The following is a 144179-nucleotide window of genomic DNA, read 5'->3' as shown; positions in this document are numbered from 1 at the left end:
TTCTAAGGGGCTGGGGATATAGCTCAGTTGGTAGAGTGCTTGCCTTGCAAGCACGAGGCCCTGGGTTCAATCCCCAACACCAAAAAAAAAAAAAAAGTAAAAAAAAAAATTTGTTCTAATTAGCTATACATGACAGCAGAATGCATTTCAATTCATTGTACACAAATGGAGCACAACTCTTCATTTCTCTGGTCGTACATGATGTAGATTCACAACATTTGTACAATCATACATGTACCTAGGGTAATGATGTCAATCTCATTCCTCCATCTTTCGCACCCTATGCCCCCTCCCCTCCCTTCACTCCCCTCTGCCTAATCCAAAGTTCCTCCATTCTTCCCTTCCCCCACCCCATTATGGATCAGCATCCACAAATATGACACCGCGGCTTCTGTCTTGAATGATAGGCAATGCAGGACAATCTCCTCTTACATTCCCCAAGCCCTAACCTCCCTCTACAAAGACAGGCTTTATCACACATATAGATGTGGGAACACAAATTATTAAATTGTGTGTGTTCTTGTCTTCAGAGTTTTTAATTTTATTTATGTATTTATTCTATTCATGTATTTATCTGTTTGTTAATGCATACCAGGGATTGAACTCAGGAGTGCTTAACCACTGAGCCACATCCCAGACCTTTTTTATTTTTTTTATTTTGAGACAGGATCTCATTAAGTTGCTTAGGGCCTTGCTTAGTTGCTGAGGCTGGCTTTGAACTTGCAATCCTCCTGCCTCAGGCTCCTAAGCCGCTGGATTACAGGCATGCTCTACCATATCTGGCATCTTCTCTGTTCCTAAAGACAAATATTACATTTTCAGTACTGCAGTTCAAGTGAAAAATATATGGAGAGCATAGTTACCACTAAACTAAACACAAGTCAGCAACATGTTTGCTAAAAAGACAAATCTAGACTGCATTAACAGAAGTAACTGTGTCCAGGCCATGGAACATCAAGGTCCTGTTTTTGCCTGCAATCAGACCATAACTTAAAGTCTGGGCATCACTTTCTTTCTTTTATGGTTTTATTTTTGTTTTTATTTTTTAGTTGAAGATGGACACAATACCTTTATTTATTTATTCATTTTATGTGGTGCTGAGGATCTAACCCAGGGCCTCACATATTCGAAGCAAGCGTTCTACCTCTGAGTCACAATCCCAACCTGGGCATCACCTTCAAAAGGCACAATGATCAATTAGAGAGCACTGACAGGAGAATGACCTGAATAGAGAGAAGTATGGAACTCACTTCATTCAGCAATAACCAGGAGATCCAAGATGGTGGACTGGAGGGAGGCTACATTCCATGTCACTTGTAACTCAGGATTCAAGCAGAGAAAATACTGTTTCTCTTCAAGGCAGTCAAAGCTGCACACAGACACCCTGCTGTTTACCCCATTCATTCACCTTGATCACCTACCTTTGAGTGTGGATCACTTACTGACCACCACCCATCATCTGCCATTTCCCCATTTGCTCACCTCCTGCCTGTCCATCACTCGCCTTTCACCTACCCATAACCCACTGCCCAATGTCCACCCACTGATCATCTGCCTGTTAGCCTGCAGACCACCCACAGACTGCCAGCAGATCGCCTGCTGCCCACTGTTGCCTGGAAGTTCATTGTCACAGTACCCACACATTTGGTTACACACGGCTGCCTCTGTCTTAGAACAATAGCCAGGACCTGCAGATTTGCCACTGGGTCTACTGCCATCTCTGAGCATGGCCACCTTGTTCTGGGGACTCAGGCCAGGGCCTGGAGATATACTGGGGTATCTGCAGGTCTGGTTGCACCTGAGGTCTTTCTGCTTGGTGTGGTAGAGCCCGCCATCTAGCTGCCTCTTTGTAGGGTCACTCCTTTGTGTGAGTGCATCCCTGGTGGTCTCTCTGCATGTCGAAAGGGCATTGAGATCTTGGGACTGCAGCAAGACAGGGCCTGGGGAAGCTGAAGCCCATGTCCATCAGATTGCAGCTGGATTTGTGTCAGTCAGCCTGGGTCTGGCAAGCCTGTGCAAAGCCAGGGACTAAACCATGTTAACAGAGACTAGGAGCAGTTCTCCCAGGGCAGCAGAGTTTGAAGAAACTGGAGAAAACTGGGCTCTCTCCAGCTTTGTGAGTCCTGAAGTGTGCAGGAACAGAAGGGGCCAGTTTCAATGAGTGAGAAGACTGTAAGAGGGTGTGAGGACATCTTGCTATTGGCTCACCCACCCTACAGGCCCAACACCCACGGGACTGGAACTAACATCAAACTTCAGACAACCCCACCTATTGCTGGAGAAGGGAAGCTGAGAAGATTTTTGAAAGCCAACAGAAGCAATCGTTCAATTTTACATTAAGACTTCCTCCGTTTTTCCCCCTCTCTCTCTTACACCTCTACCATCCTTGAATCCAAATATTTAGCATACATCAATTTATTGAGAAATGGGCCATCTGAATAGTATATGACAGTTTTGTTGTATATTCTTATATTTTTACTTTTTTGAAAAAAAATCTGTACATATTTTTTTCTCTCACCTACCTGTTTCCCTGGATTCTCTTTCTCACTTCTCTCATACTAAGAGCCAACCTCTATTAATTCCTCCCTAGCTCTTACTATAAATTTTTACCTCTAGCTTCTCTTCCTCTCCCTCATAAGCATCATATCTTACAATACTTCCATTCCCTCATTGTCCATCATTTGAAACAGTAAACACTTTTAGCAAACTTACTGTTTATATTGTAGACAATAATGAACACTTCATTTCTATCTATTGTGACAAAACTGTAAACACCTTAATAGGAACCATGTGGTTTAAAGTGGTATATCATTTGCATGGGGTGCTGTTAATATTGGTCTCCCCCTTAAAGGTGAGGTACTGGAAGCCTTCAGGGACACTATAAGACTACAGAGTAGAATCTGCACTGCCTCAGTTCCATACTGCTAGATGAGAAGACACACAAACAACATGAAAAAAAAAACAAAGGAACAAAGTGCCTCAAAGAAACCAAGATGTTCCAACGAGAGAATCCATAGACGGCACAGTAGAAGAAATATCAGAAAAGGAGTTTAGAAAATTCATAGATTGATCTTTGAAATAAAGAATGGTATTAGAGAGAAAATGCAGGACGTGAAAGATCAGTTCAATAAAGAGGCAGAGATTATAAAAAGGAATCAAGCAGAAATCCTTGAAATGAAGGAAACAATAAACTAAATTAAAAATTCAATGGAAAGTATCACCAAGAAACTAGACCACTTGGAAGACAAAACCTCTGACAATAAAGACAAAATACATACACTTGAAAATAAAGTGGACCACACACAGAAGATGATAAGAAACCATGAACAGAACTTCCAAGAAATATGGGATAACATGAAAATACCAAATTTAAGATTTATCAGAATAGATGAAGGTATGGAGATACAAACCAAAAGATTGCACAATCTTTTCAATGACATAATATCAGAAAATTTCCCAAACCTAAAGAATGAAATGGAAAATCAACTACAAGAGGCTTACAGAACCCCAAATGTATAAAATTACAGCAGATCCACACCAAGGCATATTATAATGAGAATGACTAACATACAGAATAAGGATAGAATTTTAAAGACTGTGAGAGAAAAAAAATCAAATTACATATAGGGGGAAACCAATTCAGATCTTAACTGATTTCTCAACCCAGACCCTCAACACCAGGAGGTCCTGGAATAACATATGTCAAGCTTTGAAATAAAATGGATGCCAACTGAGAATCATATTCAGCAAAATTAAGCTTCAGATTTGAAGATGAAATAAAAACCTTCCAAGATAAACAAAAGTTAAAAGAATTCACAGCTAGAAAGCCTGCACTACAGAACATTCTCAGCAAAGTATTCCATGAGAAGGAAATGGGAAAAAAAAGAAAAGAAAATTAAAAAAGAAAAATCAGCCAAGGGAGGAACTACACTAAAGGAAAGGTCAATCAAAGGAGAAACTAAGTCAACTTAAAAACCAAAAATAAACAAAATGACCAGGAATACAAATCATATAGACCATATGTTATGCCACAAAACAATTCTCAGCAAATACAAAAAAATAGAAGTACTACCCTGCATTCTATCAGATTATAATGGAACAAAACTAGAAATCAACAATAAAATAAAAAATAGAAGCTACTCCAACACCTGAAGACTAAATAGCATGCTATTGAATGATAAATGGATAAAAGAACAAATCAAAGAGGAAATAAAAAAATGTTAGAGGTAAATGAGAACACCGATACAACATATTAAAATTTCTGGGATGCTATGAAGGCAGTGCTAAGAGGAAAGGTCATTGCATTGAGCTCATACATTAAAAGAATAAAAAGTCAACAAATAAATGACCTAACATTACATATTGAAGCCCTAGAAAAAGAACAAATCAACACCAATAGCAGTAGAAGACGGGAAATAATTAAAATTAGAGCTGAAATCAGTAAAATTGAAACAAAAGAAACAATTGAAAAAATTGACAAAAGTTGGTTCTTTGAAGAAAATGAATAAAATTGATAAACCCTTAGCCACAATAACAAAGAGAAAGAGAAAACTCAAATTAGTAAAATATGTGATGAAAAAGGAAATATCACAACAGATATTACTGAAATACAGAAGATAATTAGAAACTATAAATTTATATTCAAATAAAATAGAAAAACTTGAAGACATCAACAAATTTCTAGAGACATCCAATCTACCCAAACTGTACCAGGAGGACATACACAATTTAAACAGATCAATCTCAAGCAATGAAATAGAAGATGTCATCAAAAGGCTATCAAACAAGAAAAGCCCAAGACCAGATGGATTCTCAGCCAAGTTCTACAAGACCTTCAAAGAAATTAACACTAATACTCCTCAAATTATTCCATGAAATAGAAAAGGAGGGAACCCTTACAAATGCATTCTATGAGGCTAGTATCACCCTGATACCAAAACCAGACAGATACATCAAGGAAAAAAAAGTCAGACCAATTTCCCTCATGAACATTGATGCAAAAATTCTGAATAAAATTCTGTCAAATTGCATACAAAAACATATTAAAAAGATAGTACACCACGATCAAATGGGGTTCATTCCTGAAATGCAAGATTGATTCAACATACAGAAATCAATAAATGTAATACATCACATCAATAGACTTAAAGACAAGAATCATATGATTATCTCGATAGATGTGGAAAAAGCATTTGACAAAATACAGTACCTCTTCATGTTCAAAATACTAGAAAAACTAGTGATAGTAGGAACATACTTCAACATTGTAAAGGCTATGCTAAGCCCATGGTCAGCATCATTCTAAATGGAGAAAAATTGAAAGCATTCCCTCTAAAAACTGGAACAAGACAGGGATGCCCTCTTTCACCTTTTCTATTTAACATCATCCTTGAAACCCTAGCCAGAGCAATTAGACGGACAAAAGAAATTAAAGGGATACAAATAGGAAGAGAAGAACTCAAAGTACCATTATTTGACAATGATATGATTCTAACTTGAAAGATCCAAAAAATGCCATCAAAAAACTTCTAGAACTAATAAATCAACTCAGCAAAGTAGCAGGATATAAAATCAATATCCATAAATCAAACATATTCCTATACATCGGTAATGAACCCACTGAAAGAGAAATAAAGAACCCTACTCCATTCACAATCGCCTCAAAAAAAATAAGATACTTGGGAATCAATCTAACACAAGAGGTGAAAGACCTATACAATGAAAACTACAAAACACTAAAGAAAGAAATTGAAGAAGACTTTAGAAGATGAAAAGATCTCCCATGCTCTTGGATAGGCAGAATTAATATTGTCAAAATGACCATACTACAAACAGTGTTATACAGATTCAATGCAATTCCAATTAAAATCCCAATGACACTCTTCATAGAAATAGAAAAGGCAATCATGAAATTCATTTGGAAAAATAAGAGACCCAGAATAGCCAAGGCAATCCTTAGCAAGAAGAGTGAAGCAGGAGGCAGCACACTACCAGACCTTAAACTATACTACAGAGTAATAGTAATAAAAATGGCATGGTATTGGCACCAAAATAGACATGTAGACCAATGGTACAAAATAGGAGACACAGAGACAAACCCACATAAATACAGTTATCTCATACTAGACAAAAGTGCCAAAAATATACATTGGAGAAAAGATAGCCTATTCAACAAATGGTGCTGTGAAAACTGGAAATCCATATGTAACAAAATGAAATTAAACCTCTATCTTTCACCCTGCACAAAATTCAACTCAAAGTGAATCAAAGTCTTGGGCACTAGAACAGAGATTCTGTACCTAGTAGAAAAAAAAAGTAGGCCTAAATCTTCATCATGTCAGTTTAGGACCCGACTTTCTTAACAAGACTCCTAAAACTCAAGAATTAAAATTAAGAATCAATAAATGGAATGGATTCAAACTAAAAAGTTTCTTCTCAGCAAAGGAAACAATAATGTGAAAAGAGAGCCTACAGAATGGGATAAAATCCTTACCACACACACCTCAGATAGAGCACTAATCCCCAGGATATATAAAGAACTCAAAAAAAAACACCAAAACCACAAATAAGCCAATAAATTAATGGACTAAGGAACTGAACAGACACTTCACAGAAGAAATGCAAGCAATCAACAAACATGAAAAAATGTTCATCTCTTGCAATTAGAGAAATGCAAATCAAAACTACTTGAAGATTTTATTTCACTCCAGTCCATATGGAAATTATCAAGAATACAAGCAATAGCAAGTATTGTGGCAAGTATTGGCAAGGATGTGGGGGAAAAGGTACACTTATACATTGTTGGTGGGACTGCAGATTGGTGCAACCACTTTGGAAAGCAATATGGAGATTCCTCAGAAAACTTGGAATGGAACCAAAATTTGACCTAGTTATCCCATTCCTCGGTTTATACCCAAAGGACTTAAAATCAGCACACTACAGTGATGCAGCCACATCAATGTTTATAGCACTCTATTCACAATAGCTTACCTATGGTATCAATCTAGAAGTCCTTCAACAGATGAATGGATAAAGAAAATGGGATACACACACACACACACACACACACACACACACACACACATATCCCATTTTATATATATTTTATATTTATATATATTTTATGTATATGTATATATATATACATATATATATACACACACAATAGAATATTACTCAGCCTTAAAGAAGAATGAAATTATGGCATTCACAGATAAATGGTTGGAGCTGGAGAATATCATGCTAAGCAAAATGAGTCAATCCCAAAAAACCAAAGGCCAAATGTTTTCTCTGTAAGTGGATGCTGATCCATGGTGGGGTGTGGGTAGGGAAAAATGAAGGAGCTTTGGATTGTGCAGAGGGAGGGGAAGGGTGGGGATGGCAGGGATGGGAAGGACAATAGAATGAGACAGACATTATTACCCTATATACATGTATGAAAAAATTTTTTAATATTTATCACTGTCAGAAAAGATAATGAAAAAATTTTCAATACCACATATAACTTTACTAAGATTACTCTGAATTGTTCACATTTTTCCTTTTCCCAGATGAAACTGAGGTGTACTTACTAAGAATAAAAAAAAAAAGACATACAAGGAAAAAGCCAATTATAGTGAACTTAGAGGTGTGCATATTTAACTGCAACTTTTAAGCAACGCATATTTAGTTGCTTTCTTTGAGGAAGGTTGATTTCTGCATGATATATTGTAGCTATTTAACATTTGTTGACTGAACATTTAAATGAGTGAAGGGAAAGAATTTGAACTCCCTCTAAGATGATCTATTGTAGGGAAAAAATGTGTACTTCATCGGAAAACCATACATCGGCCGTACAGAAATAGGTAGGCTATGGGGAGAGAAAACAGATCCTTACTAGGTGGAGACCCAGATCTCTGAGCGTGACCAGTCACATTTGTCTCTTTAATTAAACATATAAAACCTCCAGTGTATGCTTGGACCAGGTCAACTACAACAAAATCATAATCCATTTAAATGTCACCAAATTTAAAGACCTACACAATGTGCTCACAGTTAATTTATGGTTAAACCGCTTAACTAGCAAGAAATACTCTGAACCCTAAATATCAAATGATTGACATGGGATTTGATTTTTACAAAAGCTTCCTTGGAAAATTGCACTTCTCTCCCAGAAAATCCCTTATACAGTCAGAGAGCTCAACCCTGGGCAGGTCACTGGTCTTCCCTGGGAGGCAGGGAGCATCTCCACCCTGCCTTAGGGGTGTGTAGACCTTGACTTTGCTGTCTTTTAGTATATCTTTGTTTTGCCAGTGCTTTTGGCACATCCTGAAATTCTTTTTAGTAGAGTAAGAACCCACCTGGACCAAGGTGAGGTCACATTGCCCCCATGAAGGGACGTTGTCACCCCTGCCTGGTGACCCCTGCCTGGTGACAATACTACCTACCCTTAGAGGGCTAATTCTGGCAGGACTGGAATTTACCTCTGAGCTATTTTGCACTTTTGAAAATTGAAGGTAACTGATAGGCAAACCAATTCTGGTTCTGGAGTTTTGATTGACTTCTCTCGCAGCTCTGTGGAAAAACCAGTTTTGCCTTCATTTGAAATTCATTTTCTTTATCTCAAATACATGTGTGCTTTTTGAGTTTTCCTTTGAACTCACCCTAACGTCTGTCTGTTTTCCTCATATGATTCAAGTAAAATAAAAACCTTTAAAGAAAAAAAAAAAAACAATTACCAAATACCCTAGAGATAGGTGGTCTCTGAAGGGAAAGCCGAAGGAGCACAGAGGGCAGAGCAACTATGCCAAGGAAAAGACATACCTGTCTCTGGACCAGTGGGCAGACTGGATCCACAGGAAAATTTACTGGTCTGCTTGTCAGTAAACTTAACCCATCCCTGGCAGCTGGTCCATGCTGGAGGATGATCTGAAAGGCATTCTGTTACAGAGGTAACTATCTCAAATAGGGGGTTGGAAAAGAGTCCATTCAACTACAAGAGTCTATGAATCTAGAAAAGAATTTATAAATTGTCAGAGTCTTCTGTTAAGGCAAAAATAAGATGCCTGCCTAAAACCGCCACTGTTAGAGTCATTTAAATGGGTTGTTTAAAATAATTGTTTTATACAGACTGTCTCCTTTCAAATGCCATAAGTTATCTGAGTAGGGTAGCACCTTAGCACAAATAGATGATTTATTCAAAAACTAGTCGGAAGAAAGTGTGGAGTCATGGGAATGGCAATCAACTGGGAAAAAGATTTTGGTTTGAATCTTCTACTTACTAACTGTGTGGTCTTAGGCAAGGTATTAGCTTTTTGAGTTTCTGTTTCTTCATCTACTACGTGAGAATAAAAATATCCATTCTCAAACACCAAAGGCCTATACATTTTGTTGGTACAGGCACACTAACTCTAGACCCAATAGTTCTGGAAACATCATAGGATGGTTTGTTCCTTTAACTAACAGCTATCAGCTTTCATCACTTTCATTCAGCATTTTACTGGCTTCTCTAACCAAAGGGCAGGAAGGGAACAAAAGGTATAGAGATTGGAAGAGAAAAAAAAATGTTACTACTTGTTGACAATACAATTAAGAGGATGTATAGGCGAACTATCAGAACTATTAAAAGATGAGCACAGGGTTGCTAAATTCAGAATCAACTTACCAAAAATATCAGAGGCATTCCTATACACCTGCAGAACTAAGTAGAAAATGTAATTTTTAAAAGTTGCTGTCACCATATCCACAAAAATTAAAAGATATTAACAATAAATCTACTAAAAGAAGTATTAACCCAAATGGGAAAGAATTATAGAACTTTATTGAAGGACATTAAAAAGTCCTAAATAAATGGAGCAATATGTCATGTGTGCAGAAGGAAATACCCAATATTATAAAAACAGTCAATTTCCCCCAAATTAATCTATAAGTTCAATGCAATTCCAATAAAAATCCTAAGTCGGTTATATCTAAGGAAACTCACAAGCTGTTCTTAAAATATGAAGTAGAAGAGATCCAAGAATAGACAAGACAGCTTTGTAAAGGAAGAAAAGGAGGCCTTTGCCTTACTGCATGTGAAAATTTATGATACAACTATATTAATTAAAACTGTGGTATTGACAGATACAGTGATAACTAATAGAATAAAGAAGCAATCTCAGAAACAGCCCAAATATACAATAACTTGGTATATTAAAAACAGAACTACCAGGCGATCCAGCAATTCCACTGCTGGGTATTTATCCAAGCGAACTGAAATGATACTATGTTCATTGTAGAACTATTCACAAGAACCAGAATGTGGTAATAACCTAAATGTCCACCAATGGATGGATGAATGGATCAAGACAATGCAGCGTATGCATACAATAGAATACTATAGATGCCCTTCAACAGATGAGTGAATAAAGAAACTGTGGGGTACATATATACAATGGAATATTATTCAGCCATAAAGAAGAATAATATTATGGCATTTGCAGATAAATGGATGGAATTGGAGAATAACATGCTAAGTGAAATAAGCCGGTCCCAAAAACCCAAAGATTGAATGTTTTCCCTGATAAGTGGATGATGATATATAATGGGAGGGGGGGTGAGAGAAGAATGGAGGAACTTTAGATTATGTAGAGAGAAATGAGAGGAAGGAGGGGGTATGAAAAGTGATGGAATGAGACAGATATGTATATTTACACAAATGGTATGAATCTACATCATGCACAACCATAGAAACAAAATGTTGTACCCCATTTGTGTACAATGAATCAAAATGCAATCTGTGAAAATAAAAAAAAGAAAAGAAATTCTGCAATATGTGACATGGATGAATGTTGAAGACATTATGCTAAGTGAAAGAAGCCAGTCAGTTTGAAAGTTACTCTATGATTCCACTTATACAAGGTATTAAAAATAGTCACATACATAGACTCTAAGGACTAAATGGTGATTACCAGGGACCAGGGGAAGAAGGAAATGGGCATACAGTTTCATTCACTCAAGCAAGATGAATAAGCTCCTGATATCTGCTGTACAACATTGTACCTACAGTCAATAATAATATATTGTACACTTAAAATTTTGTTAAAAAGGTAGAACTCCTGTTAAGTGTTCTTACCCTGATAAAATAAAATAGAAATTAGTGTTTTACAGAGATGGCATCACAGATCACTGGGGAAAGGATGGACAATATAATAAAGGATTCTAGAACCATTGATTATCAATATAGGAAAATAAAATTAGAATCCTACTTTGTATGGCTTATGTGTACAGATAACATGACATGAAAAAGTAACTTTTTAGTGCTCTAAAAAATTGTTTTTGAGAATAGTTTTGTGCCCCACAGGTAAGGCAGGATTTCTTAGGTAAGACCCAAAAAGCACAATATCAGAAAGAATAAATTTAAATGAAAATTCAATATATTATTAAATATGCTAACTACATTAAAATGGGGAAAAAAGACGCCACGAACAAACTTAAAAGTCAAACCACAGAATGGGAGGAAATCTTTACAATGAGTACTACTAAAAAAAAGGTAAGTTCCAGATTATAAAAGCAGTGCTAGTTGGGCTAGTCAGCATGGAGGCGGGGGTTGAGAAGCTGGAACTGATGAAAAGTCCAGTTACAGTCTTAAAGGAACTGTCAGTAATAAAGTCTCGTTATCAAACTTTATATGCACATTTTAAACCTGATGCTGTTGAGCAGAAAGAGACTAAGAGCTACGCTTACGCTACCGAATAAGACTATGACCACGATACAAGAGCAAACAGGCCTGGAGTTGTCACCACTGACTGAAGAAGAGAAAACTGCCCGACTCATGAAGAAATGGCGTGGCAAGAGGCAGCTCTAATGAAGAAATCATTGCCTGAGAAATTTAGGAAGATGGCTTGTTATCACTTGATGATCAGAGGTCAGGCTGGTAGAGGAGGAGGGGTTTGGCTTGAGTGACAGGGTAGCGATGACTTTAATATGAATGGAAAATACAAGAGCAGATATTATCTGTATTAAATGCAGCCAAAAGAATGGAATGGGGGTCTCCTCACCAGGCGTCCTTGTGAGAGTGACATCATCTTTAAACCCAGCGTGGACATCCCTAAAGTACTGCCGTGATGCCCAGGGAAGACAGGGCAACCTGGAGGTCCACCTACTTCCTTAACATCATCCAACTTTCGGAGGACTATCCAAAATGCTTCATTGTGGGAGCAGACAAGGCGGGCTCCAAGCAGATGCAGCAAATTTGCACGGCTCTCTGAGGGAAGGCTGTGTGGTGCTGAGGGGCAAGAACACCATTCAAGGGCATCTGGAAAACAACCCAGTTCTGGAAGAGCTCTTGCCTCATATCAGGGGAAATGTGACCTGATCTCAGTGAGGTCCTCCTTGCTAAAGACAAAGTCCACATTCCCCCTAAAATCCTGAGTGATGTGCAACTGATAAAGGCTGGAGACAAAGTGGGAGCCAGCGAAGTCGCCCTGCTGAACATGCTGAATATCTCCCCCTTCTCCTTTGGGCTGATCATTCAGCAGGTGTTTGTCAATGGCAGTATCTACAACCCTGAAGTGCTTGACATCACAGAGGAGACTCTGCATTCTCACGTCCTGGAGGGTGTCTGTAACGTTGCTAGTGTTTGTCTGCAGATTGGTTATCCAACTGTTGCATCTCTGTCCCATTCTATCATCAATGGGTACCAGAGAGTCCTGACTTTGTCTGTGGAGACTGAGTATAGCTTCCCACTTGCTGAGAAGGTCAAGGCCTTCTTGACTGATCCATCTGCATTTGTGGCTGTGCCCCAGGGGCTGCCTCTACTACTGCCGCTCCTGCTGCTGTGGTCGCAGCCAAGATTGAAGCCAAGGAAGAGTCGCAGGAATCGGATGAGGATCTGGGATTTGGTCTCTTTGACGAATCACCAAAAAGCAAAAACTCAGTCAACTGAAAACAAAGAAATAAAGGCTTACTTCTTTTAAAAAAAAAAAAAAAAAAAAAAAAAGAATGGAATGGGAATGAGGGATCTAAAAATATGCACACTTAGTTTTGTAGTTTTAACTAAGGAAGTCACTTAACACTATTTTGGACATGTTTTATTTTTGTTTAGTTGAGCTAATGTAGATATTCTGGTTTGTCATAAAAGAATGATTATATATATTTCAGTCAGTGTGTGAATGAGTATGCTTTAGAAATTAAATAACAGGCAAAATATTTGTATTATACAATTTTTATATATACATATATGCATATATACATGTATATATAACTTTCATTTTTGGAAATGTTGATTACAGATGGGACTCATTGGCAAGACCATTGGTATATGATGTGTAATCTCTTATAAAACCTAGCTAATGTAATAATAAGTTGGCTTTTCTGTGATAGTCTCATTTTTATTTATTTTATTCCATGTTCCTTCTGCCTGCTAATGTTGAGCAGCATTGAGCTTGTCTTCTTTTTGGCTGTCCCTGTGGCATTTCAGTAACCCTTTGTTCTTTCAGCCTATGTTTGTAATTGTCTTTGTAGCACTGGGGATTGAACTCAGGGCCAGCATGCTAAGTAAGTGCCCTACCACTGAACTACATCCCTAGCCCTGTAATTGTCCATTCTGTATGAAAGAAAGCTGGATACAGTGGTGCATGCCTGTAATCCCAGTTACCCAGGAGGTCGAGGTACGAGGATTTCAAGTTCAAGGCCACCCTGTCTCCAAAAAGGTAAAAAATACAGATGAAAACTGCATTGAAACACTTATCTGCTACAGGTCAGTTTTGTATGAATGAGCCAATTTCCGTATTTATTTTTAAATAGCTTTTGGCAACAAAGTGATTGTCTAAAGTAGATACAGGACTGGGAAAGTAGCTTAGTGGTAGAGTGTTTACCTAGCATGTGTGAAGGCCTAGGTTTATTCTCAGCACCACAAAAACAAAAAAAACAAAATAGGGACAGATATTTTAAAAAGTTGTGGAATGGAAGGTATAGCCCAGTGGTAAAGCATGTGTTTAGCATGTGTGAGACCCTGGGTTCAATCATCAGTACTAAAAACAAACAAAAAAAAATTATGGAGTTAATTATAACAGCAATACACATATACATCTGGCTAATGGGGGAGAATAGGAAAATAAATCATGGTGTACCTATAAGATTACTGAATAATCAATAAATAAAATATTTCTGTTAATGTTCTTGAAATGCCTAACAAATTGGGGAGAGAAGAAGCAGGTACTTCAGTTTTATAGTTAAGATTGGGCTTTGGAGTCATGTCTGAGATATAAGTACAGTAGCCCCCCCTTTTATCTGTGGTTTTGCTCTCCATGGCTTTAGTTACCTGTGGTCATCTGCAGTTCAGAAACATTAAATGTCAAATTCCAGAAATAAACAATTCCTAAGTTTTAAATTTCAATAAAAAGGAGTGCTATTAAATCAATAATAAATCAACAAAAGAAAAATGTGAAAAGAATATGAACAAGAAAGCCACAGAAAAGCAAACCCAATGGCCAAAAAATATATCTAAAAGTACTTGGACTCACCACTATTTAAAGAATTGCAACTGCAAACCACAAAAGGGAGCTGGATGTGGTGGAGCACACCTATAACCCCAGGGACTCCAGGGCCTGAGTCAGGAGGGTCACAAGCAACTTAATGAGACCTCGTCTGAAAAAATAAAAAAATAGGAGGCTGGGGGTGGAGCTCAATGGTAAGTGCCCACAGGGTTTAATCGAAAGAGAGAAAGGGAAGGAAGGAAGGAAGAAAGGAAGGAAGGAAGGAAGGAAGGAAGGAAGGAAGGAAGGAAGGAAGGAAGGAAGGAAGGAAGGAAGGAAGGAAGGAAGGAAGGAAGGAAGGAAGGAAGTAAGGAAGGAGACAATTCACTAGAGGGACTCCTAGGAAAATAGCAGATTGCACATACAACCATCTCTTCTAAAAACCTCATATTTTAGTGATTTTTTTTTAAATCATAAACTCATGAGGACAAAGAGAAAGGGAAAGAAGCATATAACAACAAAATTTTGGGAGCTACTGACCCAATAAACCTAAGAAAGCACCAAGCGCGATGGCACATGCCTGTAATCCCAGTGGTTGGGGAGACCAAGGCAGGAGGATCGAGAGTTCAAAACCAGCCTCAGCAATGGCAAGGCACTAAGCAACTCAGTGAGACCCTGTCTCTAAATAAAATACAAAATAGGGCTGGGGATGTGGCTCAGTGGTGGAGTGCCCCTGAGTTCAATCCTTGGTACCTTCCCCACAACGGAAAAAAAAAAAAAAAAAAAAAACTAAGAAAACTAAATCCCAGCCTAGAAGCGGGGACAGCTGGGATGTCACATGTTCTATTTCAGCTCAGGTTGCTACCAAAAAAATACATAGACTGAGTAACTTCCCCAATAAGTATTTGTTCCTTATGGAACTTAATAAAAAGGAATGAACCACTGTTGCATCTGCAACAGTATGAACGAATCTTTTCTCAAAAATATGTTTAACAAAAGAAACCATATAGAAGAGAGTATGAAATCCAACAACAGACAATCTAATCTATGCTGATAGAAGTTGGGATTGCCTGTGGGGGAAAGAGGAGAAGGAGATCAATTGGAAAGGAGCAAGAGGGAAGTTTCTAGAGTCATAGAAGATGTCCTCTACCTTGTTTGGAATGGGAGATACATGAGTGTATGCAATTAGCAAAAACTCATTGAACTGAACACTTTAGCTATGTCATCTTATTCCATATAAATTATGCTTTAATAATGAATGAATGATGACTACACAAATAAATGAATAAACAAATAAAATGGGAAGAACCTGTGACAAAAGGGAGTTTCAAAATTAAATATTGGGTAGAAGCTCATATTTTCCACTCTTGTGACCCTTTGGTGTTTATAATGTAAGGACCCATTGTGGGTGGGAGAGTCACCATTCATAGACATTCTGACTATGTCTTTTCATGTTTCCATATTTTTATCTGCTGTAGAGTTCATGTGCAGCGGGACCAGAGTGATGGTCTGCTTTAGAACACTGGGCAGAACTGGGCAATCTGTTCTTTTAAACTATACAGATTCTAAAAAGAAAATTCTCAGTCCTAGACTTCATCTTATCTAAGCTCCCTCCAGTCCATGGATCTCCCTTAAACATTCTCAGCAAAAGGTAAGGCAACCTCATGCTTGAATTTCTGCAGAGACAAAGAAATGTCCTCCTTTCCAGTAACAATGACTAACACTTACTGAGTGATAACTATGTGCCTGGCCCTGTTTTATTTAAGCCCTTGGCATGTATTGATTTAACAAAAATCAACTCATTCTGAGTTTGGGTAGCTCTGTCTATAGATAGTTCAGAAAAAGCTATGGAAAGGATTCCAAAAGTTCTCTCCTATCCTCCTGAGCCTTTTACCAAGGAAGAATGAGCTTTTCATCTTGGAATGGAAGGCTCATGGAAATCACAGGGAAAGGTAGAGTCTGTGTTCACTGTGTTACATGTTGATGATATTGGACCCTAAAGTAATAGTGATAGCAATATTTAACATTTATTGTAGCATGTCTTCAATTTACATGTATTTACCCTCACTCATTCTACAAAACAACCTTATTTTTCTACAGATGAACAAACTGATGCTTTCAAAGATTAAGTAACTATCTCAAGGTCACAGAAATAGTAGACAGCTTTCTAGTCCAGGTTGTCTGACCCAGAGGCTGAGCGAGTCTGCACAAGTTTTCCAAGTTAGTATGCTGCTGAGAAGTATGTAATAGAAAAAAAAAAAAAATCTTTGTCCTGAGAGTGAGAAGAGCTGAGTTCTGATTCCTCTTTTGTTATTTTTCTCTGTGAGCTTGAACAAACTGCATTTCTCATTTCCCTAAGTAGGAAACAAGAAAGCTGAACTAGATGGGTCCAAGGCCCAAGTCTAATTCTGGGAATCTATGTTCCAAGCTGAATGTGTCAATCATCCTTCCCCATCTGGGATGTGCCTAGCATGCTTTTCTTGGGGCATCCACTTAGCATGTGGAGATGATAATGAGGATGATGAATGAATGCATGGATGAATGAATGAAAGAAATAGAACCTTTAACATCACGCTTGCAGACAGCTGCCTATGGTTACATGTTCTGAAAGGAGCAAAGAGGGTTCCTGTCACCCTTTTCAGTTTCAGTTGCTTTACACCAGTTGAGTTGGCCTTAAATCTGGAGCATAAATAAATAAAGCCAGCTTTGCCCCACACTTTCCTCTCAGGACCCAGCTGTAGGCTAGAAGCAGAAAGTGAATATGCAGAGTGGTCAATTAGTTCACTGCAGTGCCCTTATGACCTCTGACCCCTGCTGGGCCACCTCATCCATTAGCTGTCCTCATCCCCTTCCACCCTCCTCTCTCTGCATTTGAGCTGTTGTCCTGCCATTCTCTTTCAGCAAAGAAACATGCTCGGGCATTGGGCCAGCAGCCTCCACTTTTGCTCTTTTGTCTCCTCCCTCTGTTGCCCTTGTTGCTAACCTGGTCACCACTCCTTGACCCTACTGCTCTTGCCCCTCCTGGGGTTGGGGAGGGTCAGTACTCCAAGGCAGAGCTTGCTGGGAGGAAGAAGGCAAACTCTGCTTTCCCTTTCCATTTGGGTTTCATTCCACAAACAAGCATCAATCCTACTCCTTCTGCAAGAAATGTCCTGGAATGCTTTCCCTGGGATGATGACTTCTTTGAAAAGCAAGTGTTTTGAGAAGTCCACGTGGGTGACGTCAACAGTATGTTCATTTAAACCGTTGGCTATTTCTCTGTGAAGTGGGAAACCCACACATGCACACATATATATGTAAGTACATATATGTAAATATAGTCTGTTGATTGAGAGGGGAAGAGCTAGTTCGAGACAACGGGTGAGTACATATTTGTGTATAAATATTAAAGCAATCATCCAAAAGAGAAAAAAATCTACTCATTAATTTTATTACAATGAAAAAAAAACAGACTTTCAAGTGTTGATACCATTAGCTAATTCTTTGGAGTGCCAGTGTGGAGAGAAAAAGAGCTGGGGGTCCCCTTTTATCAGAAAAGGAAATACTTTGGAATCAGACCCACTGGGTTTAAATCCAAGTGCTGCCACTTGTCAAGTGGGTGATTTTGGGTAATAATAGTGAGTTTCTGAGTGTGTTCTATGTGCTAAGCACTTTACACTCATCATCTCTTTTCATCCTCATAATAAGCAGTATGAAAGATGTTATGATCAATTATCATCTTCATTGTCCACATAAAGGAATGAAGGCCAAGAGAAATGAAATTGTTATTGGCTTAGGATTGTATAAGTGGCAAAGGGCAGAAAGGAACATGAACAAGGTGTGCGTGACTCCTGAGTTCTTAAGTTCAGAGCGCTGCTTTCTGCGACTTTAAAGTACTTAAGCTATTTAACCTTTATGAGCTTTGGTTTCCTGCGCTGTGAAATGACCGCCTGTAAAGCACCTAACAGCAGTGACAAACAACTGAATGCTCACTGTATTCCAGACATTTTTCTGGACGTTGACATATCTTATTTCATTTAATCCTCACAAAATCCAAGTAAATAGGAACCATGATCCTCATTTTACAAAGAAGGAAACAGGATTAGAGAGGAAATAACCCATGTCACCCACAGCTACCCAGTGGCAGAACTGGGATTCTAATTTGAGCCTGTTTGACTCCAGAGCCCATGATCTTTCTACTTCTGACTCCAGGACAATTGCCTCAGAAAGACCCACCCAGGAAGATGGTATACACACAAAGAAAGGGTGACAGAAACAGAGGGACAGAGGAAATTAATTCCAATTGAGGATAACAGGGACAGCTTTCCAGAAAACACAGAAACTCACTTGATGAAAATTTATTTTAATGCCATAAAGGTGCAGAAATACATTTGTTTCATAAAGTTGGGAACACCAGATCATGGGCTCTGGAGTCAAACAGTTTATGTACCAATGGTGAGGCCAGTGAAGCCAACTTCTTGTCATGAACACATCTAATAAACAATAAGGCAGGTACTCCGATCTTATCCATCTGGTGCTACCCCTCCCCTCTTCTCTTCTTACCCTAAGAACTCCAGGATAGTCACTGGCACATAGTAGGTTCTTGACAGATAGTTTCAAAATGAATAAGTGAATGGTCCCTCTGAAGGGACTTGAGATTGCTGCAGCCCCAAATCTTGAAGACCCCTTTCTCATCTTTCTCCCTGCAGCTCCTCTGAACAAAGCCCACAGGCTGAGCGATGGGGGCACTATACCAGAGATGATATATGGTTCTTTGTTATCCAAATCTTTTCACATTCCTCTCCATCCTCTTTTTACAGCCAAGTCATAGTGATACTGCAATGCAACTTTGGATAGTGAACTATGATTCACAGCCCTGAAGGCAATTGTTCAGAGCACCTCGGTATTCATATCTAAAATAGAACACCTCTCCATTAGGATTTTCCTAGATTTTTCTGCTTTTCCCTGGGACCCAGGTACTCAGTCTAATCTATGAAAAGAAAGGGAGCAACATGCATCTACCCAGCATACCAGGTGAAGCTCAGTAATTGCTCCATAATTTAAATAACAGCAGCCCTTGGGAAGAGATGACCACGGTATTCCAGCCTAGGCTGCAGAGTAAGTTTGAAAAGATACCTCAGAGTTTTTGTCTTAACTGCTCTGGGAACCCAGTTCTGTTGCTCAACCTACTATCAAAACAATGATGGAAAAGCAAAGTGAAACATGATGCTGGGAGGGAACCAGGACCTTGTGCATTCTGGGCCAGCACTCCACTACAGAGCTAAGCACCAAGTCCCAAGGTGAAGTGTTCTTGATTCTTCACGCCTCTAATGTAAGTTGACATTAAATTAATCATAGATATAGGAGTGAAACAAAAGTGTTTCCTTCCATCTGTTCCTAAACTCTTTCAACCACATCACATGTGGGATGCTTTATGTGATACCAGTATCAACTGTATCACTACAGTCAGTGGAACTGATATTAAATTCTTCAGCAAGAATCACATGTGTGTCTAACACAAGATCATGTAAAAATGGGCACTTTTGATTTTATTTATTGATTATTATATACCATTGCCTTATTATGAAAAGGAATCTAGCTATTGGATGCTAATAATATGAATTTTTATAACACAGAAGAGTAGATGATGCCTCCTAATTCCGTACTGTGTGATACTAAATAAACTCATTGCTTCTCTTTACATCTCACTCTTCCTTTGTAAACAATTAGGTGATGAATGTTTGAGAAGACTCAAAACAACATAAAACAACAAAGAGACAGTTTGTAAAAGAACATGTTCAAAAAAGTTGGGCATACATCTCAATTTCAACAAACCATATCTTATACTTTAAATGTACCAAAGACTCTCACATAATATTCTTTTGTAAAAAATGGAGTTCCTTTTATACTAGTTTAGAACATTCATTTTTTTTCAAGCAATAAATAAGAGAGGTCGAATTAAACCTAAAGTTACATAAGTTCACCTTGTGCAGTTGGTGGCATAAAATATTTTTATTGCACATATTATCAGCTGAAACATCTGTCATGTACTGTCTTAGCTTCCCACTCTTTAAATGCAAGTACTTACCTTTGACCTATATTAACATTTTATTGTTCATTCCAAATGATTCTTTTTCTGTTTTGTTGTTTGTAAAATAGAAGTCTATCCCAAAGCATTTAGGTAAAACAAAAGGCACATATTAAAAAGGGACAAGGAGAGCAAGATTTTAAAAATAATAAATCTTTATACACTTTGTTAACATTCACACTAATTATGACAACCTAGTTTTGATTTTTTCTCCAGAATTTTGTCCCTAAAACTAAGTAACAATCCTGTGGTAGAACCATGGTACAGCGACAAGCCAATTACACATTCAGCAACTTTTATTTTATTTTATTTTATTTTATTTTAGTAATGGGGATTGAACCCAGGGGCACTTAACTGCTCTTTTTGTTGTTTAAGACGGGGTCTTGCTAAATTGTTTAGGGCCTTGCTAAATTGCTGAGGTTGGCCTTGAACTTACGATCCTCCGACCTCAGCCTCCCAAGCCACTGGAATTACATGTGTGAGTCACCATGCCTAGTTAGCCATGTAGATTTTAAAACTTTAAGGACAACACAGTGACACTCAATATCTGTGAGAAATCGTATAAATGACTAGTCTCAGGTAGATCATGGTTTCAATATTTTACTGTTATCCTTTTGATAATGTCAGATCTTTGCAAAGCTGAGATTTCTGCAATTGCCATGATTAAAGGCAAGTAGTGTAAAACCAGTGCAGAGTAGAAAATGAGCATATGCTACCCAACTGAGCTCAAGGTCTGAGAGATTGTGCTGCACACAACATGCTCATACATCCCAACACCAGGTGAGTGTGATTATTTCAAAATGAAATTTAAATACTTATTTTTTCTTTCAAATGATATCTATTATTTTTTCAAGTGGCTACTAAATTGTGAAATCATAAATATGTGTTGATATATTTGGACCTAATAACTTGGTGAATAGAATTATTAAGTATTTCTTTAAGTCTGAGTTGCTATTTAAAAATGACCCAGACACCACAAGCACAGTTAATCAAGAAAGTTTGGGAATCTTGGTTTTCTCAACTGTAAACTGAATCTAATAATACTACAACATAGCCTTACAATGAGATTAGATGAGTTAATATACAAAAAGTATTTAGAATAGTATCAGGCACTTTGTCATAGCAATAGTATTACTACCTCATTACCTAGGACAGTTCTCTTCAACAATCCTACACTCATTCCATGTGGGAGAACAAACAAATTTTAGCACTTGTCTGTATGAGTGACAATAAAACTTTAATCCACCATCATTCTCAGAAGTTTCTACTTAAAGTTACTATCTAGAAAGAGAATAGACATCACTTTGTTTCTTTATTTTTCATTGCTTTGATTTTTTATGTCTTATGAGACTGAAATCTTCATCCAATTGGGGTTTTTTAAAAAAAATTTTTTAGTTACGGGCAGACACAATACCTTTATTTTATTTTTATGTAGTGATGAGGATCGAACCCAGTGCCTCATCCTGCTAGGTGAGCGCTCTACTACTGAACCACAACCCCAATCCCCCAATTGGTTTTTTAACTATCAGAAACATAGAGTTAGTTGCTGATACATAAAAGAGTTTTTAAAAATAACTATCAAAAATTCTTGTGGCCAGGCGCGGTGGCACATGCCTGTAATCCTAGCGACTTGGGAGACTGAGGCAGGAGGATCATGGGTTCAAAGCCAGCCTCACCAAATTAGCAAGGCCCTAAGCAACTCAGTAAGACCCTGTCTCTAACTAAAATACAAAAAGGGGCTGGGGATGTGGCTCAGTGGTCAAATGCCCCTTAGTTCAATCCCCCACACCAAAAAAAAAAAATTCTTTGCAAGAAGTGTATGTCATTTCAAAAACAAAATATGTTTTTTATTGTGTTTTGGAAAAATATAATAATGTTTGTTCCTTCCACCCAGATCCCACCCCCAACTCTGGGCTTCCATAACTGTTCTGTTAGGGAGGTGGTAGAACTAACTTCATAGATAGATAGATAGATAGATAGATAGATAGATAGATAGATAGATAGATAGATAGATAGATAGATAGATCCATCCTTTGTCTTACTTGTAGCTTAACATAGCTCAGCTAATAACTGAGCTCTGAATTGCTTTACTTATCTTCTCTTTTTAATTTTTGATTTTGATATAACTTTAGACTTATGGAAAAGTTGTAAAATGTACAAAAAATTCCATATATGCCTCACCCAGATTTCTTAAATATCGATTTGTTTTATCAATTATATTTTGATTGTTTCATTAACATAGTGTCTGACAGATGTCTCCTCTGTAAATTTACAATTTTTCTCTTTATAATTTACAAATACTTCATAGGGACATATTTTGTGATTATGTAAATGTTCCATCTCTCTTCCAAATTTCACCCACTCGTTTTATCATTCATTGATGACTCAATTATCACTACTACCATGGTTGCCAAATAGATTCTGATTCCATCTTTCTTTTTACATTCATTACTTGATAGTCTACTGAGACTCACTTGCCTTTCTCCTACATTTATTTATTTGCTTATTTATTTACTTATAATGTTTACATATTTTATTCAATGGGATATAGTACATTATGTTTATTATTTATTTTATGCATAATTGCTCCAGATTTGGCTACCAAGCAACCCTTCAGAATGACTCTTGGCAATTTTGATTGTTTCATATTTCTAGAGTACTTCCTAATATACTAGCTTAATAACATTGTCTAGGTTCATATTACACTCTCTCACCCGAGCCTTGGAATCATTGCACTTTCCCAGGCTGAGCCTTGGAATCAGCCAGTTTTCCAAGGATCTCTGCTTCTTCTTCTTCTTTTTTTTTCCTGCTTCCTTTTGAGAGCAAATAATTTAAAAACCAAGATCTGGGTGGTAGGTATGCTCACTGATCCTGGGGTATCATTACTTCTTATCTTTCTCAATGAACAGACCCAAGAAGCACAAACACACATTCATGTTTATTTATACTAAGAACCAGGAGTTTTCACTGCCTGTCCAATCCTTTATTTATTTATTTATTTTGTCCTGTCTAATTCTGATCCAACACTGCAGGATGTAGAATCCATTCTTTTCCATATTTGTAACTCTCTCTCAGTGAGAAAACTAAAACTCAATTATTCATAAAACATTTACTTATTTGCTCAGTCCCAGAATATACAGAAAGTTTTAGTATCACTATCAAATATACACACACACATACACACACGTAAAAAATAAATAATAGAAAGAAAATCCACTGTTGTGAGAAAACAAACTAAAATTAAATATCCATTTATGGTTCAATTTTTTTCTTTATAGGAAAGTATATAATGAAAAATTGTGTTCTAGGGGCTGTGGTTGTAGCTCAGTGATAGAGTACTTGCCTGGCATGTGTGAGGCACTGGGTTTGATCCTCAGCACCATGTAAAAGTAAATAAATAAAAAATAAAGATATAAAAAAATGCAATAACATTTCAAAAATTAAAAATAAATAAAAATTATATTCTAGCTGGCACAGTGGAACTGGAGCATGCCTGTAATCCCTGCTAATTGAGCAGCTGAGGCAGGAAGTTTGCAAGTTGAGAGGAGCCGGGGCAAGTGAGACCCTGTATCAAAAAAAATTTTTTTTTTTTTTTTTTTTTTTGTGGTGCTGGGGATCGAACCCAGGGCCTTGTGCTTGCAAGGCAAGCACTCTACTGGCTGAGCTCTCCCTAGCTCCAAAATAAAATTTTAAAAGGGCTGGGTGTACAGCTCAGCACTAGAGTACTTACCTAGCATATGAGGCCCTGGGTTTAATCCCCAACACTGCAAAAAAAAAAAAAATTAAAAATTATATTCCAGAGTTCCTTGGGTGGTTCAGTTCCCCACCACACACATACCTGCTTTTTAATGTGATTATATTATTCATTTAAAACTATTAGGTTGATTTGATTGTCTTCCACTTCAGGATTTCCCCCAAATTTGTAGGGCGGTTGTTGTTGTTGTTTTGTTCTATTTTTGTAGCACAGGAACATTATTGGGTTTCCAGAAGGTAGAACTGCACAAAAGAAATATCCATCAGCCAGGCAGAGTAGTACATGCCTGTGGTCCCAGCAACTCAGGAGGCTGAGGCAGGGAGAAATTTGAGCCCAGGAGATCAAGATTGGCTTGGACAACCTAGTGAGACCCATTCAAATATCACTCCCCATCCCTTCCACTCAGGCCCCAGACCCTTCACCCTTTTTATCTCATTCTTACCTACCTTTGTGCGTCACTCATTAATTTCTTTTCTTTTCTTTTTTTTTTTTTTTTGCAGTGCTGGGGATGGAACTCAAGGACTTGTGCTTGCAACGCGAGCACTCTAGTAACTGAGCTATTTCCCCAGCCCCACTCATTAATTTCTAATTTGTCCTTCCTTTTTTCTTTTTGGTCAAAAAAGTAGACATATGTATTCTTTCTTACTTCTCTATTGTTTTTACCCCCAAAATAGTATATTATAGATACACTTTTACACTTAGCTTTTTACACTAAACAATAAGTCATAGAAATCATTCCCTGCTGGTTCATAGATATCTCCCTCTTTCTTTTTTACAGATGTATAGTACTCTTTTGATTTGTTTGTACCATAGTTTATTCAACCACTCTCCTCTATATGGGCAGTTGGGTTGTTTCCATTATTTTACAAATACAAACAATGCTGCAATTAACCTTGTGTGTGTATTTTCATATTGCTAAAGGTGTCCAAGGTAAATTCTTAGGATTAGTAGTCCCAGAATAAACTTACTTGAAATGTTTTTAGATACCAAATAAAAGTTTAATAGATTTAAAGTCATTTTGAGATTATTTTCAGTACATATTTGTCCAGAAAGATGTTTTTGTTCTAGATTTTTGAGTCACCAGACTTTATATGTCTTTTACACTGCACAAATATACCTAAACAAATGTGATCTGCTGATGTTATGCAACTGAATAACAAAACTTCTCCTAGGTAGATTTAGATTTCATGTGCATTTATTTAATTAGATTTTAGTTCCAAGAGTAATGAATGCTGAACAAAAATAATGAGGCAGGAGATCTTTTATATCTGAGACGCGGTGGTATGTAAGAATAGATCACATTCTGCCTGTGGGAATGATCAGGGACATAATATTTTTACATCTCTAAGGAGGAGGCATTTCCTCCCAGCAGAGCTGTTGATCTGAAGTTGCTGAAAACTTGATGAATAGTGAAGGGAGTCGGTCTGCTGTTGCTACAGGGCTGGTTAATTATACTGTAAATCATGCAAACACCGACACTTTGAACAAAAAGCTTCTCCAGACATCTTCTCCTTCTCAATAAAAGAACAGTTCTTAAAAAAAAAAAAAAAAAATAGGCAGATTGGCAATTATCTCAGGCTGAGAATATACAAAATGCTGATGCTAACCCCTAGAGATTCAGAGAAGCTTTATGGCTTTGAAGTCAGTAAGGCATTTTAAAAATGCTTTATAATTATGATTTGACACTCTTGATTAAGCATTCTAGGAGCAAGGATAACTAACCCCCCCACCCACCCAACACACACACAGTCTATGCTCTCAGTACAATAACATTATTCTGGAATTTCATTATTTGTGTCTTCTTTCTGGAGGCGTCCCTCATACAGGGCATAGGATTCACCAATAATTCTCCATCCCTTAGAAAGGTTCATGTTTCATTTGGACATCTCTGTGTAATTTGGGATATTACAGATGGAGATCAAAGATAGGAACCAGTCCACTATTGCACTGCTGACCAATAATGTCAACAAATCCTCCTTTGTCCCTTTGTCTTCTCCACTGTAAAAACAAAAGAATCTCTTTATGGCACAAATACTTTACCACGTTTGCCTTATTGTTTAGACTTTGATCATTTCCTTCACATGGTGCCTGCCAGGTTTCTCCACGGTAAATTTACTATTTTTCTCTTTGTAATTAATAAATGCCTATGGGACATTCTTTGAGACTATGTGAATACCCCGTTTCTCATATGTGACAAAGTTTTGTGAGGAGGGCTTAAATTTACAAGAGGGATCTTCACTAGATCCCTTTAAGTATGGCATTATTTAAACCATCTCATGCCAACAGCCTATACTTGAAGAAAACCAAGTTTCGTTAGCTACTACTTTGATCTGGGCACCAACAACATGGTGCTGGAACTCTGAAATCACACACACTGGGTTCAAAATCCAACATGGCTACTTATCACCTATATGAAAAAGGAGAATAACGCCAAACTAAGCGCTGTTGTGGCAGTTTAACAAGTGTATATGATCTGAAAAGCACCCAAATTCTATGTGGCACACAGGAGGCACTCAATACCTGGTAGCTGTTAATACTAACAAAGATGTTGTTTTGGTTAGTTTTGAACCCTGATGAAATTTCTTTTTTAGGGGGTGGAGACATTCTACATCATACACTTTATTGTCCATCCAACTTTAGATCAGGGCTGATTTGCAGACAAAAAAGCATATTATGCACTGTAATTTCTCTGCCAAGAGGTGAACTGTGGGTTCTATGGACCCAAAGTTCATGTTAACTCTTTACTTCATTGTGGTCTGTGCACCTAGTAAAATGATTCCAGGGTCCTTTTTCAGACGAGACTGGAGTGCCACCTTGAGGTCAGCTTTAGTGCTGGTGATATTTCCTTGAATTCTAACAAAGATGGAACAGTCACATTTATATTACTGCAAAGTACACCATTGACTCTTGATGGCAAAAAAGAAAAAGTTTAAAAAATACTTTTGAGAATTTGAATCTCTTAAGCACTTGATCAGGGTTCTTAAGTACTAGAGTACTGGTGTATCTTGAGAATTTGAAATTTAAAACTCAGTCCCATGGGTGGGGATATAGCTCAGCTGGTAGAGTGCTTGCTTTGCAAGCACAAGGCCCTGAGTTTGATTCCCAGTACCGCAAAAATAAATAAATAAATAAAACTCAGTCCCAAGGTTCTGTATTTGAATATTTTACAATGCCACATTACTTTTAAACTTTATTTAAAAAATAAAGAAGTTTTTAAAATTAAAAAATTAAACTCAGTCCCAAGGAAGGTGAGGTTTTTGCCTGAATTATCTACAGTCAATCATCCTCTTCTCAGCTTAGATGTTAATTATAGCCCTAAAGCAATGATCCAGAAGTTTCTAGCTCCCTTTTGGGAGAAAGAATAATTCATTTTTCCAAATGATCATGAGAAACTTCATTCAAGTATCCCACAGAAATCTCAAACTCAACCTATTCAGAAGTAAGCTTGTTTTACTTTCCCCCTCACATAATATAAACTTTATATACTGTCTACCTACATTCCCCATGAGCAGATTCACCCTCATCCCATCACCTAAGTTGGAGACCTGAAAGCAATTTTAGCTTTCTCTTCCATTTGTCCTCCCACATCCAACCACATTGTGTCCTTAATGTGCCTTAGGTCTGCTTCTTTCTCCATTTCCCAATGCTCCACCTTCTCAATACCTCAGTACACACAGGCCCTTCCTGGGCGAATCCCTATCCACCTGTCCAGCTCCACTCTTGCTGCATTCTTTTTTATTTTTTAAATATATATATATGTATATATATTCATATATATATTATTTTCTTAGTTGTAGGTGGACACAATGCTCTTATTTTATTTTTATGTGGTGCTAGGGATCAAACCCAGGGCCTCATTCATGCTAGGCGGGCACTCTACCATTGAGCCACAACCCCAGCCCTTCTTGCTGCGTTCTTGTCTCCAGCTTTGTTGAACCACTAACTGATTCTCAGACACAACAAGGATGTTCCCATACCTCCTTATATTTGTTACTGATATTCTATTTAAATGCCTTTACCTGCCTTGACATTTGTTAACATCTTATTTTTTTAAGGTTTTTACCAACTTTATCTTCTCTACAGAGCCTTTTCTAACTTCCCACATACCCAGCTCATCCTGCCACTACAGAGTGACTACTCCCTTACTTCCTGTAACTTATATTGCTGGGCCTAGTGATTTTTCTTGCTCTGTTGGAAAAGAGCTCTTTGTACCCACCAGACTCTAAGCTGCAAGAAGAGCAAGGACTCTGTCTAATGCGTTGTTGAATTAAGCCCTCGTCTATGATGGACATGCCGTAAAAACACCACCAACAGTTTGTTGATTGATAGGCAGGGAGTAGAGAAGAAAAAAATTGTCCAAAACATACTTTTCAGGCAAGGAGTGATCACTCTGTTCATAACAACAAGTCATGGCAACTAGCCACCACTTCAGTGTTATATAGACTTTGTGTTCTCACTTGCTACAGTTGAGAAACCATGTGTGTCTACCAGTCAGACTGTACTACTTTTTGGAGAAATTCCAGTTATACAAAACCATGATTCAATTTCCTCACCACTTTTATTGATGATGCTTTCAAATAGTTTTGTTTTGTTTTTTTCCCCAAGAGGAAATGGTCTCTTGATGACTCAGCTGCATATTGTTAAGGCAAGAAATGGTATAAACCCTACAGCTTCCATTCATTCATTTAACCAAAATTTATTATAAAGCACCAAGCAAAGCAAAAGACATATCGATCCATTCTGAGACTAACTCACACAATTTTCAGTTTCAGAGTCTATTTTGTTTTGTTTTGTTTTTTGTTTTTGTTACTGGGGATTAAACTCAGGGGCACTCAACCACTGAGCCACATCCCCAGAACTATTTTATATTTTATTTAGAGACAGAGTCTCACTGAGTTGCTTAGTGCCTCACCTTTGCTGAGGCTGGTTTTGAACTCATGATCCTCCTGCCTCAGCCTCCTGAGCCACTGGGATTACAGGCATGTGCCACTTTGTCCAGCCAGTTTCAGAGTCTTTATCTCACGTCATTAATTCAACAAGATTTACTGGTCACTTACTATGAAACAGATTCCATGCTAAGAAAACAATATGAAGATAAATGAAACTCAGGCCTAGACCTTGAAAAGCTCAAAGTCTGTGGACAAACATGAAAATAAAATTACAATGCAGGGTCTGGAGTTGTGCCTCAGTGGTAAGAGTGCTTGCCTGGCAAATGCAAGGCCCTGAGTTCAATACTCAGTACCACCTGTAAATAAATAGATCCATTGACAACCAAAATTTTTAAAAATTACAATGCAATAGGAAAAGAGCTAAAATAAATGTATTTGCACAATAGCATGAAAACTCACAGAAAGATGGATTGTCAAGCCGGAAACATTCAGGATAAGAAGACATGTAAACAGAGTTTTGAAGAATACAAAGAGTTTTCCAGAGAGGGAAAGGAGAAAGAACATTCCAAAAAGGAAGAAAATATATATATATGTCGAGAGTTAGAAGAAACAAAGCTGAAGTGAGATGAAAAAAATAAACCTTAGCAAGGGTAAGTAGCTTGCCCAAGATCTCACAGCTGATAAGTGATAGGGCTGAGAACTGAACCAAAGCTGAAGTTACTCATGGAAGCATCATAATGATGAAGTACAAAAAAGGTTGAGAACTATCTCTTAGGGCGTTCCATATAAATTATGGGAACTCAGACCACATTCAATGAACAATGCAGAATCACACAATTTTTAAGCAGAGAAGTAGCATGATCCCATTTGGGCTTTAGAAGTATCACAGGCATGCCCTCCTCCACTTGGTCTCTAAAATTGGAGTACCAGAAGGGTCCGTCCTGGGTCCCTTTTTCTTCTTTATTTACACACTCTCTCAGTGACCACATTCATACTCATGCTTTTGGATATAAGCTTGTCACCACTTGTATAGGGATTAGGTTTTAAATCAGCTCATGGAGGGAAAAAATCTCATAAATTTGATTTTTTTCTTAAAAATTATTTTAATTACCCATAAAGTATAGCAGTTGTGGTTTCATGCATGTTGATTACATGCTGGCTGTGGTCATATTTACATGCCAAGATCAACACTCCATTTCCTAATAAGCCTGAACATTTGATTTTTTTTCTCCATGTTGAAACAAATTGTTTTTACTGAGCAATAGATGATAAGCTTAGAAAATTCCTATTTTTAGGGAGTAGACATACTTGGAATAGAAAGGTATTCCTCCTATAAGAGTGAATCAGGGGGGTTGTGGCTCAGTGGTAGAGGGCTTGCCTAACATGTGTGAGGCACTAAGTTCGATTTTCAGCACCACATACAAATAAATAAATAAAATAAAGGTCTATCGATGTCTAAAAAATATTTTTTTTAAAAAAAGTGAATCAGGGACTGAATCCATCTGAGAGAACAGCAGATTTGCACCTCCCACCTCATGCTCACTCAGGCCTGTTCACCTCAGATGTAAAGGAATCGCCCACATTATTTTAAGTATTTTTCACTCTCTTTGCTGAATGTAATTGAATTTTAAGAAGTTAAATGATTGTAGGATGTGACTCTATTGTATCATTTATAGGTCAATGACTCCCAAATTTATTTCTCCAGTCCTGACCTTTTTTCCTAAGCTTCAGACTTACAGAACTAATCACCTACTTGGCTGAATGTCTTCACTATAGTCAACTAGACATCTTGCTGTGTGCAAAACATAACAATTCCACCCTCCATGTCTCACCCCCACCAAAAGTTGTTCTTCCTTCAGTCTTTCTTAGCTCAGTAAGAAATGCTGAGCTAAGCACACCATATAAGCAGTCAAAAGCCTAAGAGTGATCTTTTATTCCTCCTTTCCCCTTTCCTCTACATGAAATCCATCAGGTACATTAAGCCCTACCCACTCAACTATAACCGAAATCTGTCCATTTACACAGATATCAACATAGACCAAGTCAGCCCTGTGATTCTTTTGTGTGTGTGTGTGTGTGTGTGTGTGTGTGTGTGTGTGTGTGTGGTGCTGGGGATTGAACCCAGGTCCTTGTACATGCAAGGCAGGCACTCTACCAACTGAGCTATATCCCCAGCCCAGCACTGTGATTCTTATTTTTACTAATCTGTTTCCACTCTTGGTCCTTTTATGGTTCATTCTTCAAATAGCCAGAGTAATCTTTTCCAAAACATTCATTCATTCATCAAACATTTTTTGAGAGTACACAGGAACTATCTATAGATGTACCACCCTGAATGCACCTGATCATGGAAGCTAAGCAGAATCAAGCCAGGTTAGTACTTGGATGGGAAAGTGCACAAGAACTGGAGACAGGACACAGAAGCAAAATACATCCCCAAGTTCATGACTTCCAGAAGACAGGCAATACTGAAATAAATAATTTTATATACTACAAATGCAATGAAGAAAATAAAAATAAAATGATAAACTAAGTCATGTTGGTCTCCTCATAGAAATTTTCCTGGCCTGTTTACATTAAAATTCAAATTCCTTATCATGACCTGGTTATAAGATTTTTTCAGATCTTGTTTGCTTGTCCCTCCAATCCTATCTGTAGCACTCCCTCACTGCATCTTGGCTCCAGGCGCCCTGCCCTTCTATTTCCCCAAAGTCCCAAATCTTTTCCCTTCTTCCAACACGTATTTCCTCTATCTGGGATGCCTTCTCTCAGTTGAAATATCACTACTTTAGAGTTGACTAATCTCGCTACAAGCAATCCCCCACACCCTTCTCTATCAATTACACCTTTTGATTTGCTTCACAATACTTTTCACTTTGGGAGATTTATCTTGTAAATTTCTTAATATCTTCTGTCCCCGCTAAAATGTAAGCTCTCTTAAGACAGGAATCTTAGGATGTTGTTCACCAAACTTTCCCTAAAAGTCTGAACAATGCCTGGGCATAAGAAGATACTGATGTTTTTTTCAGGGAATTTATAGGTAGCGACTGTCTTACAAGGACAGTACAACCCAGCCTTCAGTCACATACAGGCTCCGCCCTCAGAGGCACTTCCGCCGGAAGCAAGGCCCAAGGCTTTCCGGAAGGAAGTCGACTGCGCAGGCGTCGTGAGTTCGCGGACCTTTCTGGGTAAAGATGGATGTACACGATCTCTTTCGCCGTCTAGGCGCGGGAGCCAAATTCGACGTGAAACGCTTCTCGGCAGACGCAGCTCGATTCCAGGTACCGTGTATAGGGGACCGAGGCCGGAATGACCGAGAAGAAGCAGGAGTGTGAGAGTGAACCGGCCGCGGACCGACGCACCCGGAGACCCCATGTTCTGACTCTGCTCCTCCGTGGGGCATCTTTCCTTTTGGGGGGTTCAGCTTACTCACAGACCTAGCCAGTTCACGCTTCCGAACGAATCTTTTCAGAGCCTTTGGTGGACTTAGTTGAACCGGGTACAGGAACTTTCCCTACTTCTTATTCACATCAAAATCGGAATTCCTTTCAAAAGGGACATTTTCCCAAAACGGGTGGAAAGAAATTTCGAAAAAAGTTTTTGGTTTTTTTTTTTTAACTATAGCCTTCCAAGTTTGACTTGATATGCATATAGCTGTATTGGATGTTGTTCTTTTAATTGCTCTAACCCTCAGCACGTTAAGTGATCAAGGAGAAGAACAAGTTAGAAATAAGAGATTTTATGTAGGGAAAGTAGTGAGAATTGAGAGAAGTCATTTGGGGCCCAGTTGTGGAAAAGCTTGAACGTCTACTTTGCTATAAAGGAATAGAGAGTTTTTCCCTTAGTGCAGCATGTGTTTGTTTCTTTTGATTACAGTTTAGTGTAGTTCTGGAGCCAGATGTTCTGGGTCCAAATGCTGGATCTGTAGTTGTTCTTGAACCATATGTTCTCGGTTCAAATGCCAGTTTATAGTTCTAAGACCTTGGTCAAATTACTTAACTTCCTAATGCCTTGTTTGTCACATCTGTAATACTGCTCTTTGCTATAAGTAGGGGTACTGTGAGGATGAAGTAATTTAATATGTATAAAATGCTTAGAAATCTGCTTGACCTATAGTTAATATATGTAAGAGTTAATGGTAGTATGGTTACCGTTACAATTATAAAGTCAAAAAAAATGATGTGTTTTTAGATTCTTTTTGCCTGAACACATTCATCAGTTCCACAAACATTTGGTGAAAGAATAAAAAAGATGGGAAGTCATTAGATCTATGTTCTTACTGCCAGTCCTGCTTGGATGAAAGAAATACTATTCTGTTAGTACATTTCATTTAAAAATTTTTTGGGCTTTAGGTAGGAAAAAGGAAATATGACTTTGATTCTTCAGAAGTGAACCAGGGACTGGACTTCTTTGGAAACAAGAAGTCTGTCTTAAGTGAGTGTGAAGTGTCACAAACACACCGGGAACTCCAAAATGAAGAGAAAAAAGAAGAGAGCCTAACTGAAAAGAAGAGGGAGCCAAACAGGAAAAAGAGGAGGAAGATGATTTCAGGTTAGTGTTGGATTTCAGTGGTTTTTTATTTCTATTTAACTTTTTTCAGTTATAAAATAGTACATGCTAGCAGGGTGGAGTGGCTAATACCTGTAATCCAGCTACTCAGGAGGCTGAGGCAGGAAGTTTAAAAGCTGGAGACTACCTGGGCAACTTGGTGAGATCCTCTCAAAATAAAAGGCGTAGGGATGTGACTCAGTGGTAAAGTGTTAACCTAGCATACTTGAGGCCTTGGGTTCAATCCTCAGTAACGGACGCACACACATACAAACTAAAGGCATATGCTTATAAGTCAAACAATATAGAACTATTCTTCAGTTGTTGACATTCAGATTGTTTCCATATAGTTGCCATGACAAAGATTGCTACAGTAAAGATATTCATACATATATCCTTTTGCACATGTGCTTTTATTTCTGTAGAATAATATCCTTAGTAAAAAGATAAGCAAACTCCTTTCAACATAAACTACAAAATTATTTCCCACACCTTTGTCAATGATGAATATTATTGTTGTTAAATTTTTTGCCAGTATAATGAATGGAACTTTTTTATTTATATTTTTTTGATTACTGGTGGGGTTCAGCATCTTTTCATACGCTTTACTGGAATTTATATTTCAATTATTTTTACTTGTCTGGTCTTACTCTGCCTCTTTGTCATGCGATTTCTCCTTTCTATACTACACTGTAGGAATATTTTTCTTTTTCTGTTAAATATCTATTGTTTCCTAGCCCTGTACCATTTTTTTGTGAAGTAGATACTTAAGTTATACAGGTATGATGACAAGTAAATTTCCTTCCCACTCTTTATCTCCAGTTCTATATTTCTCCAGGGGCAACCACTGCTAATCAAATTTCTTTTGTATATTTCTAGAGCTATTTTATTTATATATACACTAATGTATTCCTTAAAAAAATGAATTATTTACATGCTTATATAGTCTATAAACATGAATATTCTATATACACATTATAATATGAATCTCCCTCTTCCCCCCTGCCTTTTTTTTTTTTGTGAGAAAGAGTCTGTATATTATCTAGGCTGGCCTTAAACTCACAGTCCTCCTGCCTCAGTCTCCCTGGTTACAGGTACATGCCATGGTGACCAACCTTTTTTTTTCCTCCTAAAAAAAATTATATTTTTATATATGTGTGTGTGTGTGTGTATGTGTCTTGAAAATTGTTTGGAATCAGTAGGAAATGTCCTCCTTGTTAATTTTTTTTTTTTTTTTAATATTCTTTTAGTTGTCAATGGACCTTTATTTTATTTATTTATACACATGCTAGGCAAGTGCTTTGCCACTGATCCACAACCTTAGCCCCTCTTTGTTCATTTTTAACACAGTATAGTATCTCACTATACATTCCGTAGTTGATTTAAGAACTGATTTAAGGTACTGGGACTGTAGCTCAGTTGTAGATCACATGCTTTGCATTCGTGAGGCTCTGGGTTTAATCCCAAGTATCTCACCCAACAAAAAAAGAATTTAACATGTTCCTCTGTGATGGATATTTAGGTCATTTCTACATTTTTGCTGTGTGTTACCAGAAATGTTGCTCTACTTAATGTGTATATGTGAGAATATCATCCAATAAATTCTTATAAGTGGAATTGTAGAGTTAAAAAATAGATTTATTTTAAGTTTAGATATTGCAGAACTATTCACCCAAAACATTTTATCAGTAGGACATATACCATTTTGTTCAGTGTAACATAACGTAGTATCCTATCATACATTATAGGGTTGACCCATAATTGATTTGACAAGTTCCTGTGTGACAGATATTTATTTTGTTTCCAGATTTGTTTACATTGCTGATACAATGTAAATGCTATTACAATGGCTGCAAGGGGGTTTAATAAAATCTTTCCCCTCTATTAATGAGAAAAACATGCATTAAACTTGGCAAAAAGATTTAAATGTTAGGTAGCCAGAAATACACAGATAGATACTAGAACCATTTAGCATCTAATGTGTATAGAACATCGATCTATGATATAATATTTAGGCATATATCTATTTTTTTTTATTTTTTTTTTAGCATTACTGGAAATTAAACCCAGGGCACTCTTCTACTAAACTATATCCCCAGTTCTCTTTTATTTTTTAATTTGAGGCATAGTCTTGTCAAGTTGCCCAGGCTGGCCTCCAATTTGAATCCTCCTCCCTCAGCCTCTGAGGTCACTGGAATTACAGGAGTGTACTACACACTCAGGAGGACATATATCTATTTTTAATTGGAAGATTTACGATCTTGTGAATTGGTAATGATTTGGATATGTTAGTGCCAACTATCTATAAAGGGAATATACTTTTTAAGTTATTCATCGTGATAGACACCAGCAATATATGAGAATTTTCTCTTTCTGTATATTTTCTCTTCGTGTATTTTGTACCTTCTTTGTGCCAGATTATTCATTTATTTCTCAATTTATTAAACTTCATATGTTAACCAGAAATGTTCCTCAGTTTGTCATGTGCCCTTTATCTTTTTTTTTTTTTTTTTCTTTTTTTTTTTGCCATTTTATAGTTTAATTTATCTTCTGTATATCTTGGGGGGGGGCAGTTCTGACATTTAAGTTTATTATTATTTTTTAAATTCTCCCTTATTTGTAATTTCATTTTGTTATATTGAAATCTTTGATCCTGTGATAGATTATCTCAATAATCTATCTTTTCCCTATTGGATTTCAATATAACTTTTTTGTTGTCTTCAACTTTAATTTTCAGGTCTGTCCTAGGCTCTGTTCCTCTTCCATTGGAGGAAGAGGAACATTCCTTTCTGTATTTATACACAAGCTTGTTTTCATCACTGTGACCTTATATTATAAAAAGATCTAATAGAGCAGCAAGGCATATCATGTTTTTGACTGGGAAACTATTTTCTCCCTGAAGTGATCTATAGAGTTAGTTCAGTCTCAATTAAAATTTCAGAAGACTCTTTTGTAGAAATTATTGAAGGACTTCATATAACCAGTGTAGTTTTTAAAAAGATAAATTTGGAAGACTTAACCCTATCTGATTTCAAGACTTACTTTAAAATTAACTAACTACACTAATCAAGGTAGTTGATATTACCAAAGAAATAAATAGATCAAACAGAGCATTGAGTCCATAGACTCATATATACATATGATCACTTAGATTTCATCAAAGGTGCTAAGGCAATCCAATTAAAAAAGAAAGTCTTTTCAGCAAATTTTGCAGGATCGGTATAGAGAAAAGTAGACATCATCCCTTATTTCAGACTGTATGCAGAAACTAACTTGAAACAGACTGAAATGCAAAATCTATAGAAGATAGATTCTAGAAGAAAATAGGAAAACTGTCTTTGTTACCTTGAGGTATGTGGCGATTTCTTAGAACACAAAAAGCACAAACCATAGGGAAAAATTGATATATTGGACATTGAAAATTTTTGCTCATCAAAAGAGAGCATTAAGAAAATGAAAAGTCGAGCCAAAGGGGAAAAAATACTTGCAACATGTCTATCAAACTTGTATCTACTCATCAAAGATGATATCCACATAGCAATAGCATATAAAAGATGAATATACAACATCATTAGTCATCAGGCAAATTTAAATAAACTTCAACTCCAATGCATACCCATTAGAATGGCTGAAAATAAAAGACTGACTATACCAAATGTAGGCAAAAATATATAGAAATATACTCTCACACTATTGATAATAAAACAATACAATTACCTTAGAAAACAGTTTGGGATTTTTTTTTTTTTTTTTATTTAAACATATACTATTCCACTCATAGGTATTTACCTAAGAGAAGGGAAAGAATGTCCTCAGGAAGACGGGTATACAAATGTTCATAACAGCTTCATTTGTAATAGTCCCAAACTGGAAATGATCCATATGTCCTTCAGCAGATGAAGAATAAACAAATTATATGTTCATATAATAGAATACTACCTAGTAATAACATGTTAAGTTAGTGATACCTTTAACACAGATGAATCTCAAAATAACTATCCTGAATAAAAGAAGCTAGACTAAAATTAGTACATACTACATGATTCCATTTTTATAAAAATGTAGTGACAGGAATTAAATTGGAAGTTTTCTAGGGATGGAGCAATAGATTACAGGAGGCCATGAGGAAATTTGGGGGGTGATAAAAGTAACCTTAAATGTGCTGATGGCTTAATGAATATATGTACATATGTCAAAACCCATCAAATTATATCCTTGTATGTGTATGGTGCTGGAAATTGAACCCAGAACCTCACACATCCTAGACAAGCTCTCTATCACTGAGCTACATTCCCAGTCCCAAAATATACTTTAAAATATATGTAGTTTATTGTATGTCACTTAAGTTCAGTGCAGTGGAAAAACTTATTTAAAAATTCCAGTGGAACACTTTGCTCATTATTCTTGAAATTTTTAAGGTTATTCTTTTATTATTTGTTCCCCCATATACACAGTAGTCATCTAGTTCAGTTACCAAAACGATCCTATCTACTTTTAATTGAATTAGTGTTATTTATAGATGCATGGAGAATTGCTATCTTTACAACATTGAGTCGTCCTAAGTATTGTGTTGTGTTCATTGCTATTGTAAGTGAAATCTTTCTTTTATCCTCTTTGTAGCTGGTTGTTGGATATAAAGAAGCTAACTGCCTTACTGTTCATGTAGTTTTTCAATTAATCTCTCTTTTCAAGTATACATTTTACCTCTACATATTATGCAACTGAAGAAACCAAAAAGAAAAGAGATTAAGCTTTAGAGCTCTGATAATCAACACAACTTGCCTATTACTTTCTTTTATCTAGTTGCATCAGCTAGTATTTTTTATTGTGTAGTGTGAAAATATGGCCTGTTTGCTACATCCAAGACCATTGTATTTAAAATCATTTAATTTTAAAAATGTATTTTAGAAATTATTTCTCAAGAAGATAATACTATACAGTGGGTATCATCTATGGAAGCAAAGATTGAAGATAAAAATGTTAAAGGAGAAAATAAACTATCTTCAGGAAAGTTGGAACATCTCAGAAAGGAAAAGGTGAGAAAAATGTCTTAGCCCTTGAAGTTTATGTTTTTCTGAGCTAGGAACTTTTTCACTATATTTGGGTTATTTCTGTTGGTAAAAGTGAATGTAGTTTTGTGACCATAGAAGATTAATTACATTTGTTTAGGTTTAGGTTTTACGTCAATGGCAACTTAAAGCAAGTAGATATTTGTGCTGTGACTGAAAAGTTTAAAAGCTTATTATAATTAAAGATTATCTATTTAGATAGGTATAGGTATGTGTATATGTGTTTAACCATTTTTGACCTGCTCAAATTTTAAGATTACTAGTATTTTTTGAATTAAATTCCTCAAACTTCTTAATCCTGTTTGATAAACAAAATTTGACTCTTTCTATATTGAGTTTACTGCTTTAGAAGGATTTCCTCTGATACAGATTAGAAGGTTAGAATTCTTAAGAAACCTGTTCTGTAGTTTGGGAATAAGGGAATGTGGATATAGAGGAAACATCAAATATACCATCAATGTGTCTGCTGTATACCTGCCATGTTGCTGATGGAGAGGTGTGTGTAGCTAACTAACTTTAGGGATCATTGCAGCGTGCTCCTCTAATCCAGAAACTAGAATTTGACTGTCTGAGACAGAGAATGAGGACACATACCAAATCAATACTTCTAGACGCCATTTTTGGCACTCAATTTTTAAGAGTTGTGTTTGTTTGTTTTAGAGTTTTTTTAAAAGCATTTTCTTAAAAAACATTGGCACTTGTATGCCAAGCGCCATATAAAGAAAATGATGGATTCAGTGCTTACCTTGTAGAAATTTATGTAAGATTATAAGTGATGACTATGACAATAGCACACTTGTATGAATAACATATTACTCCTGGCAGTGACACATTAATAAGAAAGCATGGGTAGTTTTATTAGGAAGGTCTTCTGTCTATGAAAGGGCATGAAATATATTTACCATCTATGTTGCTTTGGGACTTTGATTTAATCAGAAAGTTTCATATGCTGCTGAAGCTTATCTCAGAAACTGTTACTGTTTTACATCTAAGAATGTATTTATTTGACCATATCAATGGTGGCCCCTTTGCTTTACTTTTCAGATAAACTTCTTCCGAAATAAACACAAAATTCATATCCAAGGAACTGATCTTCCTGACCCAATTACTACATTTCAGCAGTTAGACCAGGAATATAAAATAAATTCTCGACTGCTTCAGAACATTCTAGGTGCAGGCTTCCAAACACCTACACCAATCCAAATGCAAGCCATTCCAGTTATGCTGCATGTGAGTATGAAGGTGTAGGATGCCTGTAACATTCCTTCTCTATGTGTTTGCTCATTCTCTTCCCTCTCTCCTTGAAATCCTCCTTGTCTTAAACCTAAACTTGTCTGAATCACTACAATTACATGTTAATCTTTTTCCTTTATCAACACCATTTCCCTCCTCACTCCACCCTCAGTTCTGCATCGTGTGTGTGTGTTTTCAAAAAGAAAAAAGACATTTTGTGTCACTGGGCCAGGAGACCAGAAGCTCAGATCTGCCTCCCTGATCAGCTTGTTTTGGGGGAATTTAAAGAAAGGGAGAAGGGAGATACAGCATGTTAATGGGATGGCAAGAAGGGAAATTTCTAGGGTTCTTTTGCACAGTATAGACAGTCATCATTCCTCTTCACACACATATTTTTGGTAGAAGGTATCATCATCTGCATGGGGGATTTTAAGCCTGAGACATCAAAGGTCTGGATGATCTGGCTTCTATTCATGTCCATTCTTGAAAAGCTGGTTTTATACCATCCTTGAGTTGGAAGCTTTTCCTGAAAAACAACTTAAGCAGGTTTCAGAGGTTCAATCCATGGTTGACTGACTCTGTTGCTCTGGGCCCAAGGTGAGGTGGAGCATCATGGCTAAAGGGCATGACTGAACTAGCTACTCAGTTCATGGCAGCAAGAAAGCAGAGAGAGTGCTTGTTCTTTTTCTTGCTGCATGTAAATCCTCTAAGGATAGGGAGTATGCTTTATCTTTACATTGTTGATTGGATTTATAATGTCCAGAAGCTACTTCAGAAATACAGATGCTTTTAATTCTTGTACATAACCCAACTTAGTTTCTTTCTCAATACTTTTAACTATTTAAGTATATGTATAATAAAATGCATAAATTTTAAGTGCACAATTTCATGAGCTTCAACAATGCATTGTTACCTATAAATTCCTGGTAGGTCATTGCCACTTTTGATTTCTAACCTTGTTGTTTAACAAAATCCTCCCTAGGGATTGAGGAATAAAAGTGTCAGGATAATAAGTTGATTCTGTGATTTTGCTTTTATGAAAGAGTTCAATGGTCTCTTTGGATTTTAGTTGTTTACATTGTTCACCCACTCAACTGGACTTAAACACCAATGCTCAGAGACTATTGGGGTGGTGATAGCAAGAATGGAGAGTGATAGAAAAACAAATATAGGAAAAGAGAGAAAAGTGAATAGGACTTGAACTGTTGGATTTGTTAAATTTTAATTTTATTGTTATTATGGCTGACAGAATTATTTGACCAGGCTCTGAAATTTTTATATACTTTTCCTTATACTTACTTTACATTTTTAGGGTCGGGAACTTCTGGCTTCTGCTCCAACAGGATCTGGGAAGACTTTAGCTTTTAGCATTCCCATTTTAATGCAGCTGAAACAACCTGCAAATAAAGGCTTCAGAGCCCTGATCATATCCCCAACACGAGAACTTGCCAGCCAGGTATGACTTACAGCTTTTAGAGAATGCATTTGTGTTTGCTTCAGTGAGCATAGCAAGGTTAATAAAAAGGATCTCAAAGGAATAAGGCCCATTTTAAAAAATCGTAATAATAAGACCAAGTCTTCTGTCATAATCAAATATTCTGTATAGAGTGTTCTGTATATTCCTGCAAATGGGTCAGTCTTATAAGACTTCTTATAATTTTCTAAAGTATGATAATTTTAGCATTTATACTTCTTCAGTAATTGTTACAAGATGCTTGAAATTGAAAGACTCCTGGGATGTATTTCTAAAATTTTATTAAGTCTTGAAGAAACCACTGAGTCCTCTTTGGCCCTTTTCTAAAATGCTGACCTCTGCTAGGTTAATCAGCACATTATTATAGGTTTAATTTGAGATATTTATGAGTTGGTAAATTTATTGATAATGTAAGTCACTACACACCCTATCCAAGTATCATAACACCTCATGTTTTTATCATTTTGTGTTTCAGATTCACCGAGAGTTAATTAAAATCTCTGAGGGAACAGGATTCAGGATACACATGATCCACAAAGCAGCAGTAGCAACCAAGAAATTCGGACCTAAATCATCTAAGAAGTTTGGTGAGAAATTCATGCTTGGGATATAGAGCATGTAAGGGATTTGGAAGTTATAAATATCCTGATCATCACATCAGAGTTGTTAAAAGCCAACTTTTATGTATGTAATTTATGTATGTAATTAGTTTTATTTTTTAAAGAAACTGAAAGATCTCCCTCTTCCACTCAATGGTGATATAAATATATATCAGTGGTGAGATGATTTTGCCTATCTCCATTCACCATGGGGACATTTGTGGATATCTGTAGACATTTTTAATTGTTGCAACTGGAAGGGAAGCCAATAGCGGATATAGTGGGTAGAGGCCAGGGATATTGTTAAATATTTTATAATACCCCAGATAGCCCTCTTCAAAAGAGAGTTATCTGACCCAAAATGTCAACAGTGCTAAGGTTGAGAAACCCTGCTTTATAGTATTGATTTTTAATCTGCCATGAAAATACTCTTGCAGGTAAAAATGGATTACCTCCTTGTTCTTATAGCAACCAAATAATCAGCTTTTATCTTTTTTCTTGAGCTTCTGAGTAAAATTTCATTTAAAGAAAGGATTTTCCTATGTATGAGGGAGTTTGAAAATCAAATTGTTGGGTTATATAGTCTTCTTGCCTCTTAGAAGTTGAGATTTCCCAAATATAAGAACAGGAGAGTAGGAAGATGGTAGTTTATGCTGTCATGAAAAACAAATGTGTATTAGCTTACTAATGAGGAATAACTTCTATGTCAATAACTTTTCTCTCCCCTTTGCATGAAAGGTTACTGACTAAGATTCAGAAGGCTTAATTTCTTTCAAGAGGGATGCACTTAGCGGGTGTGGGTACAGGCCTATAATCCCAATGATTCAAGAAGCTGACACAGGCAGCTCCCAAGTTCAAGGCCAGCCTCAGCAACTTAGCAAGACCCTTACTGAGTCAAAATAAAAAGCACCTCTGGGTTTAAGCCCCAGTACCACCACCACTACCACCCCCAGAAAAGTGGTGCAACTTATTTTTGCAGTTTTTATCATTTGTTTCCTGTAGATATTCTTGTGACTACTCCAAATCGACTAATCTATTTATTAAAGCAAGATCCACCAGGAATAGACCTAACAAGGTACAAATAATATTTTAATGTCTTTATGTGTGTTTTTCATTTAGTTGTTTATATTTTGTTCTTAGTTACGTGTATTATTTCCCTTTGGAACTTGCTTGTTTGCTAACTTAAGTCAGTGTTGATGTGGAGAATAACAGTTTTCATTAAACTCAGAAAAAATAAGTATCTAGTCTGGAAGAACATTGCACATTTTGATAAGCATTTTGATTGCCCTAAACCTTTGCTCATCTTTCAGCAAAGATGATGGTTTATGAGGTTTATAAGATTTATGCAAAACTCTGTTGTAGTAATAGAACCTCATCTTTGAAGTTAATAGGATAAGTTCATTGAGTTAGGTTTATTTTGTTTTTACATTTTTCATGCTTGTTTTTCTTATACTGTTCTGGTATGATAAAATGGATCTGAAAAGCAGAATCATGGTTTGACTTCCTCTTGTGTCCCCACAGTTTAGTGAAGTGTCTTGAATCTTCTACTTTAATATTTACAAGTTGTTTTGTTATTTATTAGTGTTGAGTGGCTGGTAGTAGATGAATCAGACAAACTATTTGAAGATGGCAAAACTGGGTTTAGAGACCAGCTGGCTTTCATTTTCCTGGCCTGCACATCCCACAAGGTCAGAAGAGCTATGTTCAGTGCAACCTTTGCATATGATGTTGAACAGTGGTGCAGACTCAACCTGGATAATATTATTACTGTATCCATTGGAGCAAGGTAATTAATTGTTCTTGCACATTATCTCACTGATTTGTTTTCTGATACAAGTGACTCTTAGAATCAGGGAGATAGTTTGTTTGGCATGGGAGTTTTATGTAAGAAAGAGTTTTACTTAAACTTTTTTTTGTTGTTTTTTTTTTTAAGTCGGATTTGATTGATTTATAATTTCTTTTTAAAAATGTTTCGGTAGCGTCTGGGATCGTAGCCAGTGGTAGAGCCTGTGTGATGCGCTGGCTTTAATTCCCAACACCAAAAAGAAAAAAGGAAGGAAGAAGGAAGGGAGGGAGAAGAATTTGGGGGAGGGGAGCATTTTATATTAAATAATTGTACACTGGTAGAAAAAGTTCAGGGAAATTATGATACTGTAACCCAACAGAATATTATACAACAGTGAAACAATAAGTATGACAACTGTAGCTATATGAAAAAGTACTCATGATACAGTATTAAATGGAAACAAAAACTGGATGTAGTGGCATGCACCTGTAGTTTTAACTACTTGGGAGGCTGAGTCAGAAGGATCACTTGAGCTCAAGAGTTCAAGGCCAGCCTGGGCAACATAAACTCCATCCCCGGGCCTCTCACCCCCCCAAAAAAAAAGAAGCAAAATGGGACAACAAAGAATATCCTGTCTACTTTAAACTTTAAATTCATAAAAAGAAAGCAGAGCAAATTTACCATAAGTGTAACTAAAGGCAAACAGCAGAATGGGAAAAATTATATATCATAATATATTACCGAAGCTCAGGGTATTATAAAGCCTTAATACCTCTCCCCTAATCATCATTGTATATATAACCTCCCACTAATCATTAGGAAGAAAGTTTTTGCCATATAGAATGACAACCTTAAAAATGTTCTCATTATTTTACCCAATAATTTCACATTTAGAATTTTTTAATAATCACATGAAAATTAATGAGTAGAATACAATGAAACATCAAAATTTATAGTGAAATGGTAGAATTGTAGGCAGTTTATTTAATTTTTTTTTTGTTCATATATATTTTGTTATTTTGTGGTTGTTTTATGTTTTGTTTTGTTTTGAGATGGAGACGCACTGTGTTGCCTAGCCTGGGCTCAAACTCACAATCCTTCAGCCTCAGCCTCTAGAGTAGCTGGGATTATAACATGAACCACTGTACCTGGCTTATATAACTTTAATATTTTCTAAAAATTTCCTTAAGATAACATTTTTATAATTATAACTAAACATTTTTTTAAATAAATTTTTAGTTGTAGATGGACACAATGCCTTTATTTATTTATTTTTATGTGGTGCTGAGGATCCAGCCCAGTGCCTCATATGTGCCAGGCAAATGCCACACCCCCAACCACAGAACAAAACATTAAAATAACAGTTCTACTTTCAAATTAAAGTGTAACTATTTACTTATGTTGACAGTGGTAAAGTTGATTTTACTGGAGTTCTTTATAAATCTGTTGATTTATTTTAGAGTTCAGTGGAAAGGAGCAAAAATTGGCTCTCATAAACTACAAGGTATATTTTCTTCTCAGGAATTCTGCAGTAGAGACAGTAGAACAAGAACTTCTCTTCGTTGGGTCTGAGACTGGAAAACTTTTGGCCATGAGAGAACTTGTTAAAAAGGTATATTTTAATACACTCTTGGGTTGTGGTAAGGTTCACCAAGTCTTGTATTACTGGTGGGAGTCTCTACACTACCTTATCATCATACTGCCTCCTACTTAGTGGCCCAGTGGTGCGGAGTCCGCCTCTCCTGCCTCAGAGTGGACTAGGAAAAGACCCACCTGAGGCTCTGAAAGACACATTTTTCTACATCTGTATATATGTCCCATTCATTTCCCCATCCTACTGCTGGTTTGTTACAAAAGAACTAGGGACACTGTAGAATGAGTGAGACACTGGGATTTCTTTTGTTTTGCCTTTAGTAAGTGCTGAGTAGAAGCCATAGTTGAAAAGTTAATTACTGTAGGTCATATAGTAAGCAAAAAGAAGTATAAATTCTGCACCCTGAAATTTAGTCTTATTTGGGGGATAAAGTAAATATAGTTGTATAATATAGTTTGTGATAAAATGCTGTAAAAAGCAAAAGTATTTTTCTTGAGCATCCATAGAGTCATAATGGGACCATTGGGATAAGCTTAATTGTTTGGGGAAAGCCTTATAGAAAGTATCCTACTAATCAGAGCCTTGAAAGAGGGTCTGTAGGACAAATGGTGGAGGAGGAGAATGTTACTGATTCAGAGAGCAGCCTAAATAAAACTTGAAAAAGTGGAGGTGCATACCATATGTCTGGAAACTAATTAAGAGGTTACATGTCTAAGGCAGGGTGTATGGAGGGGATTTAAGTGTCAGGTTGGACAGTGACGTTGGGGTCAGGTTGAGAGCACTGAACATTTTTGAAGAATGTGGCCACATAATTCTTAAGGAATATTAGTCAAACAATAGCATGTAAGATGGGTGTAAAGAAAAAGGCTGAAAGTAAGGAAAATAATTATCAGGCCATTAAATTAGACTGAGCAGAGACGAAGAGAAAATAAACAAGTATGACAGCCTTTAGGGATGGATAGTTGGAAAATGAATGGGAAAGGTATTTTTAAGTAACTGGAGATGATAGAAATAGAATGCTTTAGAGGTTCTGAACTTTGGAGCCAGACTACCTGGATTAAAATTCTACTTCCAGCATTCTACTTTTGTGTAATTTAACTCCCCTCTGTTCCAGTTTCCTTATCTGTAAGGTGGGATAATATCTACCTTATAGAATTGTTAATAATATGTGAGTTAATATAAACATAGTAATTAAAATGGGGCCTGGCATATAATAAATTCTATATGTATTCATTTTATTGACATTCTTAGGAATATCATTTGCCACTACAAAATTTTAAGGTTTTCAAAGATAATCATTACAGACATAATACAGCAGAGATTTTTTAGCTATATATGAACTTAGGGAAGTCTGTGAAATTGTATGTCAGATTTTGTATGAATAAAGTGGTTGCCAGTTAGAAAGCCTCATCACTTTCTTTTTTTTTTTTTTTTTTTTTTTTTGGTACTGGGGATTGAACTCAGGGGCACTCAACCACTGAATGATAGCCCCAACCCTATTTTGTATTTTATTTAGAGACAGGGTCTCACTGAGTTGCTTAGCAGCCCGCTTTTGCTGAGGCTGGCTTTGATCCTCCTGCCTCAGCCTCCTGAACTGTTGGGATTATAGGCATGCAGTGCCTCACTTCATTAGATGCCAAAAGGAGTAGGTAAGCCAAAATAAAAAGGCTAAGAAGCACTAATACAGGCATTTGGAGATACAGAAACTTGGTTTGAAAGAGACTGAGTATAATGATATAAAAACAGTCTGCTTAGAGTTTGTAGTTGATACTGAGATTTTATTTTACATAATAAGATAAAGATTATTTAAGAGAACTTAGAGACTAAGCTGTAGGGAACTATCAAAATTAGGATAAAAACAATGAATTAAAGAAACAGGTTTTTTTGTTTTTTTTTAATAAATAAAACCAAACGTTTATTTACACCAAAGAATTCCAACACTGGATCTTTCATATATGAAGAACAAAGTATTAAATATATACACACAGCAAGGGGTGGCAGGGTTGTAACAAGAGTTGATAGTTGCCCACAATTACAGATCTACCATTTCTGTTTCATTGGAGACAGTGGCTCTACTCCTGCCTCTTAGATACATTTACAAGACCAAGGAACGGGTCTTCTCCTTGGATGGCATGTGAAGGAAGGGGAGGGTAGGAGGAAAAGAAGGTAGACAGATTAAAATGAAACTCAGTGTGGCCTCACCTCCCATCACTTAAGAGTTACTACCATGAAACCTATATAGAAAATGAAGAAACAGTTTTTATATTACAAGCAGAACCAAAATTCTGAGGCATATAAACCAAGAAATGATTGTTTCAGAGTGGACATCCCTTATTGTGGCAAAAAGGAATTAGACAAGTTGATTAGAATTAGCATGATGAAGAATACAGTTAAAATTAAGTGGAAAGAACTTAACGTAGAGAATGGGTGGGGAGGAGATGGAGGCAGATTTAAACCACTGGCCTGAGAAATTTGGCAATGATAGTGCAATAAGTTTATTTGGATTCTTTTGTGAATTAAAATCCTATTATGAAACACTGGTTGGTTGTATTATTGCTTATGAGTTACGTGTGCTGACTTTTGCCTTTGTTCTTTTAAAAGGGTTTCAGTCCACCTGTACTTGTTTTTGTTCAGTCCATTGAAAGAGCTAAAGAACTTTTTCATGAGCTCATATATGAAGGTATTAATGTGGATGTTATTCATGCAGAAAGAACACAGCAGCAGGTAAATGTATACTATCAAAACCTTAAAGAAATATTGGCTTTAAATTTATGAAGTGCCCATTTTTCATTCCTAGCATAGTACTAAAGCATTAAATATATATTTTCTTAACCAGAGAGATAATACAGTCCACAGCTTCAGAGCAGGAAAAATCTGGGTTCTTATTTGTACAGCCTTGCTTGCAAGAGGAATTGATTTTAAAGGTGTGAATTTGGTAATCAATTATGATTTTCCAACCAGCTCAGTGGAATATATCCACAGGATAGGTGAGTTACCTTTTTGTTTTTTTTTTCTTTCCCTATGCTGCCTACTCATCTATCCTTTAGAAATACTCACTTTTTAGTGCTATGAAAATTCAGTAACTTTTTTTGTGAACATCTGTAGTCCCTTTGGAACCCCCCAAAAATGCTTTATGGTCTGATTTCCCTTAGGTCGAACTGGAAGAGCAGGTCATAAGGGAAAAGCTGTTACATTTTTCACTGAAGATGATAAACCATTATTAAGAAGGTAAATTAGGAATAGTACCTTAGTATCCAATTGGCAAAATTGTCTCATTATTTTTCAGTGTAAATTCTATTAACAGATAATTACAAAATAGCTATGTCTCAAATTCTGTTAATGGTTTTAGGCAGCTAAATTTTAACCATAGAAAAAGGAAAAATGACCAGTCTTATTTTTCCTTTTATTATTAGAACTTGGAAGTAGTATTGCTTTGAGCACCTTTCACATGTTTAGGTAACAGGTGTATTCCAACAGCTTGGATCCACCTAAGGTCTCCTTAGCAACCCCAACTTTATTGTAACTATGCACCTCAATTTCTATCTATGAAATGGGGGTTATGATAGTATTTACCACATTGGGTTCTTGTGAGGAGTGAATAAGTTAGTATACATGAAAAGCTTAAATTCCATAGTAAACACTACCGCTTAATAAATTTAAGCATAACACTGACTTCATTCAGTATTTCCTCCATGATGGGCCTAGTAACTTTTTACGACTTGATTAATGTTGAAGTGGTTGCTATCTAAAGTTCTTCATCAATACATGATTTTAGTCCAATGAATAGTTTTCTCAGTAATCCACGTTTGTATCTGGTGATGATTGATAAAATACTGGAACACTTTACTGGATTACTTCATGTATTTATAGTTTCTTTTATGTTGTACAGAGGGTTTATATACATAAAAATCAATTTGACAAGATACAAGTTTGTTTGTGGGATTCCTTTTCAGTGTTGCCAATGTTATACAGCAGGCTGGATGTCCTGTACCAGAATATATAAAAGGTTTCCAGAAACTACTAAGGTATTAACATGAATTTACCTTCTCTTTCTGTTTGCATACACATTGTTGTTTTTTGTTTTCTTGCCTTTTATTTATTTTATAGTATGTGTCTTCAAACAGTATATTGTTTACTTTTACACGTTTTTGATCTTATACATAGATGCTCCTTACAGTGGGGTTACATCTTGATAAACCCACAGTAAGTTCAAATGTTGTAAGTCAAAAATGCATTTGATATACCTAACTTACTGAACATCATAGCTTAGCAACCCAGTACTCAGAGTATCAGTTGTTTACCCTCATGTTTGAGTGGTTCTCTGGGAGCTTTGGTTTTCTGCTGTTGCCCAACATTGCAAGAGAATATTGTACTGCATAGTGCTAGCCAGGAACAAATCAAAACTCAAATACAGTTTCTACTGGACGTGTGTCATTTTTGCATCATCATAAAAGTTTAAAAATTGCAAGTCAACCCATCCTGGTCAGGGATCTCCTATAAATGGTGTCAAACTGGATATGTCCTTTTCCTTTCCATTCTTGTTCAACATCCAGTTTTTTGTTGTGTGGGTTTTTTAAAATTCATTTTTAATTAATTTGTTTATTTTGTGGTGCCTGGGATCAAAACCTATCATGATTGATAGGTGAGCACTCTTACCCCTAAGCTCTACCTCCAGCCGTTTTTTTGTTTGTTTGTTTGTTTTTGTTTTTTTTTTCTTGCCGTGTTGGGGTTTGAACCCAGGCCTTGTGCTTGCAAGGCAAGCACTCTACCAACTGAACCATAACCCCAGCCCCTTATTATTTTTTGAGTGTGTGATAAAAATACATAATAAAATTTACCATCTTCTCTTTTTTAAGTTGTACATGGACATAGTACCAATATTTTATTTATTTCTTATGCAGTGCTGAGGGTCAACTCTGCCTCACACATGCTAGGCAAATGTTCTACCACTGAGCTACAATCCCAGCCCCAGAATTTACCATCTCTAAAAAATATTTTATTGGTGCATTATAATTGTACATATATATTAGTGGGATTCATTGTTGCATACTCATACATACACATTAAAATTTACCATCTTAACCATTTGTACAGTTTACTAATGTACAGTTTACTGACGTTAAATACATTCATTACATTACGCAGTCATCACCACCATCCATCTCCAAGATTCTTTTCCTCTTAAAAAACTTCTATATCCATTACACAGTAACTCCCCATTTTCCTGTCCCTAGACCCCAGCTAGGGCCTATTATGTGCCTCTGATTTTGACTGTCTCAATAGAATCATAAAAGTATTCATCTTTTTGCAACAGGCTTATTTCATCTACCATAATGTCCTCAAGGTTCACCTACATAATATAGTCAAAATTTCCCTCCTTTTAAAGGCCTGAGTAATATTCTACTGTGTGCATGTACCAAATTTTATTTATCCATTTATCTGTTGGTGCACACCTAGGTTGCTTCCACATTTTAGCTGCTGTGAATATGGGTGTACACATGTCTTCCTACAATCTTGATTGTACCTTCTCTAGACATTATAATTCTAACAGTAGTGCCACATGCAGGGCATTTTAAGATAAAAACACTGCTTCTAAACACTTGTGAATACTGTTTTCTTTCCTTGTCTGTTTTTTCATTCTTGAAATTTTAACTATTCAGGCTTTTAAGAAATTGGAATCAGGGCTGGGGAGATAGCTCAGTTGGTAGTTGCAAGGCAAGCACAAGGCCCTGGGTTCGATCCCCAGTATCACAAAAAAAAAAAAAAAAAAAAGGAATCAACGTGAGTGAAATATGCTTAGAATTTAGTTCATAAAATAGTATAAAACAGTTAATTGACCAAAATCATATTCTAATGCTTGTTCATATCAGGTAAAAGTCACCTACTTTAATCACAATCAATGCCTTTTTTTAAAGTTGAGTGTATTTATCATCCCTTTGAGATTCTCTCTAAGCGGTAGTTTATTACAATGGATATAGCTCCACCTTAAACCTGTAAGTAGTTAAAAAATGAATTTTGTGATCAAGAATCAAATTGAATCTTAGCTGTTATTTTTCAAAATGAAGTTGTGCTTAATTTATTTCCTTTCCCACATTGTAACTTTCAGCAAACAAAAGAAAAAGATGATTAAGAAACCACTGGAAAGGGAAAGTATTAGTACAACTCCAAAATACTTCTTAGAGAAATCTAAACGGTAAGTATATGTGGTAAGAAAAGCCGCTGTTTAACTTGATCATATAGTTAGGGTAGGCATTATTTTTCCTTAGGGTACATTTTTAGAAGTAGAATCAGTAGGTCTACAGCCCATTATAAAATGTGATAAAAAATAGTATATTTGTTTGCCTGTGATTTGGGAAATAGGATGATTTAATATTGAATTTTTTCTATATATGTACATTAATGACCTGGGTTCCAAGCCAGGTGTGGTGGCGCATGCCTATAATTCCAGCGACTCAGGAGGCTGAGGCAGAAGGATCACAAGTTCAAAGCCAGCCTCAGTAACTTAGTGAGGCCCTAAGCAATTTGGTGAGACCCCATCTCAAAATAAAAAGTAAAAAGGTCTGGGCATGTAGTTCCATGTTTAAGTGCCCCTGGGTTCAATCCCCAGTGCCAAAAAGAAAAGAAAATATGGGCTCATTTCACTTCGAATTAGAATTGTATTGCCCACCATCTCCACATAGTCTGCATCACAATGTGCAACTAAAGCCAATAGTTAGGACCATTAACTCACATTGAATTTTCCTTAAAGCTTAATATTCTGGGTAGGATTTCAATATAATCTTAGGTTTTTGCTGAAGCACATTGTAAGCTCTAAAAAGTATTCCACAGGTAAGTTTTATAGTAACTTAGTCTAGTTTTTTTGTTTGTTGTTTTGTTTTTAAGCATAGAATTTGTAGTGTACATACAGTTCTACCTTATTTTGCCCAGTAGTGCTAGGAAGTGACATGGTTTGATAGGAGTAGGCCAAAATATTTTGAATAGCCCTACTTTTTCATCTATTTAAGAAAAATGGCAGTTTTCAAGTTCCAGTACCATATTGATATGTACTCTAATAAAATTGCTTGATTCTAATAATTTCCTTTATTGTGTGTTGGGGGAGGTGATGGTCACATCAGAACTGTTACCTGTGCATCCAAACCTTATTCTTTGTGTGATCTTAAAGCTAGGGTTACATATGCAATTTTTGAAGGCACTGAGCAGCAACTGATTAGTTTTTAGTGACAGCTGAAAAAATCAGCTAGAGCATAAGATAGTGGCTATACCGAATTTTAATATGATACATCAGCATTTAAAATAATTACACCTTAAATATTTTTATGTGTGTAGCATTTATACTTTTGGAATTATTAAAATAGCTTCACAGCAGCTTTGAGGAGACTTGGTATAAATCTTGTCATATCAACTGCTTTGGTTTTCTTCACATTTAAAGACCATATTTCTTTTCTTTTAATTAATTAATTAATTTTAAAATTTTAGGTTGTAGATGGACACCTTTATTTTATTTATTTATTTTTATGTCATACTGAGGATTGAACTTAGTGCCTCATATGTGCTAGGCAAGTGCTGTACCATTGAGTTACAATCCCAGTCCTAAAGACCATATTTTTTAAATGCAACATACAAACAAGACCCAACCTGATATGTTCCTAGTTTACTTTTCCACTACAGATGTTCTTTTAATGATTTTTTTCCATGCCTTTACCATGCCTTTAGCTCTAGCACATTACCTCAATTGATAATTCTTGGTTTTTGTTTGTTTTTGTTGTGTTTTTTTTGTTGTTGTTGTTGTTGTTTTCAGTACTGGAGATTGAACCCAGGGGCACTGTATCACTGAGCCACTAAGCTATATCCTCAGTCCTTATTTTGAGACAGGGTCTTACTGAGTTGCCAAGGCTGGCCTCAAACTTGCAATCCTCCTACCTCAGCCCTCTGAATGGGAGTTACAGGCATCTCCTTATCAGACTGATAACTTTTTAAAGTTCATACCTTTAGCCCAACTTCCCCATTGAGCTACAAACCTGAATCCTGTTACCTAGTCAACCTCACTTTAGGCACTACAAACTCCACCTGGTGTAATGGAGGGAAAAATTGGATTTGGAGCCAGAGAAATAATTCTAATACCTTCTTCCCTCTGTGACCTTGGGCGAGACACTTCACCTAAGTCTTTTTACTCCTATATATAGTGGAAATAATTATGTAAATAATACAAACTGGCGCAGTAGCACACACCTGTAATCCCAGAGCCTTGGGAAGCCGAAGCAGGAAGATCATGAGTTCAAAGCCAGCCTCAGCAACTTAGCAAGGCCCTAAGCGACTCAATGAGACCACCTTGTCTCTAAATAAAATACAAAAAGGGGGGAAGGGGCTGGGGATGTGGCTCAGTGGTTAAGTGCCCCTGGGTTCAATCCCTGGTACCAAAAATAATAATAGTAATAATAATACAAACCCTGAGGCTCAGTGTTGAAGGATAAGTTGATATATTCTATAGAACTTTGTATTACTATAATACAGTATGCAAACTGATTACTTTCTCAAACATTTTTCCTTTTGCTGCTTACCACTTAGTTAATGGGATTCATTAGTTATTAGGCCATAGTATCAGACCGTTGGGGTTCATGTCTGACATTTACTACTAGTGCATGATAATTGGCAAGTTACTTAACCACTCTCTCATTTTCTACATTTATAAAATGAGGATAGTAATAGAACCGTCAGATCTAAGTTGTTAGGAAGATTACCTGAGTTAATGCATGTAAAATACTTTATAACAGTGTCTAGTACTTAATAAGCACTGAATCAATGTGAACTTCTATTATTAGGTTAGGATTAGAATCTGTCTTTCTTATTTTAAGTATGAAACTGACCAAAGACTGTAATGTACTTTGTTGTGATGTTTCTGTCTCATGTAGGTGATAATGATTTTCTATAGGGCAGAGACCATGTTTAATGCAGTTTTGTGTTCCTGTGCCTCTCATACTTTGATATCCAACAGGTTTCAGTGTTTATTAAACCCTCAGTTATGGAAAGTCAGTATATATAGAATTTCTGATTGAATTTCTCTTTCCTTTTTACAGGAAAAAGGTCACCAGTCAGAACAGCAAAAAGAAGGTAGCTCTTAAAGATAAAAGTTAAAAACGGACTTTTTAAAAGACTACTCCAGAAATATAGTTTTACGATGCCAGAATGAATGGTATTTTCTTGGAACACTTCAAGTTTTAATAATCACCTCTACCAAACATTTGAAATCAACTACAACTTCATGTGACTGGTGAAAAATAATCCTAAACTATCAATGCATCATGCCAAATTTTAATTTGTATGTTAGAATCACGCAATGAATGTAGCATTCATTGACATTTCTGTGGTTTGAATCCAGAGAGATACTTCTTATAGAAGAACAAAAGCTTATGCTAAAAATAACATCCAAATGTGGTGAACTCTTATAGATTTTTCCCTTCAAGTGTGAAGGAAAGTGTGATATATGCTTAAAGAGACATCTGGAACCAAATTTTAAAATAAAGTCTTGAGATTGAATGCCCTGTCCACACACTTTTTGGGGGATGAAGAGGTGGGTGGATGAAACGCAGCACAGGTTATCTACCATAAAAGAAAACTTTTGCTCTATTAATATTTCTTAATTTTTTGATTGTCTTTCATGATGTGGGTCACACTCAAGAGATGCCTATTCTGTGGCTGGTTTTTCAAGTTTCTTAGGATTTGAAGTTGTGCTCAGTTAAGTACCCTTAGTATCCTTATACCTCATTGGTAAGGTAGCTTGTATTTAGCTGTCATAATGTTACAACTGCAAGATTATGATCAGCCTCTCCCTTTACTTCAGTCTCCATCATAACCATGCTCTTTCTGTTCACTATGGGTTTCCTTGAACACTGATCAAGTTTTATGCCAATAGGAAAAATGTTGTTACTTGATATGCCTCTGGTTTCATTCTTACAGCTTACCTTTCCTGAGGCCTGATGGCCCTTCATATATTGAGTAAGCAAGTCTTTGCCAAAGGTGAAGAATTATGATCCTATCGTGAATGAGACTATTGACTATGAGCAGAGTTTTTCAATAACTAGTTTTTGTACAATTGAGCTTTAAAAAAAAAACTTCATACAAGTAAGGCACTTAGAGTGGCATCTTAAAATGACATGGTTTTTATCAAGTTATCAGCAACTTTTAAATTAAACTTACCTGTTTCCTTTATGTTCCACCTATTATTCTAGAGTCAACACAAGTTGACTCTGTCTTGAATGTTTTACATGGGGCTGAACTGTTAATCATTAGAATTTATTTAAATGAGACCTATTGCTACAGGATGCAAAAAATACTGATAGCACATTATTGTTTGTTCTTGCAAACAGGTCCTGTATTGCCCATTTGTGAACTGTATAACTTTGAATGTCTTTTCTTAGAGCTTCAATTTTTCAGTTATGAAACTGTGTACTTTCAGAATTGGAATGCCTGAAACATATTAAACTCATACAGACATTCCTTCAACAAACATTGGGGGGCGCACAACGCTTGATAGCACAGTCTACCTACTCTTAAAATTACTGGAGGAAATAAAGTGAACGAACAAAGAGTGTGACAAATGCTTTGTTAGATGTAAGGCCATGATGCTGAAGCATAATCAGGGGCCATCTAACCCAAATTGAGAATGCCTTGGAAGGCTAACATCTGAGTTGAGTCCAGCAGATACAGAAATTAATAGGCAAAGAAGAGGAACAAAGTATTCCAGACACAGAACATATCTACAATCTTTGATATATATTACCTTATTTTCCCTTTTGAAGTATACCCTCCTATGCAAGCACCCAGTCCACAGTGTCTTTAAAAATCTGTATCAAATTTGTCAGTAGATTTAATACTAAATTTAAATTCCTTTATATCAATTGTAACTATCTGCTACACAAATTTCACCATTGTCCAAGGAAGGGGAGGTGTGAAATTAGAAGAGAAGATGAGAACACATAATTGATCTGGGTTTGAATTCTGGTCATATTGCTTATACTATGATGGCAGCATGTTAATTTTTATCCATAGTAAAATGCCAATACTCTCGGGCACACGGGATTTTTAAATGCATATAAAGTTCCTGACTAATGATTTGTGCCCAATAACTGAAAACTTATAAATTGTTTCTCAGTAAAAGCCCTAAGGCAAGAGTGAACAGGCTTATAATTAATCTATTATTCGAGGGCTTAAAAACGTTTACAGATTAGTAGTTTTATTAGGGAGGGAAAAATCAGTAAGAAATATGCCCAAATAGAGTCAGAGCAATTAGCTGCTTTCCAAACTGTTGCCTCTGCAAGAATTGGAGTCGGGGTGGGGCTACTAAATTGCACCATGGTAGACCAAAATACAAGACTTGTGCACCTTGGAGGTTTTTTATGTGGATTTTGTGCTCTTGGTTTACTAAAGTAAATTTTAAATACCTTTAGCGTCTCGAATGCACAAAGGAAGCTGCTGAGTATCAAGGAGAGTCCATCAGTGTTCAGCGGTGTGAAGAAGTGGCACCCGAGATCCTTCCTTTCTTTATGTGCAAAGTAACAATTAAACCCGTGTACCTATCATCCATCCAGTTTAAGAATCACGATTCCACCTGCTCTTTCCACTAACGGAGATGCACGTTTGCAAACGCAAACGACGAGTCAGCTGGGCCCTAGCCGAGGGCCTCCCGGAGGGTGAATCAGCACCCTCCGAGGGGAGCTCGGCCAGCCCAGAACTAGCTTTGCACCCGGAGGGACCCCGGGCGGCGCCTGGCCAAGTGACAAGGGCGCGCCGCACCTCCCCCAGCGTTGGGGCGGGTTGGGGGGCCACGCGGCCCCGCCCCGTCGCCCGGCCGCGGCGAGGTGGGGCTGGCGATTGCCCCGGAAGTGCCTGTCTTCAGCTGACAGCTGCTGGCACGGCGGCGGGCCCCGAGCAAGATGGCGCTGCGGCCAGGAGCCGGAGCTGGCGGCGGCGGGGCCGCGGGAGCTGGCGCGGGGGCCGCAGGGGGAGGCAGGTGGGTGTGAAGAGCTGGGTAGGGGCAGGCGGGCAGCCCCTGACCGCCGCCGCCCAGCGGCGCTGGCCTCCGCCGCGATGGGGAGTGCTTGGCGGTTATGGCGGTTTTCGCCAGCTCCGACCCTTTTCCTTTGGTTATGCTGCGGGAAAAGGATCGTCTCCTGAGACGCGAGCGCCTGGCGCGAGTGTCCCAGGCTCAGGGGCATCGCGGCCTGGGGTCGACCGGAGAGTGAGCGCGAGCTCGGGTGCGGGGAGGGGAAGTGGAGAAGGGGAGGGTCTGTTCAGCGGGTTGGGCCACCGGGAACCTCGACTCCTCGCTTCCAGTCCCCGCTGCATCTAAAGCTCCCGGGGTCTTCCCTTTTACAGGGCTTTCCTGGGCTTGACCATAGATGTTGTAGGGCAAGGGTTTGAAAAATCCGTACACAAAGCTGGAGAAACTGTTTCCGAGAAGTGTGTGTGTTTTCCATTTGTCTTTTCCCCCTTTACTGTGTCTTGCCCTCCTTTTTGTTTATTTTTTTGTTTATTTTCTTGACACACGATAGACAGGAAAATCTGAAGACCTTTGAATTAGTAATTGGCTTGAAATAGAGCTCTTGTAGATTAACTCAGTTGACTCATTTGTCTCCTTTTTAAAAAGGCATTTAAGACAAAGAATTCATTGTAAAACTGTAGTTATGCATTTATTACAACAAAGCTTCCAGATTTTCACTTACCCCTTTAAAAATCTGCCTATTGTTATGTTTCAGGTAATAGATGGCTGTAGTTCTTGTACCCGGAACTGTAAGGGGAGATGTAGAATTACCTGGTCTGATTTTGTTTTATTAACTAACACATTACTGCACACATATTTACAAGTAAAATTAGCTTTTTATCTTTAGTAACCTAAATTGTCTTGGAAAATGAAGTGCTCGTTTTTCGCATATAGTTTGTGGACTCATGAATACTACAAAAGTGAGGCCTTTTAACATTATCACCTCTTGCAGGTGCTTATAACATGCTAGGGGGGAGAAAAGCAGTCACTATTGAAACCACCTGTGTGCAGCCCCATTTTTCCTTTCCTCTACACATCTTTGACTTCCTATATAAAACTTTTTGCTTCCTCTTGTTTTCTTTTGTTTCATTAGAACTTTTTGTGAATACTTGGTATAAATCAGTTTCTGACTGAAGAAGAAAAATATATTTCTTTTTATGTATGATGTTAGTTTCTAAAATGCTAGTGGCATTAATTTTGACCAAGTATATAGCACCAACTATAATTTTGACCAATTAATAGCACCAACTTCTGGAAAATATCAAAAGAATTTGTTGTTCTAGGCCCAAATTTTAGTGGGGGGGGGGGATAAGTTCTAGAGATTGAACCCAGGGGTCCTGATCTCCAGCCCTTTTTAGTCTTTATTTTGGGACAGGGTCTTGCTAAGTTGCTTAGGGCCTCACTAAGTTGTTGAGGCTGACTTTGAACCTGGAATATTCCTGTCTCAGCCTTCCGAGTTGCTGAGATTACATGTGTGCACTGCTGCATCTGGCCCAAATTTTTATTTTTAAAAATTACTTGAGAAGGATTTCGTGTGCAGAAAATTAAGAAGATTATTTACTTTGGTTTATAGTATTTTAATATAATTTGTCCAAGGACACCATTTTTTTTTTTAACTGTGGCCTGAATTTTGATAGAAATTAGAATGACTGGTTTAAAAAAAAAAAAAAATACTGTCCTGTAAATGTGGTAATGTCTGCATTCTCAAATTCTAGAGGATATGAGAGACAGAAAAGTGGTTAAAATGATCCTTTGAAAACTGTATGGTAAGTTCACTACATATATTAGAAACTTTCCGAATTGAGAAGCTGTGTGCTCAATAAAGAATATTATGTTTGTTTTTTAGAGAGCAATGTTAAGGGCTGGTGTTATTTTCTAAGGAAAGTAATATTATAGTAGCCTAAGTATGTTTTAGGGGAAAAAAAAAAAAAAAGAAAAACAACCTCTCTAAACCCCTCCTCTTGTCCTCCTAAGATGTTAATGGGGAAAATTCACAAACTAGAACTGATCATATTTCTTAGATGCTTCTCTCTATTCTAAAAACCTAAGTGAAAACCAGTGGCATTTTCTAACATTAACATTAGTCTGCTTTTGATTGGTATCCTGAAAGGACAACTTTAGAATAAATGGTAGATAGTGTATAAAGGGCAAAATTTGCCCAAGAGTTAGCTATATATATATTTTTTAATCAAGTAAGGCAGCAAAAAGAGTTAAAGATCTGGATTAGTCTGTAGTTGTTCAACTGATAGTCATTAAATGCCTAAATGTGTAAGGTACTGGTTTTGATACTGTAATGAATTCAAAAGATATCCAAGACATGGTTCCCATCCTAGGAAAGTATACAAAATAATTGTAGCAGTAAGTAAAGGGGAACAAAAAGACACATCCTTTTGGGATATTCTAATTTATGAGCTCTTCTATTTTGTCCTGCTCTCATTTACTCTTTGAGAACTTATCGTTCCATCTTTCACCACTTCTGGCCCATTTTGACACATTAAAAAAAATTCTGTAAGTATTTATGGATTCCACCTATACTGAAAATAAAGCAGTTGTGTTTCACCTGGATCCCTAAGTTGGAGAAGAGGAAGGGGTCAAGAGATTAACACTTACAAAAACAATGTGAACAATACTCCTGCAGTGCCAGATTGGCTGTGGTACTGAGAGAAGAGTTTTGTGAGATAAAACTGAAAAAGGGAAGTTGTGCCCAAACTGGAGAAGGCCTTGAGGCTAAAATCATTAATTACATAGTTTTAACTCCAGATGTGCATCTTCCTAAAGGAGTCATTATTAAATGGTTCATTAGGAATATGTATATCTCCTGTGCTGCCTTAGATGAATTAGAAACCGCAGAGTCTGGAGGTGTGACAGTCCATTAGGAAATCTTTATTTAGGAGTTCAGGCCTGAGCAGTGAGGCTAGGAGTGACTCTAGGTTAGTAACAGGTAAAAAGGAAGGCTAAAGGAGATAAGAAGGAGACAAATAAACCTTACAGATGTCTTTCACTCTGGGACATCAGCAATACATGAATTAGTGCTTTTACCTTTGAAATCAAATTATAGGTCACCCTGCTCCATAGTTTTTTTGCCAAGCTTTCTCTGTATTATTGCCTAACTTAGCTGCTGGCTTAATCAGTCTTTAAGCACATTGGTATTAGAGTATATAATCTATATTAGATATAGATTCAGAGAATCGAATGAATGACACATGGGTCTTGAGACAGCTCAGTTTGCTAAGCTTTTACTAAAATAAGACACTTTTATCAGTAGCATTCTTAAATTTGTTTTTATCTCTTATTTTTGAAGTAACCTTTATGCATCTGTAACATATCTGTGTATTTGTCATAGTTGGAACTTTGGCAGACTTTCAGTTCTGTGTCCTCTTCTGACAGAGGGGAAGGCAGATAGTGGTGAAGGGATTGCACAGAGCCTCACAGTTACCTTATGGCAGAGCCAGAAAAAAAGGAGAATATAACTCAAATGTCCAGTTTTTACTGAACCATTAACCAAATACTGGTAATTTTAACTTTAAAGATAATTTTGAAAAATTTTGACAGTTTGAGTATTTAAATGTGGTCAATGTGCCTAAATTTATTAATCTTAGTATATGAGTAAAGTTTTTAAAAAGAGCGCCACTATATTATACCTTCAGTTTAAGCCTTTTATCCATTTAGCACATTATTTAGCTATTATAGTTCAGAAAAGCTGTTCACTTTTCGTGCCTCTCAGTGTAGGTCTGCTTATCAGCAGCAGAATTTGCTGTAAGTAACAACTAGATAGATGTCCAACCAGAAGTCTGTAAACCACATTAGAAATCTTTCCACAGTCTTAAACATTTTGGAGCTCAAGAGACTCTAAAGTTTAGTTCTTGGGAAAGAGGGCTTAATAATAGCAAAATGCAAGGATTCATAAATTTGACATACCCCATTCCTGTGTTTCACTAGATTCTCTGAAGACTACCTAGAAACCTTCTTCAGAGTTTTGACTTCAAAATTAACTTTTCCCACAAAAAGTTTCTCTTTTTCTTCTTTTTCTTTTCCTCTAATCGCAAAGAATGAAGTACCACTTCCTTTTTAAAGCAGACCCCTTTTGCTGCCTTGCTATGTAAATTCCATTCCTTCAGAAACCTTGTTTTACAATCACTTAAGTACATCTTTTTGTCTCCCAAATCTTTCTTCATGAAAGTGTCTTCATTTTCCTTTATTGAAACTGTACCCAAAGATCATCATTTTCAAAGCAGTGACTTTTTTTTCTTTTTTGCTTAATCCTCATTCTGACCACCTTTTTTATAATATTAGACATTGGTAGCTACGTTCTTCTGAAATACAGTTTTCCTCAGTTATAAGCAACTCCTTTGATTCTCAGTGACCATTCCCTCCTCAGTTCTCACTGTGAGAATCCTCCCAAGATTGTCTTTAATTGTCTTCTTGCTAGGTAGGAACATTTCCTTGGGTATTTCATTCACAATCAGGTTTTGTTGTTGTTTTTAATCTTTAAAAATCCTCCGTAGACTTATCTGTATGATCCTCCTGAGCCTGAGTTACTTTTCTGATTGCTTGCTAGATTGCTCCTTGTGAATACATTCCTCCCACCTTTCTCCCCAAATCTACCCATGACAGGTTCCTGTTTCTAGTAAACAGCTTCCTCATTCTTGCAGTTTCATAGACTCAGTGTCTCAGCATCATCTGCTCCCTCTCCTTTCCCACTGCTGTTCTCTGACCTGGTAGCTGCCAAGACCTGTTGATTCTTTCTTTTAAATATCTTTTACATTCTACTTCTTTCCCATCCCTACTACTTCAATTATGAAACTTTTCATCTCTTATTAAAATTATAATGGAAACTGGGCACACTGGTATGCCCTTGTGGTCCCAGCTACTTGGGAGGCTAAGATGGGAGGATCACTTGAGCCCAGGACTTCAAGTCCAGCCTGGGCAAGACAGCAAGACCCTGTGTCAAAAAAAAAAAAAAAGGTTCTTAGCTGGTTCTTTTTACTTCTTCTCTGCCATATGCAGAGTAACCTACAGCAATCATTTCTGATCTTATCACTCTTCTTAAAAACCTCTGACATTAGGGAAATCAAATAAAAAGCACGACTAGATACTTCTTTACACCCAATAGGATGGCTCCTGTTTAAAACAAAAAATAGAAAATAAGAAATGTTGTGCAGGATTTAGAGAATTCGGAACTCCATGCAGTGCTGGAGGAATGTAAAATGACGCAGCTGCTATGGAAAACAGCTTGGTGGTTTCTCAAAAAGTACATATAGAATTATATGACTTAGCAGTTTCACTCCTAGCTGTGTAGCCAAAAGAATTGAAAGAGAGATTCAAAGATACTTACACATGGCAGCATTATTCACATCAGCCCAAAGTAAGAAAGAACCTGAGTATCCATCAAGAAATAATTGGATAAACAAAATGTGCTATATACATAAAATGCAGTGTTATTGAGGCCGGGGAGATAGCTCAGTTCTTGGAGTGCTTGCCTCACAAGCACAAGGCCTAGGTTCAATCCCCAGCACCGCAAAAGAAAAAAAAAAAAATGGAGTGTTATTCAGTCATAAAAAGGACTGAAATTTTAAAAAGTGATAACAATATAAATGAACCTTGAAAATGTTTGTGTAAGTAAAATAAGCCAGATACAAAAGGATAAGTATTATATAATCCCATTTATTTGTGGTACCTGAATTAGCAGATTCATAGAGACAAAAAGTAGAATAGTAGTTACCAGGAATGGGCTGAGAGAGGGCGAATCAATAAGGATTCCTTTTTTAATGGGTATAGTTTCTATTTGAGATGAAAGAAAAGTTCTGGAAAAAGATAGTGGTACATTTAAATGCCCTTAATGCTACGGAATTATACATTTTAAAATGAATAAAATGGAGATATAACCACAGAAGAACCCACTGGAAACATATAATATTAAAAATAAACATTGAATACTTTCGAGACCCTCTACAATCTGGTTGTTTTTTAATCATATACTTTATATTTACCCTTAAGTCATTTTGCTGACTATCTCTGCATTTCTGGCCTCAACGACTTTTGCCTAGGCTATGTAGTGTGCCTCTCTTTCCCTTAAGATTTAACTCAAAAGCTAATTCCATAAAACTTTCTAAAATAAAACCCATTAAAATTAATCTTTCTCTTCTCGCCTCTGTTAATATTTTGTCATAGCAGTTAGCACATTTATCCAGTGATATAATCATTTGCCTGCATCTGTGTCTTCAAGATCACAAGCTGACTCAGTTCTTTTATGTAGTAGATACTCAATAAATGTTTACCAAATTGAAACTAATCCAGCCATTTCATTTTATGTATAGAATCCAGGGAAATCACCCAGTGACAGAGTCAGGACTAGTTTTAGGTCTTTTCTGTTTAAAAAAATTTCCCTCTATACTAACATGCGGATGATCATCTTCTATGATATTCAAATCTGTATTAATGTTGGGTAATTCAGTATTGTGTTGCTGAACAGATACCAGGCCCTACTTATGATTCTTTCATTCATGTAAAGACTTAAGTGTTTTGTTTGAAATCTATGTACATATGATGATCATGATGTATTTGTATTCTATTTTCAGCTTCATGTTTCCTGTTGCAGGTGGAATAAGACCCCCTCAAGGTATGTGAAAGCTTCAGTTTTTAACTTTTCTTTTTTATTATATTTCCAAACCTAGGGATAAGATAGCAAAGTAGAAAGTAAGTTCTATTCCTGCCAAATAGAGTAAAATTTTCCTATATTCTTGAACCTGTATGATACTTACTCTTGAAGATTTTTCAAAATTGTTTAATTTGGGAAGTAATAAGAAGCACTTCTCATTTCTCCCAAACTTGCTTAAACATTAGGTCAAGAGATTGATTTTTAATCTCAGAGATGACAGAGACTTTCAGGCCAAGACTATTAAGAAAAGGTAATAAAATCGAAATGACCTGTAATTCTCTTAATAACATCCTCCTCCTACATAGAAGATTGTTAGCGCCATACCGTGGGATTCATGTCTATCTTATGTCCATTGGTATCTCCGTCATCCAGCATGCTGATAGAACATACTGATTTCCCTATAGATGTTTTTGAATGAATAAAAGAACCTCTCTATTCTCTATAAGATATGGTCTTAATATAATCTCATACATAAAAGAGATTACATTCCGATATAGTTAAAGTATTCAAGTGTCAGTTTTATTCCTAGAAATTTCTCTATTAGTTGTGCCCCCTCTGTTTGGTTTTAGAACCAGGGCCCACCAATATTAATTCTAGCTCTGTCTTCAAGGAAACAGTAGTAAAGGAATATAATTTTGACCCATGCAACTGTGCAAATAGAACCCAACATTGAGAGAGAAATGTATCTACCCTTCTTTCTGCTCACTTCTCCCACTCCAGCATACTCCCCATCTTCACTCCACCAATGTCAAGCTGCTTCTGAAAACTGGCTCTCCTCATAAAGTCAGTGTTGATTGGTTATGGTAGACTTTCCAAGGAAACAGAGACTTCCAGGTCACCAGCAGAGATGAAAGATAAAGAGCAACTCAGTAGCAGGTGGTCAGTAGCTCACTCTGACTTTGTCTCTGTTTATAATCAGTTGTGGAGGTTGAGTTTCAGGTAAATTTTCCAAGAGTCAGTTGTATTCTTTTCATTGTGTTCACATTTATACATTATTTAAGGTACCTATATTAAGATGTGTCCCAGATTTAGATCAAATGGCTTTGAGATCATTTGTTCTTTAAGAAGGTATTACACAGTGTTCATTATCATGTGAATTTCATTATTTTGCATTTTCATAAACTTTCAAATAGAAATCATACAGAGCAAAGAAAGAAGAAGAGATCTCAAAGGTTTCCTGTTATTTATTCCTTCTAAATTTGTAATTGTTTCAGAGTATTTTTTAAAAAATAAAGTATGTTAGAATGGACTTTTTGATCACTCAGAGGCTTTAAATCATGCACAAATCATTTTTAAAAGCACATACAAGGAACCAACAGCAGGGATGGCCACAGATCATGTATACCTCAACAGAAACCAGGAGAAAAGACTTATTTTTCACTTTTATGCCTTTGAATGTGATATAAAACAGCTGAGTTAACCACTTATAAATAAAATAAAACTAATAAAACTTCAGGTCAAAACATTTTTTAAAGAAATAAACATTATTTCACAATGTGCCTACAGGTCAGGAATCTGAGAGTGACTTTGCTGGAGGTTCTGGTTTGAGGCCTCTCGTGAGGTTGTGATAAAGATGGCAGCCAGAACTGCAGTAGTCTTCAGGGTTTATGGAGCTGGATGATCTGTTTCCAAGATGCTCATTCACATAGATGGCAAACTCACACTGCCTTTTGGCAGGTCTCAGTTCAGCACCACATGAATTCTCCATACGACAGCTTGAATATTCTTGTGACACTTCAGTGGCTTGCCCCAGAGCTAGTGCTCCAAGAGAGCAAGGAGGAAGCCACAGTGTCTTTTGAGAACTAGCTTTAGGAGTTACATACTGTTGTTTCCACATTATTCTATTGGTTGTACTAGTTCAACTAATGATGAGAATGATGTAAGCATATGAATACCAGGAGGCAAAATCATCAGGAGCCATCTTAAAGGCTAAGTACCACAATGAAGACATGCTGTCCATTTTTAAATATGCATTCAGATTCTGTGGAACAGATATTATTAGCCTCATTTTACTGATCAAGTTTTGCAGGTTACCCAAGATCACACAGCTAGGTAAGTGATGGAATTGGAATAATTCATATTCAAGACTGTCTAATTAGGAACCTGTGCTTTTCCCACTGTAGTGTGTAGTCTCCCAGTTAACAAATCTTTAAGAAAATAAGCTTTCAAACATGTTGGCTTTAATAATGCCTTGGTGTTTTCCATCAGGCTTGATGCCAATGCAGCAACAAGGATTCCCTATGGTCTCTGTCATGCAGCCTAATATGATGGGAATGAATTACAGCTCCCAAATGTCCCAAGGACCCATTGCTATGCAGGTACTCTTTGATTGTTTATAAGGTTATTGTTTTTTGTTAGATGTGGGCACACCAAGAGTGTTTTTTATTGGTGCATTATAAGTATACTTAACAGTGGGATTCATTGTCATATATTTGTACATGCACATGATATAACAATACAATTTGGCCAGTATCATTCCTCAGTATTTCCCCTTTCCCTTCCCTCCTCCTTCCCACAGGACCCTTTCCTGTACTCTACTGATTGCTTTGGTTTTTGTGAGATTCCACACATACATATACATACTTTGCTTTTCCTTTTGCCTCTGTAGCTTCAACATATGAGAGAAAACATACAACCCTTGACTTTCTGAGTTTGGCTTATTTTGCTGAACATGATGTTCTCAACTTCTATCCATTTTCCTGCAAATGAAAAAAGAATTTCATTCTTTTTTTATGGCTGAATAAAAGAACTGTATTTTTTAAAACTTATTAATATATTTAGAAATAGTTAATCTTTTGACCAGGCATGATGGCACACACCTGTAATTCCAGCTACTCAGAAAACTGAGGCAGAAGAATAGTAAGTTCAAGGATAGCCTGGAAGACCCTCTCTCAAAGAAAAAAAGGACTGGGAGTGCAGCTCAGTGATAGAAATCTTGCCCAGCATATACAGGCCCTGGATTCAATCCTCAGTACTGCAAAAACAAAGGTTCCTTTTTTTTTGTTTTTTAAAGACAGGGTCTGAGATCCTGCTTTGTTGCCCAGACTGACCTTGAACTCCTGGGCTCAAGTGATCCTCCTGCCTCAGCCTCCTGTGTCACTGGAAGTATATGCACATACCATCATTACTCCCACATTACCCCCAGTGCAGGGGTCTGATAGGTCCTCAAGCTCAATAAGCAGGTACTCTAAAAGTGATGAAAATGTGAATTATTGGAATTAGTAGAATAGACCATGGAACTGCATTTTCTGTGATCTAAGAAATAAAAGCCGAAGTGGAAAATGTTGGCAGGAAACTCAAATTATAAAAAGTGATAGCATGCATCTTTAAAAATTTTGTAATTGAAAAATACTTTAACCAAAAGAGTTCTATGGATAGTTTAATAGCAAATTAGAAATGGCTGAAGAAAGAATTAGGGAACTGACAGTAGGTCAGGAAAAGCTGTCTAAAATGCAGGCAAAATGAAATCCTCACATGCAAGCCAGGCACAGTGGCACATGCCTATAATTCCAGTGGCTCAGGAGACTGAGGTAAGAGGATCAAAAATTCAAAGATAGCTTCAGGAACTTAGTGAGGCCCTAAATAATCTAGTGAGACCCTGTCTGAAAATAAATCTAAAAAGGCCTGGGAATGTGATTCAGTGGTTAAGTGCCCCCAAGTTCAATTCTTGGTACCACCCACCTCAAAAAAAAAAAAAAGAAAGAAAAAGAAATAGAAATCCAAGTCCTCACATGCAGACACATCATAGAGAAACTGGGAGACCATACCAAGAAATTGACAACTAAGGGAGTTAAGGCTGTTTACAAGGCCATTTAGTATTAAACCTGGGGATCTAAGCTGAGCAAGAAGAGAAAAGTGGCCATGATGAAGATGATAAAGATGATGGAATGTGGGAAAATTAACAGAAGGCAAGTGAGAAGAGAATTGCTGGATGTAGATGAGCTGAAACGATAGGAGATGGTGGTCAAGTGTTGGGCTGCTTAAAATCAAGAATTTGAAGATGATGTTGTTATTGATGCTGTTTGAACAAGGATATGACCATGAAATGGGAAGATAAAATGATACATTGGATATGACTGAGGTGAGGAGGTCAGAGACCTGAAAGGCCACAGTGATAAATGAGTCATTTATATGAATGTTGGTATTACCACCAGCAATTTACGGGTAGAATGGAAGATAACAGAGTTCTAAAGTCTTCAATTGAAAAGTGAGGAAGTTGAGGGTGAGTAGATGACAGGAACAAGGTATTATAGTAAATGATAAAGTCCAGTGGAAGGAAATTAAAATGTATTCAACTTTTTTTAAAGAGGAAGAAAGGTTCATAAGAACCAAGAAGGAATATTCCCCACTTACAGAAGTGTAGAAGCAGCAATCTCCAAATGAGAGGGCTTCAGAGAAAGCCAGGTTTCAGTTAGGGCAAAAGGGGAAAAGGTTAAGAAATAAGAGTTTTCACTCAGTGAAAATTAGCCATTGTTATCATTGTCACTATGATTTTTAATATTAGATTTTGTGATTTCCTATTATGTTATTGTATCCTTCTGACACTTGAGTGAAGGTTTTACTGTTACAGTGATACATCACTTACTATTAACTCAATGTATTTTATTTTCTGTGTAAGTCTTGATATTAGGCCTGTAATAGTGAACATCAAAATATTATCATAAGTATTGAGAAATCAGGTTTAATTTCATTTGTAGAATGATTACCATATGCCAGGCTCTTATCTAATACTAGAAATATGAAGATATGTAAGATATGGTACCTTATCTCAAAATGTGTGGATTAATAGTAAACTCACAGGAATATAACTGTGTAGGGGCTTCCATACACTACCTGAAGAATTTTACACACACACAATTAGCAATGGTCACCTCTGAGACATCAAAGGGAATGGAGATGCTTTCCATTTTTATTTAGCATATGTTCTTTGAATCTTTGAGTATATTTTATAGTTTAGTAATGTTAAGTAAATGTTAATAAATGTTAAATTTGTGCAAATTACATTTTTCTTTGTGATAATGAGAAGGAAATATATATTTTTAATATTTATTTTAATTTTGTCTGTTTTTTCTAGACAGGGATACCAATGGGACCAATGCCAGCAGCGGGAATGCCTTACCTAGGACAAGCACCATTCCTGGGCATGCGTCCTCCAGGTCCACAGTACACTCCAGACATGCAGAAGCAGTTTGCCGAAGAGCAGCAGTAAGAGACCTGGAGGATTCAAGGATAACAAAGATAGATAGTAGCAGCTTTTTTATAAATTGTCGGATGTTCTGTAGAGCATATTTGAAGCTGAAATAGTGAAGTTGCCTTTGAAACTCTTCAGAATACTTTTATTAGAAATTTTGAGTCAAAAGGACTTTAGAGATCCTCCAGTTTATAATTACCAGCAAAGTCTGAGCCAAGATGCAGGCCCCTGATTCTCTTCTACTCTAGGTGCTGCTTCTGAAGGAAGTTTCTTTTTCATATGCAGAGCAGATGGTTTTATGTTTATCAGCCTCTAGTTTGAGAGATTACTTTTGTATGCAAAGGTTGTTTCCTCTCCTTGCAAATTAGATAAAAAATACACATACATAATTTAAGTCATTTTTAGATTCATTTCAAATATTTTAGAATAAATATAGTGAGCACACATTGTCTTGAGAAAATTAGATATAATTAGAAATGAAAATTTCTAATTATAATTAATTATAGTTCTAGAAGTATAAGATGATATTGCTACATCTATGAGTAAAAATCTGACTATAAGCTGGACGAGGTAGTGCATACCTGTAATCCCAGTGGCTCAGGAGACTGAGGCAGGAGGATTGCAAGTTCAAAACCAGGAATTTAGCAAGACCCTCAGCAACTTAGTGAAACCCTGCCTCAAAAAATAAAAAGGTCTGGGGATGTGACTCAGTGGTTAAGCAACCCTGGGTTCAATCCCAGGTACAAAAATAAAAATCTGACTATAACATAGTTAATAATCCCTAAGATGGATCTTTATTAGATTGTTTTTCCTTCAGAAAACGATTTGAACAGCAACAAAAACTCCTAGAAGAAGAAAGAAAAAGACGCCAGTTTGAAGAGCAAAAGCAAAAACTCAGACTTCTGAGTAGTGTGAAACCCAAGGTAATATATTCACCATTTCTCCCTCCCCAAACATACATCCCCTGAATGTGTCTGCTCTCACCTGTTCAGTGAATTTTGTCACTCAGGCATCAACCCAAGCTGAAGCTGTGATTGATTCCTTCCACTTTGGTTTACCTAACTCCTAAAGTGAAGGATTTCTCTTTTTTTCTGTAAAGAATATTAGAAAGAGACTAGTATCTGTGCTTTTCATTTAACTTGGGATGGTTTAGGCAAAGAGAGATAAGTGAAGAAATGACATACATTTGTTGTCTCTTAGACAGGAGAGAAGAGTAGAGATGATGCTTTGGAAGCCATAAAAGGAAACTTAGATGGGTTTTCCAGAGATGCTAAGATGCACCCTACTCCAGCATCGCACCCCAAGAAACCAGGTAATTTTAAGAGGCATAAACATTTTCTTTTCTTGGAAAAGACTTAAGAGACCCCATGTACTGACTGTTATGTATGTGTGAAGTGAATGCTGAACTTTACCTTCAAACTAAGTACAGAAGTGGATGTTTTAATATTTATACTGGCTTGGGCTGGGAATGCAGCTCAGTGGTAGAGAGCTCATCTAGCATTTGCCAGGCCCTGGTTTTGATTCCTATCACTGCAAAAAAAGAAAAAGAAAAAAAAAAAAAAAAAAAGAAGAAGAAGAAGGAGGAGGAAAAAGAAAGAAGGAAGAAAACTTTGCAGTGGCTTAAGAGTCTGGATACCAATTGTCTTGTTAGGAAAAACCTCTGTCTTCTAGTTAAACATCAATTTGACAACTTTATTGTAAATCATATTTTCTGTGCATAAATAAGTATGTTAACACAAGTAAAATCTGTTCACTCAAAGCAAATATAATAAAGAAGTTTACACTTTTTTTATATTTTTATGAGCTAGTTGATATTTTACTATTCAGTGTGTTGCAAATTGCAAATTCTTCAAATGCCCTATATTTTAAAAGGCTTAATAATACTCCATATGAAAGATTTCTTTAGTAAATTTCTCTGTAGTTTTTATCATTAGATAAGCAAACAAGTACCTGTTTAGAGCAAGTTAAAGAGACATTTGGTTTTCTTCTTATCAATTTGAACACTTAACCATTGAACTAAGTCTTGTCTTTGCATGACTGTTATCAGCCTTTTATAAAATACAAGATTTTCACATTTTATTATCAGTTACTTTAAAAAATAACATATCATTAATAGATGAACAATTTTCATAAACCATTCAGCCAACCAAGAAAGTATTAAAATGTTAAGTATTATTAAATTTTGTCTTAAACCCTTGTATTATGGTACTTCTTATATGTAATATCAGGAGAGAATAATCTGATATTGGCATCGCTTCCAATTCTGAATTTTCAGGACAGCTTTTCCTCTGTTCTACGAATTTCATGGGTTAGATTATACACCTAGATTCCCATTGCAAAAATATGTCCCTATATAAATTATACACCAAGATTCAAAAGAGGATAGATATTAGCAATCAAATTAAGATTAGAAAAGGAAACCATAACCTAAAAAGGCAAATATATCAGTAGGAAGTGATTTAGGAATAGACCTTGGCCCAGCACTGAAAAAAAAAAAAAAGAGAGAGACATCAGAAGTTAATACTAAAAACTGGACATGGCACTAAACGTAGATGAAAGAAAGGCAGAGAGGAATGATGGTTGTTAGGTCAACATGTTCTGTCCATATAGAGTGCCCTTTTCACCATCCAGGTATAGTTTTAACAATAAGTACTGACAAAGACGAAGGTCATTGTTAAGTAATAAATTATTGTTCTGCTGTTCAAATCTCTGGAGTTCTGTCAACATATTCACAATTAACAATTTCCAGTTCACCGGAAAAAGATTGTTCTGAAGCAGGAAGATTCCAAAACTTCTCAAGTTAGGGTTTTAAACCTAGGCCTAAAGTATATAAAAGTTCTAACCATTTTACCACCAAAGCCATCTTCTTATTTTTTTTTTTTCCCTGTAGACTTTTTATCTTAAAATATTGAATATACAAACTACATCATAAAATTTTAAATATTTCTTATTAATCATATATATAGCTGCATGATTTTACGAGCCAAAATATATATAATAATTAACACAATTGCAGCCAAATGCAAAGAAACACTGGCTTAGCCTTTGCTGCATATTGCTAGTAAATAGCTAGGGTTCATTTAAAAAAATATTCAAAGTAACTGAGAACCTAAACTGAGAAACTAAGTCCATATTCTTGGTAACCATTGTTGGGAGGCCTGGGATTCAATATGTGGCTTTTTTCTTTTTTAAATAAAATTAGTTATGGCAGTAATTTTAAATATTCATTTTGCATCTTTCAGAGAACTTTCAGTGCTTCCAGATTGATGCAAAAGAGAGAATCATTTAGTGTCCCCATATTTCAGATGAGAGCCATTAAAAAAAAGATGATCTATAAGTAATGGTTTTAATATTTAGTAAATAAAATATTAAAATATTTACTAAAAATGCGAAGCAACTGCTGGGCACAGTGGTGCATACCTGTAATTCCATTGGCTCAGGAGGCTGAAGCAGGAGGTTGCAAGTTCAAAACCAACCTCAACAAATTTGCAAGGTCCTAAGCAACTTTGTGAAAGCCCATCTCAAAATGGGGATATGGCTCATTTATGAAGCACCCCTGGGTTCAATCCCTGATACTGGAAAAAAAAAAGGTGAAGCAACATTAAAATAGTATTATTATTGAACATTAGATTAAATGTGACCCATGGAGAGCTGATTTATTCCCTAAGTGAATCTCATGTTTAATAATAAAAAAACCACAGTTTGTCTTTGTCCTTTAGTGCCAAAAATCTTTTAAATATAGACCTCAAAGTTTACTTTCTAAATTGACCGTTGAGTTGTTTCAGCAGTTTGTGGTATCTAAGTTTTGATGCTTTTCATAAGAAAATATCACCTCAATAAGATGTTTAATATTCACTTCTCATATGGTAATTTTACTGAAATGTCATCTTTGCAAAGTATATGGATCAGGCATGATAGAAAAATTACAAGTTTGTATTGTATGATTATTACTGAATTTCTTTCTAAATTATGAAATGTAAACATTGGAATTTATCTGTTAAAATGTGTTTGGCAGCGTATAGGTAGGTTTTTTTCTGATATCTGTTATACATTGGTTTGAGGGAACATTATCAAGATAAATATGTCATTTGGATTTCAAAAATATTTACCTCTTTGATGTAAATTTATTAATGGTCTTGGTTAAGGAAGAGAAATTAGTACTAACTTAATGAAAGATGGAGATTTTGAGTTTTAATTTTTTCTCTCTTTGAACAAAATGCAAGATAGCTATAAAACCTCATTTTAAAGGGACAAATTGTGTATGGACATCAAAGTGTTTTGCATACAATGTAATTCCACTTGACTACTACTACTAGTTGTTTTTTATTCATCTCTTCTATTCATATTTCATTGTATTCTTTTGGAATTGTACTACACCTTAATTTCTTTTTCTGTTGATTTTTATATGTGTGTTTCATTGCCATTTTCCATTTTGCAGATTGTCCCACATCATCTCATTCTACTAAAACTGTCTCCCCATCACCTGCCTTTCTTGATGAAGAAGAATTCAGTGACTTTATGCAGGGGCCGGTTGAAGTTCCCACATGTGGGCCTTCTTCCACAGCCCAGCCCTTTCAGTCTTTACATCCCACCACCCCACTTGCCCAGTTGCTTACTCAGAAGGCCGGGGCACAGCCTCTCCCTCCAGGTCAGATTCCAGTGTCTTTTGCCTTACATGGTGTCCCTGGGCAAATTCCTTATTTCTCTACTGCTTCAGCCTCACAAAATGTGCAGAAAGCAGGTAACTCCTAGCAGTATTAATGAAAATATTCTTAAGATACTCTAGGATAATTTGTTTCTGTGATAATATAATGATACAGTAGTGTTGGCAAGGAAACATGTACACAAATCTGTCTTGATTTTTTGTTCTAGTGTCTTCACATGGCAGAAAATAATTTAAAACATTTTGCTACTGAAGTAGAAAAAGTTTAAACCACCTTAAAACTTTAAGAACAAGCTCATTTCTTAAGAGTTCTCTTTTGTTTGGGAAAATCATCAATATCACTGTCTTAAGAACAATGAGCTTGAGAAAGCTCCTTTAGAAAGTGCACTTTCTGGTTCAGTGACAGCACTTGGAGGCAGAAACTCAGATGTTCATTTACTATTGGTTTGTCCTTGGACAAGTCTTTAAACACTCCTGTACTTCAGTTTTTATCACCTATGAAATAATGGGGGTAGTTACATGCTCTGTCTTGAAATAGTATAGTACTGGGAGGAATCTTGGCAGGCTTGTACTTAGTCCAGACTTACTCATTTGGCAGATGTGAAAACAGACTCAGAGATGATGTTGCTGGCCTGAGACCTCCCCAGTAGTTAGTGAAAGTATCTGTATCTTGTAGGATGCCAGATTTCCAAACTAGTACCTTCTGCTACACTGTTCTACATATGATCCCAGAATTCTTGAATATCAGAGTAGACAATTGTGTTTAAATTCTCCAAAATCTCTAGTCTCTCAAGACCTATACAAATGGTTGACTATTGAATTATGTCTAAGTTTACTTTATACATAGCAGGGCCTTCCCTTTAGAATATTTGGGTGGAAAGGGATGATTGACAAAATGAGAAATATGCAGTTCTGTTCAAATATCCTTCATGCTGTTTGTTTAGGCCCTTCCTTGGAGGAGAAGCTCCTAATGTCTTGTGATATAAGTACACCTGAGCAGGAACAAATTAAATTAAATACTTCTGAAGTTGGGCACAAAACCGTAGGCCCAGGTTCCAGTAAGAACCATTCCAGTTTAACAGCCAATAACGGGGGTGCTGTAGATGGATATGTAAGTGGTACCACCACTGCAGAGGCAGAAAAGACTTCAGACCAAAACCTGTCAATTGAAGAGAGTGGTGAGCTCATAAAGCAAGAAATTTGTTTAACCAAATGTCGCTCAGCTGCTAACACTTTAAGCATTAATCTTAAAATGAATGCTGCTTGATTTTGCCAATTAAAATTTTGCTTAAAATATGTTTAATGCAATCCTTTCTCCAATTAACCCCTACGTTTTTGCTCTGAATTCTTTCAACACATTGTATTATTCCTTTTCAAAAAATGATTTTGATAACCAGTTTTCTTAATCAGAATCGTTCCTGTTAAAATTTCCTTTCCTTTTATCTGATAAAAATTCTCTTTTTTTCCCCCTTTATACTTTCTGTTCTTCCACAAAGATCCAAGAGTTGTAACTAGAAAAGTCACCAATGAAAATATAGTTTTGTTTTCTTTGAAATCATATATTGCTGCCTAAAAGATCCAAATTTGGGGACTTGGGATATAACTCAGTAGTAGAGCACTTGCCTAGCATGTACAAGGCCCTGGGTTCAATTCATCCCTAGTACATGTACATACACACACACAAAAATTAATTTTTTTTAATTCAAACTTCAGAGATAAATTAGAAGTGGCAGCCCTGAAAGCAAATTTTTAGAGGATATTATATTGAACAACAACAAATAACTCCAAATCCTATACATCTAATTCAGCAATGTTTTATTCAGGTTTTTAAAAAAATCAGGCTGGGTACAGTAACTCACCTATAATCCCAGCCATTTAGGAAGATGAAGCAGGAGGACTGTAAGTTCAAGACCAGCTTGGACAACTTGATAAGGCCCTGTCTCAAAAAACAAAAAGGGCTAGAAATCTGGCAGGGAGCCCCTAGGTTCAATCCCTAGTAATCATAAAAAAATCATACTTTGCAAAAAAGCATTATAAAAAGCTGCAGGTAAACTTAGGCAATTAAAGTTTTTTTCATATATAATTTTAAGCCATCCTCAATCATATTTTCCTTAAGTTATAAAAATGTGAAATGATTCAAGCCTCATGATTCAAAATATTGATTTGGTACATGTTAGCTTTTCTTTAATTTACTCTTTAGGACATAGTTATTGTATAATCATATAAGAGTTGTTTAGAAACCAAACACTTGCTGGACACAATGGTACATGCTTGTAATCCCAGTGACTTGGGAGACTGAGGCAGGAGGCTTGCAAATTTAAGAGTAGCCTCAGCAACTTAGTGACACCCTGTCTAAAAATAAAAAAGGCTAGGGCTATATAGCTCAGTGGTAGAGTGCCCCTGGGTTCCATCCCCAGCACAAAAGAAAAGAAAAAAAAAAACTTTAGTTGTATTGGTGACTTTCTTCTAGTGTCTCCAGACGTGTTCTTTATAAAAAGTCATCACTCAGTGTCATTTCCGCATCTTCTCATGGACCATTATATACATTAATGTTCCTTATTTTCTAGGTGTGGGAGTATTTCCCTCACAGGATCCTGTTCAGCCCAGAATGCCTCCTTGGATTTACAATGAGAGTTTGGTTCCAGGTAAAAAAGATTCTTCACCAGGATTCCTATCTCGATATTTTGCTTTAAATATCATAGATTGTAGTTATAAGTATTTACAAAATATGCAGAAGGAGTTGTCACTTTTCTCTTTTTTTCCAGAAAGAGTGTAGAAAATTCAGTAGATCTAGTGTTTCAGACTGAATGATAGATGGAATAACTATATAAATGCAAGATAAATGTTTCGCTTTTTAATATTTTATCGACTATAATACTTTTTATTTCTAAAAACTTTCTTTAGTTATCTTTTAAAGACATTATCAAATATTTATTTCAGGGGCTGGGGATATAGCTCAATTGGTAGAGTTCTCAATCCCAAGAACCGCAAAAAAAAAAAAAAAAAAATTTCAGAGGTTATTAATAACTTACCAAGAACTGCACTAATATATTTAATGTAATATTCTGAATTCTCAGTAGTGTATATTTTAAAATATTCTTTTTTTATGATTTGTCATGTGATACTATATGAAGTAAAAGACAGGGTGGCATCTTTTGTATGTTGCTGTTTACTTTTTACTTTATATGTATTATTACTGCTTAGCCAAAAAAAAAAAAAAAAAAAAAAGACTACTAAAGTGCATGTTGTGATAGTACTCAATTGAAATAAGGAAATGGTCTTTTTAAGCCATGAGCCATTTGTATAAAATGACTATTGCAACAGTATATATTAATCCTAATAAACTGTAACTTGTTGAATTTACTTTACTTTGCCAACACCTTGAAAGCTAAAGGTAGTTTTCATTAGGTCTTAAGTTTTCTAGGGGGCTGGGGAGATAGCTCAATTGGTAGAGTACTTGCCTTGCAAGCACAAGGCCCTGCGTTCAATCCCCAGCACTGCAAAAAAAAAAAAAAAAGTTTTCTAGGTTGGCTAATGTTGTTCTACATTTCATTAAATAAAACATGCAATATTTCTATAGCTGAATTTATTTTTGCAAGAAACTGGTAGTGTTTATATTATAATCAAAGATTAAAAGATAATTTTTTAAAAAAATATAGTGTCTTCAATTTTACATAAAAATAAAAATAATAGATTTTCTCAGCTACCCCTTTTGTGTCTTTTTCTCTTCCTCTCTTTAAGTGCCTTCCCCCCAAAATCACCTAGATTTTGAATATTTTTTAGTTTTATCCATTTTCTGCCAACTTCTTTCTTTCTCCCTCCTCCTTCCATACACACACACTACTTTCTCAGTCAAAATATGTGCTCTTATTGCCAACCTGCTCACCTGTAATCCACATCCATATTTATGATCCTAGATGTAAAATTTTTGTTTTAAACATTTTTCTCTGCCTCCCTTAACCCTACTGACTTTGATTTCCATCAACTCCTCTAACTAGGCTTGCCACATTTAACATAGAACATACAGGATGCCTGGTTAAATTTGAATTTCATTTTACAGCAAGTAATCGTTTAGTGTAGGTATGTCCCATGCAATATTGGGATCCGTTTTTGTGCGTGTGTGTTTGTATGTGTTGGGGATCCAACCCCAGGGCGCTTAACCACTGAACGCTTACTTCTTTTTTATTTTGAGACAGGATCTCACTAAGTAGTTTAGGGCCTTGCTAAGTGCTGTAAGTTACTAAGGCTTGCCTCAAACTTGCAATCCTCCTATCTCAGTCTCCTAAATCACTGGGATTATAGGTGTGTGCCACTATGCCTGGGCCAATGTTGGCATTCTTTGTCCTTGATTGGCAACCCATCTCTAACAGCCTTTCCTACTTTGTCCTTTGGAAAACCCATATGATTGTGAAAAACTCACCAACAGACCCTCCCTTTTTTCAAACAATAGTTTTTTATCACCTTAACTACAACTGGGTCTTACCCGGAAGACAGTGTTTCCAGAGCATCTTCTCCAATGGTGTTTCTTTCATAGTCTCTGATTCAGTGGGCCAGCAGAAAGGTGATATTGGTATAATTCTTACTTCCCACTGCTGTTTTTAAACTGTTCCACCAGCATTACTTAAAGCTTCTCCTCTTTTAAAGTCTAAAGCATCTGCTTATACCACCTTCATCTTTTTATTATTGTTGTTTTTACCAGAAAATACCTAAAACTCAAAAACATTGCTAGTTTTCTCTGAATTATAAAATGTTTTGTTACCTTCAGCCCTAAGGATCTTCAGCTTTAGAACCAAGCCTCATTTCTTCTGAACTCCATACCCTAATTGTTAGATAATCCCACTTGAATTTCTTTTCAGCCTTTCAGAAGCTGATGTGGCTTCATTTCTATTAAAAGTTTGACTTAAGATTATTCTTGTATACCAACAACGAGAACAAAAAGATTGATCACTTACAATTTGTTTACAATTATAATCTGGTCTTTTCTCTGCTAGATGCCTATAAGAAAATTTTAGAAACCACAATGACTCCAACTGGAATAGATACTGCTAAACTTTATCCCATTCTGATGTCATCTGGACTTCCCAGGGAAACTCTTGGACAGATATGGGCCTTAGCTAATCGAACTACACCTGGAAAACTTACTAAAGAAGAACTTTATACTGTTCTCGCCATGATAGCAGTAACACAGGTATACAGTGTTTCTTAAATTAGCTCAAATAACCTTTTCAATATAAATTGAAAGAGTAGTAATCCTTTTTGACTACCCTTATAGAACTCCTTGTACACTAAAATTTAGATCACTTTTAACATACAGTACTTCAAAAATGTTCAGTTCATATGATGCTTGTGTTAGCATAACCTTTTGTTTAAGGACTATTTAATGTATGAACACTCTCTGGCCTCACTGTATTCCTTCTGAACTTGAAGGTTAGTAATACATGAAATCACTTTTTCTGTCCTTCAAAGTCTTTGTACAAAATTCCTTTGATACAGATAAAGTAGTCTAAGTCTGTTAACAGTTTTTCTTATATTATAAAATCAGTTTAAATTGTTTGATTATAGCAAATTAACCAAACTTGTCAGAAAATGTTGGAATTGATGGGTGTTGCCCTTTTTTATTTTGACTGAATAACAGGTTTGCATTACCCTTGTTTCTTATTTTTTTGTATCAAATGATGAGTTTGGGGAATCAGAAAAAGAGAGTGGAAGCAATTTGAAGACTACAGATTTTACCTTAAGGTCTCTCTTCACCAAATACAGAAAGACTGTGGTTTGCAAATCCCTAAAATGATTCCCTTTTCCTCCTGTTCTATACAGAGGGGTGTTCCTGCTCTGAGTCCTGATACTTTAAATCAATTCCCAGCCGCTCCTATTCCAACTTTAAGTGGCTTTCCCATGACTCTGCCTACCCCTGTGAGTCAACCAACTGTGCTACCTTCAGGCCCTGCTGGCTCCATGCCCCTCAGCCTTGGACAGTCAGTCATGGGTATTAACCTTGTTGGACCAGTGGGTGGAGCTGCAGCCCCAGCTTCTAGTGGCTTCATGCCCACTTACTCAGCAAATCAGGTAAGTGAAGAAGCTGTGCATATTCCAAATAATCCCTGAAAGTGCATCTAGACAGGTTTTAATTTTTCATTGTTTAAAACCATGAGGATGTGCTAGGGATATAGCTCATTTGGTAAAATGCTTGCCTTGCAAGCACAGGGCTCTGGGTTCAATCCCCAGCACCACACACAAAAAAAATAAATAAATAAAATTAATTTTTAAAAAAATGAAAATATTTATTAAGCATTAAGATGCTTGAGTTTTGTTTTGCTTGTTCACTTGTTTCTGGTACAGGGGTTTGAACCTGAGGCCCTTTACCACTGAGCTACATCTGCAGTCCTTTTCATTTTGAGACAGGTTCTCACTAAATTACTGAAGGTTTCATTAAGCTGCTGAAACTGACCTTGAACTTGAGGTCTTCCTACCTCAGACTCCTGAGTCACTGGTATTAAAAGGGTGTTTGAATTATGAATGAAGGGATATGTGTTGTAATATTGTTAGAGTAAAACAGTAGCAATAGCTGAATGTCCATCAGGAGAAAGGTTAAATAAATTTGAATTCATCCATAAAATAATAAACTATTTAAAAATAAATGAAAGATCTATATGTTCTATATGGAAGGATGTCTGTTGTATAATTCCTTTTTTAAAAAAGTATAGAACAATATGAGCCTATTCTATAAAATAAAAGAACTTCTAACAATACTCTCTTCTGAAGCATATGCTGAGAAGTCAGTATTCATAGTTTACTTTATAAATGTACGTGATGGGTTATGTCACACTTAACAACACTTTTGTAATTTAAAACATGCATAAAATGTTTTTTAAAGATGGCAGCTTCTCAGTAACCCAATAAATTTGATTCAGCTATTTTTAAAAAGGTATAGATTAGCTTTTTCCAACCAATCTTCTACCATTTGTACTAGAAAGTATCTAAAAATACAAAATAGAATTCCTGCCTTAAGCACTTGAGTTGATATTATATCTAAAAGGTGTTCTTCTAGGCTGGAGGTATAGGTCATTGGTAGATTGCTTTCCCTAACATGTACAACCCTGGGTTTGATCCCTAACAGCACACACACACACAAAAGTGCTCTTCTAAAATTAGGTAGTTATAAATAGAGAAATTTATTTTAAAACATTTTGAAATTGGTACATTATAATTATACATAACAGTGGGATTCATTATAGCATATCTGTACACGTACATAACATGATTTTGTCAACTTCTTTCCCCAGTACTTCTCTTTTCCCCTCCTTCCCCTAATCCCCTTTCTCTACTCTACTGGTCTCCCTTCTATAAATTGAAAAATTTAAATCACATTTTTTTGAGGTTGACAATTGGAGATTTGCTGTTTATTTACTTTATCAATTTGATACTTTCTATTTAAATGTCCTCTCTAAATCTAGGTGGGAAAGTCAGAAGAAGATGACTTCCAGGATTTTCAAGATGCTTCTAAGTCAGGATCCCTTGATGACTCATTCACTGATTTTCAAGAGGTACCTGCTTCTTCAAAAACAAGTAATTCCCAACAGGGAAACAGGTAAAAAAGATCTGAATATATTTAACATTGTATTTCATCATTAAGAAATAGGTATCCACAGTAGCAAGCCTAAGTAAGAAAAATTAAGGTGACTTGCTCTAATACTTGTTTATTCCTTCTTTATTTATACTTTTATTCTTTGAACTTCACAGCTCTTTGTCATAAACCTTAGCAAACACTTTGGCAGTATTTTTACATAGAAAATGGGCATTATTTGTCTTAAAAGATGTAAAAGTCATTAAAGTGTTACAAATAGCCTGGGGTAGAAAACATTGTTAGTCAGTCAGAAAATGTTATTAGTTAAGGGCAGCCCCAGTTATGGGATGCCTCATGATTCATAGAGCATCTTAGGAATAAGAACTGGCACAGTGAGAGGGATTTTCACTGCTATGTGATATCCCTTCACCTGTGGTGGTAATCCTGGTGTGAGATGATGAGAGACTCCCTAGAGCTTACAGACATCGAACAGTTTCTATTGAACTGGTTTCTGAGGACCAGTTTAGACTCCATGTTGAACTGGATATCAGAGACAGAGGGGAGAGAGCAATTGAGCCTTCTAAGACAGGAAAGTTTTAGAAGATAGCAACATCATCTAGTTGACCATTCAGAAAATACTGTGTGTTAGGCACTCAACAGAGCACACATGGGGCATTGATGGTAGAAAAGTTCAAAAAGGGTTAAGGTCTGGAGTTCATTAGTTTTATTTTATGGAGATCAAAATATTTCTTTTTAGATGTTTGTATTTAGCAGGGTGAGCAATTAAGTGAAGCCATGTACCACAAGCAGGTAGAGTAATTACAAAACAAATGGATTCACTAGAGAAAAAGCAAAAACGCATTTTTCATGGCCAAATTCTTAGCTTTACCATCCAATAGAATGCAGGTTCTTAAATTTTAAACAATGTGCCTCTCTCACTTGAATATTTTCATTAGTGTTAAAGAGTAGAGATAACTATTTTCATGTTTAAGATGGATAACTACTACTATATATAACTGACATAAACACTTTTATGGTGATTAGTCTTTTTTAATCACTTCAGAGAAAGAACTGAAATGAAACATTCATTTGCAGTATGCACAAAATTATAGTCTGAGAAACCCTTCTTGGCTGGAATTTTAGTTTGTTGATTTCAATCAGCAGTACTTCATTACCCTCAAGATCCTCTTTTTTTTTTTTTTTTTTCCAATTATGTGGATATAGTTTTGAAATATATTCAATTAAGTGTCACAATTAGTAGAAAGATTTTACTGATGAGCTTTAAATGACCATAGCTAAAATTGGAAGGTCATGAAAAACAAATAGATCATTCAACTTTGTGGTTTTTTTTTTTTTTAAGACACTAATTAGCTTTATTCCTATGCAACATTCTATACAGTAAGCTGTAGTTTAATTATATATGAAACTTTTTTAAATCCACCTATAGTGTATAGATGATAGCCCATTATATTTTTCAAGATGAGATATGTAGCAGCTGTTTGGTACTGATGTGAAATTTTAATATTTGATGGCACTAAGTCCTAAAGCACTGTGGACTCCCATTAGCATGCATGTGCTAGAGCCTGGTTTTTACTTTGCTTGTAGGCCACTGATAAGAAGATTTAAATGACTGTGGAAAGATTTTTGCCTGAGGGCAAAGAATTCAATAGAAATCCATTTATATATCTTTCGTGTGTGTGGTATTGAATGACACAAACCGGTGGTGGAATGTAGTCATTCATATGTAAAGGTTGTTCTTCCTGGGAGCTGCCTGAGTCTGATAAGGGGGGAAAAAAGCAGTGCTTTTATAGTATATGTTTAAGCCTTCCAAGAATTACCCACCCGGATACTACTCATTACATTATTTTTCCAGCCAGTGAAAAATACTTCCACAGGCAGAAGTATCTTTATCTAATTTTGAAGTGATTGTTGTTTTGCTACAAAGATAGCTTCTGGAACTGCTGATGTGATCCTTGTAAAAATGCAAATTGTATTAACTCTGCTGCTTCTTATCAGATGTATGAACTTCTGCCAGAAAGCAGTGCAGTATGATCAAAAGAAGAACAATTTACATCTTGGCTTAAACAACAGTTCATAAGTAGATTTATATCTTAACTATTCTACCTCTGCACTCTGAACCTATTTTAGAGAATAATTTATATTGAACTTAATAGAATTTTAAAATATTGGGTATACCTATTTTGAGCAGTTGACTTTTACAGATTTATGGAACTTAAGTAAACATTGTGGGAGGTTATTATTCTTTAATAATCTATTTCCAGTGCCATTCAAATTGTTATTATGGTTTAAAGAGATGCTTAGATGATCAGTGTTGATTTGATCCCTCTTCAGTTAATTAAGAAAAAAATTTATTGTTTTAATTTTTTTCAAGAAAAACATTGTTTTTAGTCATTTGTGGTATGTATATGTGGTTTCTGACTTTTAAAGCAGAGAGCCATGAGTTGTAACTAGGTACCTGCTTGCCATTTTAATTCTAAGCTCCTATTTTATGACAAGGAAAGGATTGAATGTTCCGGTCATTAAGACACTTTCTTTTTTGCTTTTAGTACCCCATCTCTTTTGATGCCACTTCCTGGAACTAAAACATTGACTTCAGTGGATAAATATGCAGTGTTTAAAGGAATTGCAGCTGACAGGTCCTCTGAAAATACTGTTCCATTTGGAGGTAAAAATAGTTTGTAAATTCATAAATCTTTGAATGTAACATTTAAATTATGTGAATCTTTGGTGACTTTTATATTAAACACAAAAGGGTTATGATGTGGCTCAGTGGTAGAGTGCTTGCCCAGCATGCATAAGCCCCTGGGTTCTATCACTCTCTCTCTCTCTCTCTCACACACACACACACACACACACACACATGTATGTATACATATATATTTATAGTGTATGATACAAGCATTTTACATATATGTATACATGAATGGATGCAAGCATGTATGTATGTATATACACACACATATATGCAAAGTGCTTCCTTCACATGTTATATTTTTTTAACCTAATTTGCCTCATTTCCTTGAGCTGTGATCTCAAGTTTCCTTTCCATAATTGAGCTACTGTCTTTCTATCATAGAGCCTGGTGATAAGTATAGTGCTTTCAGAGAACTGGAACAGACAGCAGAGAGTAAATCTGTAGGTAAGTTTTTGATTCCCTAAAGGGTACATTTCTATTATTAATAAAGAGAATTTTGATGGTTCTTTCAGTAACACTTCTGAACATTATTTTATCGTGTGTGTGTTTTGGGGAGAAAAACATTGGGTGGGTAAAACAATGTGGTAGAGTAGTGATTTTTGTGATAGATATTTAAATGAAATATTTTAATTCAGAAACCCTAAATGGGTATCTGCTATATTTAATAAATATTGTGATAGATTCTGGGTGGGGAATTATCTTGTGGAAGAGGAAGACTCCTTTCTTTTTTGTGGCTTTGAAAATTAAAAGGAAGCTGGGCACAATGGCACATCCCTGTAATCCCAGCAGCTTGGGAGACTGAGACAGAGGGTCGTGAGTTCAAAGCCAGCCTCAGCAACTAAGCAAGGCCCTAAGCAACTCAGACCCTGTCTTTAAATAAAATATAAAAAAGGACTAGGGATGTGGCTCAGTGGTTAAGTGCCCCTGGGTTCAATCCCAAGTACCAAAAACAAAAAACGAAAAGAAAAGAAAAATTAAAAGGCAAATGTGACTCAGTTATTGGAAATTATTTTCCAAAATTAAGGACAAATCTCAAATCACTGCTTTTTCATCCGAAGATGATATATTCCCTTTCACTGGAAATCTGCAAACCGAGTTGGAATCTTGTATCGAAAGGCCTGCTGTGACCACTGTTTTTTATTGTCATGTTCAACAAGACTTAAAGGCATCCACCAGTCTTTTATTTTTCAAGATTTTTTCTGTTACTTTTGTAGTACCTGGCACCGTGTGTGTGCATGTTTATGTGTGTACATTAATTTCTAAATCATCTGAAAAGAAAACATTCTAGAATAACATTAAAAACAGCTCTGAAGTTCAACTCAGTGGTGTACTCCTGTGATCCCATTGACTTGGGAGGCTGAAGCAGAAGGATTGCAATTTTGAGGCCAGCCTCAGCAGCTTAGTGAGGCCCTCAGAAACTTAGTAAAACCCTGTCTCAAAAAAAGTAAAATAAAAAGGGCTGGAGATATAACTTAGTGGTAAAAACACCCCTAGGTTCAACCTCCAGTACTTCCCCGACCAAAAAAAATAATCTCTGATAAAATAGTCACTACTACATATCATAAAGTAGGTATAAGACATTTTACATTCACAGAGGTATGATATAGTACTGTCTTGCATCTATAGTGCAAGAGGATATAATTAAAAAGGCATTGAGACTTAATCTGTTTTTCTAACAAAGTGTCCAAAGTATGGTATGACAGCTGTACTAAAGAAATATGTCTCATGGAGCTGGGACACTGTGGCTCAGTGGTAGAGCACTTGCCTAGTGTGAGGCACTGGGTTCAATCCTCAGCACCACATATACATAGTAAAAAAATAAATAAAGGTCCATCAACATCTAAAAAAATATTTTTAAAAAGATGTGTGTCTCTTAGGATTTCTTTTCATAGTAGCACAGTTCTGAGTACTCACTACTCTTCATGAACATGAGCTAAAAATAATTTAAGAACAAGCAAAACATTGGATTCTGATCAAGTGGAGGTAAGCAAGGCTGAGCCTAACTACTCTTTTACCAAATCTGCCATGTTTGAATGATGAGAGCTCTGTGGAAGAAATGTGAACTTGTCTAGCATCTCAGGCCACAATCAGAACATAGCATCATTTCAAACAGAAGCAATAGCTAACCAGTGCCCACTTGAATATTTCTAAGAATGCTAACATCAATATTTAATTATTCTGAGCTGGGAATGTAACTCAGTAATAGAGCGCTTGTCTAGCATGCATGAGGCCCTGTGTTCTATCCCCAGCATTGCAAAAAATAAAATATTAAAAAATTTAGTTATTCCTCTCACTCACAAAGGAAGAAAGGGAGGTCAGTTACTGTGCTATGTTTGTGTTTGACTCAGTCATCACTACCCAAGATTTTTAAGTTTGGCTATGAATTAATGAGAAAGATGAGAGGGGGTTATATGCATGTGTCATCACTATCTCTGATAGAAGGGCTTAAAAAAGAGTGAAAGGGAATATAGAATGATCATTTGAGCCCCATATGTAAAAACTGAAAGCCAATATTTGTGACTAAGTCCTATAATAAACATGTATGTAGAGTTTAGGTAATCAATAGGTCAAATTTTGTTTTCCCCAATAAAACTCAATATTATGAAATATATATGCTCTAATAAGGACTTCCTTCTAGAAATAATATCATATTCTATCTTTATATACTAAATGCTTGAATTTGGGACATCCTTCAACAATTACTTATTTCCATCCTTCTGCTTGGGATGGGAAGATTTTACAATAGTAAGGTAGATATGGTCGATACTATACTGTTCAAACATCTCTGAAAAAGGAAAGCCAGCCAGGCATGATGGCACATGCCTGTAGTCTCTGGGAGCTGGAGACAGGATCACAAGTCTGAGGCCAGCCTCAGCAACTTAATAAGACCCTATCTCAGTAAAAAATAAAAAGGACTCAGGTAAAGCGCCCCTGGATTCAATCCTCAACACAAATAAAAAATTTTGGCCATACTACCAAAAGTGCTATACAGATTCAATGCAATTCCAATTAAAATCCCAATGACGTACCTCACAGAAATAGAGCAAGCAATCATGAAATTCATCTGGAAGAATAAGAAACCCAGAATAGCTAAAGCAATCCTTAGCAGGAAGAATGAAACGGGGTATCGCAATACCAGAACTTCAACTATACTACAAAGCAATAGTAACAAAAACAGCATGGTATTGGCACCAAAATAGACAGGTAGATCAATGGTACAGAATAGAGGACACGGACACAAACCCAAATAAATACAATTTTCTCATACTAGACAAAGGTGCCAAAAATATGCAATGGAGAAAAGATAGCCTCTTCAACAAATGGTGCTGGGAAAACTGGAAATCCATATACAACAGAATGAAACTAAACCCCTGTCTCTCACCCTGCACAAAACTCAACTCACAATGACTCAAGGACCTTGAAATCAGACCAGAGACCCTGCATCTTATAGAAGAAAAAGTAGGTCCAAATCTTCACCTCGTTGGCTTAGGATTAGACTTCTTTAACAGGACTCCCATAGCATAAGAAATAAAAGCAAGAATCAATAACTGTGATAGATTCAAACTAAATAGCTTTCTCTCAGCAAAGGAAACTATCAGCAATGCGAAGAGAGAGCCTACAGAGTGGGAGAATATCTTTGCCACTCATACTTCAGATAGAGCACTAATCTCCAGAATCTATAAAGAACTCAAAAAACTCTACTCCAAGAATTCAAATAATCCAGTTGACAAATGGGCTAAGGAAATGAATAGACACTTCACAGAAGAAGATCTACAAGCAATCAACAGACATATGGAAAAATGCTCAACATCTCTAGTAATAAGAGAAATGCAAATCAAAACCACCCTAAGATTCCATCTCACCCCAATTAGAATGGCGATTATCAAGAATACGAGCAACAACAGGTGTTGGCGAGGAAGTGGGGAGAAAGGTACACTCATACATTGCTGGTGGGGCTGCAAATTAGTGCAGCCACTCTGGAAAGCAGTGTGGAGATTCCTTAGAAAACTTGGAATGGACCCTCCATTTGACCCAGCTATCCCACTCCTTGGCCTCTACCCAAAGGACTTAAAATCAGCATACTACAGAGATACAGCCACATCAATGTTCATAGCTGCTCAATTCACAATAGCCAGACTGTGGAACCAACCTAGATGCCCTTCAGTTGATGAATGGATAAAGAAACTGTGGTATATATATATACAATGGAATATTACTCAGCTATAAAGAATAATAAAATTATGGCATTTGCAGGCAAATGGATGAAATTGGAGAACATCATGCTAAGTGAGATAAGCCAATCTCAAAAATCCAAAAGAGGAATGATCTCACTGATAAGCAGATGATGATACTTAATGGGGGGTGGGGAGGGGGACAAGAATGGAGGAAGGAGGGACTGTATAGAGGGAAAAGAGAGGTGGGAGGAGTTGGGGGGAAGGAAAAAAATAACGAAATGAATCAAACATCATTACTCTATGTAAATATATGAATGTGCAAATGGTATGCTGTTACTCCATGTACAAACTGAAACAACATGTATCCCATTTGTTTACAATAAAAATAAATTTTAAAAAAAAAATTTAAAAAAGGAAAGCCACTTCTTGGAATATTCAATCCCTTATAGCTCTTAGGTTCCAGAAATGTTTCCTTGTTTTTGTCCAAGTATTTAGGATGTAATAACTATTTCTTCCTCAGTGTCTGTATTACGTACTAGGAGTACAAAGATGAACTTTTGACATGTTTCATTTACTCCTAGCAATGCTTTCTTCAGCTCTTGGGCCAAGGCAAGTTTAAAGACCACTGGTTTAAACATTCACTTCTTTTTCTAATTTGGTTTTAATGACCATGATATACATGTTATTCCTTTTAAAGACAATAAGGAAAGACAGTGGTGCCACCAAAATGTAAGCAGAACCTTAGTCCTGCTTTTTCAATCCTTAACAAAGTCCCAGATTGTTGTCATTTTTGTTCGCTTGCTTTCATCTCTATCTTGACTTTAATTCTAAAGCCTTCTGAATAGAGTTGCTAACTTCGTTCATTTTAGGTTTGCTCTCTCTTTTATAGTCTCATTAAAATACATTGACTTAACTTCAACAAAGTATATTAGTGCCTTGGCATTTATAAAGCACCTTACAGTATTGTGTTCAGAGTTAAGAATCTCTCATGTTACTAAATGGTAAAATTTCCTTATTTCTACCTGTGCAGTTTGAGCCATAAATTGAAGTAGATGAATAAAAGTTCTATATATAGAAGGGACACTTCTTATTGAAGTTTTAACAAGAAGTGTTCTTTTCGAGTTTATTTTTTAAGGGCCAAAAAGTGACAAATTAGGAAAGCTTAATTCACAAGTTAACTCAAAAGCTACTCACAAAATAATGTTCAGTGTGCCATCTGATGTGCAAGCTTCCAAATATTGCAATTAACTTATTTGCCGGGAATTTTCCTTTGTTTTGAATTTATAAATCTACCCATTTTTATTTTCTTCTAACTCTCACCCAGCTTCCATTTCTGATGGAAAGGTTTACAGTTCATCAGTAAGTTTAGTTTGTTGTGGTGATTCCTTTATAAAAATAACCAAGCAAAACTTGTCAATTTCACAGATAATCAAAGCAACATGTCAAAAGTTTAAGCTGTGAGAAAATTGGATGCTCATTACCTTTTTGTTTATAGAAGTAACACAAATATAATCTAAAATTCTGGGGTAATTTTTTATAAGTTTTACATCTGTATCTTGTCAATTTGTGAAATTGACTTGAGTTTCATTAGTGGTATGTCTTAAAAATAAAAATTACAGAAAATCTGAATGCTGTTCCTTTTCTAAAATTTCCCTAACAGTATTAGATAGATTTGTGTTGATGAAATTTGCTAGTGAATTAAATAATATATTAGAAGGAAAAATCAACTTCTGTTGTTTTCATTTGATTTATCAAAGTATATATCATGTTTTAAACAGAATATATTTAAAGCCCACATTTTATATGTCAGTTTAAGAATTAGATTTGGTTTTAAATACATTTTACAGTTTGTATGGTTCTGTATCTCAGTTTTCGGGGGCAATAGGATATTTTAAAAATAGGGAATGCAGTTAAAGTTTGTTATTTTAATTTATAAACCTCCAGAAATGACAGTCAAATTTTAAATAAAAATATTGGTTGGAATTGCTATATGCATATTTAGCTTCTCTGTGATTTTCATTACCTAGTATATACTAGTGGATTTTGTAGTAGACCTTGAGACGGTATTAGAAAACTGAGATCATCTGTATCCTAATATCATACCTGTGAGTAATAACATTAGTATAATAATAATGAATAGAAATCCTATTAAGACTCATGGGCCCAGACTGTTATGCATAAGTGTTCATAAGTACAGTGAGATGACTGATTTCAAGAAAGGTCACCTGATCACAGATTTTTTTTTTTTTAACTTATTTGTTAGAGAATATAGGGAGAAGCTGCTTTAAAATGTGTCTTTAGCCAGATTCTTTGGCAACTAACTAGCTATCTTTTCAAAAGTTTTCACCCAAGTTATCCTCAAATTAATGCCTGCGTATACTGGAGCAAGATCACATAGTATCTTCCTCCACCCCATTGGTGCTGTGTATTGAACCCAGGACCCTGTGCTTGCTGCACAAGGTGTACCACTATTCTACAACCCCAGCTCCTAATGATTCTGAAAATGTCTGGTTGTTCAAGGTGTTTCAGTGTTGTATGACCTGAATATTAGATGCACGATTTCTTCTAATACTTCACTGGTACCTTTGGGATTTTCTTTTTTAACCATGTAACATGTTTTATCTTTAAAGGGCTGCTATTTCAATTCGCCTCTCTCAGGAACCTCCAGTGCCTGTTTCTGTTCTGTTGAATGCTTAGCTGGCTGGCCAAAAGAAGAAAAAGTCTCTGAGAACAGTGCCTACTTCCTTATCACTAGGCTTCAGTGTGGAAACAAACACATAGTTTGACAGAGTTTAAACTGTGATTAATGTCAAATCAGTGGGGAAAACCCTGTAACGTTACACTTTCAATTTAATATGCTGTAAATTATGTGGTTTTCAATTTAGCATTCTTGTTTATTTGTCATTTTTTTTTTCTTTCAGGAGAGAGCTTTGCAGAATTCAGATCTGCCGGAACTGATGATGGCTTCACCGATTTTAAAACAGCCGATAGTATGTCACCACTAGAGCCACCCACAAAAGACAAAACTTTTCCAGCATCCTTCCCCTCAGGAACTATACAACAAAAACAGCAAACGCAAGTGAAAAATCCTCTGAACTTGGCAGACCTAGATATGTTTTCTTCAGTTAATTGCAGCAGCGAGAAACCCTTGTCTTTTTCAGCTACATTTAGCACATCAAAATCAGTTTCCACACGACCCAGTCAGCCAGCAGGTTCAGCCACAACGATGACAGCACTGGCATCAACTAAAACTTCTAGTTTGAGTGATGATTTTGGAGAATTCAACCTTTTTGGGGAATATTCTAGTCCAGCATCTGTTGGGGAGCAGGATGACTTCGCAGATTTTATGGCTTTCAATAACAGCTCTATGTCGTCTGAGCAAAAGGCAGATGATAAATACGATGTCCTTAAAGAGGAAGCTAGTCCTGTTCCTCTAACCAGCAACATGGGCGGCACAGTAAAGAGTGCACAGAACCCAGCTGCTTTATCCACCAAGTACGATGTCTTCAAACAACTTTCTCTAGAAGGAGCTGGATTAGGTGTTGAAGAATTAAAAGATAACACTCCTTCTGGAAAAAGTGATGATGATTTTGCTGACTTCCACTCCAGTAAATTTTCTTCCATGAACTCGGACAAGAACTCGGGAGAGAAAGCAGTGGCTTTCAGACACACCAAAGAAGACTCTGCTTCAGTGAAGTCCTTGGATCTCCCTTCCATTGGTGGCAGCAGCGTTGGCAAGGAGGACTCTGAAGATGCACTCTCTGTTCAGTTTGACATGAAATTGGCTGATGTGGGAGGAGATCTTAAGCATGTCATGTCTGATAGCTCTTTGGATTTACCAACAGTTAGTGGCCAGCATCCTCCTGCTGCAGGTGAGGAATTGGTGAGATTGCTCTGGTGATGGTAATGTAGATCGTAAAAGTGATTCTGTGGGTGTCGATTTACAGAGGAGTGAGGCTCTGGCCCTTCATGGATTCCTAATAATTAGCCTCCTTGTTGCCAGTCTCCTGGAAGCAGTGTTAAATTTGATTCTATGGATCCTTGAATATATGGATACTGTGATTACTCCGAAACTAGATTGGATAGCTAAAATATTTTTATTTTTGAAATCCAATACTATGCTGGCATCAGAGGCACATTAAAACCCACTGTTAAATGAACCCTACATTGCCAGAAATTTTATAGATTTGTAGTGTCAGCAGTCTTCATTTCTGCGAGCAAAATCAGTGTTTTCCTCTCCTTTTTTCTTCTCTTTGGTATATTTAGAAGCTGCCAATGTAGTACTCTGTTTGATTTACAGAAACTGACTCTTCTTAGCCTAAGAAAATAAAAAAATTCTAATGAGTTATACTTCAGTGTGCCACATTCCTCCAAGAGAAGAAGAGGGAAAGAGCTTATTTATGGCTGTGTGGCACAGTCTAGCAAGAAGGAGGGCCTATGTTAGTGGAGTCCCAGGTACTGTTTTCATTGTGAGCTCTGTTACTGAAAGTATTAAGATTTAACAAATCTGTAGATGCTAGATAGGGTGACTACTAACTTTCTGATAAAATAATTGAAAACATTATTATGAAACCCTCTTTAAATTCTGTGTAGGTTTACACGTAGCAGTTTATTCTTTAGTCCAACTTCCTATCATAAAAGCTAGATACCCAAGTGTCCTAGTTTTTGTTTTGTTTGGTTGTTTTTTTTTTTTTTTTTATATGTATATAGTAAGATAAACCTATTTTGTGGCCTTTAATAATGAGAAGTTCTCAGTATTACTGTATTCTGGAAAATGTATTCGGCATATGAAGGGTTTTTTTGTTTTTTTTTTTTTTTAACCTGAGAGAGACACATAAGACACTTCCAAGTTTACAGGTTCAGGCAGAAATTGTAAAGTACAGTAGCTTTTGCATATATCAGATTGCTAAGTCAGAAAAAAAATTGCATCCATCCTTTGGTTACTGAAATGTTGGAGGTTTTCTTAAGCTGGGTGCTGAATTGGAAGCAAGTTGGCAGAGACCTTATATGTAGTGTTGCTACTTGCTAAGGTATTTTGCCAGTGCAGTGGGCTGTCTGAAGAGCTCCTTGTGCCCTTGGCTATTTTCCTTTCATTTTGTTTTGAGTTTTTGGTACTTTTCTTGCAAGTTTTCTTTTTTCCTTGCTGCTATTTGTTTGGTAGGACGATTTTGGGGTTTTTTTTGTTTTTGTTTTTTTTTTTTTTTGGTTTTGTTTTGTTTTTTTCTCTGTTGTATGAGCTGCTGGAGCCACAGCAGTTGGTTGCAAAGTGTTCTGTTTTCTAAACAACAATATTTGACTTTTATTTAAAAAGCTCATAACATGTATACTAGCCTTTTGGACTCTGAAGTTATTAATTAGAAGCTATTTTTCTGAAAATGAATCTATATTCTTTCACAGTGCCAAGCTAAATGTCTTTATGAAACAAGTCTAATCTGGGTTTGGGGTGTCTTCTCTTCCTCTTTTTATTTGGGGAGGGGAGGTTGGGTTTTTGACTGAGCTTCTTCTGATGAACCTGTTAAAATAATCTGTGCTCATGTTCTTTATGTATGTTTGGAACATTCCCAGATTGGAACCTGTCATGTTCAAGCCACCTCTCTTCAGTGTGAGGATACTCTGAAAAGCAGATTGTTTCCTCTCATTGATCTGTAAACCTGTTGGAAAGGTGCAGTATCCCTTTAGAGCGGTTGTTTAAAGGGTTGATGTCTGACCAAGGATGTCTGTACCATTGTTGAGCAAATTTTGCTACATAAATATATTAAAGAGGGTGAATGGCAGAGCTTTCTTCAATGTGACGTTTATTCTTCTGTTCACCACAGTATCTCCTGCTCTCTTAGTTTGAGTGTCAAAGGTACATCCTGTCGGAGAAATTAAAAGTGGACCAATGAAGTGAATAAAACCTAGGAGGTAGACGACTGTGGACCTTAATTCTGTTTAGAAACCCTAACTTAACTCTGAAGGGGATACTGTCTCTTTTTAACTCCTGCTATAATTCTTTGTATGGAAGGTAGATAATACTAATAACATTGCCTGATTTTTCTGCATATTATTACATTTAACCCTTTGAGCCCTTGCTGCATATAATTTCAACTAGGCTGCTTCTTTCCCCCACTAAATTTAATCTCTCTGGCACTGAAGCATCTTGATGTTCAGTCGTTAAGACCATTGGGTTTTGTTGGCAGCAAGAGCTTAGTCTTATTTGTGACATCCTCAAAGGGTTAGCAAGACTTCTGTAGCTACCTACCTGTAAAGTAGCTCCTCTTTGACATTGAAAATCTTTGTATTTTAATCAGCGCCTTAATTTTTTTTTTGGCCGCTTTTCTAATGTCTTTTTTTTCAATTTAGACATTTTCTGTGTGAATGTGCCTTCTTGAACTTGCTTTAGTATATTCTTCTGCAAATACTGATCTGCATGCTTATTCTGATGACTTCTTTTCCAGCTCTTCTGTACCACTATCTTTTGTGATCTGTAAGTCCTGTGTTAATAAATAATTCTTTGGCATATTTTGAAAGTGTGGGGATGTGTGTAATTTGTATTTTTTCAGGGTTAGACCAAAGAAACACCTAGCTGGTATCAAGTTTAAAGCAGTAATATCCCTTGAGGTTAGACCATTTTTCCCTTTGTTTTGTTTCCTCAGACATCTCTCTCCTATGAGAATATTGGTACATTTTGGTCTTTGCCCCTTATTAATAACATAGATGTATGTTCTTAATATGGCATTGGGTTTAAATATAACTGTAGGGCTGGGGAGGTAGCTCAATGATAGAGCACTTACTTAGCATCTATGTATATATGGATCTTGGATCTATGTATATAATATATATTATAAATATTATCTATTTATTTAACCTGTGTTTTACATATTTTTTGTTCCATGTATCTTATATATAATATACAGGTACACATATATATTAAAACGTGTTTTAAAAAGCTTAAACTTTACACTATATAATAGGGAAAGAGAAATTTTTCTTAACTAGAAGAAACTAGAGTATATTCTTTTGCAGGGCACCTGTCTACTAGGAGTTACATTGTGAAGAGAAAGGGAAATGTAAAGGAAGAGAATGTAAGAATTGAGTGTTGGGAAAAGAGATACACTGATATTAAATAACTAGATATTTATAAGCATAAATTAACTTTTTTTTCTTGTGCTAGAGATCGATCACAGAGCCTCATACATGCTAGGCAACCACTCTACCACTGAGCTACATCCTCAGCCTAATATAAGCTTAATTTAAAATCACCAAATGATACTGAGATGGACTGAATACCGTAAATCTAAACTGAATTTCAATTGCCAATCTCCAAACTAGAAGTATTCAGAGTTGATGCAAGGAAGCCCTCAGGACTGAATTTGATTCAAGCGTGAAACTGGGTACTTTATCCTCTAATGGCAAGGCATTATCTTTCTTTCCAACTTCAGAATATATTATGAAGTGGGACCCTGTCTTTTTTCCCTCATAGTACATCAAACAAATTTTTACAACAATTTTAGGGGATATATCAGACTCAGTAATCTTTAAACTTTTTTCATTTTTAAGAAAACAATTTCTAGAAGGGCAAATGAAAGCAATGAATAGGATAAACACAGAAAATATTTTCAACATTTTAGGATATAATAGTGAAAAACCATGGGAATAGTATTGTTTTTCAGGTCAGACACCCAAACCAAATAAAAACTTGGTAAAAAGGGTTATTTGAATTGTTTAAATTTTTTATTCTTGGGTTTTGAAGTTTTTAGTTCTTTTTTAAAATTTGTTTTTAGTTGTATATGGACAAATACCTTTGTTTCATTTTTTTACGTGGTGCTCAGTATAGAACTTGGTGCCTCACATGTGGTAGGCAAGTGCTGTACCACTGAGCCACAAACCCAGCCCGAGGTTTTTAGCTCTTTGTTCATTTTTAGAATTTGAGGAAGGAAGGAAATTAAACCATTGAAGATGAGAATTCTGAGTTGGATTCTTGAGAGATCATTTTCATATCTCAAATATGCCACTTGAGAAAGACAAAAGTTGCTTGTTAGGCTTTAAATTAACCCTAAGAAAAACTAGGCCTGCCATTGAAATAGCGTTTTCCAGAGCAAGCTGAATAATACTTGGTTTCAAAAAACCTTCTATAAATGTATTATATTTTAATTATTACATGTGCTGCTAAAAATTTGTAACCTTGATCTATTGATAACATCAGCTGCCTTTAGGAATTTCCCATGCCATGTATCTAATACCAGTCTCAGGGTGGCTTTGAGGAATTCCTTTGTCAGTGGAATTCTCCAGTGTTAGGGTGGGTCCTCTGGGACCATTTCATTTTAACTTCTTTCTGAGCAAAAGTGACTGACTATAACTGTGAAGCATACATTCACACGTTGAACAATTAATTTTTCCTAGGTAGCATATTATATTTTTAGGGAGGCAGTTTTAATAATGTAATACAATGACATAAACTTTTTTGGCAATAAAAACTTGGAAGAATTCTATACAGTGGATTCAGACAAACAAAGATATTGTTTACCCCAGTGTCAAGTAAGATATGATGAGTTAATGCTTGTATATCAGTGCCTGATAAATTATACAAATGTATTTATGTTGTACAGTCACTCTGTTGTTCATGTTAAAATCCCTGCTGATTTTTAGACATAGCACGTGAACAGGAAGGAAACATAATATCAAAGAAGCTATGCTAAATCCTAAAATAATTCCAAGAATGAAATTTTTTTTTCTTTTTATGTATTTGTTTTATTTGAGCCAATCTTACTATGTTGCCCAGGCTGATCTTGAATTCCCAGGCTCAAACAGTCCTCAGTATCCCAAGTAGCTGTACTAAAGGTGTGCACCACTGCACCTGGAGATGATTATTTATTCACTACCATGCTGGTGATTGAACCCAAGGGCTTCATGCTGGGTTGAACCCACATGCTGGGCATGTGCTTTACCACTGAACTACACTCTCAGTCTGAATTATTTTATTTTTTTGAAAGTTGCTTTTAGTTCCTTGTTTTTGCATTGAGTACTTTTTGTAAGTTGTTTTGGAAATTTTTGGCTCAATAACTCTTGAGAGCATAAGACGGTTATATACACAGAAGGATCTCCTAAGTATTGCCTGCCTGCTTGCATGGCCCAAAAGCCTCAATTCCAATTGCCACATTCTGTGTTCTTTTTTGCAGTACTGGTGACTGGACACAGGGTCACTCTACCACTGACTTACATCAGCCCTTCTTATTTTTTACTTTGATACAGAGTATCACAAAATTCCTGAGACTGGCCTCAAACTTGCAATCCTCCTGCCTCAGCCTCCCTACAGAACCCTATGGGTTTATATGGGCATGTCACCACACCCAACTTCATTTGGTATCATATTGATAAGATTTTTATTGAAGACCACAGACAGTCCCACTGTATATCTTGCTATTAATTTCTTGGCTTTTTAATCTCCTCTCACAATATCCACAGGATTGCCATTTTTCTTTATGGAATTTAAAACACTGATGTAGAAACCTAAAGGAGCTTATAGGTATGGATATAATTTAAACCAGTGTTATGGAAGTCAGCACCAATAAAGAACTGGAGGTTTTCATGCAGATTAGACAACACTGGAAGGCAATTATACAGCAGCAGCATTTGATAGCTTGTCACATTTCTACTGTGATTAGCTTGTTCCCAGTTTTCTTCTGTAACACCCAAATAGGTGTAGACTTAACAGGACACATTGAGACCAGGTTTGACAATTAAACAGATTATTTTCTAAGGTAGAATAGATCCAGGAGTAAAGAGAAACTGAAATGTATAAATATTTCATGATTTGCATTTGGTGAAACCTGGATTAAATCATTATTGGAAGTTAAAAGATATTTCATACTTAGTCCAATGAACATAGTTATTGCTATAAGGAAAAAAAAACTCAAAAATAGTGGAATGTGAGCATGTACTTTCTTTCTTCTTTCTCCAAATTCCTTCCTCAAAAGCCAGTAACTCTTAATCCCCTAGGCCTATGTTTACAACTTTAGAAAATGTCTGTAAGAATGGGTATAGCCTTCTGTGTCCCATAGTGGCTGCTCACATTCTTGGAAATACCTTGTTTTCATGTACAACATCCATTCAAAAGAGATTTGAATAGAGGTTACAGAAGAGACTGATAGGGTTACTTGCCAGAATGCACAAGAAATCTATGTCTTGATTTGAGATCCATGATGGAAAGCAGATTGTATAGTTTATTCCTTTACCCTTTGTAAGAGGACATTCCTGGTTGCAAACAAATAGTTGTATTAAAGCACACAATTTGGTGTATTATCTGTGTGCAATTGCAGCTCAACCTAGCACAGCCTAGCAGTTCTCCCCCAGCAGAATTGGAAATACAGTAGTGATTCTCTGTTCATTTTGTTGTGTTCATTCTCTATTTTCTTTTCTCCTTTTTCTCTTGGCAATTTACAGAATTCAGCTATCAAATTGAAAACCCATCTATAGTAATTTCAGTGATTACAAAATAAAGTGTGGGTTATTTCACATCATTTTTCCAGACAAGTTTTCTATCACTTATATTGTAAGCGTTACATAATCCTTAATATTTTTAAAGCCATTATACAATAATACATATAGCGGAACTACTTTAAAAATGTAGAACTGTTAACACAGGAAATGGGGAATTTTTTTGCTTTAACCTACCTTCAATGAACTGATATATCACATTTTTCTTAGAAAACGGTTTATAAGTATTCATTATGCCAGGAAATACTACTGTATTGTTGATAAATGCTAAAGATTAGAGATAAGTGTTATGTAAATGTTCTGTCTTATATTGCTTAGTAATGTTCAGTTTAGTACTTTAGTAAATTACTTTTTGACCCCATCATAGCCAGTAAATTTAAGCAAAAGTAAATTTAAAACTCAACTTTGAGGCTTGATTTTAGTGAGTCTTTTATATTTACTTTTCAGTCTTGCATTTGATTTTAGTCTTTTATGGTGTTCGGCATCAAACACAGGGCCTCACAAATGCTAATTAAGCACTCTACCACTGAGCTACACCTCTAACCCTTGTTTGGTTATTTCTGTGTGTTGCTCCAGAACGCAAATGTTATATGCATATCACTTTTAATAAAAATAAGATTTATTAAAGACCTGTATAGTTATAAAAATACTTAAAAGCTCTTCAGTTAAGGTAATCCCTTGTTGCTTGTAATGCCTTTTACCTAATCATATGAGTCATTTCTTTTTTTTTTTTTTGAGTCATTTCTAATTTAAAAAACAAAAACAATAATCTTTCTTGTTGCATAATTGCACAAAAAGGTCTTTTTTAATACCATAGCAACTTGGTTACAGTGTTTGAACTGGAGCTGACTTCATTAAATTTATCTTTGGTCTCTAGAAAAATTGCTGCCCGTTAATAAATGAGATTCTGAAAGTCGTTCCTCATGTAGTTTCCCCAAAGAACTTTCTGGTAGGTCCAATAATAATAGTAATAATAATAATAATAATAAAATCTGTACTATGAAACATTTTTTTCTAAATCCCTTGAAGACTAGTCAAGTTAAATTACATCTGCCTACTGATTGAATTTCACCCAATTGAGTCTGGGTACTTTCTGACTCCTTTAAATAGTGGGAGAAAATCACTACAGCAAGAGACTAGAAAAGCATTTTGTCTAAAGTTTTGTTTCATTCATTATAAACTGTGCATTTTTTTTTTTGCTTGAATCTTTTTTTTTCTTCTGTTTAATAAGTCACATTTGAAGGGTACAATTTGCATTACAAAATTTAAAAATATGCCATAATTTGGTGATGTTTTTTCACTGGTTGACTTTTTCTAGCATTTTTATTAATTTTGTACCTTTAAAAGAGCTTTGAAAGAGATTTGGGGACTGGCAGGAGCCCTTCACTTCTCAAAACTGGATTTGTTGTAAAAGAAATGACCTAGTGTTTTGACTTGATTGTGAAAATCTGGATCACAAAACTTTCGGACATTTTCCTTGCCAATCACATGTGTGGTTTTCAGGGGGGCATTTAGCCTGCTTTCCTTCTACCTGTGTCTGAAATAAAACTCAGTGCTGCTCAGTGTGACAGATTGGACAGCACAGCTGTAAAAGTGGCTTCTCTACACCAGCCGTATTCAGCCTCAGCTGATTGTGCTTTTTGAAACTGAGCAAGAAATTATCCCTAGTAACATCACTAACATGATAAATAGACTTTTAATTTTTACTTTGAAATAATTTCATTTTAGGCCATAACAGCTGTAACCAAATGCTAGTGGTGGCTATGCTGAACCACCACTAGCTATTACATATTGCTCGTCAGCCCCTGAGCTGGCTTTCCACACACATTATCACAGTTGATCATTCTGGCACAGTTCAGCCAAGTACATAATTTTAAAGATAAAAATTTTTCTTCTCATAATTTTAAAGATAAGCAAACCAAGATTCAGAAATGTGAAATAATTTGCTTAGTGACCCACAAACAAGTAGGTGACAGAGGTGAACTCAGGTCTCTCCAAATTAAAAAACTTACATTCTTTCTGCTACTTATGCTCCCTCTTAAATTATTTAAACATATATTAAGAATGTTTCATATAATGAGTCTTATGCCCCAGCATTTCTTTTTCTTTTTCTTTTTTTTTTTTTTTTTTAATGGTTGGAGGGTTGGGGGAATAGATATGTAATTGAAACTGACATGGGAGCCCAAAAGAACCCAGACTTTTGATTCTGTGTTTTAAGGGCCAAAGTAGATTAGATTGATTTTTCTTTCCTCATAATCCATGACAGCAATATGACGTCCACATTGACCAAAATAACAATTAGGTAAGTAATTGCTTAATTAAATCTCATATTTGGCCTTGCCTGAGACATGAATTCCTCATTTATTAGTCAGGTGACTCTACTTTCACTTTAGTTTTGAGAAACTGTCATTTTTTAATCAGTTTGCCATGTCCGTTTTATATGACCATGTCTTCAGGAAATGTTTTCCGACAAAGTCCAGAGGAAGACATACTTTAAGTAGGGAATATGTAATACATTTTATAGTTTATAAGGAAACAGACAATGTATTAAATTACTTTAGTCATATCAAACAGTATGTATTCTGGTAGATGAACCTTTTATCTTTTTTAGTAACTTATAGTCAAACAGAGTGATCCCTTTTAACTAAGTGTAAAAACCAACTCAAGGCTATTGTGGGTTTTTTTTTTTTTTTTTTTTTTTTTAAGATCCGATATTACAGCCCAACTCCTTTAGTACAAGCTCTAAATGTAGTTATTCTTCAACATAGTATACAACTAGTCAAATGTGCTAGGCGTTTTGCTTCTGCAGAGTTCAGGGCATTTTGCCCAAATTGTGAGTTTGCCTCTAATTGTGGGGTCTTATTTCCCTTTCAGATATAGAGGACTTAAAATATGCTGCTTTTGGGAGCTACAGTAGCACTCTTACAATGAGCACCCTTACAAGCTATGACTGGTCAGACAGGGATGATGCTTCTCAGGGCAGAAAACTCTCTCCATTTGTCCTCTCAGCAGGAAGTGGATCCTCCTCAGCTGCCTCAGTTCTTCAAAAGAAAGAGACATCATTTGGCAGTTCTGAAAACATCACCATGACCTCTCTCTCCAAAGTAACGACTTTTGCAAGTGAAGATGTTCTTCCAGAAACTACCTTTCCAGCTTTTGCCAGTTTTAAAGACATGATTCCCCAGACCAGTGAGCAAAAGGAATATGAAAGTGGGGACTATAAAAATTTTACAAAACAAGACCTGTCTATAGCTGAACAGAGCCAAGAGGCCACATGTTCAAGCCCAGCTTCCAGTGGCGCCTCTCACGAAACCCCCAAAGAATGTTTAGATGACTTTGGAGAATTTCAAAGTGAAAAGCCCAAAATCAGCAAATTTGACTTTTTAGTAGCCAATTCACAAAGCAAAATGAAATCCAGTGAAGAAATGATCAAAAGTGAGCTGGCAACCTTTGACCTCTCTGTTCAAGGTAAGTAGTTTTTATTTTTTTTTAAATAACTTTTATTTATTGTGTGGTGCTGAGGATTGAACCCAGTGCCTCACATGTGCAAGGCAGGCGTTCTACCACTGAGCCCCAACCCCAGCCCCAAGGGAAATAACTTCAAGGTGATTTTATTATTGTGCGTTTATTCCACTGAGATGTTTAGATAATCTTTCTTAGAAATAAAGTGTTCCACCAGATGTGGTAGTGCACACCTATAATCCCTCCTGAGGCAGGAGGATCACAAGTTCAAGGTCAGACAAGGACTATTGAGTCTCTTAAGCACGAGACCTTGTCTCAGAATTTAAAAAAGGCTGGGGATGTACCTTGTGGTTAAATGCCCTTGAGTTCAATCCCCCATACCAAAAAATAATAGAGACAGACAGAGTTTACAGGGGGAGAGAAAGAAAAAGAAAGTGTTTTGGGATTAGCAAGAAAAAGATTTTTCCAATTTTTAAAACCAGGGTCAATTTACAAGTAGCTCTATTAAAGTTTTCCCTGAAACAACTGACATTGTATCAGTGTATCTTAACTGCTTTTGTACGAAACATAGACGTTTGTTGTTTGTTAGTATAGTGGTATGTTATTTAAAATAGCCAGAGAAATGGATTTGCTTCACTTGTGGACAAGTTAGCTATGCTCTTGTTCCCCGACTACAGTGTCTTTTAACACAAAAACTGCAATATGGTGGCTGTGGATCTGCCTTCAACATGCAGATCTGATTTGATTGATCCATAAAATGTGAAGTAATTGCCAATATTTAAAAATCATGAGATTTCACAATCCGGATTTCTAGCTTTTCTTAGAAAAAAATTGTATTATCTGGCAACACTAGGCCTGTGTTCCCATGTCTTGACAATCATCTGGAGGTGATTAGCATCATCCTCCATAGATGGGGCTCACTCTACCAGTTTGTGATCATCCCCCACTTTCTGCCTCACACTGCTTGCCTGTTTCAGACGACATTCAAATTTGCCTCTTCTGCTATAAGCCCATCCTGACAAGACAGCATTGACTTCAGTTGGATTGAGAGAGCATGTAGAAGCTCAGGTACAAATCCATAACCAGTCAGTGGAAAAGCAGCATATCTCATGTTCATGGATATTTAGAAATGTACTTTTGTCCTCTAGACTCTGATAACTCTGCACTTAGAGTTATGGAAGAACTACGATAGATCAGAGAAGAGTAATGTAGAAAACCAGTGCAGGGAAACCAAGCAAGAAAAAACAGTAAGAAGGATTCAACAAGGAGCTTTCTAGAGAGAATGAATGAGGATTGTTTTTCTAAATGCCTCATGTCATACCAGCTGAAAAAGAGGGGCATGTTAGCAAGCAGGAGCCTCTGCTTGAGCTAAACTGAGTAATCAAAATGTCTGACTGTACCATCCACTCCTCCCAGGATCACACAAGAGGAGCTTGAGCCTTGGTGATAAAGAAATAAGCCGGTCCTCTCCTTCTCCAGCCCTGGAGCAACCTTTCAGAGATCGTTCCAATACTCTGAGTGAGAAGCCTGCTCTGCCTGTCATTCGTGACAAGTACAAAGATCTGACCGGAGAGGTGGAGGTGAGCAGCATAGTTTTCTGCAGAGGAATAAAAGACATACTGAGTCCTAAGAACTCCAGGAAAAAGTACTTTCAGCTTTCACCTGGGAATATGAGGGGGAGAAAGACACAAGGCATCAGACATAAAATACATAATTAGCCAGGCGCAGTGGCGCAGGCCTACAATCCCAGTGGTTCAGGAGGCTGAGGCAGGAGGATCTGAAGTTCAAAGCCAGCCTCAGCAAAATCGAGGCACTAAGCAACTCAAAGAGACCCTGTCTCTAAATAAAATACAAAATAGGGCTGGGGATGTGGCTCAGTGATAGAGCACTTGCCTGGTATGTGTGAGGCCCTGGTTTTAATACTCAGCACCACATGTAAATAAATAAAATTAAAAGATTCATTTACAACTAAAAAATTATTAAAAAAAAAAAAGAGAGAGAGAGAGAGAGACTGGGAACACTGACCCTGGGTGAAATACTTTCCAGATGTTGCATCCACTGGAAGCACTCAGAGACCCTAAAACTGAAATTATTCTTGGAAATTCTTTTGAGTTCATATTTATGTATCATCCTACTGAATGTTAAAATGTCAAAATAGAGGAGAGAGGGGAAATATTCTGAGTTTCTATTTCTGTTTACTGCATCTTAGTCCCATGCTGTCTTCCTTCTGTGACCAACACACTTAACTCTCCTTGTCCCATGTACACACACACACACACACCCACACACACACACACACACACACACACACAGCACTATGACTGAAGTGGAAAGTCAGTGGTTTGACATGAATTCTCACACTACAAACCTGTAAGGTATATACCTTTGAAAAAGGCTTCCACTGTTACTGACGGGAACAAATGAGGCAACATTTGTAGAGGGAAGCTGCTGTCAAGCATTTCCCTCAGATTCACAGGTCATGTGCTCAGAAGGTACATTTATTAGCAATTTAAAATAATTATTGTCAGGTGCAGTGGCATGTCTGTAGCACCAGCAATTAGGGAGACTGAGGCTGGAGGATGACATATTCAAGGTCAGCCCTGGAAATTTGCTTCAGGGGCTGGGGTTGTGGCTCAGTGGTAGAGCGCTTGCCTGGCACATGTGAGGCACTGGGTTCGATCCTCAGCACCACATAAAAAATAAAATAGGGGTATTGTGTCCATCTACAACTAAAAAAATATTTAAAAAGAAAAGAAATTTGCTTCAGACCTTGTCTCAAAAAATAAAAAGGTCTGAGAGTATAACTCAGTGGTATAGTGCCCCTGGGTTCAATCCTCAGGACTGGAAGGGAAAAAAAAAAAAGAAAAGAAAAAAAAATATACACACACACACCACACACACATACACATGCACACAGATTCATATATATATATATATATATATATATATATATGAAAACTACTTTTATAAAAATGATTTTTATAAAATGAGTCTTAAAAGCTCTTTTTATTGACAGAAGTCATAGGCTTGCCTATATAACCTAGTTCTTTCTACAAAAATCCACAGGAAAATGAGAGATACGCGTATGAATGGCAGAGATGCCTGGGGAGTGCCCTGGATGTGAGTATGTCACCTTTATGTTCACACATAAGTGTACTTGGTGTCATTTTGCCTTCCCCTAAGAAAACTTGAGGGGAGCCTTTCTCCCATGGCCTTTAGAATGTGAAAGTCATATGTCACAAGTAAGACTTCCTTCTTGTTTATAATGGCAAATGCTGGCCTGTCACTTGTCTCCTCGACTATCACTATGTTTGAGATATAACAAAGTGATATCATTACCTCTGCCTAAATTAAAATAATATTTAAACTAAAGAACCTCTATCTTTTCTCTTCCAAAGTAATGGAGGATGGCTTCTTCCAGGTTCAAATTAAATTCTCAGATTTGTTTCACCATATACATACATTAGTCAGTCATGGTCTTCCACACTTCCTGGCTTTTGGGGGGGGTTTTCTACTAATAGTAAATTGATTTGCAGTAACCTTTTTTGGTTACATAATGTGATGTGATTTCATTTCTTGTAGGTCATTAAGAAGGCAAATGACACCTTAAATGGAATTAGTAGTAGTGCTGTTTGCACAGAAGTCATTCAGTCAGCTCAAGGCATGGAATATTTATTAGGTATCTTTGTTTTGTATTTTACTTATTTGAAATTGTGACACTGTATTATTATTGGTTTTCACTTATGTTAAGTATTTTAAAGCTGATTCTCAAGCTATATACAACTTCACTAAGTGGAATCTGCATTTGTAGATAAGACACTTAAGTCATAGGCAGTATATGTGTCTCTATGGCTAAGTTTCAAGTCTTTGTTTTATGTATATTTAATAGCAATATAAATTATACCCGTTTAACTGGTTTATCAAAGAGTGTGAATTAATGAGATATTAAAATGAAATTACTAGCCAGGTGCATTGGTGAATGCCTATAATCCCAGCAACTTGGGAAGCTGAGGCAGAAGGATCACAAGTTCAATGCTCAGTGTGGGCAGCTTAGTGAGAATCTGTCTCAAAATAAAACTGGGGGCATAGCTCAAATGTAAATCCCCCATATTGAGAAAAAAAAAATTTTTTTTTCTAATCAATTATTTCTATACTCTGTGAATTCTTCCTCTCTACCCCTTAACTTCCTGGCTATCTTCAACTCTTAAATATTCCAGTCCAACTTGAAACCTCAGTCTCTGTCTAATTCAGTGTTCCTCCCCTCCCCAAGTTCAGGCCTGACCTGTGGTCAGGCCACATGCACTAATCATTTTCAGATCTTCACTCAAATGTCACCTCTCACTGAGGCTTTCTCTGTCTTCTTTCTCAAAATGGTATCTCCTTTCCCTGCCCCTAGCACTTCCTATCCCTGTATCCCTGTCTTTGCTTGGTTTTCTCTGTAGCCTTATCCCCATGGTGCTGGGGATCAACCTAGTCTTGTCATCTTTAATATCTTATATATTTTACTTGTCCTTGGATGAACTCCATCAGGGCAGAGATTTTGGTATGTTTTGTTAACTGTTGTGCCCCCAACACTTAATCTAGTGCCTGGCACATGGAAGGCACTCAAAGTATTTGCTGGACAAGTAGACAGTGAAGGGATGTAGTCTCTGCTGGCTCTTGACACCTCTAGTTCCTCTTTTTCTGCTCAGATAGGCACAATTCTGCATTAGCAGATATCCACCAGGAAATGGGGTGCCTGTCTTCCTCTCTAATAGTGGAAGATTCTCTTAAAATCCCCCTCACTTTTTATCCCTTTCCCTTGAGGAAAGAAGAGGGAAAGCCATAGTGCTGTACACAAGGTTGTTGGTCCCCTGGATTCTCCAGCATTCACTTACAGAGGCTGGGATAATGTGTCTAGTGACTGTCACATTGCAGGAGTCAGGGTATGCCTGGTGGCTGTCCTTAAAATGTGGAGGTACTTGGCACCTCTCATCCTTTCTTGAAGAGTTCAACCTAATTCAGGGTTGGAAGGAAAAGAACCATTCTGCAGCCTATTAAGTGTTTGAAAGATATGTGAAGCCACTGAGTTTGTAAATTCCTGAAGATTCAGATAGGTGAGATATTTCTGTAATTACTCTATGATGATATTAAAATTTAGATATTTTTAAACCTTTATCATTCCTATTTTCAGTCGATTTAATGGGATTTCCTAGATTCAGACAGAAACTCCTGAACCTGGAAGGGGGAAAAAAAAAAAAGCTGATCACTTGCCTGATGCTTGTTGTTCTCCAGGCACTGTTCTAGGCCTTTTATAACATTAACCCATTTAATTTTCTCAACCATCCTTGGAAGGAGGTATTTTTATTATCCCAACTTTATAGATGAGGAAACTGAGATAGCAGTTATGTGACTTGCCCAAGATTACATGGCTAGTACAAGACAGAATAGGGGTGCACCCAAGCAGTGTCACCCTAGAGTCTGTTTTTACCAGTAAGCTGTACTGCAGCATTGAGAGGTGGGTTGGTCCCCAAAAATAGTAGGCTCACCTCTGTCTAGATACATTCCTTAATTCCAGCCAGTATGGCATCAAGCAGCAGTGCCGCCTTATCTTACTCATCTCTTTTCCTGTGCTTGCAACTCTTAACTGTCTCCTCTCTTGCCCTGTCAGGTGTTGTTGAAGTGTACAGAGTAACCAAACGTGTGGAACTGGGAATAAAAGCCACTGCAGTGTGCAGTGAGAAACTGCAACAGTTGCTGAAGGACATTGATAAAGTATGGAATAACCTCATCGGCTTCATGTCCCTCGCCACACTCACAGTAAGCCTATTGAACAATTCAGTAGTTGCTTTTCTTCCCAGAAACCTATGTTGTACAGCAGGAAATATATTCCTCTGATGGCAGTTACAGGACGATGAAGGTGCCTCCTGGATCACATTGTGTTAAAGGAGGAAAGCAGTGTGGATGTGGGTAGTTGAATGGTGCCGGGTGGACTTTGGGATAGCTCCAAGGCCCACTGTACCTAGGTAAAATAAGAGTATAGGACAGGGCTGGGGAGATAGCTTAATCGGTAGAGTGCTCGCCTTGCAAGCAAGTCCCTGGGTTCAATCCCCAGCACCACAAAAAAAAAAAAAAAAAGAGTATAGGACATTTCCTCTGTCGACATCCTTCTTAATTCACATACACATGCACAAATTTTGCAAAAAAGCATTGGTTTGAGCCGGGCACAGTGGCGCATGCCTGTAATCCCAGAGGCTGGGGGGGCTAAGGCAGGAGGATTGAGAGTTCAAAGCCAGTCTCAGCAAAAGTAAGACTAAGTAAGTCAGTGAAGCCCTGTCTCTAGATAAAATACAAAATAGGGCTGGGGATGTGCCTCAGTGGTCAAGAGCCCTGAGTTCAATACCCGGTACCACCCGCCCCCCCCCCCCCCCAAAAAAAAAGCATTGGTTCAAATTCCTCCCTTTGCACTTCTAATTATTTATATCCTCATATGTGTCCTTCTAAAAAGCTATAAGATAGATAAATGTCATGTTGTTGTCTTATAGTTTGTTTACTACCTTTCTTAGATTCTTGGATTATTTTCATTTTTTCCTGTTATGAGTAGTTCTGCTCCAAATAAACAACTGACTGGTTTCTTGGGGGGTAAAGTTCTTCGAAGTGCATTTTACAGACCAGAGTGTGGGCCTTCATGTGTATATGCATGTAGTATTTATAGCTGCTCTCGCACTTTTTAGATGGTTTTCCAGCTAGTATTTAATTTCATGAGAGGCTTTGCAAAATGATAATTTGCAGTTTCTATTTCCATCATGTATAAACTGATAACTTCTTTTGACCAGTTATTTAATAGAATATATTGATTATTGACCTTACATATTTCATATTTATGATAGATTTATGTACATATATATAGGCTTGTAAATTTTTTCAGTCTTTTCCTCCTTCATTACTGTCACCTTTTTTCATTTCATTGTGCAAAACAATTTTATGTTTACATATTCATACCTATTCAGTTTATCTCTTATGATATCCTTTATTTCACAATAGTCAAAGAAAGTTATCTTCCTTCTACAGCTGGAATAAATATCCTATCTTTCTTTCCTCTTTTCACATTTAACTGTGTGACCCATCCAAAAAGGATTGCTGCTTGCAGTTGTAGTAGGAAGCAGTTCTTACTGCTTTGAACTGAGAACTGCGTAGATACCCAGTTGTCCCAACAACATGTCTTAAAGAGCAAATCTTCTCACCATTTTTATGTTGCTTCTGGCTTACAATATTAAGTTTTTAAAGAATTTGCATAATTTCCAAAATCTGTTTTGTTCTTTTGAACAGTTTTTCAGTTTATAATCTAAAATCATATAGCTTAGGTAATTAAAAAAAAATAACTCTCCTAGATAATAAGAAATGGAGCATAAGCATTTGGAAAGAAGAGATGAAAGTATCTTCATTTTGTAATATGGAATTCTTCTAGAGGTTAGATGTATTTTGGTTAACAAAAACTCATAGCATTCCAGTTGGGCTTTGTATTAAGCTCTTGCCATCCCATCTACTAGGGAAGCTGAGGCAGGAGGATTGCAAGTTCAAGGCCAACCTGGGCAACTTAATGACATTCTATCTCAAGAAATAAAAAGGGCTAGGGATGTCGCTCAGTGGTAGAGTACCCCTGGGTTCAACCTCCAGTACCACAAAAATAAATAAATAAATAAAAAATCATAGTGTTCCTGCAAATTAACAAGAACTGGAAAATACGGTGAAAGTAGAAAATCTGTGATTTTTTTATGTATTGAATCATCAGGCCCTCATCACTTCTGAACTTCTGACCATGTATTTAGGATGACTGATTCCATTGTTTTCACATCTCAGTCTCTTTCCTATGCCATTACTAGACTGTTCTTTGTAAGATCTGATCATGTCATTTAAATCCCATTTAAAATCCTGTAGTGGGCTTACCATGTCACCATGGGCTTCAGGATCAAGTTCAGATTTCTTAGCTCAGTGAAGATCTTTCTATCCTTGGACTGCCCTTGTCTCTATTAGGCTGCTTTCCCCAGAAGGTGTTCCAAGAGTCCTTCCGTCTAAATCAAGCACCCTTCCTGTGTGTGTCCTTAGCACATTTCTCTCCCTTCTCATAGCATTTACTGTGCTTATTGATAATTGTGTGTTTACTTGTCTTTTGCCCCTTCACTTGTCAATTTCTTAAAAAGAGGACCATGTCTTTTATTTCTTTATTAGTATTCTGACAGTGTTTGATGGGACTTTTTTGTTTTAAAAACTGTTTTATGAAGTTTTTCTGAATATGCATATTTTCTACTTTATCATTTTAATAACTGAGTTAAGGTGTTTTAGTAAATGGATAAGGAAAATGAAAAGGAAAGTAAGAAAATAAGATAAAGCCAAGAATGAAGTTAAGTGTACAAAAAGTGTGTACTTAGAGTGTTTGTATTCATTAGTGGTGAGCTGTACAGTTACTTTATGTGTTCTACAAATTTATAAGACATGACTAGTTCCATGATTCACTGTGTTCATAACTTAATACTCAGAAGAAGCATAAATATTGTACTGCTAATATCACAAAGAAATTTCTTTTGTGAATTCTCATTAAGGGAAAGCTTCCAGAAACAACAACAAAATAAAACTAATGTAACCAGTATTATCTTCAAAAAATATTCAATAGTTTCCTACAGCATATCTCAGTATAGGCCAAATGACATAGCTCCAAAGGACAAGTCAATAAAACTCATTCTAAGTGTGGAAAAAGATGAAATGGTAAGCATGTAGCCATGCTCGTTCATGGTGAGCTCATGACTGCTCTATAAAGGAAGCATACCAGTCAGTGAGAAATATGCCAACATCCCAGGAACATATGAACAATATGAGTAATTTATAAAAGAGGAGTACAACTAATTGGTGAACATTGATTCCAATTGAAAGGTTTTTTTTTGTTCTCTCTTTTTTCATTTTTTAGTAGCTGGGATTGAACTCAAGGGCACTCAATCACTGATCTCAGGGACACGCAACCACTGAGCCACATCCCCAGCCCTATTTTATATTTTATTTAGAGACAGAGCCTCACTGAGTTGCTTAGTGCCTCCATGGTGCTGAGGCTGCCTTTGAACTCATAATCCTCCTGCCTCAGCCTCCTGAGCAGCTGGGATTATAGGCATGTGCCAACACACCCAGCTAAAAGATTTGTGTTCTTTAAACCTACGAATTAAGCCCAGTTTTTGTTTAGTTGGAATCATAACAGTGTGATTAAAAAGTGGCGCATACCTTAAGGGTGGAATCTCCCTGTGGAGAAGGAGCATGGCAATCTGCTCTCCCCTCCACTTACAGAGGGCAAAAATCAAGACTTGTGCCCTTGGTGTGAACCCAGTGCACTTTTAACCTTAACCCACTAGAAGTTGAACCAAAGGACCAGCAGACATTCAGAATAGTTGTCTGGGTAACTGCACGTCTAAGAAAACTGCCACAGCAATGATTCTAAATACAAATCACAAAAAGAAGTAGATTAAGCACACAAGATTGTTCTTTATAAAAGTGAACGGTTGGAAACAACCTGAAAGTCCAGATCTGGACGATTAGTTACTTATGGTGACTCTTCATATGGGGATGTTCTGCAGACATTTTGTAAGGGAACACTAAGTTTGAACTAACACAGAGCTGGAAGGAATCTCCCAAAATGGTAATGGGATTGTGTTTGGGTGTTGAAAACCTGGGTTTCTAAATATTCTTTTTAGTCTTTTTATTTTCTCAACTTTCTTTTAAAAATTCCTTTCTATCTTTATTATATTTACAATGGGAAATATTTTTACTCTGGTAGAAGAAATGTATCACTACCCTTTACTCACTTGCATAAACCCTCCCTGCAGATTCCCTTTGGTACCCTTGCCCACTGCTCCTTTCATTTGTACTGATAAGTTATCGAGACCTCTATACTCTAGGGTCTTTGATCTCATTAATTTTACATGGCAACTTGATATCTTTGCCATCATCCTTCCAGAGATATCCTCTATACTCTGTTTCCTCTTCCTATCCTGAAATGGGCAAGTGAAGTAGGTAAAACCAAAGATGTGCAAAAGCTTTCTGGGGAACTGGGTTGAATTAGCAATAAGATTAATGAAACAGAACACCAGGAGTATGTCCAGACAACAACTTGTTATAAATATTTCCCCTGCTACTTATAGACTACAGAGTAATTTCCAATAGATTGTAGAATTGTTATTATTCTAAGAATTTCTATAAGACTGTGGAATAATTTAAAAGCCACCCACTTTCTATTTAGATTTTTAAGGTTCTTTGTTTTGGTGGCAACCAGTTCTCACTGTGCTTAACACTTTGAGAACTAGATTTCTGGCTGGGCGTGGTGGTATACACCTGTAGTCCCAGCAACCTGAAAGGCTGAGGCAGGAGAAAACACAAGGTTGAGACCAGCCCTGGCAACTCAAAATAATAAAAAAGGACTTGGAATGTAGCTCAGTGGTAAAGTGCCCCTGGATTCGATCCCTGATACCAAAACAATAAATAAAACATGATTTCTGTACAAACCCTCAAATCAGCCACCCTTCTCTTCTGGTACTACCAGAAAAAGCTGACAGTACTATGAAGCATCTTTCCTTGCCATGAGCTTTTGGAAGAGAAGAGAGTAGTACAAAAGACCAAGCACATATTACCCAAGCTCATTATGTATTTGTTGTTTTCAGTTTGGAGCAAAGGGTAATTGGAGAGACTTGTCCTGGGTTGCTGCCGGGCATTTACTTCTTGAGACAGTTGCTCTTACCAGGTGTGGTAGAAGCCATTTCCTCCTTGTCCATCTACCCAAATTTCCCAGCTCTCCTGCACCTCCCAGCTGCTCATGAGAAGGGCTTGCCTTCTAGACTATGATTACCATTCCAGACCTGCATGTTTTTCTTTTTTTATAAAATATACATACAATAAATTGCAAAAATCTTAGTTGTACCATTCCAGGAGTTTTGTTAGTTATACCATTTGATGACTTTGACAAATGCATACCCCCACACTTCCCGTGCCCTGCCAAGATGGAGACTATTCCATCATTCCAGAAAGTTTCCTTAAACATCTTATTAGTTATCACCATACTCAAAGATAATCCGTATTGTGAGTTTTTATATCAGGTGTTCATTTTGTTCAAATTTGGAACAAGGGTTAACCTGTTCAAATTTGTTTCAGTTTTTTATATCAAGGGTTAGGTTTGTTCAAATCAAATTTTGGAATTTGATTTTGTTGTTTTGAAGAAAGCCTATTTGGTTTGGTAGCCCATCTAACTTGGGAATTGCTGCCCCTCTTCTGGTATGGTGGCACTAAATCCTTTAGTGTGACAAATGTGAGGTAAATAGAGAGAGACATTCTGTCCTTCAGATTCTTATTATGAGCATCCATTCCTAGTCTCAGGGTCTAGATACTGGAGAACGATTTACCTGACTTTTTTAAAAACCATTTAAGGGGCCAGAAATTAATTATCTATAATTCCACATTGCAGGAATGCACTGTAAATTGTACAGGACTACCACTGAGTAGTCCCTTCTGTAATTGCCCATGTGCTTTAGTTTCAATTGCTTTTTTCACCAGGTTAACCTGACAAAACAATTTTTCTCTGCTCAGATACTTCTGTATGTTGTTTCCTCTTGATAACTGACAGGTAGGTCTTGGTATATAAACTCATCTGAATCGCCTGTTTCTTGAAGTGTAGTGTATATTCTACAAAGGGAGTGTAAGCTGTAACTTGTCCTGAGGAGCCTTTACTCTGACAGAACTGATAAGAATAGCTTTGTAAATGTAAATGACTTACAATCCAACATCTTTGTAGTTCGTTTCAGTTGTACCAAAACTGTGATGACCCGGACTCTGGATTAGAAGCTGAAAGCAAGGAGAGCATTACAGAAGCATGATTGAGGTTTCATAGGAAACGTTTAGCTCTTTATTCCATTGTTTCATTTTAGGTAAATAAGCTTCTTAAACTCCTTAATGGACCACACTGCCATGGTGAGGTGCTTTGAATTTAATACTACTACCAGTAATGAGTTGCCATTTGTTTTGTACCTAGACCTGCTGGGCATTGTGCTATGATCTTTACGTCCATTCACATTTAATTCTGGCAACAACCCTAAAAGTCAGTAGCACAAAACCTATTTTCGTAGGTGAAGAAATTAGGGTTCAGAGAAGAGAAAACCTGACTGAAACTGACAACTCTGGGATTTGAATCCACATCATTTTAAAATTATTTCTTCTTGCTATGTTATATCTAGCTTCCAAATGCTGAAAAAGACTTGTTTCTTCCTATGAAGATTCCATGGGACTATTCCCTTCAAAAGATGACTGCCTTAGGGCCAGGGTGTAGTTGAGTAGTAGAATATGTGTTTGGCATAGAGGGGATTCAGTTCCCCAGTGCCAAAAAAAAAATCTCCACCGCACTGTTTTCCTCCACTGAAAAAACCACGTAGGTCACTTTTTGGCTGAGATCAAGTGTGGTATCTGTTATTACAGTTTATATCTCTGCCCAAGAACAGTGTGTTAAATGGATTTTTGGAGGAGGGAGATGGAATATCCATGCATCCATCTAATATTGTAGTACTTTCATGAATGGTGCAACCTCTTCAGGGAAACATCAAAAAAGAAAAGGAAAAAACGTATGTAGTGTGCTTCATAAGATGCAGAGTGCTTCATAGTAGGTAAGGATGCTTGGGCTGAGGAAAGCAGTTTTAAACTCCAATTGTGACTCCTTGGTATTTAAACTGGATGTTATACCAGCAAAGAGGTGCTGTGCTCCCCGCTTTCCCTTAGATACTTCCTTTGTCCATGGACGGAGACTCCCCCTGCAGTAGAAGCCTTCACTCCTCTGGACACCCAGACCCTGAAGGAACTGATGCAAAAGAGAGAAGTCATCTCTTATGCTCACATGTGATGCTCTGATGGTTAACTCCTTAAGTGAATTGTTACCTAAGCTTTTATCTTATGGATGAAGTCCAGTAGGTCTGGAACAAAAAACTTCAGTCCTGGAAAGCACAACCAATCAATTTTGCCATATAAAATCTAAGACACGAGCAAGGACTGTTTTCCTCAGACCTATAGTCAACTAGAAATCAGTCTCTTTGATCTCATTGTTATCATCAGTATAATACAGACTCTTTGTTTGATAATTCCTTTCAGTGTAAACTAAGCAGTAAATTTCAGATTCATGTCCTATTGCTGTGGCATATCAAGAGAACACTTTAATGATAGTGTTTTCTCTCTTGCTAGTATGTACAGTGTTTTAGAGACAAAATCTTTACCATGTATCTGCATGGCTTTCCTCAGTTGACAGAAGGTGGCTGTGGTAGACAGAATAATGGACCCACAAAGATGCCCATATCCCTGATACCTGTGAAGATGTTACTGGTAATAGTAACTTTGCAGATGGCATTAAGTATCTTCAGTAGGGAAAATGATCCTGGACTGTCTGGTTGGGCCTAGCGTCTTCCCAAGCATCTTTATTAGAGGAAGGTAGGAGGGTAAGAGTAAGGAAAAAGTGATGTGACAACAGAAACAGAAATTGGCAGGTGCTACCCTGCCAATTTGGAGGTAGGATCCGGAGCCAAGGAATGCACAAGCAATATCTAAAAGCTAGAAAAAACAAGGAAAGAAATTCTCCCCTAGAACTTCCAGAAGGAAAGCAGCTCTGCCAAGCCATTTTAGACCTCGGACCTCCAGAACCATAAGAATTTATGTTTTCTTAAGCCATTAAATTTGTACTAGTTTGTCACAGCAACACTAGGAGAGTATTACACAAAACCTTGTAACAAAACCAATATCCAAAAATCTAGAATTGCTTGTGGAACCTTTGTCTAGATCATTCTTCATGTCTGTCAACTTAGACCAGGTTATGTTGCAGTAACAAACACCCCCCTTGCCAATCCTAGCAATATAACTACAACCACATTTTTTTCCTATGTTCATCTCAAGTTTTAGGGGGCTTTGTGCCATATTCTTCTCCTTCAAGGACCCAGGAAGACAGAACTTTCACCATGTGAAATATAGCTGGTCACATTGGGAGGGTCTAGGAACATGATAAATAGCACATTGGTCTTAAAGGCTTCCTTTCAGAGGTAATCCATGTGACTTATACTCATGGTCTGTTGACCATGGCAAGTTACATGGCCGTGCCTAATTCCAAGAAAGCAGGGAAGGCCAGGATACCATTTTTCCAGAAAAGGAAACTGAGAATATTGGTGAAGAACACTAATTACCACCAGACTCTTCTTCCTTAATGATGATTTTCATGGACACCATTACTAGCTAAGGATTCAGTATTATGTATCTCAGTCTGACTCTGGGATTTCTCAGTATAAGCAGGTCATACATGTTTTTAAAAAATTTTTGTTAAATACGTAAAATGTCTTCTAATTAAAGTAGATGATCAATTTATGGTAGTCTGTTGAAAGCATAACTTGGTGTCAAACTGTTACTATACACTATAATAATCCCCTGCTTATAGGTGTATATTTAGGAAGGTTCATTTTATCATTTGAAGGATTAATTTGATCACAGGGTAATTTATGCAGAGCCTATGGTTTTCATTGGAGATTACAATATGACCTTTTCCTCCACTTTCCTTATGCCTTCAGTAAACAGATACTAAAGGCTTTTATTAATGTGATTTCAAATTCACAATTTTCCCACATTTTAATTATTTTTCAAATAGTCCTGATTCAGTAAGATGATGAATGTCTATAATGTAGATTACAGAGGCAATACTGTATTTTTAACCTCTTTGGAAAACTTGATAGAGTTTATCAAAGTGAATAATTGTGATAATCATTTAGACTGTTTTTTCCTTTCCAGAGCAGTATTATTTTTTGGTCTGTTGTCGTTTGGTTGTTTTTGGTATGGTGCTGGGACTCAAACCCTTAAAAGTACTTTTTTTATGTCTCCGAGAGTCTCAACACCAACTGAGGAAGTAAGTTAGGGCAAGTGAAATTATTACCATGTACAGATGACAGAACTAGGGAACAAGTAACAGTACCAGTCACTCTACATTTGACCAAAGTGGCCATGACTACACTAAAAAATGGAAAGAGAGAAAAGAACATTTATCCTCTGACTTGGCTAAGGCTATGTAATTTTACTTCGGTCACCTGGGTCAGAATCCTCTATACTCAATTGAAACACCTCACACACACATTTTTCCTGCCCTACCTACAGCTTAAGAAAAGTGAAAGTACTTAATGGTTTATTATTTCAAATTAGAAATGGATGAAGAAACATGATATGTTATCCACACGTTTTTCAAGAAAGAAGCTGATGTTCTTCCCTTAGGGAAGAAAAATACAAGTATTTAATAGTTTTCCTTCATTGTTCAAAAACCCACTGTGGTTCAACCTAGAGTAACTAGAGAAAATGTAGCTATTACTTTGGCAGGAGTTTGCCATCACCTTGGATCACCTCAGTGTCCGTGAGGATAAACCAGCTACCTTGCCAGGTTCTCGGGTCCTTGACCACTTGGACTCGGGGCCCTTGTGTCTAATTCGCTTCATCCACATGCATGATCACTTGGGACTGCGTTCCCAAGTCACACTGCAGTGCCTCTGCTGTCCACAGTTCAGACAGCTGACTTTCTGAGCCCAACCAAGTTGGCAAACCTCCACTCTTCCCACACTCTACCTGCACTGCTCTTGTTTGAATTCTTAAACACCGGCCTGACCCATTTACTTTGTTCCTTTCAACTCCTTTCTGTCTCCATTTCTTTTCCCACCTGCTTAGTCCCTGTGGTGCCTGGCATCGCCACCCACTCCCTTTGGTCACACTCATCAGACAAAACCCAACCCGGATATGTGCAGCCATCCCCCTTCTCACAGCCCCCTTGACCCCTGCTGGTAAAGGGACACTCCTACCACTGCAGTTTGCTGCCTTTGATCATTTCTCAAGGCTGCTGCCATTTGTACATAGCTGATAATTGCACCGCCCCCAATAGAGAGAGGACAGGCCCTCAGAGGGGACTCTTCAACTCCACGTCCCACCTGCAGCTTCCTCCCATTGCAGTGGTGTGTCGAGCTCGTAAGAGCCGATTGTTAAATTTTCAGGAACTTTGTGAGTCACTTGTTAAACACAGCCATTAGTAAAAATAACATAAATTTGCAGTTAAAAATTAAAAGGAGGGGCTGGGGAGATAGCTCAGTTGGTAGAGTGCTTGCCTTGCAAGCACAAGGCCCTAGGTTCAATCCCCAGCACAGTTAAAAAAAAAAAAAAATTGAAAGGAAAATATACTCAAAAAAGACATAAATACTCAAGACTGCCTAGTTCTTTTATTATATTTACTATTATCTAGCTTTGTGGGTTATTTACGTCTATTGTATGACAACCAACCATCCCTGTTTGCTCAAGACTGAGGAATTTCTTCAGTGCTAAGACCAGAACAGTCTTCAACAAACCAGGACAGTTGGTCACCCTAGAATATTGTATCAGCATGGTGCAGATACTAGGTAATGATACTCCTGTACGTGTCTTCCCAATTCCTTGTTCATTGCCATCACCTTTAGAAACTGGAAGCCAGCATGGTGGGAGTATTTACATCATAGAAATCTGCAAATGCTTTAAACCAGAGTTTGCTTTATTGTTTTGCTGGTTATCTGGACTTAAAAAGGTATCAGAGAAAATGTTAATAATGTGCATTAAATTTAAGTGTGCTTTGTCTATAGCCATTATATTGTGAATAGCACAAGAGTTGAGAAAATATTCCCCAATATTCAGAAGAAGTTACTCAGGTCTTTGACAGACGAGTGAAGTTCTCAGATAATGTCTTTGTTGTTTCACTTTGGTCTTAGTCTTTAACATGAAAGCATCACCCAGTATTTATTCAAAATCACACTTTTGTGAAAGTAACCCAATAGTGAACATGAATCCAAGAGTTGGCAGAAATCGAAGAAAGTATTTCATGAGAATCAATTAACTTACTGAATTTACAATAAAGATCGTCGTTATATATTTTATTTGCAAATTGATTGCTACACACCCTTTATATCAATTAAGTTTATAGTAAATTGTAAGTGTTCCTGTGTGTGCTCTTTTCTCTTTGGACAATCAGTTCTCAATGGCAGGGAGTGGGACAATTTTACTTATAAGGAAGCTAGGATGCTGCTGAACATTCTACGATGCAGAGCAGAGCCCCTGCAGCAAAGAGTTATCCAGACTAAAGTGTCAGAAAATAAATTGCTTTAGGTATTTTAAAAACTTCTTCATGTGAAGAATCCAACACTTCTAACTGGATGTGGTGGCGCATGCCTGTAATCCCAGAGACTCAGGAGGCTAAGGCAGGAGGAACTCAAGTTCAAGGCCAGCCTCAGCATCTTAGTGAGACCATGTCTCAAAAAATAAAAAGGGCTGCTCAGGATGTAGCTCAGTGGTGAAGTGTCCCTGGGTTCAATCCTCAGTACCAAAAAAGAAGAAAAAAGAAAGAAATTGACAACTTTCCAAAATTGAGACCTTGCCATTTTAATCACTGGATATATTCCATATTTCACAGATTTATTTTAGAGGAGTATATTAGATAAAGCCTATGAAGAGTGAGCATAATGCCTAGTGCAAGTAAGGCTTGACTTCCAGCTCTTGGACTCACCACCTCTAGCTGCCGACTTGCAAATCTCCTTCTTGACACTAACCCCATACATCCGCCACCTATGTACAGAGCACCTGACCTTAGCCATCCACAGCAGCTCCAGCTCAGCTTGTACCAAGTGCTTCCCTCTGAGTAAGCACTGGCTATACTCGTGACCTGAATTGCCTGATACCCACCTGGCCCTGCCCTAGACCATGAGTTCTCAAAGGACAGGGAGCATGGTTTACTTATGGTAGCGTCCCTAATACCTAGAATATAGCAGGCATTTGGGAAATAAAACTGTGATCGTATTGGGGTATTAGAGACTGGCTTAATTTGCTGCCGGACCTATTGGGGATGGATGATCAGGGAATGAAGCAAACAGCATTTGAAATTCCTGGGTTCTTACATATTTGTCCTGTCATCCTTACAGCCAGATGAAAATTCACTGGATTTTTCTTCCTGTATGCTTCGACCTGGGATTAAAAATGCTCAGGAACTTGCCTGTGGGGTGTGCCTCTTAAATGTGGACTCTAGGAGCCGGGTAAGTCATATGCTTTCCTCCCAAAGAGGGGGCTTCAGCACAAGGTTTGTGACTACAGGTGGGGATTTGAAAAAAATCAAGAAAGCCGAGTAGTAGGGAATACATTTCTTTCCAAGGGAATAGGGGGCGATGTTGAGAGAGCAGATGTAGTCCTTCCCTTGCTAATAAGCATGCTATGTGCATTACACCCTGGGGTGGAATAAGAGGAAAGGCAAACCTATGAGGATTTATTTGGAGGCAAGAGGCCCTGTTCTGAGTTTTTTTGGGTTTTTTTGACCTTATGGTTTCAACATTATTTCAGAAAGAAGAGAAGCCTGCAGAAGAACATCCTAAAAAAGTATGAACCAGTTACACGTTATCTTAGCGTGTCCATTTTAATTTTGAGTGTGGAAGGCAAACAGATGATTCTGTTGCCATCCTGGACCGTTCCAATCATGATCCTTTACTGAGTCATTTCTGTTCCCATAATGTTTGATTTAATCAACTAACACGTCTGTGTGGACCCACTGCTGTCTTGTTTGCATGCTTGTGTCTCATAATTGGCTTCTGGTGTTGTAGTTATTTTTCTCTGCGGTGAACAGGGTAACAGAATGAGCAACTTCTGGAAGACTAGAAGTTGTAGTGACACACAGAATGAGATCAGAGAGCTTCAGGATTTAGCTGTTAACAGACAAAAACAAATCAGCTGGGTTTTAGAGTTTTATTTACTTTTATTTTAGCATTTTAGAAAACTAATTGTAGGAAGTGATCCAGGTTGAGACTACTTTTCCCAGTTGACTATATCCTTCCTTTAAGCATTACTAATCTGGAAGTAAGTCTTGTGTATTTAATGGCTGTCATTTTTTACAAACCCTATACCTGTTGGGACTTTTTAACTATAGGAGTTGCCCCTAAAGGAATATGTTCCAAGATGCCCAGTGGATACCTGAAACCTCAGATAGTACTGAGCCCAATATGGGCCATGTTTTGTTTTTCTGTGTACACATACCCATGATGAAGTTTAATGGAAGAGTTCAGTTATGATAACAAAATAGAATAATTAATAGCAATATACTATAATAAAAGTTATGTGAATGTAGTCTCACTCTCACAAGAGTGACAGCAGATGTTAATATTGTGAGACCACAGTTTCCTGTGGGTACCTGAAACTGCAGAATGCAGAGCAGCAGAGCGGGGCTGTTCCGTACCGGTTCCTATGGCATTAGACCTAAGAGGAGTTGACTCTTTTCTAACTCTCTTATGATTTTTCTGCCATAATAGGACCGTAATCACCACAGAATTTTAAGGGGCTGCACGTTACAATCAGAGGGCATCCTTTAGCGCTGTAAGTGATGGCAATTATCCGTGGCCTTTGATTATTTTAGTTCCGTGTCATGATCTCTCTCTACCCTCCACAGCTTCTGTCTGCCTTTTCTAGGAAAGACCTGCCCTTTTTTTTTTTTTTTTCTGGAACTAGGTTGAATAGTAACAATTTTTGTACCTTTAATTAGCCATAAACAACTTTGTTACTTGAATTCCTGTAGCTACCTACTCAGCTTTTGTGTGTGTGCCGTTTGGGCCTCAGCCTCTTTTACACCTGGTGAGGTATGTGTTGGTTGCTAATAAGCACTTGAAAGCAGAAAAGCCTGACCTGCCCCACATCTCTGTTTCCGGTAGGCGTTCAACTCAGAAACAGACAGTTTCAAACTGGCCTATGGAGGGCACCAGTATCATGCCAGCTGTGCCAACTTCTGGATCAACTGTGTTGAACCAAAGCCTCCTGGTCTCATCCTGCCTGACTTGCTCTGAAAAGATCCTCTAGGAAGCACTGTTTTGTTTTGTTTTTTCTGTCACCCCTGGGGGGTGACAGGGACCAATAAACAGAATATGAGTACTGCAAGGTTCACCTCCATGAAACTGTATGAATTCCCCAAGAGGCAGAGAAAACGCATTGGAAGTTCCCCTCGTTCCTACAAACCACCTTTGATGTCTGATTCCTGCTGCCAGTCTCTGGGATTTGAGATAAAATTGACAACAGAAAGAAGTTTGTACACTTATTTCTAGTTCTCTTAAGTTGTTTGAAAATATGGACCACAGTTTTCTTTGAAGAATAACTTGCTGCTGCAATACTGAAACTGTGAAGAATTTGACATTTGAAGAAAAATAACTTCTTATTGTGGGATTTTTATTGGCAGGACTGTTCAAGCCAGTGCTTGTTTTATGCGTAGAACACATGTGGTCCTGTGAAGTATAATGCATTTCTCTGCATTTAGTTTGTAAATATCTGTAATGAATAAAATGGAGATATTGTGATTAAATTGATACTCTATGTTCTTAAAGAAAAAACTTAGCTCATCTCCTTTGGACAGTAGCAGGCCGTGAGGACAGATGTACCATCTTTTCTGTCCACAACTGAACCTTTGCTCCTTTCCTTCATTTCTGAAACTATCAGCTTTCAAGAAAACTCTTTCCCAAAACACGCCTGAGTCCTTTGTAGTGGAGAGGAACATCCATTTTGACAGAGGTGCATAAATCTGTGAATCAGGATGAATATGCTTTCCCTCTGGAGACTTCATCGAAAACCTTTTTTGCCCCCACAAAAATCCTAGCTATTTTTCCAGACAAGTTCCGGAAAGGCCATGGAACAAAATCTCTCTGCGGTGGCCTCGCTCCACGTTTCCAAAGATGACGGCTTAGGGGCCAGCGCTGCCAAACTGCATGTCCGTGAGTGATCTGAAATTAACTCAGGGTGAGAGGGGAGCTCCCAGCCTGGTGAGCAGGATAGTAAAATATATGTCTATTTATGGTAGAGATAAATGTTGTAGAAGCATGGAAGGAAACTGTTTTAGAAGGAAAAGGCTCATGTTCTCTGGTGTGAGATTTTCTTTGCTGCTTAAACTGAATGCATAAAATCAGGACCTAGAGCAAAATTTTAAAGGCTGTTATTTCTAGGAAGAATGGACCAATCTAGAATACATATTTCTCTGTTACTTTTGTGCTTCATGAAGATATTTTGAATCTAGTATGCGTCACTTTGTATGATTTAGGCTTTCTGACCTAGGCTGGTTTTAATTGAAAACTTTGAAAAAGTTCATTTTCTTCTGGATATCTGCTGCTTTTACACAATTGTTTTTCCCTTTCAGGACAAAACTTGGGGGAATTGTGCTATTTCATCTTATACCTTTTACATTTCCTTCAACAAAGTCTGCTTTACCCTGCTATATGTATACCAGGACACAGAGAAGTGTTGAGATAAATCTGTTTTTCTCATTTGCTCCAGATGACACCATCTCCAGCTGTTTATGACTGAGATGGCTATCTGAATTGTCACTAGAGCCTTTTGCCTCCGCAGAGCAAGTGTAGTGCTCGTGACACCACAGGTGGGCCCATTTAGGAGAAACCCTACCTGAGGCCTCTGTCTCGCTTCATCCTGGACGGTGCTAGTTTTCATTATGGCAACAGAATAACAAGCAGGCTTAACCGTCTTGCATATTCCATAATGGAATCTACCTAGCAAGAATGTTTCCAAGTTTGACAGAATTTATGTTGCTGAAGTACTTTGGGGGAGAATGCTGTGTGGATTGTTATTCTGTCACAGTGGCCTATATCAATGACATTTTTTAAAGTACCTGTTAACTAGATTGGTTTCCTTTCCTAGATGTACTCCAGAATGCCTCAGATTAAATTCCTGCATATAATCACAGCTGTGTTTACCAAGTATGAGAGGTTTAGTGACACTTTGGGAGGTGCCAGAAGAAAATTCAGTAGACGTCAACCAAAAACCATTGCGTTATAAAGTGTTCACTACTTTTGATATCTGTTTAATACTTGAAATGTTTAGTTACCTGCCACCGATAAGGATTTGGGAAGTGTGGAATACCATCGGGCTGAGTTTTCTTTGCACACATTTATTGAAATGACTCATCACTGCATTCAGCCTCACCTCAGCTCTTGTTAGCCAAGAGCCCAGTGTCCTTGGAAACAGTAACCAAGGTTACTTATTTCCATACTGGGTATTGTGTCAGGCAGCCTCACCCCACCGCTTGAATGGCGATTAATAAGCACTTTTCTTTTTGTTATTGCATTTTTGCCTTTAAAATTTCTATGGCTTGGTGTGTAATTTAATTTTTGTCGGACATGCTTGAGATAGAAGAGGTACAGGTATACTAAAATATTTTCTATAGTTTATTTTTCCTGTGGTTACTAGTTAGCATTCTAGATGGGTTGCATATTCTAAATTATTTAAATATTTTGTGTATATACAAATATTTTGGGCATTTTGGGTGTTTTTGCTTTTTGGTCTGATTTATTTAAAGATATGTTCTACTTTCCTAATTAGTATGTTCCTAAAGCTATGAAAAGATTTTGAGGGGCTGTATATCCTATATATTTGAAATGCTTGCTCTGGGGACCACTGTGAAAATTCCCCTTTATACCTTCTAGGTCAATACACCTTCCTTTGTGAACAGCTAATAAACTGACATTTTCAGACATTTGCCATTTAGAAGGGAGCATTATAGTCTGTTGTAGACCATTCTGGCAAATGTCAGAATGCAGGGCAGGATGAGTTTAGCCTGTTTTGTTTAGGTTGGGGAGAATTTCTTTGGAGAAGTGTGGGCCAAATAACAGAATTGAAAAGCCCTTTATAAGGTCAAGCTGAAAAAAATAAATCTTAAGTAAAATAGTTCTTGGGTGAAAAATGCCACTTTACAAATTACCTTTCTAACAAAATATATCAAAATTTTTACTTAATTCCATTCTTCATATGTTGATAAGTAAATGGGTTCTTTAAAAAAAACATTTATGGGGGCATCTCATTATTTTGTACTGGTGGCTGTATTAACCAGTGCTGTAGGTCCACAGTGAAATGAGTTGTGTGTGATGTGGAATTTGGTCCTACGTTTTAAAAGATGGTATGGCTTTTTCCCTTTGTGTACATTTTAATAAACAAACAATTGCCCTAACTGCCATGTTTAGAAATTATAAAGCTTGACCTCTAAAATATTGTCAGGGTTTGTTCTGAATTAAGCATTTGTTAAGCTTCTCTAACAGAAAACCCAATGTCATGCTCCTAGACTTTTGGTCTTTTCTTTACTGGGTTTAGATTTCATAGAAACAGGTGTGGAGGCACACACCTGTAATCCTAGCTACTTGGAGGCTGAGCCAGGAGGACTGCAAATTCAGGGCCAGCCTGGGAAACTCTGAGACCCTCTCAAAAAAAGCTGGGAAGGCAGCTCAGAGGGAGAGCACCCCAGAGTTTAATCCCCAGTAGCGCGTGCGTGCGCACACACACACACACACAAATAGATGTAAGTCACTGGAATGAATGAGGGCCAAAGCACTTAGGTATTAGGCTTCCCAAATGCAAAGAACACTCTTAGTTACAGCTCAGTAGTGGTGTTTGCCAGAATTTCTACAGGAAATTTTCTTTAATATCTGTAACCAGGTGTTTTCCTCATATAATACAATGGCTATTTTTGGCTCTTACTCAAAAGATTATCAGTTTTCATGCTGAGCTTCATAGTAGAATAAATCCCTGGATTTTATTTTAGATCACGTGTTAATGTTGCATTTGTGTTCTTTGATTTTCCACATAAACTTTAATTTTCCTATTTAGACAAGAACGATGCATTTTTAGAAGAGTGGGCAAATGGTATAACACAAGGTAGGAATTAGATGGAAAACCATTGCCACAGACCAGATAAAAGCAGGAAGCTAAAAGTTTGTCTAAACATCTACCTGTTGGCATACCAATGGCTTCCTGCCAAAACAGACCCAAGTGAAATGAGGCAGTGATGGAACTTTCTCACTGTGTGGTGCAGACTTCTGGATGACTCTCCTATCCAAAATAAGGAACAACCTGATCAACACCCAGGAGCATGAATAGAGAAGAGCTCATTAAACCTCTACCACAACTGAATGGATTGTGCTGTCAAATTTATTGGGAGCAGGAAACTGGGTAACATTTCTAAAGTTAAAGGAAGCCATTATTTACTTATCTACTATACTAAGGTTTGGCTTAGAGCATTTTTGGGTTAATAGTGAAGCAGAGGCATACCTTTTGCTGAAAACTGATTTGATGGAGGATTCAATACTTTGGTGCATGCCACATACCAAGAGAAAACTGAAAAGAGTACCCTTTATCAAAACAACACTCTAGCCATGACTTGGGAGGCTAGCCTCAGCAACTTCATGAGGCCCTAAGCATTTTAGGGAAACCCCAAAATACAAAGGCCTGAGGATGTAGCTCAAAGGTAAAGCATTCTAGGTTAAATCCCCAGTACCAAAAAAAAGGTTTTCCAACATATGAATATTATTGTCTGCCCATCTACAAGGATGTGAAACACATAACTCGCTCAGATCTATTTCAAGTTGTGTTCATAATTGTCATTAGAGCCATAAGTTAGCATAGTTATTGGATATCATCTTCCACTGTCAAGACATATGCACATACATACACATCCTCAAATTAGTAAAAGTTCTATGTTAAGCAGATTTATTAAAAATAATGCTAATATAATCCTGGGCACATTGATTTCAAGAGGGTTTTTGCAGCAATTTCATTATACTTATCAACTAAATAATAAAGGTGTTATTTTAACTTACAGAGTCACTAAATAATAGAGGGAAAAGGAAAGAGTAGAGCTAATCCAGTAGAGACTGAAGCTGGTATCAGTCTTCTCTAAGCATCTGTTTGGTGGGCAGCCACGGACAAAGCCTGTCTCTAAAGGGTTAATCAGGACCCAGAGTGATTTTTGCATTGAGCTGCTCCTGCACCTGCCATGGTGCCAAAAGCAGAACCAAACAGCTTATTAAACTGTTCAAATTGTTAAAAATGATTAAAAGCCAGTTAAAGATTTTCATAAACACTATTTCAAAATGCTAGTTTTAAAAATGTTACTAGCAATGTATGCATTCCCCTTATGTCCCCTCCTTATCTCTTAAAATAAATTTCAACACCCAGTGTAAAAACACTTAAGGGAGAACCAAAAGTCAACAATTTGAAAAGAAAGATGAAGAGAGGGGAGCAGACGGTGAGTAGCAGATGCTGGTACTGCTCAGGGGCTGCTGATGCAGGCTTTGGTGGCATTAAATCCCCCAGTAAGGCATCAGGTGTCGGGACTCTTTCTCGTAAACGTCTGGAACTATGCCATAAGGTGTCTGTACCATCTTAACTGTAGACTTCCCAAAGAGCTGGCGCTCGTAGTCTATCAGCTGCCTCCAGAAGCCCACGTTGGGCCTGATGACAGGCCTGCGGGCTTTGACCCAGTTGTACGCCTCCAGCAGGCACACGTTGTGGAACTTCATCAGGTAAGCGATGCAGAGGGTGGCCGAGCGGCTCACCCCTGCAGCACAGTGCACCAAGGTAGCCCCATGCTTCCTGCTCACACTGTGGATCTTGTCAGCCACGGTGTCAAAGTACAGTCCAATGGGGGCATGAGGCATGTCAGCCAGAGGCACTTTAACATATTCAAATTGGGGCCAGTTGAAATTGGGGATCTCAATGGTAGCATTAACAATGCAGGTGATGCCACGAGCCTGGAGGAGGTGCCGGTTGGAGGCCACACTGCCTCTGCCCAGGAAGAGAGAGGAGGTGATCTGAGCAATGCCTCCTACATCTCCCTCGGAAATCATCCGAGGAGCCATGAGAGTCCGTGGGAGTGTGCTGTGACCTCTGGAGCTCATGAAGATGCCAGCAGTCACGCTTGCATCGTCGGGGCAAGACCAGAGTACGTGGTTGTTCTCCACCAGGGGATCCTAAGCCACAGTCTCCTTCCTGCAAAACAGAGGTATCTGTAAGTACTTCATGTATCACAGCCTGCAGCGTTTTGTGAGGTGGGAAGGGGGAAGGGTTAGAAACAGTTATTTTCTATAACAGGATGAAGACGAATCATTTTCTATTGATTAACAGGCAGCCAAAGACCACAATATGTAAAAACCAACATAAAATCCAGCTCTCTGGGGATTGTAAAACAAAAAACACCCAAGTGGAACCAGTCATCCTATTTCCAGAAAAGTTAGAGACACGAGAAATATGACCAACTAGTTCCTGAAGAAGCACCCTGCAGGGCCCTGCCCTTACGGCAGGGAATGCATTCCATGCCGACTGGAAATCAGGTAGCTTCATCTGCTGACAGTCATGGCCTCACATACTTCTTGCCCACTCCCACAGCTATGAGGACCGTGTTTTCCTAATCTAATTCTAGACAGAGATCTTATAAAAGTAAAAGAGGATCTCACATGAGATCAAGGATTTAATGAACTACCTTTATAAACTAAAAAGATACTGAATTGGATCAGAAAAGCCAGATCACCTTATCCCTTTATTATTAAAAACAACTATTTCATATTTGTGACACATGAACACATTGGAAATCCAATTAAATCTGGGCAATGTGCTGTGGCATTGCCATGGAAATAATCCTAGGTGATTTGAAGGTCATGGTCTTAAAAGTTCATTCCTATAAATTAAATGGGCATGTGACCTGACCTGGCCTGACCTGACTCTGGTCATAGCTAAATGGTAACTTTACCTTCCTCAGCCAACGCTAAGCTCTCAAGTGAATCCCACTGGCAAATATGTTTCAAAAACATATTTGAACTAAAAGTGATGTAGTTCACTCTCAGTACAGTGCTCACTATAACGTATATTAGTAATCACAGAAAATTATTAGTTTCCTGAGATTTTAAATTTATCAGTTTTTCTTACTGCAAAGTCACAATGCTTTATAGTCTGGGAAGTATATTATGCACACCATGATACCATAGGAAACCTAAAATGCTCTCAAATATGACAAGAGCACCCCCAGGTTCTATAGAGGCCGTGCTGTGGCTACTCACTTGCTGCGGAATCCAGTGGATGCTGGAGCCCTTGGTTTGGATCCAGAAAGTCCTAAGTAAGCAGTGCTGGTTACAGTGGATAAAAATCAGATCTGCAGGAAGACAGACAAGGAGGCAAGGTCATAGCCAGTCAGGAAGTTCAAAGAATTCCCCCTGGGACTGGGAATGGAGCTCAGTGGTAAAGGACCCCTGGGTTCAATCCCTAGTACTGAAAATTTCCAAAAAATATATCAACTTAAGTCTCAGCTTTTTATTAGTAACCCGTGGGGTACAAATGTGTAGTACAATAATTCAGAGACCATATCAATGAAGTGTAAGACATTACAGAATGCCCCTCTTTCACTAGGCCTGTAAAAGATGCAAAAATGAGCCAGAGTCTTTTCCTGGTACCCTCAGCTAACCCAGGAGAGTGAGGATCTGGGCCAGACACCACAGCAGCTAAAAAGCTAAGCAAGATGCAATGAAGGTAAGATGAACAGCCATGTGACTAACAGTGGAGGAGTGTACAGGAAGATCTAAGGTGGGGGAATGGACAGGAGTGTCTTTAACATGGCAGAAGACAGTTTCATAGGCAGCAGGGCTTTAGCCACCAATGCCAGCTACAAGCAGTGGCAGTGTTCAGGAGAGCAAATAAATTCCATTTTGTTTTTCATGTTAGCCTTCTTATTTTACTCATTTATGTAACAATATGATGAGAACCTGTGAACATCTTCAAAAAATGTGTTCTTCTCACCTGGTCCCTTGCCTTTCCCGGGTAAGTATCACCTTAAATTTTTTGTTATACCTTTGTGGCGATATAACAGACTGCTATGTTGTTTAATCAAGTGTACAACTGAGTTTTGACATATATATATATATATATACACTCAAGACACTGACCTCAAAATATATGCCCCCCCATTTCCTCACATTCCTTTATAATCCACTCCCTTGCCCTTACCCTTATTCTCAAACAACTTTTGATCTGTTACTACAATTTGCATTTTCTAGATTCTTCTATAAATGGAATTATACAATATTTAGGGGGAGACTGCTTTAACTCAGTATTGTTTGACATTTGTCCATGACATCTGATATATCAATAGTTCATTCCTTTTTATTGTTAACATTCCACTGTGTAAATATATCATGATTTGTTCATCTATTCACTTACTGATGGACACTGGATTTAGTTTAAGGCTGAGTAAAGCTGCTATGAACATTTATGTACAGGCCTTTGTGTACATATATGCCTTCCCCTCTCTTGGCTAAATACCTAGGAGTAAAGGCTGTGTTATATTGTGTTATATCATGTGTATGTTTAACACTTCATAATAGTTTAGAAGCCAGGCATGGCAGCACACCCCTGTAATCCCAGCTATTTGGAGGCTGAGGCAGAAGAATCAAGAGTGTGGTCACCTGGACAACATATCATGACCTTGTCCCAAAAGAACAATAGGTTAAAAGAAAACTTTAGGGATTGGTGGTTAACTCAGTAGTAAAGTGCTTACTGGCATGCATAAGGCCCTGGGTTTGATTCCCTTTCCCAAATATTAAATAAAATAAAATAAAAAATGGTTAGATCATTATAGTGCAGTTTTCAAATTCTAGCAAAATCACCTGGAGGGCTTGTTAAAACACAAGTCACTGGGCTCCAGCCCCAATTTCTGATTCAGTACTTCGAGAGTGGGGCTCAAGAATCTGCAATTCCCAGGTAATGCTGATGCTGCTGGTCAGTGACACACTTTGAGAACCACTGCAAAGGTAGAGGGGGTGCAATGATGCCAGATCCCCTCTAAGACTGAGGCGTAAGAGTGCTGGACCTGACAGCTCCTAGTCTCAATGCTGGCTCACCCAAAGGTTACACCCCTCTATAGGGGCCCTCACCTGATGAAAATACAACCAGGACTGCAGGTAAACTGCATCATGAAGAGGCACAGGAGGTAGCCACATAAGGAAATGTGTGTTGGATATAAAACGTGAGCAGGGCAGTAACTTAGGTGAGCACATGCTTTTCTACAGCAGAATAGACTCTCCTGGCAGAATCCTAGCAGTTTAAAAAGCAAAATCACTGTGGTAATAAACACAAAATTAGGCCTTCAAACTGCTGGGGACTCTCTCTTCAATGAAGAAAATCCGGAAGATGCTAATCAAATATCCAAGTAGGTTATCTGGTTGTCTAGTTAGGAAGAACTTGGTTTTGTGTCCTCCCAGATAGTAATACTGACTGGGAGTCACCTGCCCTCCTGAGCTGGTACCCAGGCTCACTGGCCTTTTCAGCATAAAGGACTTCACCAGGACCATGGCTGTGCAACGCAGAGCTGGAAGCCTGGCTGCTTCAATTGCCTCTCGTTCATCGAGCAGAGCAGTGAGAGGGTACTTGTGCTGCAGGGAAAACAGACCGGGAGTCCTTAGGGCAGAATCCAAGTGAGACAGACAAGATGCTCCATCCTGCTGCTGCTATTCGATCTGGTGCCAATAAATCTGCTTAAAATGTCAAAGCTGGTCCAGAGTTTTAGAAAAACAACTTCTGCCAGAGAGCACTCAGAGGGCAGATACTGCAGATGCTCTTGATAAACCCTCTTTACAGACTGGACAATACCAGTTCAGAAATGGCGAGATGACTGCAACTTGGAGAAGACAAAAAAAAAAAAAAAAAGCCAGGAAAAGATCCAAGGTGCCCAGTTTCTAGCTCTGGACCACACGCCTTCTCTGTGGGATGGTGTACAGCAGCTGTGCCCTCATTACCCACCTTCCAGGGTTCTAACACCACCAGCCAGCACCTGCAGTGCCACAGAGGGGTCTTGTACCTGCCTAAGAACATGTTTAAATGCTACCTACAGAAAAGACTAGGCCCAGATGGGCTGAGCTTTTTCAGTTCCTTCTAGTGTCCAGAATAGAGAGCTGCCACAGCCTGCCCACCTCTCAGTCACAGACAGACCTCCTCACAGCAGAGGAGTTGTTCAGGAGCAGTCCCAGGATTGTCTCAACAAGAAGCCCTAGTTTGGTCCAGTTCTAAGATTAGCAGAACTTGATTGTAAAGAATTTTTTTAAAACCCATGGGTATTACATCACAGGTGCATCAAAATCAACTTAGTAAATGTGTACCAGGAGACAGAGAAAGGAAATCTTTTAGGAGAGTTTGGCCCATATTTGAGAGATCAAAGACGGCACTGTGGGCTGAGGTTGTAGCTCAGTGGCAGAGGACTTGTCTAGCACATGTGAGGCACTGGGTTTGATCCTCAGCACCACATGAAAATAAACAAATAAAATAAAGGAACCCTTCCATGCAATCTTTTTTTTTCTTTCTTTCTTTCCTTTTTTTTTTTTTTTGGTGGTGCTGGGGATTGAACCCAGGGCCTCATGCTTGCAAGGCAAGCACTCTACCAACTGAGCTATAACCCCAACCCCCTTCCATGCAATCTTGAAAAAAATTTTTTTAAAAAAAGACAGCATGGTGCTCTGGAGAGAACATGACACTCGCACTGCAGCCCAACAGTCCCTGGGATGAGGGTGGTCAGAGGGCACACAAGAACATCCCCGCAGCTCCAAGGTGTTCAAGTAAGTCTCCCCAAGTTGCTCTGCAATTGCATTCACTTCATGGAGGGGAAAAATGCTTTCCTATCCAGGAGGATGGAGGCAAGGTAGCATTAAAGACAGGAAGGAAGAGCTGCCCAACACCAACAAGGTTAGGGGGATTTTTAATTATCACTTTGTGGACTTTTTTAACCAGATATAAGAAATATCCTGTCAAAAATGATGCTGGGGGCTGGGGCTGTAGCTGCTCAGTGGCAGAACACTTGCCTAGCATGTGTGACAAGGCCCTGGGGTCAATTCTCAGCACCACATATAAATGAGTAAAATAAAGGTCTACCAACATCTAAAAAAATATTTTTAAAAAGATGGTGAACTCTTTGAATAATAAGCATCGAGCATTAAATGCTGAACAAAGTACAGAGTTGGTATCTGCCCAGCCATCTGTAATCTCAAAAATTCAGAAGGTACCAGTTGCTGGCCCCCCCTGGCACAGAAGCACCAGCCCTGGAGCACTCATGATGCCCTGGCATCCGCACCTGGAGCACTCATGACGCCCTGGCATCCACACCTGGAGCACTCATGACGCTCTGGACGCTCTGGGAAGCACCTTCTGGGGTCCCAGCCTATTCAGAGCATCCATCCCAGTGCCATGGGGGCTACTTTTCCTTCTCCTTCTCTTGATAACCACCACTAGAATCAGCAGTTAAAGAAGTGAAATTCTACTTACTGCTTTTTCTTCTCATGTTGAACAAGCAGACAATGGTCATGATGGTGCGAGAGAATGTAAAATCATCTACAATATTCTTGGCTTCGGGAATTTCGGAGGGTCAGGGTACACACTAGAGGTTCACACTGTCACTTTTTTATATTAGAATAGCTTATGAAATCACATTTTCTCCTTCCATTAATGTCTAATTCTTTTTAGAAAAATAGACAAAATGGACATGGTGGCACACACCTGTAATCCCAGCTACTCAGGACGCTAAGGCAGGAGGAACACAAATTCAATGACAGCCTGAGTGACTTAGCAGGACCCTGTCTCAAAAATAAATAAAAAGGCTGGATGTGGTGGCACATGCCTGTAATCCCAGCCGATCATGAGCTCAGGCAGGAGGATCGAGAGTTCAAAACCAACTTCAGCAAAAAGTGACATGCTAAACAACTCAGTGAGAACCTGTCTCTAAATAAAATACAAAATAGGGCTGGGGATGTGGCTCAATGATCGAGTGCCCCTGCATTCAGTCCCTAGTACCAGATAGATAGATAGATAGATAGATAGATAGATAGATAGATAGATAGATAGATAGATAGATAGATAGATAAATAAATAGGACTCAGAATGTAGCTTAAAGGTAGATCACCCCTGCTTCAGCCTCCAGTATGGGTGGCATGCATAAATGAATAAACAAACACCTAGTCACTCTTTTTAAAAAAGAAACATTTTAGCCTACACTGTCATAAGTTGATATTACTTTTGAATTCATTTTCATTTAATCAGAAATGTGTCCCACTGGGGGAAGAGTTAAAATATTCACTCTTACAAAATAAAAATAAAATCACAATGTGGCAAGCTTTCATTAAAGAAAATTCACTTTCTGATAGAACATTAAGAATAAAATTCAAACAAATATTCATGTTAAAGTAAAATGAAATAAATGATATTCCCAAACTGTCCTCACCTAGAAAGCCTCTGCTGTTGGCTGAAGCAGCACATCTTACATATGAAGGCAAGGTCACCCATTTTGCTTTTCCCAGATTGATTAACTGATATGTTAGTGTTTGGATATGAAGTTAAATACACATCATACACATGGCCACATTCTCCCCCAGCAAGGAACTGCCTATGCAGTGGTGACCAACCTGCCCATCCCAATGACCACAAGTGGACACCAAACCCTTAATATGGCATTTGCTAAACCTAACAAAAGCCTGTTGTTGTATGATACCAGTCAGCTGCTGGATGTGGAACAGGCCACAGCCCAATAGAGGAGATGGGCTGGCCACTTGAGCATAGGAAAAAGAAAAAAAATCAACAAGTCAAGACAGTGACTTTAAGAACTTTAGCTCCACATGATAAATTCACGCATCTTCCGTGTTGGAATTCGGATGAGGAGGGCAAAGACACTCTCAATAACTATTAAATGAAGTTACACATTTGGGTAACAAACTGTTCACATCTGGAGATGAAATCTTAAATTTGTTCCTTGCCTAACTAAATGTGTAAATTTCTCATCACTCGTTCCCACAACAGTGTTTGCGGAGTTCATGCCATGTTCATTACTAAGTGTTGTTACAAAATGTATTTGCCAGAGATGAACACAATACCACCATCCTACAAGAAGTTTTATTGGTCCTGATGATTAAATATAGGGGTGCTTCACCACTAAGCAACATCTCCAGTCCCTTTTATTTTTTATTCTGAGACAGGGTCCTGCTAAATTGCTTGAGGGTCTCACTAAATTACTGAAGCTGTCTTCCTGCCTCCACTTTCCAAGTCCTAGTCACTGGGATTACAGGCGTGTACCACCATGCCCTGCCCTACATGAAGTTCTTACAGCGTAATCTTGACACTCCTATCCAATGTTAGATGGTATCCCTTGCCCTTAAAACTCGAGAAACCTTCCCAACTGCCTGAGCCAGAAGAAAATAGTAGAAATGATGCTTACAGACATGCCACACACTTCTACCTTGTCCTCCTGGGATGTGCTCCTGGAACTCAGCTGCCATGCTGTAAGGAAAACCAAACTAGTCCAACAGAGTTACTGCATGGAGAGGCCATATGTGGGTGATCCAGCCAACAGCCCAGGTGATAGCCAAGGTATGTGAGTAAAGACACTTCAATGGCACTCAGGCGCCCGGCCACCAAACTGTCCCCATCATAGAAGGTTCAAATTCCTGACCTATAGGAATCTGTGAGTACGATTATTTTATACCACTGAGTTCTGGGATTATGTTACACAGCAACAGTAAGTAGAACAGGGAGCATAAAAGTAACAAAACATAACACTGCTAGAATTTGATTATCTTAAAGAGATGGTGCACCATGCACAGTGGCACATGCCTGTAATCCCAGCTACTAGGGAGGCTGAGGCAAGAAGATGGCAAGTTTGAGGCCAGCCTGGGCAACTCAATTAGAATGTCTCAAAATAAAATGAGCTAGAAATGTAGCTCAGTAGTAGAGCATTTGTGTAGCATGAGACTCTAGGTTTAAACCCTAGTACTGAAAAAAAAGGGGGATGGGGAGGCTGGGGGTGTTCTCTCAGTGGTAGAACTCTTGTCTAGAATGCAAGAGGCCCTGCATTCAAACCAAGCACATTCCCTTCATATCTGCACCCCGCTACCACCCCCAAAAGAGATTTATTTAGCTCACAGATCCGAAGGACAAAAAGTCCAACAAGGAGCAGCTCCATCTGCTCAGCCTCTCTTAGGTGCTCTCCTGGCTCTATCACCACATGGCAATGGCACCAGGGTTGGAGCACTGGAAGAGGGAGAGATCGCATGGCAAAACAGGAAGCCAAACACCAAGAAGGGGCCAGTGTAGCCTTTTATAAAATTTGATCTCAGGAGAACTCACTCCAGGCCCAGCATTCATCTCTAATCCTTCCCAGGGCCATGCCCTCATGACCCAATTACCTTGCAATAGGCCCAACCTCTTAAAGACTCCACTACCCCAACACTGCCACACTATGAACCTCTAGGAGAGACGCTCAAACCATACCCAAACCACAGCAGAAGGTGTCTACAGATTAACACTCTTTTCTCCAATCCACTTCTGTCTCTCACTACTCAAAAGGGGTGACCAAAGACCTAACAGCATTGATAGAGCTTGATAGAAAGATGGAATTTCAGGCACCACCCCAAAACCTATAGAACCAGATTCATTTAAAAAAAAATTTTTTTTTAGTTGTAGATGGGCACAATACATTTATTTTTATGTGATGCTGAGGATCAGACCCAGTGCCTCACACATGCTAGGTGAATGCTTTACCCATGAGCCACAATCCCAGCCCCTATCGAGTCTGATTCTGCAGGTTAACAAGATCCCAGGTGATTGTATACGCATTAAAGTGACCAGGGCGGCTCATTCATCTACCTCACTGTCTCAAGGAACTTGCTGACGCAAGCTAGAGCACCTGCCCTGTTTAAGCCACATGAGCCTGCTGAGCTTCTCCCAGATCAGTATCATTCTGTCGTCTTAGCTCCCAGATGAGGTATCAGAGGTAAATGGAGGTTAAGAGGCTTTCCCAGACTCTACATAGAAAATTAGTAGCCCCTTTGGGACCAGAATCCTCCTTCCATGAGCTGTTCATGGTTGATCAGTCATACAACCTGACCACAACAGATCAACCAAACTAAAGACTACAGAAATGTACATTTCCTTGGCAAAAACACATAAAAACTGCAAAGAGAAAAGAATTAAGGAATATAAGGGCAGTCTGTCTGTGCTTTATAATCTATAAGTGTTAATCTCCAAAAGTCCTAAACTACTAGTGCTATGAGATGGTCTTTGAGTGTGAAAAATTGAATAAAACTGAACCAAGAAAATGTCTGCAAAAGTCCATAATTACATTTACACTTCCTTAATGCTAACCACAAACCAATTCGTGCAACCACTCACACAAATATTATTTTAAAATCTTACAGGCGTAAGAGGTAAAAATTAAATGTGAATCATAGATACTTGGTTAAGTGGTAAACTTTGATTTTTATAAGTCAGAATCCTGAGAGGCAAAGTAACTAAAATTGGAAAAAAAAAAAAAAAAAAAATCACAAGTCAGCATAAAAAAACCCTCAAAATTGCCAAAGTCACTATATATTTTCATAAGATCTCAGTCCTTGAAAAATCATTATTTTAAAGAAAACAAAAAAAAAGGAATTTACCAATTAGAATTAAGTACATAGGAGAAGACCCGAGTTAATAATAACCCTTTGATCACCTTACCCTTTCACGTCTCATAGGACATATCAAATTCTCAACACTCAGGCAGTGAGCTTCACCCATTTCCCTACAAGCATTTCTTTATCATACACCTGGTTCAATTCCACTTTGTGTGTGTGTGTGATTTTATGCCAAATTACATATATAAAGTACTGATACATTAATTTCCCATTTTTCTTTAAAAATCGAAGGCATTAAACCCATGAGAATTTCTGAGCAGGGTGAGATAATCAGTTAAGTCTAGGCAGGGATGTTGGCACATGCCTATAACTGCAGCAACTCAGGAAGCTAAGGCAGGAGGATAGCAACTTAGAGGCCAACCTGAGCAACTTAGTGAGACCCTGTCTCAAAAATAAAATACAAAGGGTGAGGATGTAGATCAGTAGTAGAGTGTCCCTGGGGTTCCACTCTGAATATGAAAATAAATAGTCTCTGGCCACACACCCACATTGAGAGACAAGAGGCTGGTAGCCCTCTGAAGACAACTGGGTATCTGAGGCACCATAAAGCAAAGGAAGTATCGAATTTTCAACTGAACATGAGTCAAAAGGCAGAGGATCCTGATTATTCCTGTGGCTTTAACAATCTGGAAAAACGTCTTAACAAAATATAACAAGAGAAAAAAAAAAAGATAATATAAACAGGTGGTGGGGAGAATAGAAGTTCAGTGGATTAGACAAAGGTAAAGGAAGGGAAGGGAGACGATGGGAACAGAAAAGATAGAAGAATGAATCTGACGTAACTTTCCTATGTTTGTATATGAATAAATAACCAGTGTTTAACTCCACATCATGTACAACCACAAGAATGGGATCCTAATAAGTTATACTCCATGTATGTATGATATGTCAAAATATGCTCTACTGTCATGTATATGTAAAAAGAATTTTAAAAATATATACAGGTCCTATTAGGAACCTGTATTACTGAATGTTAAAAAAATTTCCTAAATTACTGCTCACATTCTATAAGAGAATGCAATGGACTTTGAGCTTCGCTCTTTTCTTGTTCCAATCAGGGATCAACCAACAATAGCCAGGGCCCACCACTTGTTTTTGTATTGCTCATGATTTAAGAATTATTTAGTCATTTTCTAGTTGGGTGGGGGGGATCAAAAGAACAGTACTTTGGCACATAAAAATTCCATGAAATTCAAATTTCTGCATTGATGAATTATGTTCTACCGGAACACAGCCACCTTCATTTGTTACATATTAACTATGGCTGCTTTCTTACTACAATGGTAGAGTTAAGTAGTTGCAACAAAAACCACCATGGTCCACAAACTAAATATTTACTAGGAAGCCCCTTAAACAGAAGGCTACCAATCCCTGGTTGAAATTAGTAAATCATAAAACCATCCTGGTATGGTAAAGTGTATCATTCAAAGTGTGGTCCTAAGGCAACCTACATCAAAATCACCTGCTTGTTAGAATGCAGATTCCTAGACTCCACACCAGATCTAATTAATCAGAATGTGGGGGGGATGAAGGTCTAGGATTCTGTATTTCCAGCATGTACCACTCTAGAAGTAATATGAAGATCTCCAGCATGTTAGCCAAGAGCTCTGCCAGAGTTATATCTCCACCCCTCTTTTTTGTGGTATTAGGGACTGAACCCAGGATCTTGCACATGTTAGGCAAGCTATGCTACAGTCCCAGCCCCCAAAATTATTTTTAATAGAAGAAACTGAGCTACTAGGAAGAGCTGTCAGTCCAAACCCCCTTCTAGTCTCTGGCCTGAACATGGACGTACTCTTACATGGGAGTAGAATAATAACTTGCTTTAGTGAGAAAATCTGGCAAAATACCAGCATGCCCCAACAGCTACATCAGCAAAATTCTTAATTAAAAATCTTGGTTTCACTGGGCACCAGTGGCACATATATGTAATCCCAGCTACTTCGGGGGAAGAGGGCCACAGGGCTGAGATAAGAGAATAACGAGTTCAATGCCAGTCTAATTTAGCAAGATCCTCAAAATAAAACTTAAAAAGTGAATGGGGCCGGGCACAGTGTTACACGCCTGTATTCCCAGTGGTTTTGGAGGCTGAGACAGGAGGATCGTGGGTTCAAAGCCAGCCTCAGCAACGAAGCAACTCAGTGAGACTGTCTCTAAATAAAATACAAAATAGGGCTGAGGATGTGGCTCAGTGGCTGAGTGCCCCTGAATTCAATCCCTGGTACAAAAAAAAAAAAAAAAAAATAGTGAATGGGGACGTAGCTCAGTGCCAGAGTGCTTGTCTATCATGTGAGAGGCCCAGATTCAAACCCAGTAGGGCAAAAAAAGAAAAAAAAAAAAAAAATCTGGATTTCAAGTTTGTATATAACTTGTGTGCTCACAGTACTATCCCTGACTTTATTTTCACCAGTGCTTCCTTGAAACTTCCATAAAGGTCACCTTATAGTCTCTCTCTTCCAAGTGAGGAAGGTCAGTGTGTCATACATTGTCTTGGCTACACAAATGTCTACCAGTCAACAGAAGCAAAATTTTCTTGTTAAGAGTTTTCTTAGGCGTGGGGTATACATCTCAGTAGTAGAGCATTTGCCTAGTATTCTCAAGGCCCTGGGTTCAATTCCCCCCCACACACACCTCAAAACCAAACAAACAAAAAGAGTATCATCATATGTATACACAAACTCAAAGACCTAAGAAGTCAAAAAAACCTGCCATGAGCTATCCATGCTGAAACTAGACAAAGGCAGCAGCTGCCTATGCATTTTTCAAAAGAGCCCTTTTGTCAACTGAAGACTTCAAGATGGCAGGGGGAATGCAAAAGCTAACCAAAGGGGATGAGAAGTTGCTCTATGTCAGTGTAAGTTATGAACAAGAATTCCAAGTGTCCAGATGAGCTGGATGGGATGCCCAGCAGTGACTGGACAGGTCCCTGGCAGTGACGTGAGCATACCCTGGAAGGCCAAGGGGATATCAAAGCCCACAAGCAAGATCTTTTTCAATTTATATGTATATGGTTTTTTAAATTATGGTTATTTTAGAGAATCTGAAAAGAAACTTTATATAGTAAGCAAAAAAAATTTGTGATCTATGTAAATAAACACTGAAAATAGAGTAATTTAGTCATTTTCCAAGATGCCTTACAAAAGAAATAAAAAGGAAATACAAGTCTCATGTGCTTTGGGTTCTTCCTTCATCTCCGCCCCCCACCCCACCCCCAGAGTAACTGGATTCATACAACCTTCTACTCACAGGAAAGAAAAGGACTATCAGCACATAACATGAACTCAACAAATACCTAAACTTAATAATGTCCTAAGATGACCTCCTCATTTCTCCCTATCTTCTTTCTCATACACACACATACCCTAGCTTTAAATCCAAATATAAGCAAAGACAACTCTGTGCTCAGAAAGCAGGAATTCCCTATATCAAGCATAGTTCTAAATTATCTCTACTTTCACATATAAAGGAAAATTTAGAGAAATACAAGTTAAAGACTGTAGAAGTATCATTTATTCCTGCGTCTCAGAAGCCATTGTTACTTTGGAATTGCCATGGAAGTAAGAGCTGGGGTCTGGGTCCCCTGCCTCATAGAGAATGCGTGTATCTACACAAGGGTTTGGGTATCCTCAGGGTACTTTTAACAAGAACAGGCCCAAACTCCTGAACCCACCACACACTCACTGCTTATGTCATCTGGACTCAGGCAAGCATTCACCAAAAATAGGATTCACTCAAACCTTTAAAAGATTTCTAGGTTCTAAACACTTTTATTTCTAATACTGCATTTTGCATAAATTTTCTATAACTAATCATTAGTCTAAAAAAAATATCAATAGATGGATTCTTTTGGGCATCTGTCAACCAAACAGTGGAAAAACACAACTTCTAGGGTTTGGGCAGTATGTTAGTGCAAACTATATAATTAAACAGAAGTAAATATAAATGCACTGTCAGACTAGACAGGAGTCATTTATTTATTCATTTAAGAAGCATGCAAGCATATTGTGGTTAAACAGCAAATACAGTGGATTATAGATTCAAGGTGAACACCAATGCAGGAATGAAAATTGGTACAACTACTTTGGGTAAAAAGCATCAATTACTAAAGTTGAAGATATGCACACCTGACATAATTGCTCCAGATCAGAAACAATCCAGATGTCCCTCAATAGTAGACAGATAATTTGTGGGAAGTTCATGCAAAAATGAACCAACTACAGTCATAGGCAACAACATGGATGAATTTTTAAAAAGAGTGTGTTGCAACAATTTAATAATTATATGTATATATAATTACAGCATTATGTATATTTATGTATTGACCAAAAGAAATAAAATTCAAAAGACTACTCACTTGATTTTTATTGCATAGAGGTGAAAACAAGCAAAAACAATTACGTTGTTTAGACATTTGTATTTAGAAGAAAAAAAACTATAGAAAAGGAAGGACATTATTTTCATAAAAATCAGGTTAGTTACTGGCTAGGTTATCTATTGTCCTTGGGAAAGAACAGGAAGAGGATGCTTCTTGACCTGCAAGATAGTTACACTTGAGTTCTCTTTAAAATAATTTATCAACTTATCCATGTTTTATACTTTCTTCTTCATGTTATAACTCACAATTTAAAAGGTTAAATAAACTTAATGTTGATTTCCAGAAATACAGAGGCATTACAACTCAGGCCAGTCTGGAAAGAATACTTCCTCTCTGAATGTCACTATTAGCCTATCAGTTTTATAAGGTCAGGGACCTTATTTGCCATCTACCCTAGTATTCACCACAGTACCTTTGGCAGAGTAAAAGTTCTCAATAAATATTTGCTACATAAGTGCATAAACTGCTGACATGAATTTAACTCACCCACTTTTTGAAATTACCTAGTTGAACTGTGCCCCCTTAACACTTTTTTTTTGTCTTCACCCTCTTAAGCTTTCATAAATAATAAAGCTACCACCTTAAATGTTAGCTTGGTAAGTTTACACCCAGCTTGTTGTTGCTTTAGCAACTCTCCCTGCCTTCCATTACTTTTTGTACTTCCCTGTAAGCAAAGAAATGATGAATTTACTAGTCTTAGATTTCTCTTTATGGGAAAGTTTTCATTTGCATCTGAGAATATAACAAGGATCATAATGATTCAATTACTTTGAAGTTGTTTATGAAGAGATCATTTACCTACTGCCTTCAGAAATACCACCATGCAATCAGGGTTAATAAAACTTTACAATCAGTTGTATTTAAAAAGCATGCTGCTTGTTCTGAACTGAAATAAAATCTCTATAAACAGAACCAGAAAACTGTAAAATAATTAATTGCAATTTAAAAATCACTTTGTGCAAATAGACATTTATGAAGATGCTAAGGAAAGTCTGAAGAATACACACAAACCAATATAGACAGACACAGCACATACTTTTGAGAAAGATTCAAAGAAGGCTTGAACCTATTGGTAAACTTTGAATTTTTTTTACACAGAGAATGATTAAAGCATTTCTTGTGATATTGGAAAAACGTTTTTAATCCACCTGGCCTTAGAACAAAATCCTTATTTCAAAGGAATCCATCAAACAGTTCCCTTCCTAAAGTCCATCTTTTAAAATGCCAGTTTTTGTGCTAAGGTCTTAAAGCATTTGCTGTACTTATACACCTAGCCACATTTTTTAAATGATATAAATATATATATATATATGCCATTCTATTAAAGAACATCACAAAATTCATACCTGCAGTCAACCAATATGAAAGATTTCAGATGAGAACTCAGCATGGACACCTTCTACACTGATGTTAAGGCGGCTTGAAATGCAGGAAACTGTCTCCTGTTTTATGGGGGAAAGCCAAAAATACCAAGCAGCTCTCTCTCCTCCCCCAAGCGTCAGAAGGTGAGTCAGAGCTGGAGGCAGGAATGGGGCCCATGTGTCAAGCCGCCTGTGTAGGGCTCCTTCCTGCCTCCTCCCGGGAATTCTCAATTCGCAGCTCTCGCCCAGCCTGATGTGAATTCTCAAGGCATCTCTGCCGAAGAAGAGGTGGTAATTCATTCTGGGAGTATCTCACTCCCTGGGTTTCTCAAGGAAGCCCAGACGGGGGACCTTTATGAATCCACAAGTAACAATAACCAAACTGCAGCTCCAGGAAATGGAGCCTACACACACACAACTTTGCAAAGAATACAGTACCTTTGTTCCCCTCATTTTAAAGAGTAGGAAATTAGCAGAGAGAAGTTGTGACTTGTGGGTGTCGATTAACTTTGTGGCAATAGAATGCATGTGGTTGCTAATCTCCGGTCTCTTTTTTCATTGAAATGTACAATCTCTAGGGAAGACTTTCCAACATTCCTTTATACTTCCGAGTGGCTACTTAGGGGCAGGAATCCCAGCAAACTCTGGGTTAAATCTTACTGTCCATCATTCCCTAAGGTCAGTAAATAATCAGGAGTTTGCTCTTTGCCTCTG

General features: G+C 37.3%; 3 protein-coding genes and 1 pseudogene across 24 annotated transcripts; 3 read left to right on the top strand and 1 right to left on the bottom strand.

Annotated features, from left to right (window-relative positions):
• The first annotated feature begins 12329 nt into the window (after positions 1-12329).
• LOC306655693 (large ribosomal subunit protein uL10-like) lies at positions 12330-12919 on the top strand (annotated as a pseudogene). Its single transcript has one exon. The product of its transcript is annotated as a large ribosomal subunit protein uL10-like (transcript).
• Positions 12920-32282: 19363 nt separating this feature from the next.
• DDX52 (DExD-box helicase 52) lies at positions 32283-54982 on the top strand. Of its 2 annotated transcripts, none has more exons than XM_079132100.1 (15): positions 32283-32426; positions 33498-33696; positions 38602-38729; positions 39807-39992; positions 41308-41451; positions 41945-42056; positions 43071-43143; positions 43651-43854; positions 45376-45466; positions 48050-48172; positions 48285-48435; positions 48601-48676; positions 49402-49473; positions 51555-51654; positions 54530-54982. In XM_079132100.1, exons 1-14 carry the CDS (start codon positions 32340-32342, stop codon positions 51643-51645), a joined length of 1737 nt encoding a protein of 578 aa, XP_078988226.1. In that variant the 5' UTR covers positions 32283-32339; the 3' UTR covers positions 51646-51654; positions 54530-54982. The 2 variants fall into 2 exon arrangements, with proteins under 2 accessions (XP_078988226.1, XP_078988227.1); XM_079132101.1 differs by lacking the exon at positions 32283-32426 and adding an exon at positions 32433-32644.
• A 2356-nt stretch (positions 54983-57338) lies between these two features.
• SYNRG (synergin gamma) lies at positions 57339-122573 on the top strand. 19 transcript variants are annotated; one of them, XM_079132096.1, is made up of 23 exons: positions 57339-57455; positions 64064-64104; positions 66352-66461; positions 69218-69348; positions 70152-70257; positions 70535-70646; positions 73773-73982; positions 74942-75175; positions 76565-76642; positions 78989-79185; positions 79815-80063; positions 81452-81585; positions 84129-84247; positions 84659-84721; positions 91374-92324; positions 101803-102396; positions 103807-103970; positions 105457-105510; positions 105973-106069; positions 108041-108189; positions 120384-120494; positions 120796-120831; positions 122151-122573. In XM_079132096.1, the coding sequence occupies exons 1-23, from the start codon at positions 57379-57381 to the stop codon at positions 122280-122282; spliced, it is 4149 nt and encodes a 1382-aa protein (XP_078988222.1). In that variant the 5' UTR covers positions 57339-57378; the 3' UTR covers positions 122283-122573. The 19 variants fall into 19 exon arrangements, with proteins under 19 accessions (XP_078988222.1, XP_078988218.1, XP_078988207.1 ...); XM_079132092.1 differs by having other exon boundaries at positions 73773-74075; XM_079132094.1 differs by lacking the exon at positions 57339-57455 and adding an exon at positions 58085-58304 and having other exon boundaries at positions 73773-74075; positions 101941-102396.
• A 4373-nt stretch (positions 122574-126946) lies between these two features.
• Positions 126947-143862, bottom strand: DUSP14 (dual specificity phosphatase 14). 2 transcript variants are annotated; one of them, XM_079132111.1, is made up of 3 exons: positions 143451-143862; positions 129315-129406; positions 126947-128250 (listed from the first exon to the last, which is right to left on the bottom strand). In XM_079132111.1, exon 3 carries the CDS (start codon positions 128157-128159, stop codon positions 127563-127565), a length of 597 nt encoding a protein of 198 aa, XP_078988237.1. In that variant the 5' UTR covers positions 128160-128250; positions 129315-129406; positions 143451-143862; the 3' UTR covers positions 126947-127562. The 2 variants fall into 2 exon arrangements, with proteins under 2 accessions (XP_078988237.1, XP_078988236.1); XM_079132110.1 differs by lacking the exon at positions 143451-143862 and having other exon boundaries at positions 129315-131168.
• Between the last annotated feature and the right edge of the window lie 317 nt (positions 143863-144179).

The sequence above is a fragment of the Sciurus vulgaris genome, assembly GCF_902686455.1.
Source record: "Sciurus vulgaris genome assembly, chromosome: 3".
Lineage (NCBI taxonomy): Eukaryota > Metazoa > Chordata > Mammalia > Rodentia > Sciuridae > Sciurus > Sciurus vulgaris.
The sequence above is the reverse complement of the archived record's forward strand: the minus strand, read 5'-3'. Positions and strand labels throughout refer to the sequence as shown.

Bases quoted from the DNA above. Each gene is read 5' to 3' on its own strand.
- DDX52 (XM_079132100.1), top strand. From the start codon at position 32,340: ATGGATGTACACGATCTCTTTCGCCGTCTAGGCGCGGGAGCCAAATTC. The intron at 32,427-33,497 runs GTACCGTGTATA...TTTGGGCTTTAG, and splicing joins CAGACGCAGCTCGATTCCAG to GTAGGAAAAAGGAAATATGA. The intron at 38,730-39,806 runs GTGAGAAAAATG...TTTACTTTTCAG, and splicing joins AACATCTCAGAAAGGAAAAG to ATAAACTTCTTCCGAAATAA.
- SYNRG (XM_079132078.1), top strand. From the start codon at position 58,129: ATGCATTTATTACAACAAAGCTTCCAGATTTTCACTTACCCCTTTAAA. The intron at 75,176-76,564 runs GTGAGCTCATAA...CTTATTTTCTAG, and splicing joins CCTGTCAATTGAAGAGAGTG to GTGTGGGAGTATTTCCCTCA. The intron at 102,397-103,806 runs GTAAGTAGTTTT...CACTCCTCCCAG, and splicing joins CTTTGACCTCTCTGTTCAAG to GATCACACAAGAGGAGCTTG.
- DUSP14 (XM_079132111.1), bottom strand. From the start codon at position 128,159: ATGAGCTCCAGAGGTCACAGCACACTCCCACGGACTCTCATGGCTCCT.